The sequence below is a fragment of the Alosa sapidissima genome, chromosome 16 (genome assembly GCF_018492685.1).
Source record: "Alosa sapidissima isolate fAloSap1 chromosome 16, fAloSap1.pri, whole genome shotgun sequence".
In the NCBI taxonomy this organism is placed as follows: domain Eukaryota; kingdom Metazoa; phylum Chordata; class Actinopteri; order Clupeiformes; family Clupeidae; genus Alosa; species Alosa sapidissima.
In genome coordinates, this window is record NC_055972.1 from 33,870,923 (window position 1) to 34,015,101 (window position 144,179).

Below are 144,179 nucleotides of genomic sequence, written 5' to 3' on the forward strand. Positions count from 1 at the left end.
AACCCCGTCTAACAGTGGACATTGCCTTCCGCCTACCTGCAAAGCATGGTTCTCCAAAGTCCTATTCCGAATATGTCAAGAAACTGAAAGCAAGGCTTCAAGAGAGTTATCGGATTGCCAAGGAAAACTCACAAAAGGTTGCTGCCCGGAACAAGCGCCGCTTCGATGAAGCAGTTAGAGAATCAACACTGGAGGAAGGAGATCAAGTGTTGGTGAGATACCTGCGGCTGCGGAACAAACAAACTCGCTGACAAGTGGGAGTCCACTATGTACAAAGTTCTGGAAAGGATGGGAGACCTACCTGTGTACAAAGTCCAGCCTATCAGTGGAGGTGGCCCTGTCCGAACCCTGCATAGGGATCTCTTACTTGCCTGCGGTGACCTAACTGAAGAAGAGGAAGAAAAACCCAGCGAACCCACAGTTCGTCGCCCAAGAACCCGGAAAAGTCACCCCCGACTCTCGCAAAATCCCTCTGAGTCTGAGAACAACATACTTACTGAGTCTGATGATGACCTACTTACCTGTCCAGTCCCGTCATCTGTCTTACCTGAGGAGAGAATTGTGAAAGTGTGTGACATCCCAAGGAGAAAACAACAGAGTGCGCCTCCAGCTCAAGACGACTACTTACCATCCTCCTCTGCGAACCCCTCAACTTCTCAGCCCCAGGATGAGCGTGATGTTAGCTCTCTTCGTTCTGAACCTCAGACTGAGATCGTGGCTGAGCAGCCCTGTACTGGAAACACTGCAGATGAAGGATGGGAGCAGACTGCAAATGGAGAAATGGATTCTGGAGATGGAGGACCCCTGAAAGTTCACCAGGATGCTGAGTCCATTGAGGCACCCATCTCTCGCACAACCGACGAGAAAAAGGAAAGTGACAATCCCATAGGTGACAACTCCATTCGCAGATCTGAAAGAACTTGACAACCTCCTGAACGCTTCTGATACTCTCAGTGGGGAAAGCCCTTTATCTCATTTGCCTAGAATTTCTTGGAAAACTTTGACCAAGCAATTGAAAGGATAGTAGATATATAACTATGATAGTTATCCTATTTGAGCTCCAGACTAGCTCATGAAGGGACTCATGCTGATTCAAGACGGGAGGGTGTAACCCATATGAAATGGTTACTATTGAGCCATTATTAGCATGAAAAGACGTCGTAGCATAGTTTGACCTCAGGGTGGCGCACGCGCCACATATTCAGCTGTTGTTATGCCAATGTCAGTTTGTCGTTACGCTTTCATACTGGAGAAAAAACCCAAGCCTAACGTCCGAAAGGAAAAAAAGGTACTAAATACTTTGAAATTCCTCAGTTCTTTCATAAATGTAGTGAAATTCAATATTAATTAGTTATTTTATATCAAAGATCAACCCAGAAGTGAAAACCAACTTGAAGCCAGTGCTCAACGTTATACTTTTCACTACGAAGCTCCGGTAAGCAGAGCTACTTGCTACAAAATACTTTGACATCGCTCAATTCTTTCCTAAATGTAATCAAATACAATACTAATTAGTTATTTCATATCAAAGATGCTTGTTTCCCTGCAACAAGAAGCTTCCATCTGGGGGTGATGGAAGACAGTGACACCCTCAGTGTGTTTGAAATGTCCAGTCGATTGCGCAATTTGGTCTTAGTTGCAGTCATTGCCGAAAACCCGGCCTCGCATAGATACGTGGTGGGAAACGTTTTCAGCGCTTTTACGGCTATCTCAGGATATTCTGCTTTGGTTTTGATCCAAAAACCCGCCAGAGAGGTTTCCTTATACACACTCTTAAGACCACCGTCATTTGCAATTTCGATCAACTGCTCTTCCTCCTCCGCTGACAAGTTAGGACTATTCGGGATATTGACAAATGGGTTGCGGACCCACTCATTGGTTTGCCGTGGATCTTTGGAGGATGGGAAGTAACGCTCAAACTCATTTGAAAGCGCAACAAGGTGATCGCGCACCAGCTGCGAGAGAAAGGGCCCTGCCTCAGTCTCTCCCAAAACCCCCACTACTGTTTGGAACATATCAAATACACCCCGGTCCACTCGTCCCCCCCACAAATCAAGCTTGCTTTAAATGCAGCGACTTTATCTGCCAGTTTAAAGACAGTCGTCATTCTCCCCTGGAGTGACAGGTTGAGGTCATTAAGCAACCCGAATATGTCACACAGGTAAGCGAGTTTTGACACCCAGTCCTCATCACTAAAATGTGCAGCTAACAGTGACTTTTTTTTCTGTAAGAAATCTCTGCAGCGGCTCTCGCAACTCAAACACTCTGGCCAGTGACCTGCTAAAGATGCTTGTTTTTTGTTGCTCATTCTAGCAGTTTAGCTAACTTCGTGTGACACTACCGTTCGCCAAGAACTGATCAAGTGAAGTGAGCTGACCTGAGGCTGCGCAGCGCTGAAGGCAATATGTAAAAGTGTTGAAGGCGGGACAGACAGACGTAAGAAAATAGACCTTGCAAAATGCAAACATGCGTGCAATCAAACAACTGCATATAGACCTATGCCATGTAAAAACGTGACATTATTGCGAATTAAATTTAGTTTAGTTCGCATGCATTTTTTTTAAACTCATGTCGTAGGCTACGGCCTGGTTAGGAATGTCCTGCGGCCCGGTACCGGGCCGTGGCCCGGTGGTTGGGGACCGCTGCTCTAGAGGTTGATTCTCCGGTTCACACTCTTTGTTGTTTTGTTTTGATCCACTATTTTTATGTAAAGAAGTAATGAAACTATTCATATAAATAAGCTTAGCTTACATCATATATGATAAATAATAAATTAGCTGTATTACACATTGTAAATATATTTACACAACAAGAAAGAAGGTTTACATGTAAAGTTTTAACAGATAAATAGATAAACAGTAATAGAGTAAAATTGTAATATATTGTAATTTAGATACTGTACTGCTGTGAATGGTAATAAGACAATCCATTTGTTTACATTCAAATACCATTTATTAATTTTGTTGATGGTGATAGCCAATCCATTTTGCTTACCAAAATGGTATTCATTGTATTCATTCATTTCATGATTGAACAGCTGTATTTTATGTTTTGGTTATATCACATGATTAGATTGTTTGATTTGATAGAGAAGTCAGTGTTATAGATCCTAGATTAATTTCTTGCATTCTGCACTATGTGTAGATTGTTTTTTTTATTGACTCCCGACCAGAACCGATTCTGAACCGTGCGGTTCAGTGGCAAGCCAACCCGAGATCTGAAGATTGTAGACAGACCCCTACCCACCGGTGTGGCCAGCCGGAGAGTGAGGATTTGCCTACAAAGATTGAATTGACTGACTTGACTGACTGACCACCAAATCTCAACCAGATTCCAGATAAGATCTTTTAAGATTGTGCATAATGAAAGAGACATTGATTCACACATTCAAGAACTTTCATACACACACACACATATACATACATATTTTATTTATTTTGTTTTTTGGGGAAGAGCTCTTTGGGTGGTTTAATTTTATATTACTGTCTGCACTTTATAGTGCTCTGATCTGTAGAGAATAAAATTGTCACCTGTTCAATTGTAACCAACTTGAATGACTTTATTGTTTATTTGTTACTCTCCTAGTCATTCATACGATTTCTAATAACCTTATACCAGCTCCTAGAACCTAGCAGATACGGTAGTTCCCATTATTCTTATTATTAATTTAAGGAGCAAGAGCGCTACACACTGAACTAGTATAATAGACAACCTCAGTACAATCATGTTACAAAATGCAAATGAATGTATGCAAAATTTGTATTATTTAAACACGCTGATATATAGCAGCCCGCATACAAACAAATGGCCTATTGGAAAGCCCTGTCATTAATAAACCTGCATCTGCTCTATTCCAATGAAAATGTGTAGGTGACTGCAATGGCAAAACTGCAGCATGATGAAGTAAAAAAAAGAGAAACAGAATAGGCATGTATCACGTTTAGGAAGTGAGTCTCCCATCCTTTATTCTTGTTTGTATGTGAAACAGAGGGAGGGGCAGAAAGGGGTTCCTTTATTGGAGGGACACTGAGGCAGACTGTGCTAGCCTATGAACTGTTGAAGACATCTAATGCATCATAACAAGAGTTTCTCATTTGCTCATGTTGCCACCATGCAATACCTCACGTTTTTTTTCTGATCTGTCTCTTTCAACCTCATTCAGTCTGAGCAAATTGTCTCCCATCTGTACATATCTCCTCTGTCTGCCTTGGTGCACTGACATTTTAACTGATCTATCCTTCTCTCATATCCTTTCCATTTTAACTGATCTATCCTTCTCTCACTTTATTATTCTGAGCACACATGTCTCTCACATATACACACTCACAGCCCCTCCCATGATGGAGGCGGAGAATATTTTCTGAGCTGGTGGAAGGAGCAGGTGCAGAGCCCCCAACCCCCATCCCCCTCACCCCACACACACACAGCCTGATCCATCCCTGCTTCGTGGCGCCCATTTTCTCTCCTTTTTCCACCCAGCATAAGCTGCAGAGGGAAGCAGCTGTCTCCTCCCGAGTATCATCATAGCTACAGGAAGGCTGGAACACTAGATAAACACTGCAAGGGATCGGGGAGTGCCATTGCTGCAAAATCCAGACATGGCTTAGTCATTGACCTGTCATTATTGTGAGTGAGGGGAGCCAAATGATACCCCAAATCATGAACTGGACTGCAGCTTTTTGTCCTAAAGAAAAGAACCATCAACCATCCCCCGCTCTCTCACTCTATTTTCCTCTCTCCCCCTCTATTTCCAATGGGCTGTTCCCTGTCCTACCCCTCCCTTTTTCCTCTCTCTCTTTTTCTCCCTCTGTGGCGGAATGTCGCAAGCGGATGCACACAAGCTACCCACCAAAGGCTGCATTAGCAGGCATTGGAAAAGCACTGCTTCACTGACCTAACTGCACCAGGGGACCATAGCTTTTAGTGGACAGATGTGACAGGATTACTCTGGAGATTGGTTTGGTTACACATTGTCTGTCCATTTCTCTGCTCCCTTTTGATTTTTTTTTTTCCGCTTGAATGTCAAACCGAAGACTGTTGTATATGTGTCTTTTCTGCGACGCTTGCATTTTATATTCATGAAAAGCGGATATTGGATATGAAGATATACCACAGCTAAGTGGTCTAGTCCAGAATGGTGATCAAATGAGGTGGTGTATTCTCCAGCCAAAAAGAAGAGGCTTTCCAGGACCTGGTGAGCTGACTCAGCGTTAGGAGCAGTAGCAACACCGAGAATGGGCTGCAAATCAATTTTATCCAAACAGGTTTTTAAACGGGCTACTGTATAGCCAAAAAAATGGAAATAATGTCATGCTTTTGGGTCAAATTGTGGGGCTAATTCAATTCAGGAAAATATAGCACTCAGAAATACATGGGGATGTGTAATCTGCTTGGGTGTAGCAGGGTCAAGGAGCGACAACAGGATCCACAAAAGGATTATTTTTTTTAGATTATAATGAAAGGTTCTTTCATTTACTTTGTATCTGTCCTTTCTACTGAGATGTTACAATTTTAGGTTTGACACACCTTTGCAGCTGGATATTGGACAAAGGATTAATCCACCATTGCGACACTGCCAAATGTCTATGTCTGTGAGGGTGTGTATGGTGTGCGGTGCATATATATATATATATATATATATATATATATATAAATGCTGTGAGTAAATGTCTGTTGCTGGTTTACAGATTGCAGCTGTTGGACAGCACTGCATCACCATAATTTTAGTATTTGATGTTAACATCGATAATTCCAACTAGCAAATGAGATTAACCCATGCTGCACTGCTGGAAAGATGAGTGAGAGTTCTGGTGTGGGTGTTACCTCCGGGGCCATGATTCTGGAGGAACCAGAAGAAAACAGGAGACCTGGGAGCAACCAACAAGCTCCTGCCAGGGGACAGAGACACCTGCGCTGTGGTCCCTGTGCCCTGTGGCCCCGGCAGCAGACATGGTTGTGTGTAGTACCACTCTTCATCGGATTCATTGGCCTTGGACTGAGCTTGATGCTTCTCAAGTGGATTGTGGTGGGCTCAGTGCGAGATTATGTGCCCACAGATCTGGTTAATGCCAAGGGCATTGGGCAGGATCCTATTTTCCTGTCAAAGCCCAGTACCTTCCCAAAGAGCTTCGATACTACTACCACCACTGCTGTCACACATTTAGTCAGCTCGACGATGTCGTATAGCACTACAGCTACTGTGGTGCGAAGCAGAACAAGGCCTGGTGTTCACCCAGTAAGCTCCACCACGAGCAAGGGTACTATGCCAGGCAAACAAGCTACACAAGGGAGCACTACCATGCGTCATGGGCCTCACACCCCCATGTTCACCACCACCAGTGCAGTTAGCACCAACTCCAATGAGGGCATCTCAACTTCCAGTATGAAGACCTCCAACCCAACAGTGCTACATGACTCCACACAACTATGGACACAGAATCAAAACACCAAGTTGTTGGCCATCACGTCCACACCAACACACAACAGAGGAACAACACGTGAGTTTGCATTCTAAATGGGATTTGAAATAAATATAGGATGGATGATCATATATGTGTCACACATGTTTGCACCTACAAATATTTCAGTCCATTCTTTAGCTTTGTCAAGGCATATGATGAATTCTGTTATTGCCATTTATTTTTAGATAGATAGATAGATAGATAGATAGATAGATAGCTTTTTGTATTATATATAAGCATACTTGCAAATTCTTTCACATATTTCAGCAATACTTACTTATTCCCTCACTTATTTAGAGGGAAAATGGCAACAATAATCATTTGAAGCCTCCCCTTAATTGTACTTTTCTCAGATTGATGAGCAAGTCTGAGTTCATGATTATTCCAGTTAGATGAATATCTGATTCTAGCCTACAAATTGACTGTACAGTGGGGCATGTCTTGTGCATTAGATGGCTGAATCCAAATTATGAAGTAGGCTATTGTGACTAGAATATGGACACTGTGGCATTAACTCTTGTTTGAGCTTGAACTACCAACACAACTTCAGAATGCCAGTATGATTTTAATACCTCATTAAAGGTCAATTCACTTGCTCTGGCCTAAAGTAAAAGCCATACCTTAATCAATATGAAATTAATTGAACATGTTACCTATTTATTCTGTAGTTCTGATTATAATGCAACAAGGTCACTCTGATTTCTGATATCAAAACTATTACTTATGATATACCTTGGACCAACGTTCATTGTTCAGCAATGATTTAGAGGTTTTGTTATAGGGTCTCCTCCTATCAAAATTCATTCATATGAAATTAAATACCAGGGAATGCAGGAAGGAAGGGTCGAAAGAGCATGGGAAAAGCCCCCCCCCCCCCCCCCCCCCAAAAAAAAAAAGATTAAGGCAGTATACCAATGTATCTAAAAATCAGATGTACTTGCTGGCATATATCTAAAATATAACTGCTATGTTAAAGACAATGGTTAAAATAATGAACTACTAGGATACTTGGTGCAAGTCCAATGGGTGCCCAAATAGGAACCAATGTTGAGCTCATACTGACCTTTTGCATACTGTAGGGCACCAAGTGTCAGAGGGGGCACCAACATTTCCCCAATGAATAGGAGTAGCTTTAGGCTTCTGCAAACTGCTTCTCACTCTTACTCAAGAGCATCTACAATTTTCAAAATGCACCAACACCATGTTACATTAGGATGCTCAATTATTTTTATTCACATGCGCACCGTACCAAGCCTAAAATGTAGTCTACTTTTTACTACATAAACATAGGCCTGGCCTCTGATTAATATATCAACAGCGCTGCTAGGGCACTGGACAGGGGAACTAACTTAGTAGGTTAACTAGCTCTAATGCTAATTAGATTATTATTATTGGTAATATAAGAATTTCAAAGAAGAGGTCCTGGTCACTGTTTGGCTTAGTCAAATTTGTATATTTATGTTGTCGGAATTGGTAACAGCGACTCTTAACTTTATGATGTTAATTTTCATGTCATGTACTCACTCCCCTGATTTCTGCTATGAAATATTTACCCATGGCATGATCTGTCATTTGCTGGTTATAAATACAGAAACACATAGATAGATGCTTTATTGATCCCAGGGATATAGGCATTCAGTGGTTTAAATACGACACATACAAAATCAAGAAAAACATACAAGAAAATAAATCAATGGTAAAGTGATATTATATCCTCCAGAGTAAATATAGAATGCTGTCACTATGATAGTGTATATCAGTGAAAGCAATGCATTATACACCTTGATAGAGCATATGTTAATGAAGATAGTACAAATGATGATTACAGTAAAAAAGAAGACCATGGAAGTTAGTCAGTAGGGCAAAAATAATAATTTTGACCACAATTATTATTAAATATGAATCATTTTTCACATTTCATTTGGTAAACAATACCTGGACAATGGTATTGACACATGAAACAGTGCACCTGTACAAATGAAGAATTTCGGCCCCAAGCGCAAACCCCCCCTTTACTGCTCTGGGTCTCCAAAGTCATGGTAAACCCTCTGTTTTGCAAGTTAATTTATTGAGGAAGACTGAGGACAGTTGTAATTCGCATAATTTCTCAGGTACTGTCTAAAATGCTGTGATGAAACTCACAGACAATGGGCCCTATCTTGACGGTCTGAAACACATGGTCTGAGATGTATGGTTTAAGCACAGGTTGTGTCCAGTCCGAAATTGCTATCTTGATGGTGTAATATGATCGGCAGGCGCATTGTTTAAAAAGAGTTGTAGGTATGTTTCTTAATTAGTCACAAGTGTGTTTTGGCCGTAACATCTATTAAACCAATGAGAGAGGCATCTGTCCTTTCCTTTAAGAGCAAGGAACGCAACATCAAACAGTGTGTTGGAATTTTGACAATGAGTGAGCACACCTCTGCAGAAGAAATCTGCTTACATGCAAGACCATGTATGCAACACCAGGATTCCACTAATCGTTGCTTTCCTAAAATGTGTGTGTGACTAGCAGTCACAGAGTATAGCCAAAGTCCTTTTAGGCAAGCCCCCCCCACTCGGCGGCATCTTGCAACGCACTTTGGGCAGTTATCGGGCAGCCTATTTCCTATTCAAGGGAAAGGGGAAGCATACATGAAGGGGCAGATATGTGTAGAGACTACTGCCATGGTAAAGCCTACATCAGGGCTATTCAACTAGCAGGTCGCGGGCCGGATGCGGCCCGTTGGATTTTACTTGCAGTCCGCCCGCAAACTGCCTTCAAATCTGGCTTTCAACGTAAAATTGAAGATGAAAATCGGCAGTTCCAGTCGGAATGGACTGACAAGTATATGTTTACATAGCCATCAACATCACGTAATAAACCAAAGTGTTTACTCTGCAATTAATGTATTTTGTTAATGAAGGAATATAATGCTAAGTGGGTAAGGAAAGGAGTAAAATGTTGCTTATTGTTTGTAAGGATACTGTTTCACTGATTTCTTTTTAAAAAATATGAGCTTTGACAGAAGTTGGGTTCCATCCCATGATACTGTCTATTTGACAAATAATCTATATGGATCTGCTTTATATGCACCTTATGTCTCTTTAGAGCCTATTGATAAATCTCAAGGTATTCAATATATTCATTGTGGCCGGTTTCAACAGTTGAAAGTCCAACCTAAACTTCACCTCAGTCTCACAGCCAACGACAAAACTAAGTAAAAAAAAACAAGTCAAAGACAAAACACTTAGTTTACACTTAGTTTACATTTACTTTCACTATTGACTGACAAGGGTTTACAATCGAAAACATAGCCTAAAAAAATAACACTTACCCCAATAATATTCAAATGACAAATGATAAAAATCCTAAGGATATTCATCCAAGCAGATGAGTTGTTGCCTGGGACTCGTTGCTAAGGACTGCTTACCTTTTGTGAGAGGGCACCTTCAAAATGCTTAACATGCACCTTTCACTTTAGACCAGGTTTTTCTTGGTCAGTGGCGTTATCATTTTTAGTGGCATTAATATAGCGATTGTGCTGGGTGTAAGATAGGATTTGTATTAAGAAATACTTAAATGTATAATGTGCTGATATGTTTACTCCGAAAGTGCAAATATGTTAATAACTATGTAACAGTTACAGTTGAATATTGTTAAATTGACAAATGTTAATGAGCTGTAGTTTCCACAGTAGTAGTTTCTCTGTATTGTATTTGAGCTGTAGTTTTCCTGTATTTGCCTACCAATAACTACCACATAAATATGAAGAGTTCCGTCTGACCACTTTTCTTTTAAATGAGCATTTAAATTCAGATTCCTATAGGTTTTTGCCTATAAATCGATATTTCAGACCAGGAAGAGAGTGGTATTTAGTGGGTTTAGAAGTTAAATTATTTGATTAGCGTATACTATGTGTGGAGAGCATCCCCTCACCATCTTTATCTCATTTTTGACATAGGTGGCGTTTAGAGGCTTTTGCATCTGAACCCTTCATATATAATATGTTATAATTCATTGGTAATAGTGGAGTTTTTTTATATCAGGTGTAGTTCCTCTGTATTGAGTATACTGTATTTTATTATGTGTTTGTCATAATAAATACATGTTGGGTAAAAGGAAGAGTTAGTACTGTATGCAGAACAGTAGCTGACCGCAACCTAATGTTAAGCTTCTAAGCTTCTTTTTTTCCAATGTGTACTATTTATGTGGGTTCATTTAAGAGATTGTGCAAACTAAAATGAATTAACATAAAGGGATATCTTTTCAACATGGGCCCTATGTTTAGATGTTTTAGTCACAAACTGCCATTAGGTACAAAAAATATGGTAATTTGTGCAATATCAATTTAAAATGCTATTACTAACAGCAATGCAATCCTGTAGGGCATGTCTTCAAACATCAAAGTAGACTACTTTTTTGACCACCAACTTGGCTTTACGTCATTGTGATGGCCAACATTTGTAGGATCCATACAGAGATACCATTGTGTTTGTTTACCTAAGCAAAAGTAATGATTGTGTTTGTGATCAGTAATTATGTACAGGATCGCCACTAAGCCAACATCATTGTTGATGTGCTGGCCTTGTTAGTGTGAAACAACAGTATTAGCATTTGTTAGCATTTCAATGCTAGGATATAACATAGTTTATGTTTTTAGATTCTGAATAAAGCTCAATAGTGACCGCCCACTCCAGGGCTGGAAGTAGAAAATCCCATTCATTTTCTCCATTGAGAATTTGATTTTAAGCCATAATATCATAACCATCCAAGGTAGACAGACTTTAAACCAGCTATGTGATGATGAAGAGCTTGTACTGTATATGATCATTTATTACACGGCTCTTCACAAGGCAAGTAGAACGCTCCATTGACTTGAATGGGATTTCCCAAAGTTCTAGCGGTCATTATGTAAGGGATAATGTATAGAACGCCGGTCACTATTGGGAAAATAAGTCCCGACAGGGCGAACCGGTCTTGCTTCGCCCTGAAGGGACTTATTTTCCCAATAATGACCGGCGTTCTATACATTATCCCGCTTATTATACGGCTACTTGCCAAAACGAAAAAATAAACTCCACGATATGTCTCTTTACACTTATTTGTTACCGTTTCGTTGTGGCTTTTGCTGAGAAACAAATAGTTTGCAACACATGCTGAACTTGAATCAAACTGATCAACCGTCTGCTTTCACTTTTGAATGAAGTTCCAATGCAAGAAGTACCATTGACAGCGGTAATTATATGTTTGCAGCGGTAATTACATGAAAATATTTTACCGTAGAACGTTGGGAAATCCCATTCAAGTCAATGGAGCGTTCTACTAGCATTGTGATGAGCTGTATAATAATTCCGAGAAAAGGACCTCTGAAAAAAATAATGACCGCTGTCAATGGCAACGGAGTTTTTGCTTCTAATTCAGGTATTTCATATCACTGCGCAAGGACTGGAACTTCATTCAAAAGTGAAAGCAGACAGTTGATTAGCTGTGTTCTAAAGAATGTTTGATTCAAGTTCAGCGTGTGTTATTGCAAACTATTTGTTTCTCAGCAAATGCCACGATGAACGGTAACAAATAGGCTAGGCTATGTCATATCGTGGGGAGTTTATTATTTCGTTTTGGCAAGTAGCCGTGTAATAAGCGGGATAATGTATAGAACGCCGGCCATTATTGGTAAAAAAAGTCCCTTCAGGGCGGAACAAGACCCCTCCGCTGGGGTCCGGTTCGCCCTGTCGGGACTTATTTTCCCAATAATGACCGGCGTTCTATACATTATCCCTTACGTAGACACCACAAGTTCATATGATATGTTTTATTTGAAATTTCACAGAAAAGCACACCAAAAGTCCTTAAGTGTAAGAGAGTCTTAATTGGTAGATATCACCATTGCTATGGAAATGTTTATGACTTAACTCCAACCTCAATCTACGTTGGTTTGCGTTGGAGTATTTACACATTCATGCTATACTTTGTCAGGTTAGTGTGAATTAGGTAAAATGTCACACATCTTGCACATTATGAAATACTGAATACTGTCAATTAGTGCAATTATCTCCCTCTAATATTAAAACAGGACAGAAGACCCAGTCAAGACACCAGTCTTGAGGGCCTACATGATTTATTCTTTTCAGTTCCTTAAGGCTTTTCATTTTACTTTGATGCCATGAAAAGAAATGTTTATTACATTACACAATTGCATGTAACATCTATATGATCTATACATGTTACAACTACATCTACTGATTTACCCGACTATAGATGAAAAGACTATGAACTACTATGCCAAGACAAAGAAAAATGTAGGAAAGGGATTCCACCATGACATTAGTATATGGCATTTCATCATAAAAGTTAACTGATAAAAAAATGAACTGTTAAGGCCTCATCTTAAACCCAGCGCACCATTGCACCAAGCTCGATGCAAGTCTTGTTCCTATTTACACCCAATGCAGTGATTTTTTTCACCAAGCACTCAAGTTTATAAGTTGTCAAAATTTGTGCATGATAAAAAAAACACTATTTTAATGCCACTAAAAATGATGATGCCACCAACCAAGAAAAACCTGGTTTAAAGTGAAAGGCACATGTAAAGCACAGCTAAGGTGCCCTGTCACAAAATGTGAGTGAGCCCTTAGCAACGAGTCCCATACAACAGCTGGTCTGCTTCAATGAATGTCCTTATTTTGATTTTTATTCAGACATTCAAATTATTTGGGTAAGTGTTTTTTTTTTTCTTTTTCAAGGCTATGTTTTTGTCAGTCAATAGTGAAAGTAAATAACTAAGTGTAAAACTTTGTTTTGTCGTTACCTATGAATCTGAATACTAGGCGAGTGCAGATGCATGTAGACTATACTCTGCTTATGACAAACACCTTTTAGTAAAGCAAGCTTTAGTTGAATCCTGGTATTGCATACACAGTCTGGCGTGCAGATTCCTTCTGCAGAGATGTGCTCACTTGTCGTCAAAATGTCACTCATTGGTTTAAGGATGTTATGCCCAAAACACACCCACAACTAATTAAGAAGCATAAGAACAGCCCTTTGAACAATGCGCCTGGTGTCTGATCACTTATAACACTGTCAAAATAGCACATTTGGACTGGACACACCCTAATGTGCTTAAACCGTAACACTTCAGACCATGCATTTCAGACCCTCAAAATAGGTCCCTAAATCTGATTCAAATTAAATATTTTATGCATGCTGGTCAACCGTTATTTGTTTTTAATACATTGTGAATCATGCAATTTGTTGTTGGGTTTCTGTAGTGAAAACATGACCGCATGGTACTGTAGTTTTTAATAATTACTTTAAGGATTGCTTCAACAGTTGGTTGTTGACAGGTGTCCCTTTACCTGTGTATGATGAAGAGACAAATCGGTGAAAGAAGGCTGTTGTTCTATTATCCCCTATCACTCATCATAGTTCAATCAGACAGTGTGATGTTTGAGTTTAAGTTGAGTTATGCAGCAAATATAAATCATGGCCTATCAGACAGTCTAAAGAATGATTTTATTTAGACTGAAAATGAAGGCTATAACCTGGTACTTAGAATAACTAACCTCACAGAATCACATGTAAACCAGGTACCTCATAGGGAGGCACTGATTACCAAGTATTGCTATTGCACTGATCACCATGGTAATATTTCACACATGACACCTCCATCGTCTTTAATGGTATCTATGGTAACTGCAGAACCTACACAGCTGCTATAGAGCACAGTTATATTCAGGTCTTATTTATAACAGGAAAGAAAAAATACATTATTCTTATTTTCTTCCTACACAGTACTTTGTGAGATCTTCTTAGTTTGCAGGGGTATATCTTTACCTGCGACATGTGTTATAACACATATTATAATTGCATTAGATTTACTTCTAATTATACTGATGATAACACTAGCATAAATAAATTCATTTTGCCAATAAAGTAATCACAATATATTTTCAATTGTTTCGTTTGGGTGGTTAATAGTTTAGTTTTGTAGCAGACTCTATTGTCCAACCAATGATGAGAAAATCTTAATCTTAATTGCCTGCAGAATGTGTAAAACAATATTTTACAACCCCAATTCCAAAATAGTTGGGACGCTGTGGAAAATGTCAATTGAAATAGAATGCTATAGTTTATATGGTTACCCTATATAAAATTGAGAACAGTTCAGACAGAATCATCAATTGCTGAAAACAAGAAATTTGACATTTTTAATTGCATGCCAGCAATAACTCTTTAAAAATACAGGGTATGTTTGACACTGTGTTGCTTCACCTCTTAATTTAATAACATTCTGTAAATGTTTTGGAACTGAGGAGGCCAGTCGCTAGAGTTTTGAGCATGAAATGTTGTCCCATTCCTGCCCAATATAGAATTTCAGCTGCTCAACAGTCTGCCATCTTCATAACCATGTTTTTCATCCCACAATGCACCCAATGCAGGGACGGACTGGCAGTCTGTGCGTTCGAGAAAAGTCCAGAACGGCAGTCCATCCGACGGCCGTCGACTGCCTGGCTCAGTGGCTCATCGGCCACATAGGGCTACTGTCTCTCCACATAAATATGCGTCATTGAGGCTTGATCAAAGCTATCAGTATGTCTACGCTACCAGTTGTCATCCGTTTTCAATGACACAGGCAAGATGATGCAGCCTTTATCCCCCCCCCCTCTATGGTTCATTCTTGCTCATAATAAGTGACCTTGGGTGACATGAAAGGCGCTCTAAATAAAATGTATTATTATTATTATTATTATTATAATAGCTTTGCGCTATTAGCGCAATTAAATTATGTGCGTGTCGGTAAGATGTATTTGTGGAAGAACTTGGTTAGGTTAGCCCTATCAAAAACGAAAAACAAGGCAACAGAAAACTGAGTGGGAAAACAGTGACATTTAACCAGTTTCCCCCCCTATATTTACCACTCAAATAATTTATCATAGCCTATAGTGCATTTAGTGTGACTTAAACCTACCCTTTATCCAGTTTTAAGCGTGATTCTAGAATATTTTTTTTTTTGAAAGGAGCTACGAATAGGCGTGCTGCACATCTAGGCATTACCGTTTATTTTCTTCAGTTCAACAAAATGGTAGCCTACGTATTCATAAAACATTGGCAAAACATAACTGTAAGAGCAGCAGACATACACTAGGCCTACATACAGTATCACAATAACCCCTTTTCAAATGAAAAGTCCCCATAAAGAAAGAAGGCCTCTTCATTTAAACAAATATATAATTAAATGAAAATAAAAAAACATGAATAAAAAACATGAATATAACATGTAAACAGATCATTTACATGTTATAAGGGGTTATTCACAATGAGCTACCCCTGCCTTGCCTACAGAATAGAGGTTAAACATAGGCCTGACAGTGTTGCTTTGTTTAGGCTATAAGATTTCATTTTTTTACCCTCAGTAAATGTCATGTTGAGGTTAGTTTAACAGGTATGACCTTTACATTATTCAAAGCTTGCTCAGGAGCTAGGCTTACTCCCTTGATGTAGTATGTGATGAGATTAAACTCCAAATAGACTTGCTTAAAATTTGTTTGATATAACAACCTGTGTAGATTTTTAAAGGCTGTATAGTAATATGCTATCAATATATTATAATATAATATATTTTAAGTCAATTTATCAATTAGTTTCCACAAAATTACCCAGAAGTCATCTAAGGGGTTATTTTTCAAAATTTCCGTCAGGGGGGAGCATGCTGGCGCAAACGTTTTTTATCACATGGGGCCCACATTCTCCAGCAGCATCCAATCAATAATTAGTATTTTTGTAAAATGTGACCACCTATTTTTGAATGTGATACCTTGACTGGCAAAGTCTATGAGACAGCAAGGGTGTGTGTGTGTGTGTGTGTGTGTACTGCGTATGGTCGTGGGCCTATTTGGAAGAGAGTCCAGGGGCTTTTTTAAGTCCCAGTCCGTCCTTGACCCAATGTGACAGGGCAGGGTTTCCCAAAAGCATCGTAAGCCTAAGATGGTCGTAAAGCCCCTCTTGTGCTAAAAAACTCTTTTTCAGTTTTTTAGCACTTTAAGGCCCTTTTCTGGTTTGTTTTGGATGAACTAGAGTGGTGGACACCGAAATTTTGACGATTCGTCCTGTCTCGACTTTTCTGACTCATTTTGAATCGCCTTTGACTTCTCAGGGTGGCTGGCAATTGGCATACTGTAGTAGGCTACTCAAACATGTCCTAAAACAACCCTGAACGTTCGTTTTCAAAACTGTGCAACTGTGGTGATTAAAAGCCGACAAAAATGAAATTAAAGGGTTAACTTAGCGATGTTGTACGTTTTTTTAGGCTAAAACATTTTTTGTCACTTACAGGAAACATCACCTCACCATCCGCTAGCTGCCTGTGTCCTGAATACACTGTAAAAAAACGCGATCTCTGTGGACAACCCAGGCTCCAAAAACAGCCTCAAAACAACTTGGGCAAACCTTGCCTATAAAAACATAACAAACTGTTCCAGCAAATCACATTTGAAATGCGCGTTTAGGAGAGTTTCAATTGCACGGGAGGGAGGGGGAGGAAGTAGCGAGCTAGCTTTCTGTGTTGTTTAAACATCAACAGAAGTGACGTTACCCAGCATCGCTTAGAGCGCCTTTATTAAAGTATTAAGTTATTAAACAAGACGTTGCCAGAATAGTTTGCCATTATCTTTGTGTAAGTGTAGGCTATTTTTTATTAGGCCTATGAGCAGGGTTCCTGCGGGGTCTTAAAAAGTCTAAAATTCTGAACTTTAAATTTAAGGCCTTAAAACGTCTTAAAAACGGACAGATTTTCATCCGAGGTCATACATTTCATTTAGTCAGGTCTAAAAAATATTTTACCATTGTTCATTTCCAGAAACGCTGGCCGCAGAAAGTTATTACAAAGTAACCAAAAAGTATTGAGTTGTACCATGCAAAGCGGAGCTCTAGCGTCTTTGCTACAATTGTAACAAAACCAGCTAAACGCTGCTCTCAGAACCTTGGTTCGGTGTGTTGTAGTTCTTTCTGGGGGATATTGGTGTTGGTACGGATGCGGTGATAAATCTACAAATTCCGTGATGAATGCAATACCTACCTCTGCATCTCCTCAGAGTTTGTTAAAGTTTGGCTATGTGTGGAAAATGGGAAAGTGTACTTTCAACGAGACATGGCTAGATCACAGCGATTTCCGCTGTTGGTTACAAGAGGTACCCAGCTCCAGGTTCGAGGCTCGCTGCAAATTTCGCAAAAAAATATTCAATTAAGGACTCTGGGTCATGGACGGATCATGAACTTTCAGGCCCCTGGACCCAGATGTATTAAGGGCCCCCCACTAATTGTTGCATATGTGGGAGGGGGGGTTTGGGGGTCCTCCCCCAGAAAATGTTTAATTTGTTTGATGTGATTTCCTGTATTCTGGTGCATTTTGGGGATGGCCAATACTTTAATTCAATCAGATTCATAGCCTACATCCTGATGTATTGATATTGAGGCAATGATTCCATGCAAAGGTTTGGGCTTCAGGGCTCCCTGACCCCTTGGGCCCCTGGGCCTGGGCCCGGTAAGCCCGTGTAGTAATCCATCCCTGCTCTTGGTGTGAAGGTGTTGGAGTCACATGCCAGAGCAGAGAAACATAAGCTAGCCGCATAATGCGAACCCTTTAACAGCACTTAGCCGCTAATATCATTCAGCCCCACAAAAATACTGTAAGCCCAATGACGTCCCTGACAACACTCATACACATACCTACACCCGCACATGTTCTCATGCAAACACACACACACAGGTGCAGAGAGACGTATGTCCTGCCAAAACACATTTTCACACCCAGTTTCAACTCCAGTCTCATTTTTGACTTCCTTGATAAAATCTATTTTATTTGAGGGCAAGTTTGTTTTAGCCTATTTTCATTTTGGGCTTTAGGGCATTTGGCACATGACATGGAATAGGGCATTTGGCACATGACATGGATGTTTTTTCTTGAGTGAGCAATGTCAAAAGCAGTTGGGTTGTAGACATTGGGTGTGGAAGGTTACTAGTTATTGCTTTATCTGTAAATTAAAGTAATACTTTTTCAATGACTTTTCAATGATTTTTTCAGAATTTCTTTGATTTGAATATGTTTTTGGTAATGCGTCGTGTAGGTCTTAAATTTCAATCGTTATGGTCTTAAATTGTCTTAAAAAGGTCTTAAATATGACTTACTGAAACCTGCAAGAACCCTGTATGAGGTAAAAGCAGAGAAAGGAACATGTGGTTTAGTCTGTGCTGCGTCAAAATCTAAACCTATATGTTATTTAAGCCTACACATTTCCTCATGCTCTTACTCGACCTCTTTCTTATCTTCAAACATCTTCTTAAGTGACACCCCGAAACATTATTGCACAGGCAGCACACACAGTAGGATTCTCACAAGTAGCAAAGAACTGGCATGACCGATGTACCGAGTAGCCTAATTCTAATATGTTCATATATCTTCCAACAAACATAAAAACGGCGCAACAATCTAATCTTAAATAATTACAATTATTTAAGTCTATGTGTGGTATTTAGCCTACTTGGGATGCTTGCATGCAGATGTCAAAGGTTAAATGGTAGGCCTAGCTGTGACGTGCAGTCATCTGACATCACCATCAAATTAGAGGATATTTCAGAATTATTAACGTGGACAGCTCCCCTTAAGAGCGTCTTAAGAGCAGTGCACACGCGTTCACACTACGAGCATGTTCAGAAAACAGCCGGAAAAACCAAGCGAACGATCTTAAGATGAATCGTAGAAAACCATTGGAATATCATGGAATTTTAATAGTCTAAGAATCATTTTTGTAGCAAAGTCAGGGAATATCATGGAATTTTGTATCAGTTTAAAATGTACTTGCCAAAATATATTAATACAAATATATTTTCACGCAGCATTGGTGTTTATCGTATTCCGCTATAAAAAAAGTGAAAGATTCTACAAGTCAGGGAAAATAAGAGAAAAGTCATGGAATTTTACATTTGACTTGGGAATGGGATCCCTTTTAATTGTGCCTTGCCACATGTCTAAGATGCCCATGCCATAGGTACATACTAATACTACTACTAATAATAATCATCATCATTATTTGTATAGCACACCTTTCATACACAGAATGCAGCATTTCACACAATATTAGAGAGAGAGAAAAAAGTTGTAATAATGATAGATAGATAGATAGGGGGCAGCCGTGGCCTACTGGTTAGCACTTTGGACCTGTAACCGGAGGGTTGCCGGTTCAAACCCCGACCAGTAGGCACGGCTGAAGTGCCCTTGAGCAAGGCACCTAATCCCTCACTGCTCCCCGAGCGCCGCTGTTGATGCAGGCAGCTCACTGCGCCGGGATTAGTGTGTGCTTCACCTCACTGTGTGTACACTGTGTGCTGTGTGTGTTTCACTAATTCACGGATTGGGATAAATGCAGAGACCAAATCTTTTATATATCACACACAACAACATAAACAGGATGATAAAAAAAACAAATCCACATGACTAAAATGAACAGTAAAAGACAAGCAAGGAGATAACTACAATAACACATACAATACAATTAATGCAGTGAAAATAGGAAAAGCCTGTAGCAACAGTAGAATGTAAAATAATGTGAAGAAATAGGTTACAAAATAAAAGTGAGTTAACTAAAAGCTCTCATACAGGTATGTTTTCGGGTCTTTTTTTTAAGATGTTTACAGAATTTGTCTGTTTGATGCACAGAGGCAGGGTGTTTCACATTCGGTGCATAATGGATAAAAGCAGCTTTTCCACTTTGCTTGTGGAGCACTTTGGGAACATTTAAAAGATTAGCATCTAATGTTCCTTTGTGGTTGATAATAGTTATAGGACAGAGATAGTTGCTTGGGTAGACATAGTGGTTGCTATGCTAAATAAATTGGTTGCTATGATGTAATAGTGGTTGCTAGGGTGTTACAAGGTTAATTGAGATGGTTGCTAGGGTGTTGTTATGGTAGGTATGAATGGTTGCTAGGTTGTTGGTTGTGTTGGTTTACACAAAAACTTGCTAATAAGCTAACTAGCATCAATGTTATCAGCAAAGTTGTAATGTGAAAACTTTGTTTCACAGTATGTTCTGATAACTTCCAAACTACATAATAGGCTCATTCGAGATTAGCTGTGGCTGACTTCATACATCAACTTGAATTTCAAAGGCTAGCCGGGAGGTGCTAGAACAGATGGCAGCTTGTCCCGAACAGATCAGCTGTCGTGACTCATGGGAGACATTGCAGGAGATATCACAGAATTTTGTGTGCAATAAATACAGTTTAACTTTCCTTCTTAATCATTAAAATGAGCATGATAATTGACATAATACATTGCTATGATGTAGTTTAAACTAGAATCGCATATCCGAGGAACTGCAATGGTGGTTGCTAGGGTAATTATGTTGGTTGCTAGGTTGACATTATAGAGGTGGTTGCTAGGTTGTTCCTAGGGTAATTAAGATGGTTGCAAGGGTAATAATAATAATAATAATAAGCTTTATTTGTATAGCACCTTTCATACACAGAATGCAGCTCAAAGTGCTTTACATTTGGAGCATGTAACACAATAATAGTCAGTCAGTCATTATCAATCACTTTCACTTTTTTTCATTGCTGTGGCCGTTTATGATCCAATCAGCAACATATCAGAAATATAGAAAATAACATGTAACACAGTTATTAGAGAAGAGTCAGTCATTCCCCTTTGTTGCTGTGGCCGTTTATGATCCAATCAGCAACATATCAGATATACTATTATACTACTATGGATATATAAAGGCTTTGCTGACAAATGCCTAGGCTAACAAATGCTAACAAATAATGTTTGTTGTTATGGTGGTTGCTAGGTTGACATTATAGAGGTGGGTGCTAGGTTGTTGCTAAGGTAATTAAGATGGTTGCTAGGGTTATTAAGATGGTTGCTAGGGTGTTGCTATGGTAATTGAGGTGGTTGCTAGGGTGTTACTAGGGTATATACGGTGATTGCTATGCTAAATAACACGGTTGCTATAGTGGTTGCTAGGGTAATCATGTTGGTTACTATGGTGTTTGCTAGGGTCACTTTATAGTGGTTGCTAGGGTAGTTAAGATGGTTGCTAGGGTATTGCTAGGGTATATATGGTGGTTGCTATGCTAAATAATACGGTTGCTAGGGTAATGATATTGGTTGCTAGGTTGACATTATAGTGGTGGTTGCTTGGTTGTTGCTAGGGTAATTCAGATGGTTGCCAGGTTACATATGGTGGTTGCTATGCTTAATAACGTGGTTGCTATAGTGTTTGTAATCATGTTAGTTGCTATGGTGGTTGCTAGAGTCACATTATAATGGTGGTTGCTAGGTTGTTTCTAGGGTAATCAAGGTGGTTGCTAGGGTGTTGCGCATCTTTTTTTAAAGCCAATCCAAGTCAATCCATGTGTATACAGGTCATGCACATGGTCTACTGTGGATCTAAAAAGACTTGTTTGACATAAACTGGCTTCAAAAAAGATGTGACAGTGCGGACCTGTATAACTGGTGCTGGCTAGATACAAAAAATCTGGTTTCAAATAGAGATTTCACAGCAATTCGTACTGTGAAATCTCTATGTTAATTGTGTGTTTCCAAGGGCATGGACCTCGGCTTCATCCAAGGATTCCAATGGTACCTCATTATTGAAAATAGGACATACGGGTCAAAAGTTACATGCACACACCTTCACAGACACAGACAGCCCAGCCCAGCTCATAATTGACCTGTCGCTAAGTGCCACCCTTAGAACACAGATGAGCCAATGACAGTCCAACCTCAACAGACTCGGACATCAGCTCGAACAACTCCATAGGAAAAAACAGGGAGGAGGCATAAAGTGACAAATTAATGGTTATTTATGGAGTTTATTTCCTCAAAAAACCAGACGGAAAACCATGGTCAAACATTGTGCATGGGGGATGTGTAATACCGATAGTCGGTACCCCGAGTAGCTATAACGAGGGTATATTTCATCAACAGTAGCCTACAGGACGTCTCTCGCATTTGCAACAGCTTGACGTAATGTAGGCTACTAAGGCCACAACGTGGGCACAGTAACCAGGTTCCCTGTTAAATCCCAAGATGAAAATGCTCATTAGCCAACTACTATATTCTTACTACATCAAATGTTAATATAGCCTAACACTTAGTCTCAATCTTCAACTAGCTAGCTAGCTAGCATTAACATCAGTGTTTTTTGCGCAGTGATCTGGCTACTTGCCTCCACTTTAAGCTTGTCACCTTGTATACATTTTAAAGTTTTGAATATACCCCTCCATAGCATAATTAAGTTCCTTTTGTACGACAGGGTATTAGGGCCACACATGAAGAAAAAAATATTTTTGCCATGACGAGATTAAACTCGACATGTCGACTTTAAAGTCGCCATGTCGACATTAAACTCGACATTTCGAGAATAAAGTTGAAATGTCATGTCGACTTTAATCTTGACGTGTCGACTTTAAAGTCGCCATGTCGACATTAAACTCGACATTTCGAAAATGAAGTTGAAATATGTCGACTTTAATCTCAACATTTTGAGAATAAAGTTACGACTGCTCGGGACGATTAAAAAGGAGGACAAATTAAACATTCCAGTTTTCTTTGAGTGCAGGCGCGCGGGAACCTATTTTTGACCAGGGGTGCTGAATAACAAAAATAATGGATGTCCGACGATTTCTCCCATCCTGGACATGTTTTGGATTTTGACTGCTAAATATAGACAGACTTGAGTTTGGAAATTATTATTAATTGATAAAAACTGGTCTTTACAACAGATTAGATTTGTTTGTCCAGGTTGAGATGGGAGTCTAAAATAACATCCAGGTTACGGATAGGCCTATGGATACTGAAAAAGATCTTTGGTGGAGGTAGGAGTGAAACCAGTTTAGAGCTGTATCCTTAATGCCAACCCACTGTTCAAGACACTCAAGCACTCTAGGAGTAGTAGTCACTACAAAAAGTGGAAGTAGGAAGAATAATTTAAGAAGAACAATAGTGGGCCTGCTTGATCAAGCCCACTAATAAATAAAGTACACTTAAGAAGCAATAGTGGGCTTGCTTGATAAAGCATACATAATGGCCCACCTTGATTAGAACCTTGTTATGGGAAAAACAGTTTTACATTGTGTTTGTTAAAAATGACAATTGGCCGATATATATGGAATCAAAAACAACGCCATAAAGATTTTGTGCCCGTGAAAAGATATTCACATGTGTAATAGAGTTTTGCAGCTGTATAAAATATTTGTGCTTGTGCACATAAACTTTGTACTTATATATTTTATGCATGTGTGAAAAAAAAATTGTCTTCGAAGATTTGCACAAGTGTAGAACCGTTTTGTAGCTGTGGAATTAATTTGTCTGTGTGCAAAAAAAAAATGCGTATCTGCAGAAATATTTTGTGAAAAACATTTGCCCACAGGGATGTATTGTGTGTGGAACAGCTTTATACAGTAGCAACAGGCAATAAAGGAACTTATGTATTTGTGCATACAATTAGGCAGCAATTGGGAGAAGTGCAACATCTATCTTTTGTGTGCAAACTTTTTTACAGACACGAATTTTGGCAGTGTTTTGTCGTCGTTTCTACAGAGCCAATAAGCACATTGCATCGCCTACTGACTAGCCAATCAGAAGACGTCCTGCGTCACATCTCTCGGCCAGGATCAGGCACAGAGCTAGCGAACTTAGGTCTTCTAATAAGTTATGCCTTTTACAACAAGCTTTTTGATGGAAAAGTAGTGTTTCATTTCCAAAATCTTTGTTTAGTGAACACATAAAACCGTCAGTTTATAAGCAAGAAGGGTAACACTCCATAATAAGGTGCCATAATAAATAGCAAACTAGTAATTACCTAACCCTTTGTTAATATTTGTTAATTGTTACTAAAATATCTATTTGCCACAAGTTAATAGTTTTTTCATCATTAATTAAATATTAGTTGTTTGCACAAAATCTGTATGTTTGAACAAATGTATTAATATTGTATTCATATTTGTTAATAGTTAACTAAATGTCTTTTTGGCACAAATCAACAGTTATTTCTTACATCACTTACATGTTAAATGTTTATTTACAAACTATATGCAAATATAAAAGTTAATGACATATTATTATTTATCTAGCTTTTCTAATTAGCTTTGTGGAGAATTTATGGAATTTATGGTTTATGGCTTTATGGTCTTGTGGGGTGTATAAGGCACCCTACTGCCAGTGGTTGGTTGTGTGAGAGTTTGCGTACCTCTTCTTCCACTTCATCCTCATTGGATACCTTTGTGGTTGGCTGTCCTGTAATTGGTGACCCTCTGTCTAGTGTTTGAAAGTAGTGTACTCTTTGCCTTTGGAAGTACTATTTGGTTGCTGCTCGAATTTGGTAAAATTCAGGTGAGGTGGGTGTACCAGAGTTAGAAATGTAGTTTAGTGTTTGTATGTGATTTTCGCCGTAATTAAGCAGCTTTATTGAGATTGGTGTTTTGGAGCCCCCTTTGGAGAAACGGTATACTGCAGCTCTGCTGTGTTTTGTCCTTGTATTGTTGCAATAGCCGATCAGAAGCGGTATGCTTTGCATTGGGTAGGTTGACTGTATAAAGCACTCCCCACTTTGTTTTAAATTTGTAACTGTAAAATTTTGTTTAAGTTGAAAACTTCGATATACCACCTGTATTGTTATCATCATTAATTAAATATTAGTTGTTTGCACAAAATTGCACTATTGTTAGGATTTGGGTGCAATTCTAGCAACTTAGAGAACGTTTATTAATGTTTTCATTATGACCAAGAGTTCATACACACTGAGTCTTACAGTAGGCCTACGTGACTAGCTGTAAACTCCGCTAGCAACTTAGCAAAGTGCAATTCAGTCTAGCAGGAAATGAATGTACATTTAGTTTAGCATGTCTATGCATTACCTCTGTATGGTCTACGTCTGTGAGTGTTTAGTGAGACTCAGAATATTAATTAACTGTCGTTCTGTGCACCTGAACATTCCATGTCGCATGTCTCCCTTGCTAGTAGGGCTGACAGTGATGGTATAGGAATGATGCATATAATATAGCCCATTCAACTACTTCTTTTTATTTTGCTTGTGCAGATGCTGTTTTATGTATGCCAGTGCCTGAAGGCATGTTTTGTTTGAACTTTTCCTAAAGGAATAAATGTGATAAGCCAGTTTTGGTCTCAGTCCCTTCACCGTCTGACTAATAGTTATATATTACTAATGTATTAATAAAGCTTAACCAACTTTATTATAAGGGTCCCCCATACTGATAGTTATATACTACTAATATATTAATTAAGCTTAACCAACTTTATTATAAGGGTCCCCCATACTGATAGTTATATATTACTAATATATTAATTAAGCTTAACCAACTTTATTATAAGGGGCCCCACGCTTATAGCTATATACTACTAATATATTAATTAAGCTTAACCAACTTTATTGCAATCGGTTCCGGCGCCGACAAGAGTGGCAGCATGTCAAGGTAGCTCCGTGTTTTTTTCTTGAATTTCCCCTTGGGGATCAATAAAGTATCTATCTATTGTAAGGGTCCTATGGGGAGTGGTTCATATTGGGATAGTCAGAAGCACAGTTTAATAACAATTAGTTAAATAATAATAAGTCATTAACTTTTCTGTTAACATATAGTTTGTAAATAAACATTTAACATTTAAATGATGTAAGAAATAACTGTTAATTAGTGCCAAAAAGACATTTAGTTAACTATTAACACATGTGTGTAGGGCAATATTAGTTAATAGATTTGTTAAAACATTAACATACAGATTGTATGCAAACAACTAATATTTAATTAATGATTAAAAAACTATTAACTTGTGGCAAAAAGATATTTTAGTAACAATTAACAAATATTAACAAAGGGTTAGGTAATTACTAGTTTGCTATTTATTATGGCACCTTATTGTGGAGTGTTACCGCAGAAGAATCAAGAATAGAAATCAAGAATTACGATCTTTGAGTTTGTTTATCGTTACCTAGCAACCAAGGCTTTAGGTGTTAAAAATGATGGCAGTTTCACTATATACAAGATGTGCCTTAGCACAGTGGTTAGAGGAGCGAGCTTTGGTCTAAGGATCATTGGTTCGAATCCAGCATTAATCATTCTGCCAATGTTAGTTTTGGACTAGATTTTTACATGCCAACACAAAAGGTTGTAAAAGTAGCCAAATTGACAAGCATGATTTATTTTTGTGGAGAGAATGTGCAGGACTGGGCGGCAGTAATATTTTGTATTCATCATAAATAGGCTTTCCACTTGTATTTATTCTGAGATTCTTCACAGAGATGGCACCCGATTGGTCCGATTCAATTTGTTTTGGAGTTGTCGGCCTATTTAAAAACAAAAACATTAGGCTATGCATTAAGCATTAGGCTATTGTTGGCCTTGTTGTCTTTAGAAGTTGATCGAACATTGTAGGCTACCTCACAAGTTATAGTTAACTACAAAAGTTTTACCGCCTGCGTAAATGGAGCATTTAGAAGCTGCGCTGTGTAGTTCGGAGGTTTTCGGATTCTGAAGCAATTCGATCTTTGTCTCCGGAGAACGGACAACAGAGATTGACAGCGACAGCACTGGCGCTATGTTAATTCCAAAGGCAAAGGGAACTTTATCAGGATCCATAGTCTTGTGGTGATTGGTTGAGAGGAAATATACATAATATGCTCATTTACACACAAACTTTAAAGCTGATTTTCTCAAAACTTGTTCTTTTGCTGAGAAGAGGATAGCTTTCACATTTTGGCCAATATCTCTTGGTTGGCTAAACGGAATTGAACAAATTACCCCTTGTTTTAACCCATTTAATCTTAAAATGCCTGCTAAAAACGGCTATAGAATCCTATGGCATTCTAGTTTAAATAACCTTATTTCCTGAGGGTTTTCTGAAAACATACTAAAAATTGTCAACGTCTACCAAAATTTAATATCTAAGCCTCTGTAGCACATAAAAAGCATGCTGCGCTACGCAGCATCCAGCGGGAGATTCAATGTTGCGCTATGCAGCATCAGGCGGTAGATAGAATGTTGCGTCATGCTGCATCCAGCGCGAATGGGTTAAACCCTAGGTCTGTGGATTATAAATATCCAATAAACAATAAATATATGTTTTAATTTTGTTGAACTGGACTCATTTCGTCATGGCACGCCCCAAATAGTTTACAACACACGCTGAACTTGAATCAAACATTCTTTAGAACACAGCTGATCAACCGTCTGCTTTTACTTTTAAATGAAGTTCCATTGCAAGAAGAAGTGGCCGGACTTCTTGCGGAGTGATATGAAAGTAATTATGTGAATCAGAAGCACAAAACCCATTGCCATTGACAGCGGTCATTATATGTTTTCAGCGGTAATTACACAAATATAATTGACCGGTAGAACGTTGGGAAATCCCATTCAAATCAATAGAGCTTTCTACTTGCATTGTGAAGAACCGACAATGAACAGTGTTATTCTCTTGCAGTAGTTATCTGAATATCAAATATAGAATGTCTGCCATAAGTATATATATAGCTACAGTGAGAGGGTCTGGCTTCAGTTGTATGTAAAAGGATATATAACAATGTTTGATGCAGCCATCAAAATCTTGCAATGCATGCTGGGAAGCAAATAAGGCTAAAGGAAGATGACAAAATATATTGTGCTAATTACACTGTTGTCGTGCCGAGGGACTAATACTTCCCCATGACACGGGCAATATGCAAAGTCACAATTGATTTATTCATAGCAAAGTTCCCTTTCACAAAGGCAAAACAGGCCTGTAGGCAGGCAGGCAAATGCATCAGATGCACCATAGGATGCAGTCATACTCCCAGATAAACCCCCAGATAACATTTACCTGGCTAATAAACTGACTGCTAGAAAATTCAGTGAAAAGTCTGCTGTGAGAGTCGGTTCACATAATATTGCTGCTGGATTAGAATCCTGCAACAGGGAGCCAATAAAACTAGTGTGACTAAAATCTTCACACAGACATGGGTGAGTGGGGGTGGGGTTATCATATAACTATGTTAAAAAAAATGCGATTGATATACTATATCATTGTCGTTAACAGTATTTGTTGGTAGAAAACCCATGATGAGTTTGGAGGGGGTCTGGGACACCAGATACCACTGTTGAGCCTTCTGGAGGTGTTGTGGGCCTAATTCAACAAAACACCGATGAAGGAAGCTGCCTGCTTGATAACCCCAGTGAAATGCTCTCCAAGGCTATTCTGTTGCTGATGTGTTTTTGCCTGCAAAGGTTGCTTCATTGGTGATTTTGGTTTTGATGGTAAATAGGCTTCGTTGTTGATTGGCTGCTGTGTGAAATCCCCTACCTATAGCATGAGGAATTTAACATCTCTCCTATATGTATATTTGAAATATAAAACCAGTATTAGATTTATTATAGAAACACCCATAAAACACACTAAGTCCTAAATGTGCATCTTCATGCTTTGTTCTGGCACTCTTCCTGTGGTGTCACCTGCATTGCAGCAGAGCTAAAATTAGAGCTGTCTTAGAGACAGACCAGCCTCTAGCCCTCATATCACTCACAACTGTGATAACAGTCTAAATAGGTTGTTGCTGTAACCAGAAGATGGAGAGATTCACTGGTAAATAAACAGTACATAGACAATTATCAGGAAGTAGATGTACAGGTACAGTAACAACGAAGGTTGAAACCTCCTTGCATACAAATGTAGGGTTTTAGGGACATTTGTTGGGTTAATGCTAACACTATCTGGTGTGCCAGCATCTGTCCTTTTTACTTGCAACAGAGTCATGAGGCTGACTCGTAAAGGAGCAATAATTCAACCTCAGTATATCACAGCTCTAACTAAAGGTGCGCATGAACAACAGCCTAATCCTGCATCATAACAACTGATAATATTCACATTAAACTCAGCTTCATAACACTGATGAGTCCATTAAACAAAAATATTCCTTAATTTCACATGCTATTTTAAATCATTGTGTATGTCTGATCAAAAAAGTGTGTGTCTGTTTGCACTGGCCTTGTAGATGGGTGACAAATATAGTGGTTCTGGCTGAGTCATAAACATTTCCAGACAATCAACACTCAGATTTAGGAGCATGGAAGAAAGGTTCAAATTTGATTGGCTGCCGAGTTCAAATATTAACAACCTCTCAGAATTGCAGACAACATTTTCAATTTCTCATTTAAACATAACAAAAACATTAGGCTATGCATTAAGCATCAGGCTATTGTTGGCCTTGTCGTCTTTAGAAGTTGATCGAACATTATAGGCTACCTCACAAGTTATAGTTAACTACAAATGTCTCAAGTTTTACCATCTGCGTGAATGGAGCATTTAGAAGCTGCGCTGAATCTCTATTTAAAGCTGATTTTCGCAAATCTTTTTTTTTTTTTGCTGAGATGAGGATAGCATTCACATTTTGGCCAATATCTCTGGGTTGGCTAAACGGAATTGAACAAATGACCCCTTGATTTAAACCCTAAGGTCTGTGGATTATAAATATCCAATAAACACATTTTTTTTTTTCAATTTTGTCGAACTGGGCTCATTTCATCATGAAGTGACCGGACTACTTGCGGAGTGATATGAAAGTAATTATGTGAATCAGAAGCACAAAATCCATTGCCATTGACAGCGGTCATTATATGTTTTCAGCAGTAATTACACAAAAAAATTTGACCAGTAGAACGTTGGGAAATCCCATTCAAATCAATAGAGCTTTTTACTTTCTAGAGGCCTACAGGAAACTTACTGGATCTGCCCATTCATAATTGAACTCTATGATCCAGCTTTATTCCCCCACTGTGGTCCTCTGAGCATTTTTGTTGGCCTTCCATCAATACTAAAAGGTCGCAGTCAAGACTCTTTTTGTCTGTGATTCCTCGTTGGTGGAAAGATTTACCCGGTGTTTGGATATTTTAGGGATTTTTAGGAAGCATTTTGAGCAGGTTAACAATTCATTTAGGTACTAAGCCTTAAAAGGTCAATGTATCAATATCACTTAAGTTGAATGTAAAAGTAAACTCATATGGTAACAAAGTAAAGTAACAAAGTAGCCAACAGTAACAAAGGAAGCTTACCCAAAAGCACAAACTTAACTAGGAAGCTTGCCCAGAGACAAACTTAACCAGTTAACAAGTTAAGGATTAACAGATACACGAGATATAACAATACAAAACTGAATATTAAAATATAAGATAGAGAATAAATGAGAGAAAGGGAGAGAGAGAGAGAGAGAGAGAGAGAGAGAGGGATAGGGGGAGAGAGAGAAAGAAAGAGAGTAGGCCAGGCAAAGCCAGCCCCAGAGAAGACCAAGAGAAAAGGTCAAGAGTCAAGAAGTGTGAAGAGAGAGCACATAGACAAGATAACTCTTGTTTTATCATTCACTTGGGCCAACCCCCCACTCATCAGAGCCTTTGTTATCTGAGGGGGTTGGGTGTGGCCCAGGTCGATATCATCACCTCTAGAACTATAATGTAGTTCTTAGTCTACAACTATGCACAGATACATTAAATTGTAATGAAACCATGCCCACATTACAGGTATATTTTCAAGACCAAACATGAGTGTATTATTCACAACATACATTTATAGACCAACATGATAATGAGGGGTGTGGAACATCTCACCATAAGACATCAAGTAGGCCCAGGACGGAGTTAACCTCTCAGCAGAGGGGCCAGAACAAAGAGCAAATGGCCACTTTATGCATGAGTGGGTGTTGGGAATCTTTGGCCATGACCAGCTAAGACAATACAGATAGAACACAGGTATCCACACATGTAAATTGAATGCAAAAGGCATTCTTTAGAAATGTAAAAGAGTTGGACAAAAGACGGGGCTTACACACACACACACACACACACACACAGAAAGTAATAGTTGTCATAGGTGTTTATTTCATATTTTTGAATTCATATAAACTTTATATTGTTGATTATTTATAGTATTCTATGATCTGCATAATTACTAATAGCTAAACATATTTAGTAATTTGAATACATCATATTGATATTCAAATTATTAGGCTAGATGCTTGTCTTTAATATTATCACATTTGTGGTGTGTAAATCTAATTGAGTGCCTGTCAATTTAAGAAGAACGTGAACGCAATTAGCTTTCAGTCTCATGGTTGTAGGCTAGTGGAAAATAGTTTCGCAAGTGCAAGTATATGTGGATTCAACACACCCTTATTCAACATGAGTCAACTTTGGTTGAAAGATTACAGAAGCTAGGTTTAGCTGTGACAATATTCTGGGTAATATCCTAACAGCTAATGCTATTCACACAGTAAAATCCGCATTTGAAAGCCTGGTCACCAGTTGCCAGTTTGTATGGCTAGTTATTTTTCCTACTTATCGTCTGCATAATGAAAAAGCTTTGAATGTTCCTTTTCTTCCCTGGTAGCATAGCTGATCGACAAAGCACAAAAAGGGGCAAAATGAGCATGCTGAAGGGCAAAGGAAATATTAAAATTGGCTTTTTTTGGGTTATGTATTGGCCCAGATAGCAAAAATTTACCAGATTTACCAGATAGCTGACCGCTGGTGGTATGCCGCCGGTGATGTGCCACTTGTGGTCCGCCGTTGGACCACCATCTCTTTAAATTTAACTTGTCATGAATATTAAGAAAAGTTATTAAACTGATATATGGAGTATAACTGAACAAATGAAAAACATTTTAGACCAATAGTGGCAAAATATTGGGCAATTTGTCTGCAACCCGCCAGCGAACAGCCAGAGAACCGATGACCAAAATGCCAGCAGACGCCAGATCTGCCCCCAGTGGGTCGCCAGCCCCTTGCTATCTGGGGGTAGATATCCCTGATAACAGCCTATAGGCTACCGACAAACTCACGCTCGCTTTTCTGCCAGTGTCACCACAAAGTGAAGTAGGCCTAGACTATGCTTTGACGCTGTTGTGTGTGTCAGATAAATCCCCTTTGGTTTCAGCCAATCAAACGACAGTGCTTCTTTTACTGTCGTCCTGGCCGTTGGAAAGGTCCAAATAGCACATAGGAGTTCGCTAAAATATTGGTGGGGACAATTTTCTCAAAATATTGATTGGGACTACTCCTTAGCGTCCCATCCTAAACCTACGCCCATGACTAGGTCAGCTGATGATGGCCAGTTGTTACCATCCCCAAAATCAAATGTTTTAAAGAGAACAGTTATTTATCGTGCCATAATAATTGCCCACTGAATATACGTAAAATGAATAGCAAAGTATCTATCTAGTGCCGATTGAGAATACATTATCTAAATTTGTTAGTAGGGAATGTACATATTTACTGTATGAATGTAATAATGGATGGAATACTGTAATTTATTTTGAATAATTTTTGATGATGTTAATGATGATGTCTACAATGTTTTACTGCTTTTAAATTATCATTGTTATAGTAATTGATCTTTTCTTGTTGTGGACCCCAGGAAGACTAGCTCGTCCCATTTTGGTCACAGCTAATGGGGATCCTTTGATCCTTTTAACAATAAACAATATTGTTATATATATATATATATATATATATATATATATTGGACAATGTTGTTAAGGCGGGAAAATACTGATACGGTCAGGAAGCTACAAAAGTGCATATGTCATCTTGTCAGCAGTCGTTCAATTTTCACACAAGATAAACAGAGTAATGCAAATAACTTTTTATAAAGATAAAGAAATAAAGATTTTGTTACATGCCCGTTACCACTAGAAGTAGTGGTAACACACATATACACATACAAACAAACAAACAAGCACACACACTGGAAAATCCAGACCCTGGTAATCTAGAAAGATTAAGGATTTGGCCACGAACAATGTAATGGCTCAACTCGAGGGGCGGCACCAAGCATGCATTTGAAAATCTCACTGCACGCAATTGGATAACACTAGACCAACGTTTACTCTGAATGATTCCGGACAGCGCTGTCGTCATCTGTTTAGCTCGCCTCTGGCCCGCCTATATCAGATACACCGATGTGATTGGTTCCCCGCTATGCAGGGGGCAAAAGTAACGTGCATCATTACTCATTGCCAGAGTCTCTTGCAGACACAATTGAAATTGTGCTCTCGCGAGAACTGGATTTCCAGGGTAACAATTTTCCATATTTGTGTTATTTTTGCAGCTCAAGCACTCAAAGCAGTTCAGACTGTGTATATGTACTGCATTGTTTAACAATTGTTGAGTAACTAATGAGAGAGGATGGTCAAGACTAGAGGTTTACAAAGAGTTGCAGTAGGGAATGGAGACTTGGGAAGCATACTATCATGCACCATAATGCAGTACATCTAATTATGACCACCGCGCAACAAAGCGGCAGTCATATAGGTTTAGTCAGATTTTTTCTTTTTTTCTTTTTCGCATGGCCAATTTTCCGTCAAGGATTCCCGGGACACTGAAAGACCGGGGTGCAGGAAACTTGGTGGGCATGTAGCCCCACAAGGATAGCATGGAACTATTGTTTTTCGTTTTGATCTGTAGCCCCCCGCTGGACTGGACCCCCCGAAAGGAGGGTAGGGCGGACACAGTTTTCTGTGAATATCTCGAGAACCGTAGGGTTTAGTAGGACCACCTTTTTTGTATGTTGATCTTAAGGGGCCATGTCAACCCATTCCATAACCACTCATTTCATATATAGCGCCACCTAGTTAAAAACGAAAAAGTAAAAATGAGGTGTTGTAATCGCAGGTATCTGTGACCTACTGTAACATGGTCAAAACTGCACGAAATTGGAAGTGAATGATCATTATGACACCCTCTGAATGCACGCCAAGTTTCGTGGAATTCCGTTCATGGGGGGCCATACAATAAATTTATTTATGTGTACATTTAGTGTCCATACACCAACAGAGTTTTCTGTGAATATCTAGAGTACCATAGGGCCTAGGATGACCATTTTGTTTGCCTCCCGGGGTCATGTTAACCCATTCCATATACACATGTACATAAACAGATATTCACACACACACATACATTTACAGTAATCATACGTATGACACATACACACACAGTAGACATATGTACGCATGCATGCACATGCACACACACAGGCACACGCACACCCACAAGCACATACACACACACACACACATAAACACATACACGCACACAATTCAAGAATTTCTCAGAATTATGAACAGGCAAGATGGGGGTGGGGTTGTATAAAATGTATTTTAAATGTATTTTAAATCTATGAACTAATCATGTTTTGGTACTTTGTCTAGCAGATACCAGTGAGAATTGAGTGTGCATAATGCAATTCAGTGAGATGGTTAGAATTATATATGCCTTTCACCTTTTGTTTTTAGCCAGCAGCCCTTTTAGCCAGCCAGCAGATACCCTGACTTTGCTGAATTACTGAAGCTAAGCAGGCTTAGTTAGTACTTGGATTAGAAACATCCTTGGAAGAGTAGGTTCCTGCTGGTAGTGGTGTTGGTGGCTGGCCAGCACTCTTCCCTGTGGCCAAAAGCCACCAAACAAATATCAATCCCAATGTCCTATTGCAGTGACAGGGACACTGTACTGCAGGAGATGTTTTCCTTTGCATGAATGTTAAATTGAGGTCCTGACTCATCATGGTTGTTAAAGATCCCATGGCACGGGAAATGCATATCTAGTTTTACTACATGAATTTGCAAAATACTGTCCAATTATTTTCTGAAATGAATAACTGCATCCCTTCTTGTCCCTTTTGTCTTCCATTTTCTGTTCTAATTCACAGCATCACCCACTCTGCCACCTCTGCGCTCAGAGCACTTCAAACAGTGCCATGAAAAAGACCTGACATACTGCCTGAATGATGGGGAGTGTTTTGTCATTGAGACACTGAGTGGATCACATAAACACTGCAGGTAATTCATAAGGAGTTTAAAAGTTTCTTCACAGCATCATGCACAGAAATCTGTGACTACCTTGAGATAGCTCCTTATGTGTCTTAATTAGTAGTTGACAAATTAATCTTTTGTCTGTTTACAGATGTAAAGAAGGATTCCAGGGTATACGCTGTGACCAGTTTCTCCCTAAAACAGACTCAATTTTGTCAGATCCAAGTAAGTTGATCTATACGTAACTAACATTTGACTAATTTAATGACACAAAAGGCTCTATCGTACACCCGGTGCTATGTGGCACCAAGCACATTGCAATTCTTGTTCCTATCTTACACCCAAGACCGTGATGAATTGTTCGCCATGGGCTCCAGTTCCACTGAATATTGCGCCCCCGGGTGTGTCAATTAAAAAATATAGGTGTGGTCAGGGGAATGTTTGAAAAGTCAAAACTGATTTGTACTCGTTGCTCGACTTATCATGACTAAATTCAAGATGGTGGCGAACGGTAAACTTGAGAGTGATCGAATAATGTTCGAATGACTGAATAAAAATCCTAAGGACATTCTTCCTGAAAATGAGTTGTTGCCTGGGACCCACTGCTAAGGGTTGCTTACATCTTGTGACAGTGATTCTTCACCGCTGTGCTATCAACCAGGTTTTTCTTGGTCAGTGACGTAATGATTTTACATGGGTGAAAGATAGTGATTTTTGGATCATGCTCCTGACCAAACCTATTTTTTAATTGACACGCTTGTGTGCGCAATGTTCAGTGGAGCGCATGACGAAATGTCCATCACTGAATTGGGTCTAAGATAAGAACATACCTTGCATTGTGCTTGGCACCAGGTTGCGCCAAGTGTATGATATAGCCTTTTGTTTTCTTCTGTTCGAAACATGTATCAGATTCTTCAATATAGACTCAGTTACAATGAATAAATATGTTTGTTAAGCAGTTAGGTTTTAAGTTAAATATTGCATACAAGTTTTAGGTGTCTTCTAAACTACCTTGTAAATTGTTTGTTATAACACACCTTATTTTAAAGCCTTTTCTCTTTATTTTCTTTTGTATTATTTACATTCTGATTTTCCGTTCTCTTTATTTGTGCAGCTGAACATTTGGGCATTGAGTTCATGGGTAAGTGATTTTTTTTATAATGAATCTATTAGGTAACACTTTATTTGAATGTGTCGCTGTTACAGTGTACCTACCTAATTAGGTACAGTGGTACAACCTGTGTAACAACATGTACTATCAGGTACTATCATTGTACTTGCATAATGTATTTTTTGGGTACCTACATAATAATAGTTGTTACATTGTAATACTGAGTGCTTTTACAAAATTTTGCCAATTTGCCTAAATTTTCATCAGAGGCAAAGAATGAACACATTAGCTACTGCTGATTTGTCTAAAAGTACACATAATCATGAAGTTGTAGCTATATATTTGCCGCTAGAACTACAGTGTTGTGTTGACCGTTTGCACGATTGTTTGTGAACGAGGAGCTGAGAACCTGCATACCATGATTCACCGCTGAACTACGTTGTACCGGAAATGCGACTGAACGAACGAACTAACGAACAATTCAGAATGAATCATCTTGGCGAACTGAACGACGCGACTGTGTCATAAGAACAAACGATAAAATCCACCACTAATTTAAACCAATGAGAATGACATCTGCAAAGCACAACGTCAAAGAATGTATCGGTATTTTGACAGTCAACGGCGCATTTGAAGGAGGCTGTTTGCGAGACCTTATGGAATAGTCATTCCACTAAACCATGCTTTACTAAAACCTAGCATAGCCTTCACGCATTTGCACTCGTCTATTATTTGAACTCATTGGCAAAGTGAAACTAACTTCACCATGGTGTCAGTCGACAAGACAGTTATATGCAGTAAGTTACTTTCACTAAAACATAGGCTGGAAAAAGCAACACTTACCCTAATATTGTTCAAATGACTGAATAAAACAACATTTATCCTGCAGAGGAGTTGCTTATATCTCGTGACCGTGCCTCTTCAGCTGTTCTCCATACGTGTCTCTCGTCTCTCCCCTAATCACTTTTAACCGTCATTACCAATTTGCAAATGATGGTAAATAACTACTCATCATGAGTTGTACAGTATTTCGTAATATCTTTATACTAATTATATTTCCCATTGTAATCGTGCAATTTGTAATGTTTTGCAATAGACTTCTGACCAGGTGTACAATAGAGATTTTTAGACAATGCGCTAAGCCACTCCCTAAGTTGTTAATTGCCACACCCCTGGGCGCATTGTTTAAAAAATAAACGTGCAAAATAAGAAAATAAACTTTGCGCAGGGTGGAAAACGTGTTTTACGCCATGCGCCAGGGTGCAAAATATGGCCCCAAGGCTTACTAGGTCATTATTAAGATTATATGACGGAGTATTAGGGCCACGCACGAAGGAAAAAAATATTTTTGCCATAGCGAGATTAAACTTGACATGTTGACTTTTAAATTCATTAAATTCGACATTTCGAGAATAAAGTTGAAATATCATATCTATTTTAATCTCGACGTGTCGACTTAACGGGTAACGGGTGAGTAACGGAGGTTAATAGGCTTAATGTTCTATGTTTTGTCCACATGATATAGGCCTATCTAATTGTTGCAACTGGAATGTTTTATTCATCCTCCCTTTCAATCGTCCCGAGCGGTCGTTCTCGCTCCAAACTAACGTTAGCCTATTCTCAAAATGTTGAGTTTAATGTCGACACGTCGAGATTAAAGTCGACATGATATTTCAACTTTATTCTCGAAATGTTGAGTTTAATCTCGTCATGGCAAAAATATTTTTTTCTTAATGTTTGGCCCTAATACTCCATCGTAAGATTATATCAAGAATAAAGGCCTAATTCGTCATGAACAAGAAATTTGTGAACACATGCCTAACAAATGATTAATGTTGCCTAACACATGCCTTACAAGTCACTAATACAGGCATTAATTAGGTATGTATTAGTGGCTAACATGTGACCCTTAAAATAAAGTGTTTTACCATTTAAATGATAATAATGACACAGTAATTTTGGGTAACACTTTATAATAACTACACACAATTCATAATTTATTAAGCCTTTGTTACTTATTAGTTAATGGTTTGTTCATCATTAGTAATTTCTTGTTCATACATAATTTATCATCAGTAAAGCATTTGTTCACACAATTATAAATGGGTTGTTCATAGTAAATAAGCCTATCCAAAAAGTTTGTAAGTACATGATTTATACTTAGTAAGTAATGAAACAACCACTTATAATGAAATCATTTTCTTATTATAAACCAGTTGCAAACTATTACAAAATGCTTTCATTCACCCTAACTAATCATTAGTGGATGTGTATATTGCATAATTTATTAAGTATTACCAATAATTCATAAACATATTTTAGATATAGGCTTATTTACTATGAATAAACCATTTATAACTGTGTGTACAAATATTTTATTTATGAGAATTAACATAGGAACAATGCAAGTGTAAACTTTATAACTAATTTGTAAATGTGTTGCAAGGCATAAAACGTCCTCACTTTAGATGAGCTCACAAAATATCCTTAACTAACCACTTGTAACTCCTGAGTTAATTATTAATTATAGTATTAGGAAGTGGTTTATAAAATATGTATCCTCACCCTAACTAATCATTAGTGCATGTGTATGTAACAACTGTTAAATAATGGAAATATTACTTAATCAAAAACATATTATTGCATCATTTATTAAGTATTAACTATAATGTATAAACATATTTAAGATATAGGCTTATTTACTATGAACAAACTATTTATAACAGTGTGAACAAATGCTTTATGATAAATTAGAAATTACTAATGATGAACAAACCATTAACTAATAAGTAACAACGGCTTAATGGCATAATTTCTTCAGAAATACTACACATTTGATGCTGTTTAACTCATTTGTAAATGGTGCACTGTCACTTTAAGCCCATTGTGTGTCCACACGTTCTCATAATGATCTTTTTTTACCAGCTCCATTCAAATATAGCCTAGTCCACAAACTTTGTGCCACATGTATAGCATAATATTAAAAATGATAAGTATGATATTAAGTTGGTATGAACAGCTTTCAAAAAAATTAAGGAAACACAGTTTTCCACAAACCTTCCACCCTTTTCTCCATTCTCAAACTACATTCACAGAATGTCTGACAGTTCTTGCAAAATAAAACACTCGCCTCAAAAGTTTTACTTGTGCTCAGAACCAAACAGTGTCAGAGTACCGATCCAGTGTATGATTGAAGTGTTTTTTGAGTGTGAGGTGAATTATGAGCCTGGTAGCCAGTAGCCACCTAGCTAGCTGAGTGGAATGCATTTGAATCGGCATATCATGTGCTCCATGTAAACGAATTATTGAAGACTTCAAGACTCACCATTTCCATTACACAAAGGCAAAAACAATGCTTCATATTTTTGTCCATTTTCCAAATCACAGTGAGTGCAGCCTATGTCAAAGTGCCCTGGCTCTCACAGTTTATAACAGTAATGAGAACTGGATAAATCTGCAATCTCCTCTAACCTCATCTTTGTTGCCTTCATGATTTCCTTTTAATACGTTCCTTTTAATACGCAATCATCATCAACAATGACAAGCCAGCTGGAACCTGCCACTCGTTTTCTCTCCCTCTCGTGCACGCTCAGATGCGTTCTCAATTAAATGGAGTAGCATACATTTGAGTTGGCTCTTAATGGAGAGGATCAGAAAAGTATCATCTTTATGTAACATGCTGTTGGTGCATTTTGACATTGTAAACATTCTCTAACAAGGGTGCAAAGCACTTTGCAGTAAAGCTATTATTCATTGGCTAAATGTTGGTCCTTCCTCTGTCTCTTGGTCCCCTACACACAGTGTGTGATGCGCGTGGTGGCAGCACTGATCACTGTGCTTTTAACATCAGGCAACTTTTTAAACTGAAACTTTTTGGCTACAAGCTCCTCACAATTCCTCTCCATCTTCAGCTAACTCCATAGACAGTAAAATAAACTCTCAGGCTTGTGGCTTCAGGTTTTGCGGCTTCCGTTACATGACATCAACCCCCCAAAAAAGGAAATAGGGAAACACAATGCGTTAATTGCGCTAATATTTTGTAACACGTTATGTATTTCAAAATGAACCGCGTGGCAAAATAGGACAATCTTGGCCGTGATCGATGTGATATTTTATTTAGCCTAGTTTTTTTTCCGTCGTGGAAGTGAAAGCGTCTCTGGGGTGACTGGTCCACGATCAGGAAATGTAGTTTTTGACTCGAGACATGTCAAGTCATTACAAGTCAAAGAGGCAAAGTCCGAGTCAAGTTTTGAGTGAATAGTATTCAAGTCCAAGTCGAGTCATAAGTCATGCCGAATTTTATCAAGTGGAGTCTGAAGTCATTAAAATCATCTACAAGTATCTACTACCTCCACATTGACCCCCTCAATGGTGACTGGCAGCAGAGCGGGCTTAGACCTCAGGAAATCCACCACCATCTCCTTGGTCTTAGCAGTGTTGAGTTGCAGGAAGTTAAGTTTGCACCATTGCACTAAGTCCTTCACCAAGCTCCTGTATTCCTCCTCCTGCCCATCCCTAATACACCCCACAATTGCAGCATCGTCCGAAAACTTCTGCGTGTGGCATGACTCTGTGTTGAAGTCAGACGTGTACAGGGTGAACAGGACTGGAGAGAGCACTGATCCCTGTGGAGCTCCGGTGCTGCTGATCACAGTGTCGGACACACACACACAGACACAAACAAACACAGGCACGCACATACAAGCATACACAAAAGTTGCAAGTATAGGGATGGAGTAGAAGATGAAGACAAATTGACAAGTGGGAGAGGACGTACAGGTCATATTTTGTACCGCTATGCGGTATATCTAGTTATATCTAGTAGTGAATGAATAATGTATCATAAATAAATAAATGTTCTTCATTAAAATACAGGGGGCATAAGTATACACCCCCTATGTTAAATTCCCATAGAGGCAGGCAGATTTGAATTTTAAAGGCCAGTTATTTCATGGTTCCAGGATACTATGCATCCTGATAAAGTTCCCTTGGCCTTTGGAATTAAAATAGCCCCACACCATCACATACCCTTCACTATACCTCTATTTCCTCGATTTAAGAAGTGGTCTGGTGTCAACCAGGCTAGAGCATTATTTGTCCATGATGTACTGTAAATATGTTTGTGTTTTGTGTTTTTAGATGGGTCCATGGTTTCTATTTTTAGTGTGTTTCTTCGGACAACCCAAGTTAACCCTTTCAGATCAAACACTAGCCAGGGCCGAACCCTGGTTGAAGTTTCTGGACAGACAGACAGACAGACAGACAGACAGACATGTAAGCTAGATAGATTATATTATTCATCCCGAGGGTAATTCTTCCTCTGCGTTTGACCTGTCTGTGGTCAGGGAACACACACACAAACACTCGAAGCAGTGAACACACAGTGAGTAGTGAGCACACATAAACACCTGAAGCAGTGTGCAGCGGCCATTGCTGTGGTGCCCAGGGAGCAGTTGGCGGGTTAGGTGCTTTGATCAAGGGCATGTGGATGTGGACATTAATATGTGGTTTGAAGTATGTTTTATGATTTATTTTCCCTCCAGAGAGTAAAGCAGTTTACAAGAGACAAGTACTTTCTATCACCTGCATCACCACAGGGATCAGCCTTCTGGGAACAGTGTGCATGGCTCTCTACTGCCGAAACAAGTACGTATGTTGTATCACTACCAGTGTTGGGGAAGTGACTTTTAAAAAGTAGTGTTTGCTCGTTACTTGTTTCTTCTTTAAAAAGTAATCCATTACTTTACTTAGTTACCCTCTATGGAAAGTAACTTTTTATGCTACTCGTTACTTTTACGTTACTTTTATATTGCTCGACTTTGGGCAGAACCCAATATCTGTTCCTAAATGTGTAGGCCTACATAAAGTTCTACTATGGAGGACATAACAGGTATTTTTTTGTGCTCTTTATTATAAAAAATGCCATAAACAGAGCACCTGACAAGAAAACATTGGGCTATTATAGGCCTCAACACCACCACTAAAGTCCTATGAAACAATAACATAGCCTCGATATATCTTATGGGCATATCAGTGAACACAAAATACATAAGGGATTATTTTATAGCCTTACAGTATACTCTTTCATTAAATCCCGAAATTGGTGCAAAGCTTACACTCACATTCCTCTCCTTAGTTTCAACGATTTCGAAGTAATGGGAATACCGCCACCCCTTAAAAGATAGCGTTGGCTGCTTCTTGATTGCCATGATTGCTCTTCTGCTACCACGTATGGTGTGGAGCTTGTGACTATTGCGCAAGCTCGCAGCTGAGAAGGCTATGTCGCTGTCAAAGCTGTCCCTGGGAAAAGTAACGTGCCAAATTGAAAAAGGAACTATGTTTTGTTACCAAATTTTCAGTAGTAGCGAGTTACACTACTTTTTACCCGAAAAAAGTAGTTACGTTACTGATCACTACACATATATTATTGGACCTTGCATAATGGCATCATCTTATTATGAAGCTGGATCTTCATTATATAAAATAAATTTGGGAGGCATGCACAGACATGTTATTGGGACCCAAGTAACAAATCTGCTTAATTCCTCTCACAAAAATGATTCCAATTCAATGGTATCTTCTAAAACTATATATAGTTAGGAACAAAATTATTCATTCTCAGCCAACGTTTGTAGTTCATCTGTACAGCCAAATGGCAAGAAATGGTAAACGGATAACAATACCAACATTTTAGAGGACATTAATAAAACATGGACACAAGGCCAGAGTGATGGCAAAGAATCATGCCTGGCTCAAAACCCAGATTGCTGCTAAAAATATTGCGGTCTACAATTATTGTGGAGACATTGAGAGGCTAATCTCCCATCACCATCCCCACCCCACCACCCAATCAAACTCCCCAGGATCCCCTGAATACTCATCACCATCCCCACTCCTCCTACTCAAGCTTTTTATTTAATTTACAAGCTAGATTAGCAAAGATAGTGAAAACTGTACATTTACATCTGAAACTTTAGTGCAGGGGTCGGGAACTTTTTTTGCCTGGAGAGCCACTTTTACCAAATTTCCTTTTTTTTTAATCTCAGAAGAGCCACATAAAGACGGTTACAAGAAAAAGTTTGGATATTTAACTTACAGTTACTTTCATTCAACAGAGGATTTTTTTATACATTTTCTACTAGTTTTAAAAGTAATGTGCAAGTAACTTGAAATGTAAAGCGTAATGACAGAAGTCCCATGTAGGCTAAACACCACCACCTATTTTCCCAGTGTCCTTTGGTATGCAAAGTATCATAGTTAACAACACAACACTCAATTTTTGTTGACATGTCATTGGCGAAATTGAACATTAGGCCTACTAGAGATTAGATTTGGTGATGGCCTTGTAGTCTGACTGGCTCATATTCAGTGAGGTGAAGTTTCATGCAAGAATTGAGGCTGTCATCATTTAAGGGCAATTCCATGCAAAACTGTCATATCCATAATGCCAACTAAGTACAGTTTTGCTCGGAATTGCCCTTAAACGTGAGCGCAGGTTTGTCTTTATATTTTTCACATGTGAGAAAGACTTCTCACATGCAAGTGGAACCGAACAGGGTTAGCACAGCAATACTAACTCGTTGCAGTGTGCGATATATAACGGGCAGTTCATTTCGCGTTTTCAGAATCAGTCTTCAGATGGAAACTTTCCCATTTCAGCCCACTTGTGCTCGCTCGCAAGCTATGCTTGCTGATGTTTCCTTTATGACATTTTCCTTATCTAGCCTACAGCAAGCGCACACATCAACAATAACAATTAAAGTATTCTCGTTGACTGAAATGGAGGGAAAATGGTGATTTTGTTTGATATTGACATGGCAACGAACCACGAATGTAACAATATTGTGCAAGCTACAGTTACGGAGTCAAGTGAGGTGGAAAGTTATATTAAATTACTCAGATAGACCTACATATTTGCCACGAAGCCTTGTCATTTTTTTTTTTTTTCATCTTTCGCCAAACCATTTCGTCCGAGAGCCCCAGCCATGCAGCAAAAGAGCCACTGGTGGCTCGCGAGCCCCAGGTTCCCGACCCATGCTTTAGTGGTTCGTTTTTACTTTACATGAGCAAGCCAAGCCAAGCCAATGGGCAAAAACTGAATGACAAGTCACCTTGAAGTTGGACTAAAATAAAATGTGCTCCTCCGGCCCAAGACCCAGGAGATCATGCGGAAAATGTACTGAGCTAAAACCGAGGATTTCTACTTTGGAATCAAAGATTGATGCCCTTCCATCAAAACTACGAGAGACATCTCATGAAGTGAGTACAGCAACAACTGGATATGCAGAGAATGTAGCCTAGGCTAGCGAATATCACTGCTAACAGAGCAGAATGCATTGACCTCACAAAGGGAAATGTGAGTACAGAGACTTGGCATAGGCAAGGTGCCAGACCAAAAAACAACACCAGTAAACTCAGATGTTAACTCCTGGCCTTGTATCAGAAATACAGACAAACTACTACAGGGCTTGTGGTCCTAAGGGAAACCCACAGACCCTAAAATTATAGAACAGATTTGAATGCCCCCAGGACGTAAGAGGAATTTCCGAGGGAACAGACCCAAAGCAGGCAGTGATCAAACCACAACAATAGCAAGATGGGCAGACTAGAAGCAGCACTCGGCACCTGTTCATCCCACAACCCTAGTTCTAGGCGACTCTGCTGAGAGACTTTTAAATAGGGAAAGGTATGTTGTTTCCCAAATGATTCAGTGTCTGACACAAAAAACAAACTTGCAGAACTGGTGTCAAAATATCGATCAACTATCAAGTGCATCGTTGTGCATGTTGGGGCAAATTACATTTACAAAGAACAGCTGTATGTTCAAGAAGATTTTAAAGAACTTTCCTCAGCCCTGGAGCTTGGAATACAATTTTTTATCAGTGGCCCACTCCCAGTAGATTTACCAGAATATTCAGTTTAAACACCTGGCTCGCAAAAACATGCTTTTCAGTTGGAATGAATTTTGACAATTTTAACCTTTTCTGGAATCGCAGGGAATATTTCAGACCAAATAGCACAGAGCAGAGTTGGACTGGGGCCAAGATCTTAACAGAAAACTATCACCTCTCTTCTGCACCCAATATTTTTTCTGCCAACCTTGAGCCGAGCCTCTGATAAGCGCTCAGTAGCCATACAAACGGAACAAGCTGATGACATCAACAACTTGGCTAAACCAAAACACTGCACAAGCTGAAACAGATATGCCCAACCCTCCCTGCTGTGGGGCCCTCTAGTAATCACCCACTAGCCTCCACTGAAATGCAGACCTTGGAGAAACATAAACAACCAGCTCAACAATGCCCACGATAAGATAAGGTAAATGGTAACACTAAAGCAAGAGGCTATACTAGGATTCTGGAGGAAAAGATCAGGCAGTGTGCCGAGAGACCTGCCCCAATAGTTGTCATTGGACCATTAACTCATTGAATGCCAAGCTGTTTTCGGGAGCTTTGTCCTAGAGTGCCAGCAATCTAGACCATTGTTGATGATTTTTGTACAGCCACAGCATATTCTGTGTTATAGCTATAAACACATACAATAGCTCGATTAAAAGGTGAGACTTTAAGCTCTCGGTGGGTGCAAACTGTGTATTTCTACACGCCTCTGTTCCTGAGAAATCCCAAGCTAAACAGTGGCTAGTTTTCATCAAAATCACTGTTTTTTTCTAGAAATGGAGATATAACGTCTTTCATGAAATATGAAGTGTTGCCTGTTACTTACTTGTGTAAACTTTCCGGGAAGTGATAAGCGAGACCTGGCGAGACTGCCACCTAGTGATAGACCCACGAAAATGGCCTGGTTTTGACCTGACGTGCATGCTCCACTGATTCGACCCAAAGCGGCAACCGAGTTATGATAAAATATCCAGATTGTGCGTTTTCATGAGTTTTCGATCATCATATATTTCATTTCCATTCATCACAGAGTTCCCAAAATCACATATAAGGTGTGTTAGAGTGTCTAGTTTCGTAATAAAAAAAGCGAAAAACGTAATATTACGTTTTTGGCACTCAACGCATGGGAAGGAAAAACGTAATATTACATTTTTGGCACTCAATGAGTTAAACCATTATGTGGCAAGAGTGGTATTTTTAGGTAGCCAGACTACGCCACTCTGGGAATTGCACCCAGAAAAATATTAAATTGTAACAGGATACAGTAATGGTACACAAGTTCGTTTACACAAAATGTGACATGGTTCCATCCATAAAAGTATGTTTATTGACAAACGAATAGTGGTACAAGACAATAAAATAGACAAGACAAAAAGGATTTACACACACACATCAAACAAATGAGACATGTACAGGGATAGGATACGGTGGCTGAGGCTTACCGGTGGGGAGGGAGGTCACCGTAGGCCAGGAGGGATACTGGGAAGTCAAACACTCAGACATGCCCACACACACACACGCACACGGCAAGAAGGATACACATCCAAGAGCACACATGAACACAGCACACAGGAATGAGATAGCGGCCTTCCCCACTTTATGCCCTCAGCTCCTAAGAATAGAGAAAAGGAAATTAGCAATATACAAGGGTGGACACACACAGACACACACACACACTCCAACACCAGAATAACTACAGGCAAACAACAATGTAACCAAGGCTGTACAATGGGACACGGAATGCCCACAGCTAGATGTCTTGCCAGCTGTATAGTAAACTTAATCAAAACATAAACTGTGAGGGATCGAGCAGATGACACAGGGATACAGGATTGCAAATTCCGCAAAAATGGTTTTATTACCAAAAATCAATAAATTACTTTTTTAAATAAAGTTCTGTGCCCAAAATAAGGGTATCTAAACAGAACCTCCAATCCGAACATTAACCTCCGATGCGAACCTCCGACATGAACACACAACAAGAACTGACAAAAGGAGACAAAAGGGAACTTAACATGAACATGAATAACACGACAAAATCAATTAACTTTCAGACATTACCAAAACATTCAAAAAGATAGCCACACATTTGGTAGCAATAAATAAACACAAATATATTTGTGCATAAACACAAAGTAATCCCAACCAGAACGCTCCAAACAAAAACACCAAAAGATTCCTCCATTCCCCCACGGCAAAGACGCAGATGAATGTGGCCATAGCGGTGTTAAGCAGCCGGAACGTTCTGCTCCGTCTTGCTAGGATCCGCCCGGACTAAACAGCGTGACGCAAATTGCTCCTTTAAGAGTCGGCCGCACTCATTCAGGAACGCCACCAACATGATACAGGGTAAATCAAACACTTAACATTAAATAACAAACTTAAACTGATAAGTAACAGAACACAATTGATAAGTTGCGTGCACTCAACCACACAATCATGTACCATTAAATTAAGCAATACAGTCTGTATGTTGTATGAAATCAAAAGTCTATGTGTTGCGTTTTTACTGGGTTGCCACTAGTGATGGGCAAATGAAGCTTTGGTGAACCACTAAACCACGGTCCCACCGCGCTAGCTTATGCGCCAAAACAACGCTAGTTGCAAGAACGGTGAAGCAGGAAGTAGCAAACAGGTTTACAGGGAAATACTCGATACAGCAAAGCAGCAGTGAGCTAGCCCAGGCAGCGGTAGATGCCAACGCAGGCCTGCGATTCCTATGGGACATGAACACAGACAAGATTAAAACAATGTAAAATCAAGAGGAACTGAACTTAATACCCTGGCGGGCTACTTACCAATTAGGCAGCTCGCCACTCTGAACCAGACAATATGAGACATTAACACTGGATAAACCAAAACAGTAGCGCAAGAGAGGCAGAAAACACTGCAAAGATCTCATACCGGTGGCCAGGCAGGAAGGAGTGCGATGGGAAGTGGCAGAGGCAGGTGTCCAGGTGTCCACCTGGTCAAATGGTATTTACCATTGTATATGGTAGCCAAGTATACAGCCAAACAAGGCAAGAAATTGTTAACATTTTAGGGATGTACATACAGTAGTCACAGTGACCTTGACCTTTGACTATCAAAATCTTACAAGTTATTCTTTGTGTCCAAGTGACTGTTTCTAGCCTTGAGATATGCACTCAGGAAATTAATTCTAGCTTGAATTTGATCAGTAGACATGATTGATGATAATTTATCTCAATTTGTCCACCACAAATGACCTAAACATTATTTTTCAACCAATCATTGAAGTAGATATGTATATGAAATCACTGGCTGGATCACACTATTTAGGCAGTTACAGCGACAAAAATAATAAAAAGGGCGAGCAATTTTCTTTGATTTATAAAGTCCACAGATGCCCCTTTCATGTGCAGAAAGAATTTAGAAATTTTTAGGTTGCTCATTGGAGATATTCGGGTCTGAATATTGCTGTTTTTTGTCCAAGACTGACACCAGTCACACCTTACGCCTTGTAACTCCAGTTTTAAACTAACCTTGGATGTACCTTGGATGGCATGGATTGTTACTTTACTGTGGTTAAATCTGACAGCAGAAGGGACATCAACATTTTATGCAATTTTGGGCCTTTTTTGTTTTGTTTTTTTTGGCCTAAAACAAGGATGGGGTCCTAACTCCCCCTGTGTTGTTTCAAATTTTGTAATATTTTGGCTTTTTGAGTTTTTAGGTGGACCCTTCAAACTGGCCGAGTTTCATCAAAATTGGTGACGTAGCATAGCCTGGCTAACGTCAGACCTCATCTCATTGAGATGGGGTCTGGGAACTACACGTTCATTTTACGAATGCCCAGAGCCGTTTATTGGGCGCTACGAATGTCTATCAAATGCGTCTGTACTGTACGTAGCTCATAACCGCTTGTGTCGCCATCGTCTTGCTGTCCCCCTTCTGTTCTGTGATTGGTTCCTTCTTTGAGGTGAAAACGAAGTCCATGGAATCCAGGCTGCCTAGCAGTGTGAATAAAATCGCCCGCAAGGAAGCATGGGAAAACCCAGGCTAGGCATAGCATGTATAACCCCCCACCTGGTCCTCTCATTGACACATACAAAATACACTACAGCATAAACAGGATGATAAAATAACAAATCCACATGACTAAAAAGAACAGTAAAAGATACTAAAAATACTAAAACAAGGATCCACTTGAATGTACTAAGGATGTATAGGCATGGGGCGCTTGCAGTGACAGGACAGGGCCTGGCCCTGTGATTCAGTATGCAGTGGTAAGGTGCAAAATGAGGTGTGTGTCATGGTGGTAGTGCAAATAAGTCCAACAGTGCAACAGTGCAGGGTTAATGTCTAACGACCAGCAATAAATATGGACAATAAGAGACCAGCATTAAATATGGACAATATAAGAGAAAAAATGTAAGCATACTAGTAATATAGCAGTTAGAGTATAATTATATGGACAATATAACAGAAAATGTAAACAGTAATATAAGAATTATAGCAGCAGTGCAAGGATAGGCGTCATTGGGTGTCATTGGTCAATGGGTGTTATTGGTCAAGTATGAAGTCTGATTTACGTTAACAGTTAGCTTATGAAATGTATTTAGTATGGATTGTAGCCTACTGTCAACAAAACGAAGACAGCAACAAACAGCGTAAGCAACAAAAACAATCAGCAACTGTGTGTCTATTCTATTCCTTTTCATAGCCAACAAATATATTAGGCAAGTTTATTTAAATTATCTTCATCTAAATAATGCTGCCTTGTGCATTAGCCTACCATACACTATGGAGCACAGCCAGCAATAATATTCCCCACCCTACGGTTATTACACATTCTAAAGAACGCATGACAATGGGAAATTCAACAAAGCAGTGGTGTAATACAGTTGAAAGTGCTACATCTGCTGATTTTTCTAATAACCTGGCATGGTTATTCCCAAATAGGTCCTTATTTGAAAACATCTCCAAGACATATGACTTTATTATTCAACCCTCTCCCACATGGTATTTGGTATACTCTCAGGTTCAGATGACTCCAGTTTCTCAGCTTCCTAACAGGCCATTGCCTTTTCCTCTTTATAGCTAGACACTAAATTACATTTGAATGGAAGGGTACAACCCCTCCAACCCACAGAGATAGGACACAGAATATAAAGCTTGAGAAAATCAATGCCTTATAACATTTTATAAATGTTAGAACCCATTTGTAGGGACCTATTAGCCTGGAATGGTGAACTTATATCTTTACAGGTGATCTGTCCTACATACTGTTGAATATATAACAATTCTCTTTTGCTTGAAAGGTGCTTTATAAATAAAGTTGCTTTGTCTTAATCCTATTGTGCATGTGCAATGACAATAAAGATATTATGTACTATTTCTGGTATGCCTCTGACTGATTATCACTTTCTCAATATTCAATTCTCTGTAAATTTAACCACTTTGACTGCTGGCCATCAAATGTAAATAAGAGTAATTCTTAAGGTTCAGAAGTAACAACAGTGACCTTACCCAAGACAGTGAACCATTAATGTTCTGGTTTCAGTGTTGAAAAATGTCAATAGGACTCTTAATATCACATACATCAGCTGTATGTCAACTGTTTTGTTTAGTTTTGTAGGGTCCACACCCCCCTTTTTTTCTGTTCATGAACCACCGTTGGACATGGTTTTCTTGTTTTTTTACAGTTCACATTCACAGCTGATACTATTACCAGAAGCAAATCTAGCAGGGAAAACATTTTTGAACTGACTTGCCGGAAAGATAGCAAGCTCTATCGCTGCCACGTTTAAAGTCGCCATGTCAGTTAGCATAGTGTGACCATGAGCCGTTCCACCACAAATGTTTGTCAGTGGAGATTTATTATATGCATCTGTTGGTTGTAGGTGGTGGCCTGAGCAGTTTACTACAACTTGTCTATATTGTATACGGCATGTAGACTCAGCAACTTTATTACTTGTGAATATCAGTGTTTTGTGTTCATTTCACAATTAAAAGTTGTTGAGTCGCTTGTGATGTACTCATGCTCATGATCTCCCACAGACGACGCAGGGAAAAGCTCCAAGTCCATTTGAAGGAAGGCCACAGCCTGAAGAACTACTTTGTAAATGACCCCAGCCACAAACTCTGCTTGAGACCTCATGCAAGTTTGCAGCCACAAAATGTGAGTATTACCTTGATACAGTGTACAGCAGGATATTTTGCAAGGGAGATTGTAAAAGCATGTTTGTAAGTATTCACACATAAAGACAGTGCAACAGACTTGTAATGTAGTGTAAGGCGCAATCCCATTTCTCCCTTCGCCCCATCCCTCCATTTTGCACATTCATGTTTCATTCATTCATTTATTGGGGTGTTCCAGTTTTCTTTGGGATAGAGAGGTAAGTCAAATTGTTAGGGGTAAATGGCCATTGAAACAAAGATTTTTCAGGGGGACACTTTAAACAGAGGGTTTTGAGAACTGTTTTTTGTAGCTTTATGTAGGTTACACATGGAACAAGGCTACCTCTGGAATGAAGCTTATAAATGTCAGTATAGGCTACTGTATATTCTCATGCAAAAGAAACATACAATTGGATTGTTATAACATGCGTTTTGGAAAATTAATTGAAAACAATTACTTTAACCATTTCAGCTACCAATATAACTAATGCCACTTTCTTTCTACCATTCCAGTAGAAAAAAGGCAGACTGCCTTGCAGCCATTAAATTAAATCACAGATCTCTTGCCACCATGTGAATGCCAGTTCCACGTTTATTCATGTTTCACTGTGCTTCACTCTCTCAGTAGGCTTTTTATATAAAGATTCTATAATAATCACAAGAAAAGGTCTTGACTTTTACTGGCTTGACATATTTCATAGATAAAAATATTTATTTATCTTATGAAATTCTTTTTTGCAAACACAGCGCTCTCCCGTTTGTTTTCTGTGGGTGCGTGATCCAGAAAACTTAGAAAATCAAAGATTGGTCGCACTCCAAAAAATTACTTTGTTCTCGCTGATTTATTTTCACTAGCAACAGGGGTAAGTAAACAAACGTTTCGGCCTTATGGCCTTTGTTACACTGAAGACACACATCTTTGGTTATCTTATGAAATGCCTTTAAACACATAGACAACATAATAGGCTCTGGTTATTGCTCTTGGTCTCCGAACATTATGGGGGACCAAAATTACAAGGTAAAGCAACAACATTCAACTTTGTTGAACATTTAAGGCTCAAATTAACAGCGCAAATTAATTTAGTCTTTTACGCAGTGGAGAAAGTGACAGCGCAAGAAAGAAAGTGCGTCCAAATTCACCCATTCTCAGTTGAACTACTTGCGAAGTAGCTTACTCATCATCACACAGACATCACAAGTATCACATGAAAGAGCTTTTTTTCAGCTTTTAAACGATGTTAGCCGCTTTGTTGAACGGTTCGCGAGAAAAGTAAATAATAAAATTCAATTTAATCATACATTCTACTGAAGGTTTTGCGTCCATGATCTCCCTACCCATTCATCTCTTATACTTCACGAACCCTTCTTTTAACACATGATAAACCATATATCAGAATAAACAGCAGACCTTACCGAACACAAAGGTGTAAAGCAGTCCCCTGTACAGTTAGCCGTTCCAGAGTAATCCAGTTTTGAATTTGCAGTAAATTTCGACATGCATGGATGTCTCCAAATTTTTTACAATGTGGTTAAATTGTTCCACATGATTTCATAACGGGCCAAATACAAAATAAATGTTACAAATATCGCCTAGATATTGGTAAATCAGAGGACAGCTGACTAAGAGTTTGTGAAAGTAGCCTTAATGATCACAAAATGCTAAGCATGCATCTAGGCTATTTGAGTTTCTTAAAGCTGAGCTGTGCTTAAATTATTCAATACATGATTTCATAGCAGGCCAAATATAAAATAAATGTTATATATAGCATAGATATCTGTAATTCTTAGATGATCAGATGATTTACAGTACATGTAATATGTCATGTTTCATGTTTTTGTAATGTTTCATACAGTGATGCAGGTCTACTGCAGTGAATAGGCTAAATACAACTTTGATGATTTAGCCTACTACTGTATAGTTTTTACTGTATAGTAACTTTGGCCTTGGTGCCCTGACATGTGGCCTTTGTGCCCTCCACCAAATATGCCCAACTGCCCCCAGAACAGTGAAATTCCAAGCCTGCTCAAGGGAGTATTCAGCCTCCCACCAATCGCTCAATCAGTCATTCCGCTTCTCACCATGTTAATATTCGAAAAGTCAGTTAATACAACACCGATACACAGAATAATGGCTTTCAATCTTGATTATGCTTCCTGTAATTATGTTAAATTAGATTAAATTCTCTCCTCCCAGCTCTCCCCTATTTTAAGCAAAGGGTTAACTTACTCTAGTGTTAATTGTGTCACCTATTTTTAATTTAGTCTTAGTCTTGTGACGAAATTTCCTTTTTAGTCTTTGTCATATTTAGTCATTCAAATATCATTTTTGTTAGTCAAGTCTTGTCATTTTAGTCTGGTTTTAGTCAAAAGAAAACTAAAGGTATCTTAGTCTTAGTCAGTTTTAGTCAACACATTTTAGTCTTTTTTTTATAACAAATTATTTCTGATTACCATTTGAGTCAAATAGTTTTTCACACATCTCAATTTTCCAACAATATTGTGTGTCCACAGGGCTACTCGTCTGTTATAATTACTCGTTCTGATTTTTTGTCAGTCAGTATGTTTACATGCACAGGTAAGTCGAGCTACAGTTATAGCTCGGCTGGGATTTGACCATAGACAGTAAAAGATTTGACTGGACCACTGTCATATTCATAGACCAGTGTTTCTCAAAGTGTGGTTCGGGGATCACTGGTGGTCCGCAAGCTATCCCAAGTAGTCCGCGAGCAGACGTGGTAAAATATAATATAGATGAGTTGTTTGCAATATTGAACCAACTTGTATGTAAAAACAGTTCTGCAACACTGTCTATGTAAGATATGCCAGTTTAAATCATACAGTATGAATCCACACAATAAGCAAAGTGCAAAGACAATAAGCAAGGTGGTTCAGTGAGTAGGCCTGTTGTGTAGACTAATTATAGGCTACTGTTGAAGTAAACACAACACATTCCCCAAACAGACTCTCCATCTTAGCCATAGCTAACTTGCTAGCGAACTTTCCATATTAGCTTACTTGCTAGCAAACTTTGCATCATCAGTCTAACTAGTTAAATAGTTGACATTACATGATGAACATTTTCGTATGGACATTCTGGGGGATGTTAATTTGTATGAGAGAAGCTTCAACTTCTGGGTATGTAGCATTGTGGCATAAAGCTTAGGTAGTTAGCTTGACTCTGGCATAAATCTAGTGTTATTGTTCCATGTAGTTTCGTGTTGCAGCCACAGGGTTACAGCAACAGCACGTAGACTAGCCTACAGGAAAGCTGTTGCGTATGAACTCATTCGGAATATTTTGAAAACGTAACAGCTAGATATTCTGTCTTCTCATTTTGTAGACGAAAATGAAGAGAGATTTTATCTTAGTTTTTATTTCATGCAAAACATTTTATTCTCGTCTTTTTTCGTCAACATACATGCAAGTCTATGTCGCACAGCTAATATTAATATCAGTGAATCACACTCACTTCCCGTCTAAGTTTGTCACCCAACAAAGCTAGATATGATTTTTTATAGATGTCTCCATGTCATACTGGAGACTTTCAACGGATTCTAAGTGAAATCAGGTCAGTGGCTCTCCAAAAGAGCCTCTTGGGATGTAACTTTTACAGATAGACCTACAGCTAGAACAAAGATCCTTGATTACTAGCAAGATAGAGCAACGTAATTCGTTACTATGGGAGCAAAACGGGACAGTTCCGGTCTGCATAAGTGGGAGTGTCACCTTACGTCACTAAATAAACTTTCTCTCTTAATAAGCAATAAGAACAGATAAACATAATTGTGTTCACAGTATTATTGTCTATAATCATATATGATACCAATGAATCATTCTTTAGGACATGATATGAATAATTTAATTAGTCATGTGAACTGAGCTAGCTAGCTAGCTAACGCTAGCTTAAAATGCTATACAAGTGGATGGGAGTAGCTATGGCAATACAGCTATGCGCTAACAAGTGACTAGTAGTTGAAGGACTTCGCTTAAACTTAATATACTGTTGCAAATTCACTTGAGTATAAACTATCCACTTTAACTAATGCCAGTAATGTTATTCAGCTAGTTGTCATTTCAAAGAAATTACACTTCTCCGTTTAAAATGTTACCTTAGCTAAGAGGCTAGCTAGCATGCTAACAACCGGACAGTAACTGGCAGCAGCATGGTCTGATATTAAGTTATTTTATTACAAATCCGAACGCTAAAAAATTACACTTTTAGGCTCCAAATGATACAAATGATGCCCAAACACTTACAGATTATGACAAAATGTTCCAAAAAAACCTCAACAAATCCAGAAAGACATAATGACCAATTTATTGGTAAAATTCCACAAGTCTCCATTGACATTAGTGCAGCGAGGGTTTACTCTTGTCTGCATAAAGGGGGATTTTCCCCCCTCCCCCTTGCAATAATCGAACGCGGAAATTGTCGAAGACGTTTAGTTGTTTACCGTTATAGTCGTGGTTCCCGAACTGTCCCTTAGTAGTCTTCTTACGAAAAGCTCCTTACGTCTGACGTACAAGGCACTGTCCACCCTGAAGCTGCTGAATTGTTTGACATTGATTGCTCAGAAATTGATTTTTCACTTTACACGGAGGCATGACAGCGTTATGAAACGTTCTTTGCACAACAAAAACATTGCTCCAATATCAGTAGGCTAACATTCATAGTACTTTAACATGGATGAACTAATAACATACAATAATAAAAAGTAGAAATTAAATGATCTACCTTTAATTAACAAAGTTTTCACATGGTCTGTCGGGAAGTGATCCACAATCCGTCGGCCTGACCAGCTACCCCCTAACCACCTTTACACATTACGCCATCTTTCATCAACTTATTTGAATAATAGTATTTAGTTGTTTTTTAATCACAGCTGATTGACCAGTAGCCCCATTTAATTCAGTATTCCGTGCCATTGGTTAACATTAAACATAAAGGCCCCGGCCGTGGCGCGGCTGGCTGGGGCGCCTGCGCCGTGCGCTGGCGGCCCGGGTTCGATTCCCGCCCCGTGGTCCTTTCCGGATCCCGCCCGACTCTCTTTCTCCACTCGCTTCCTGTCAATCTCCACTGTCCTATCAAATTAAAGGCATAAAAAGCCAAAAAATATATACTTAAAAATAAAAAAAAGCAACCCCCCATATTAACCATTGTAGAATAGATGGTGGGGGAAAAGCAAGATTTAAGAGAATAAATCGTTTCGTTATTTTCAAATGCGTGCACATTATTATTTGTGTAAAAACATTTCCAGAAACTATTTTCTTAATTAGCCTACTTACATAAAATCATTGGTGAACCAAAACAGTGATATTGTACCATGAGTTGCATGTGCAACAGAGATTTCTAAAGATTTCTGGAGGCTACAGTGGCAGCGACTATCTTCGCAAGCTGAAACATTGCTTAGGTGCAGTTAAGAGAGTACTTTTCGGGAAATGCGTGGAAATGTTAAGGTAGAGCTTAAGGTAGAGGTTACAAACCCTGCAGAAAAAAACAGCCTGACCAGCTAAAGGTGGTTTGCTGGTTGACCAGCTTGTTAACCAGCTTGTTTGACCACCCTATGATGGTTGACCTACTAGACCAGCAAAACTCTTGCGAAAACATACCTTCAGCTGGTTTTCCCAGCTTATGATGGTAATTCAGCTGGTTTGGCTTGTCGTACCAACTCAAGCAGGTCATTTTAGCTGGTGTTGCTGGTCTATAGTGCTAGTTTAACTGGCCATGCCAGCTTATGTTGGTCATTCTAGCAAACCAGCATGACCAGCTTGACAGGCTGGTTACCAGCATGACCATCTTGCACCAGCTGTATCCCACAAGACAGGCTGGTCACACCAGCAAGACCAGCTTCCTCAGATGGTCACGCCAGCATATCCAGCTGGTGGCCCAACCAGCTACACCAGCAAAGACCAGCAAGAGCTGGAAGAAAACCAGCAAAGACCAGCTAAAACCAGCATAAGCTGGTTTCTAGCTCTAGCCAGCAGGGAAGGCTTTGGGAAAGCAGCCCCTGTTAATTACTTACAAAGCTCTGAATGACATAGCACCTTCATATATCTCGGAGCTTTTAATATCTTATCAACCCCACAAGAACCTTATATCTTCCATTGCTAATCTTTTAATTGCACCCAAAGTGCTCCACAAGCAAAGTGGATTTTATCCATTATGCACCGAAGCTATGGAACACCCTGCCTCTGTACATCAAACAGGCGAGTTCAGTAAATATCTTTAAAAAAGACCTGAAAACCTGTATGAGAGTTTTAAGTCAACTCATTTTTTTTATCTTGTAGCCTATTTATTCACATTATTTGACATTCTACTGCTGCTATTTAAAGGGTCTTCCTATTTTCACTGCACTAGTTGTATTATACAGTATGTGTTGTTGTATCTATTCTATACAAATATAGCTTATTATTATTATTATTATTATTATCTGTGCACACCAGTACCTAGCAGTAGGCTAGGCTACGCTGTCGTGGATGGGTAAAGGATGCAAAAATATGGCACCAGAAATATGCTATTACAGCCTAACAAAATAAAAAACAGCTGCATTGGCTAAACATCTGACACTCTTAACCTCAAAATGATTTCAACCACTTGTGGATTATGGTATACCGTTGCTGCTGGCATAAAACAGGACTACCGCGCCCCCCTTTTTATACATTTGAACGTGGTGGGATGAAGTGGAAATCATTCTGCCCTTGTTATGCCATTTTTACAGCATGATGTTTTCTGAGAACCATCATATATCAGTGAAAAGTTGTTTCATTTGTTTACTTTTTGTTTGTATTTTTACAGTATTGTAGAAACAATACTCACAGCCAAGCACATGTTGGAGTGAAGAGTCAATCCAGTTCTACAGAGGTTACAAGAGTTCCCTTCACCCAATCCAAAGACCCTGCAGGAAATCATAATTGGTATGGCTTGTTGTTATCCAATGTGTTGTTATCCAATGTTTGAAAGACCCCTCTAATCCTAGAAGAAAAAGCTGTTTTTCTTAAAATGAGTGGATGTTTTTATATATTGGGCTCTATATATTCAGCCTAAGATTAATCTTGCCCTTTTTATATGATATGCCTTTGCAATTAGACACCTATAAATCTACTAGGCTCTCTTTCAGGTAAGTTCACTCGATGTTAGCCAATGGGAAGTAATCCCTGCTTCCCACTCTTATCAACTGTCTCAGGGAATTTATTTGCAGTCAATAGACTATTCCTCTTTTTGTTCTTCAGCAATTTGAAGTATAAAGCCCAACATGCTAGCGAGTTTACTGGAGGGACTTGAAGTCCTTCCAAGCCACACTGCCCCCCCCCCTCCCGCCTCAGTTGAAACCAAAAGCAAATTTCAGTCTTTTTCAAGGCAGCAAATATTTCAAATAAAGGTGATTATAGCAGCAGATTTCCATTGCTGCGCATCTCCATCCAGCCGAGTTATGCCCATATTGGATGGGCACGACTGGTGAACCCCGCTCAGGTGGCTCTCTGCTCACCATCCTTCTGGCCCCATTGCACTGAGATGGAGCCTCATGCACTGTACTTTGTCACCATGGAGTCTACAACGGCTAGCCCTAATCCTCCTCAGCTGGCAACAGTCACCACCTATGTGTTCTTGCTCTCTGGCATGTGCGGTTGCTCATAGCGATGTCATGTTGCTCCTCGTACTGGACAGTGAGGCAGATGGTGAGGTGGCTGTCCCCCCTTCACAGGGAGAGAAAGCTACAGCCGGCCCCAGTTTCCTGGTGCAGGCATGAAAACTCCTCACCTTTCGGCGAAATTCGCCGTTTTGAATCCAACAGAACAGAACGCTTGCGCTGGAATAGCCTCCCTGTCTGTATGACAACAGATATATGCGTCTGAAATGTCAGCTGGAATGTGAGCCCGGCAAGGAGATGCTTATTGATGTCACAGGTGGGCTAGTTGAAACTTTCAACTTCTGTCAGAAAAAGACGTTGAGATAGGTGTAGCAATGTAGCATAGGCTGTTAAAGGTAGCGATATTGGACAGAAATATAGACATAAAGAGTTCATTTGATGAAGAACACGTGCAGTTTGAGCCATCTAGATCGACAAAAGGTGAAGCAAATTGGCATACTTTATCAGTATAGCAAAGGCTAATGTGAATAACAAAATAGTTGAATTAAATGCTCCTAAACTGGGCTGGTGCGTTTTGTCGAGTTCAGAGACAAAAGCAGTGTTTGACATGGTAATGCTGTCTTTTAAGAAACGTTCAGTGGCCTAATCAATAGGCCTGTGTCTACAGGGTTTAACATGTATTGTGAACACTGTTCACACAACTTTATTGGTTGGTTAAACACACTAGCACAATGCCACAATTTTTAAGTAGCCTAGGCTGCAGGTTAAAACATTTCAAACCAATTTTACAAATTAAAGCCTAGTCTACCCTACCCAGTTTATTTATTACCTGGTTTTGTCCAACAAATATTCAGACTTATCTTATTCACTTATTCTAATAGTCTACTATGAAGTGTCCATTAGGCCTATGAAATCTTCAGAAATGTCTGATAACTTCAGGCACAAAGAAAGAAAGAAAGAAAGAAAACTCATGTAGATTACTGAGAAGGAGAGGAGGGCCAGGCTGAAGCATGTTGCCAAATAGCACAAGTGGGCCCCTTCACACTGATGGTAATTTTGATACCATAGATTTAATAGAGACCCAGTCAGACCAATAGTATGAAAAATCAGGAACAGAGTTTATTTACAATGATGCGCATCAAGGGAGAGACAGCATGACTTCACCTAAAGATCCATCAGCTGCTCTAACTAGACAAGGAAATAGTTAGAGTTTAAGTATCCTTCCAGGCTGACGGGAGATGGCGTTGGTCATCCCATCTCACGTGGACTACACTGAATCAGACCCTGATTAGTGGCAGCCTGGCAATCCGGAGCAGATAGCTACTGACGCAGCCATGCAGAACAGTGAAACACTGCAAAGTCCATAATATTCTTGCTAATCTCTAAACACAGTCACACAGAGATATACACAGGGACAGTACAGATATCATACAGTCATTACATAGAATCATACTTTTAGTATCAAAGTGACCTACTAATGAGAAATGCAGAACATTAAACCACATATTGGAATATTGGGTATAATGCAGAACATTAAACCACATATTGGAATATTGGACCTAATGTTCTATTCCACTTTCTCTCAACACTTAGGCCCAAGCCAAAAAGAAGAAATAAAGGTATTTTTTTGTAAAAATTAGTCATTTTGTAGTTTGCGTTCTTTATAAATTTCTGCTTTTAGGCAACTTCATACTCCATGGAAGCTATGCACTATTGGCAACAATGTCACTCGCGCTTGTTTTGCTATGAAACAGCCATTTCCCTCTTTGCGCGCCCTTCTCACCTTTTTCACCCCTGACCCGTTTTCATGCCTGCTGGTGAGAGCACTGCACACCTACACTGAACAAACACGCATATTACACAAGATATAGCTCCCATTAGTTAGTCGAGGCCTTCACTCTGGTGTACGCTTCTCTCTGACATGACAGCGGTGATAGTGTAGTAGTTAAGGAGCTAGGCTAGAATGCAGAAGCCTGAAAAGTTGAGGGTGCAATTTCCGGCTTCCACCTTTGTGCCCTTGATCAAGGCACTTAACCCCAAGTTGCTCCGGGGACAATGCAATCCCTTGTACAACCCCAAATTAGAAAAAGTTGGGACATTGTGTAAAATGCAAATAAAAACAGAATGTGATAATATACAAATCTTGTAAACTCATATTTAGCTGCAAAAAGGACACAGACAACATATCAAATGTTGAAAATGATTGAATGATGAATAATTAAGGTGCATGGTATCATCAAAAACACCAAGAAAAACCTGAACATTTTCAAAGGAAATCTGTCAATCTCTGCCAAGACACTAAATGTTGGTCATGATTGCATCATTCATCAGGTCAATGAACCAAAACAAACGTCCAGATCAAAACAAAAATGGTTTTCTGAACACAAAATCATTGCCATCTCAGTCCCCTGATCTAAACTTCATAGAAAAACAGTGGGGTGAGTCAAAGAGGAGAATGCACAAGTGTGGAACTAGGAATCTGGACAATCTGGGGAGATTTTGTAAAGACGAACGGTCTTAAATCCCTTGCTTTGTATTCTCCAACTTTATGGGGTGACATAGGAGAATATTACAAGCTGTTTTATTGGCAAAGGGAGGCTTAAGAAGGTATTACAGGCAGGGGTGCCAATAATTGTGAGCAACGTGTTTTTGTAAGAAATATTTTATTCTTTGAGATTTTCCTTTTTCTCAAAATAAATTTGCTTCCCTTCAAGGTTGGATTTTTCCTATTTATTAAGTGTGCTTGCAAAGCAGCACACTTATTGTTCTTCTTAAGTTTTATTATTATTTTTCCCGTCTCCCTAATTTTTTGTCAGCTCTAGCGCCTAGGCCCTTTGAGACAGAGACACCGTTCCAACTTTAAAACGTCCGGTCAGTACCGGTGTAAGTTGCTCGCGAAGATGACGTCAGGTGGGCGTTCGTCCGCCATATTGGATTGAACAGAAAGCGAAACTACATTTTCACAGGTCACAAATTTGGTCCGAACGCCACGAAACTTGACGTACATTATCCTTGGACCAAGCCTCACAAAAGTTACCAGAAGGATTTTTGATTTTCGAAAGCGTTGGCCCGTCACAGCCAAACAAAATCGGCGGCGAAGCTCCGAAACAGGAAGTCGTCCATATCTCAGGAACACTGTCACATATCGATACCAAATTTTGTATTTGAACTCGGGACTCCAATGTGAGGGTGCATAAGCAAAAAAAAAAAGAAAACATTCCAAAAATGTCCAGCATTTGGCAAACCACCTACCTGTATTTGGTAACGATCACCTTTCACATTTGCTGTACTTCTATCACAATGCCTTGCAAGTATGCACAATGTCTCTGGGGAGCCACAATATCTATGGGCAGCCTTGCCCAATCATGAAATCCTTGCTCTGCCATGGGATAGTATGGACTTACGAACTGAAATAGGAGAACAGTAGCTATATATAGCTTACATAATACAGTTGTTTTCACATTGATGGTTTTCAAATTTAAATTTTCCTTATTGTTAAATGTCATGATGAGAGAGTATTATTAAAAATGTTACAAGTATGCAAATTCATATGTTTACGGGAAATTAGGTTTTACTGGGTTGTTTTGTTGTAAAGACATGCAAGGCGTTCTGGGCCATGTAATAGACAAACCGTGGTCGGCAGTGTTAACTTGATTTCCATACGTATTAATATGAATAGGTGTTTCTGTAAACCTAGGGACAATAAACAGCCATCTCTGTTACAAAAACGACCTAGTAATCGCTCACTGAAGAGGAAACTATGATAAAAAGATTGTTTTCCTCAAAGCATGGATTTGACGACAGTACAAGCAGGAAATGTCACGTTAATGTTAAATACATCTGAACGCTAGGTGGCAGCGTTGTATTACATTTCACATACATACGTGACATCATTAGAATTATGTGAGCTTCACAAGTAAGGAAGGTGCAAATATTATGTAATTTATAATGGGAAATTATTGGAAATGTTGTTTCTTGTTTATTCTAATTGCAAACCACACACATCCATTCGTAATCACACGTACACATTTAATACTTAAAGACTCTCATTTCGTTTATTTCATGTTGCCCCTAGCAACCCTGGGTGCAGCCTACAGTAGTCCAGTTTCAGAGTGACGAGTTTGTGGCCAAACAAGTGCCCAAAATATCGGTTTCCATGTGTATGTGCTGGATGGTGTGCGTCCTTTATGAAAGTAAGTGTTTTATAGAGTTACAGACATGAGTCATGTTGTAGTGGTCAACATAAATGTGCCCCTTCTGTTATTAGAATGCTAAGCGGAGAAGCATGCTAAGCAGAGATTTAGTATCATTAATTTCTTGTGTGGCTAGCTATAGGGATGAGATGTATGTTGCTAATTGGGATTTATGTTGTTTAGCGTAATGCCATGGTCATTTCATTTGATATGAGATGCTTGCACTCGTAACTTAGTCACTTGTAACTTTAGGACTGCTATTTTTTTACTAACAGTAATTCACAAAGCACTTTAGCTCTAAAAGTAGCACCTGAGTCTGTGACAGCTTAAAAGAAGTCGCGAGGACTCCTAACTCCTAACGCGATGTTTTGAAATGCGTCTACTATAGATGCACAGTCCCGCCCACAGCCAAAATGCGGTTAGGTGCCGGATGTAAGATTCCCAATTATTTGTCCCATTGACGTCCCATTGTCCATATCTAAAGAGTTTTACAGCATGTCTTAGGCTAACCAGCTACGGCATAACTCATAAGCATACAACATATCATTTCGAGTGAAAAAACGATGAGAAAATCCAAAAAAAGTCAAAGGTACAAGACTGTGTACATATTTTCATTTCCGAGCGAAGGAACTACTCATCCCATAAACCACCGCGCCTCACTGAATAATATAGGCAAAATCGGCGTGATTTATTTTGCCATTTAAACCATTTCAGAGATAGAACTGGCCTTTGGCCATAGCAACCATCCATTTAGAACGACTGGCCTTCATAGCAACCAAAGATCTGAGCTGTGTTGCAATGTGAGGCAAAGTATAGAAAGGTGATGAAATATACAGAGACAGGTCAAGAAATATAGTGCAATGTAGACAGTAGTATACAGTTGATTTACAGACGGTGGTTTAGAGTAATATGAAGTATTCCTTTATTCTGAGATACATCTGAGATAGGCTACATCAATAGGCTCTCAAAACAACCCCAGGCTCACAAAACAATCCGAAACAGACATAAGGTCTTTATAGAGCAAATCCATATAGATTATTTGTCAAATAAACCAGTAAAACATAATTTGTGGGATGGAATATATAACATTCACACTCATAGCTCATATTTTTTTAAATAAATCCGTGAAAAAGTATCCTGACAAACAAGCAGCTTTTTAATGCCTTGGTCATATTTCATAATTTCAATTCCTCTGTAGGTTACCTGAAGACGTGTGACAGTCATAGAAGCTAAATTCGAAGGCAGGCCACAGGTAAAATCCAACGAACCACATTCAACCCGCAAGCCTATAGTTGAATAGCCCTCTCCTAGAGCTTTTGAGATATTGCCACTGCTCCAACACTGAAAGGCACTGTTACAATGCCTGGATCAAGCCAGGTTCAGCATAGCGTATGCCACTGTCTGCTCATGTTGGTGACCGGACCAGGGCAAGCACACTTTCGCAGTTCCCGCCGGAAATGCAGTCTAGTTTTCATTGTGAGATTACAATAAATCACCAACAGATTATTTTTTATACCGGTTTTTAGTCAACTTTAGCAGAGGTGCCAATAATTGTGGAGGGTACTGTAATTATAATGCTTATCATGAAATTGTGAAGTATATGGGGAGTTCATCATCTACATTACATAATGTTAAAATATTTAGAGAATCCAGAGAGATTTTTGCAAACAAGGGACAGAGCTGAAAAACAATATTGGATAACCACTGAAAACCATTGTCTACTGTATAAGCACAGTTTAATACTCAATACAGAAATGCTATGTAAATTTTACCATGCAAAAAAAGAAATTGTATTTAGATGTGATACAGAAATACCACTGTCTTATCTGGGCCCGAGCTTGTTTAAAAAAGACTGAGGTAAAGTGGGAAAATGTCCTGTAAAGAAAAATGTATTTAGACGTGATACAGAAATACCTCCGTCTTATCTGGGCCTGAGCTTGTTTAAAATGGACTGAGGTAAAGTGGGAAAAGGTCCTGTTGTGAGATCAATCAACATTTGCCATTCTTATTGGAAATCATGGACACTTCATTGAGATGGGGTCTGGGAACTAGACATTCATTTTATTGTATTTGAAACGTGGTTTACGAATGCCCAGAGAATTTTATTGGGTGCTATGAATGTCTATCAAATGTGTCTGTACGTAGCTCATAACGGCTTCGGTGTGTCGTCATCGTCTTGCTGCCCTCCTTCCGTTCTGTGATTGGTTCCTTCGTTGAGGTGAAAATGAAGTCCATAGAATCCAGGCTGCCTAGCAGCGTGAATAAAATTGCGCGCGTAAGGCAGCATGGGAAAACCCAGGCTAGGACACCTCTGGGCTAAAGAGGAGAGGGCCTATCCAACTATTCAACTTGTTATAGCGCTCAATTCAAAACCCAGCATCTATGATAATGTGGAGGTGCATTGCCTACAGCATGGGCATCTTGCACATCTGGCAAGGCACAATCTATTCTGGATGATGTATACAGGTTTTGAGCAACATATACTGCCATCCAGGCAATGTTTTCTTCGGGGAAGACCTTCAATATTTCAGGAAAACAATGGCAAATTTAATTCTGCACATACTTAAACAGTATTTCTCCATTAGGAAGAGTCCAGGTGCTAAAATTGCCTGTCTGCAGTCCAGACCTTTCAAATTAAGTGCATCATGGAATGAAAAACATGATTAAGAATACCCCATACTGTTGAGCAACTGGAATTCTATATCGGCAGGTGTGGGACAGCATTTCATTCTCAAAACTCTAGCAACTGGTCTCCTCAGTTCCTAAACTAGACCACACCTTTTTAACAGCAATCTGGGTTTTCAGTCAGGAACAATTATTTGCCATCACTCTGGCCTTGTGCTCACTTTTTTAATGGATTGAGGTCTGGACTCACTCTAAAATGTTGATATTGTTCTCAGTTAACCATTTCTTGCCTTATTTGGCTGTATGTTTTGGATCATTGTGTGGTTTAATAGTCCAATGATGCCCATTGGGGCAGGTCTCTCGGCAGACTGCCTGATCTTTTCCACCAAAAATCTCAATGTAGCCCCTTGTTTTAGTGTTACCGTTTACTTTGAGAAGTTCACCATGTTCCATTGTCTGAAAAACACCCAAAACTAATACAAACATGTACAACTCAGCTTAACCTTTAAGGGCACACCTGGACAAAGAATTTAGCTTTTGCTGGATTTCTTTTTGACCCAGGGACATGGCCTGAGATTGGCATAAAAAATAAGCATTACATTCCAATGACACCATGTCCATTTCAAGTGTGGGGGTTACAACAAACCATTTATAACTGTGTGAACAAATGCTTTACTAATGATAAATTATGTATGAACAAGAAATTACTAATGATGAACAAACCATTAACTAATAAGTAACAAAGGCTTAATAAATGATGAATTGTGTGTAGTTATTATAAAGTGTTACCCAATTTTGTTCTTAACTGTAGCATCTACGGCAGGGGTCTCCAAGCTTTTTGGGAATGAGGGCTACCTGAAGACCCGAAATCATATGGAGGGCTACTCATTTGAAACAAACATACCGTCACCCCTTTTTTGCGAGGGTAGTCCTCCTAAATAATAGGCCTATGAGATTTGTACTTTTAAATTATCAATATTGTGTGGGCCTATGCAACACTACCAACATTTTTGTTCAGTTTGTTCATTTCAAAGTTTGCATGGGGAATCTAATCTATTTTTTTTTTTAACAAAACAATCAAATCGTTTTGTGCAATTAATAATTTGGGTTAAAATTTGTACCCAATTTATACCCACCCACCATTATGAATTCAGGGGTTGTTTAAGTTCTGATTTCAGTGGACAATTCAGTTTTAACATTTCAATAGTAATCGCCCACACCACCCTAACATATGAAAACTCCTTTTAAAGTTATTGCACACCTGAAATCTCTCCATGATCTGACAAAAAAGGTAATGCACAGTCCTGCTCAGTCATGTATGCCACAACATTTTCAGCGCTATTATACGGCAGTAGCCTACGGAGGAGAAAAGGCCTGTGAGCTAAAGCAATTGTTTTTCAGTTCTTGAACAATCATGCAAGAACCGTATTTGACGAACATGGAATGGCCACAGAACTTTTGCAAAGATATGCTTCCATTGGCTACACCAGACAAGCTAGTTTTTCCCCCTTTACTGTCTATGTGTGCGAGCAGCGTGTATGTGCTCCGCTTCTGTTGTTGTTTAAAGACTGAATGGGAAACGGATTTGGAGCCAAAGGCTAAAATTTAACGCAGCTACAATTTGTAAGATATCACCAATATCAATTTAATGTTACAGATGTATGGCTACATACATTCTTAAAATGGTTCTGGTTCTGGTTCTTAAATATCGATTAAAAACTTCACAATAGAGCGTGTTTTTAGAGCGTGATCTGCAGGCGACCTGTTGGCTATTTTTAGAAGGTGCGCTGGGGGCGCCTCATAGCCGTCCCGCGGGCTACCTGGTGCCCGCGGGCACCGTGTTGGAGACCACTGATCTACGGTATTTGTTCAATTGCTTTGTGTCACAACTGATTGCAACTCATTTGTCATTTGGAGTCACACATTTGCCATATCTACAGTACTAGATATCTCAAGATCGGTTTAAAACCATCTATATCATTGTTCACAACTAAATGACACTCTAACTAACCAACTCACACAACGTTTTATGAACAAAGACTATACCTTAGACAACTTTAGATGTTTCATGTGAGCAAACATCTGTTGGTGCAATTCTACAAGCCATCATAGAGAGAATCATCACATCATCCATTACTATGGGTATGGGAGTTCAGACTGTTGCACCAAAAGGAAATTAGAGCAAGTTGTCACTAAAGCCTCTGACATAATTGGGTGTGACCTCCCTACAGTCCACACTCTGTACTCTGAGCACACCTTAATCCATGCTTCCAGAATCATCACAGATCCCTCTCATCCAAACCACCACTTTTTCCAGCTTCTCCCTTCTGGACAACGTTACAGATCTATAAGAACTGAAACCACCCGTTTTAAAAACAGCTTCTATCCTTCAGCAATACGACTCTTGAACACAACTAAACTGAAATGAAAATGTAATCATTATTTATTTACAGTATTTATTATTATCACCCGGAGAGAAGAGATACTCTTTTCTGATTGGCTGGTGGGGTGGCTATTAATTCTGAATAACGGGACACCTATAAAGTAGATCTGAAATTGCTATTCTCTATCATTCAGCTTGATTACATGTATTACTTAACAAACAGCAAAATTATTTACAAATACAGTGTTATTTTATTCCATACAACAAAGTAATTGCGGAGGAAGTCAAACCTAAATGTGGCTTTATCATACAACATTACAGCGAACGTTAACGTTACCCAGAACACTGAACAGTTTTTTTCCCCCTGCGCCTGCCTTTACTAACATGTAAGTTCACCATCCTTCCAACTGTTCCCGTGGTGTTGAGCAACTACAATTCCTGTTAATCCTACAATTTTACATTATATTAATCTCAATACAAATTCCAAGTTTTTGCCTGAAATAGCACTGTGCCTATTTACAAGGGCATTGTTCCCACCTCCTTTGGGGCCTACCATCAAGATTTTTAATAGTATCCTTTGCTTTCAACCCTTTTGTGTCAAGGACAGTGGCAACCCTAAGTCTTTCCTCCTTTTTACCAAATATAATTACTTATAATATATTTTGAGACATCCAGGTGTTGATTTGTTCTATACACTGACATAGAGATTCAAGGGGACCATAGTTGTTTGGTGACAGAGCTAAGTAAATTTGTGTGTCATCTGCATAGCTATGATATGAAATCAAATTATTTTTGGAAGATTTGTCCTAGTGGGAGCATAGAGGTTAAATAATAGTGGCCCCAAGGTCGACCCCTGGGGAACACCACAGGTCAAGGATGTTGGTGTTGAGGTACAGTTTCCATTGGCAACAAAGAAACTCCTTTCTTGTAGATATGATTTCAGCCAGTTGATAACTATGCCTGTAAATCCAACCCAGTGTTCTAGTCTGTGTAATAAAATATTGTGATCAACAGTGTCAAATGCTGCACTAAGTAGCACTAGGACTGATGTTTTACCTGAATCTGTATTGAGGCGTGTCATTGAAAACCTTAATGAGAGTTGTTTCAGTGCTGTGATTTGCCCGAAAACCCGACTGAAAATAATCAAAATACCCATTTGATGTTAGGAAGGTGGTGATTAAAGACTACTTTTTCAATCATTTTGACAATAAAAGGTAGATTGGATATGGGCCTGTAATTGTTTAGCATGGAGGCGTCCAGGTTATTCTTCATGAGAAGTGGCTTTACAACAGCTGTTTTCAGTGACTTAGGAAAAATGGCAGACAGCAGTGATGAATTTACATTCATGTGAAGGACATCTGCTGCTATAAGGTGAAAAACAGTTTTAAAGAAATTGGTTGGCAAAATGTCTAAGCCACATGTGGAAGAGCTGAGATTCTGTACCGTTTTTTCAAGTGTGCCGTGGTCTATCAAGCTGACCTCTGACATCAAGTTAAGTTTCCCTTCTATTTGTAGCTGGAAGTTTCGGATGTTGAATTAGTAATTGAACAGATATGTTGAGTCTGATTTTTACCTTTGAAAAAGGATGAGAACTCATTGCATTTATTAGTTGAGAGAAGTTCAGGCGCTAATTGTGAGGGGGGATTTGTTAACTTATCAACAGTTGAAAATAGAACACAAGTGTTATTTCAACTTTAACTGATGATGTTAGAAAAGAAAGACTGTCTTGCTTTGCATATTTCGGAGTTATACGTGCGGAGCATCTCTTTATGGATTTCATAGTGGATCTAAAGTTTGTATTTACGCCATTTTCTTTTGGTCTTCCTACACTCTCTTTTTTAGGTGTTTAACTGCTGGATTTTAGATAGATAGATAGATAGATAGATACTTTATTGATCCCCAAGGGGAAATTCAAGGTCTCAGTAGCATACAGACATCACACACAACATGCACTTACAGCAGAAAAAGTAATATACATATAAAAACTCCACTGTACAATAGAGACAGTAGAAGATAAACATGATACTAAAATACTAAATACTAAATATACTATATAAACTCAGTCAAGTCAAGTCAAGTTTTGCTTCCATGGTGCTTTCTGTTTGTCCTTAACTTTCTTGAATTGTAATGGAGCAATGTCACCCATAATGTTTGCCATTGTTGCATTAAAGTGATCAAATAAGTCTTCTACCGAGTCTGACAGCTGACTTGATGTCTGTGAAAGTGCTTGCTCAAAGAGAGCACTTGTCTGATCGTTTATGATTCTTCTTTTTACCATCAGACTAAAACGTTTTCCCAGTTTACACATTTTTCATGAAACTTGGCACAGATGATGTTCAGACCAAGCCTCACAAACACATTGCTTTTTGGAGTCATATGCAAAACTGTTCGCATGTCACAGCCAATCGAAATTGCCGATGAAGCCACCAAACAGGAAGTGAACTCATCTCAGCAAGGCTTTCAAGTATCAAAATCAAACTTGGCACATGAGCTCATGGCCTAATTACTGTAGGAGGAGGCTCAAGAAATTTGGTGACTTTTGACCACTATGGGGGCGCTATAATCACAGGATGTAGGCTCATATTTCAGTAACATATGGGATAATGGGGTGTGTGGGGGAGGCGTGTACCTATATGTGGGGGGGGGGGGGGGGGGGTATTCTGGGAATACTGAAGGGAGGGGTGAGCTACTTCTCTGATGTGTTTCATAAAAATATAAATGTTTAAAATATAATTTACGTTGTTTTGGACAAAAGCGTCTGCTAATAAATTTAAATAAACATAAACAAATGCGACTTTCTACGCAATTGACCTTTCGCAAAGTCCCGCCCCCCTTAGTTACTGTTGCTAAGTCCGACAGCCTCAGACCGGAGTTGACTAGAACTTCAATGGCAGCTGTAAGCCCTGCAGGGGCGGATCTAGAGATTTTTTCCTGGGGTGGCATGAGGTTCCAGGAGGGGGGCCATGGACATTATTCAAAACTTAACATTCTACGGACTTCATTGAATATGTTTTGTTCTCTACATTACATTACACGAGGTGGGAGGCAAATCGGAGATGTAGCTGGCGTTTTGGGTGATGTGGGTCTTAATATGTGAATTTCTTTCTCTGTGTAATCACTAGTCTGTGTAGTCTGTACTTAAATTATACAGTGTCAAAAAGCAATTCTAGGGGGGGTTGGAGGTATGTTCCCCCAGAGAATTCTTTTAAAAAATGACCCCTCAAATGATTTCTTCTAGTTAGTTTTGAGGGAATATGGATACATTTATAAAATAAGCCATAAATAGATTTAGGTTATATGGATTGAAACAAGATTCTGATGATTTGGGGGTATTTTTAAAACATGACCCCTCAAATGACAACTTCTAGTGAGTTTTGAGGGAATATGGACAAATTTAGTCATACAAAATAAGCCATCGGTAGATAAAAAAAGAATATTAATATCCAACACTATCTAACTGCCTATTTATAGGCCTGTCATGCAGTTGCATACATAGGTTAGGCTATTGCAAGGCTTAAAGCAAGGACATTTTCTGTGCCTTTAAGTTAGGCTATTATTTTTAAGACCTAATATTATATAGGTATTATAATATTATGATATCAAATAATGTTTTTGCTCAGAACGAACCTAAATGGAAATCAGTCCCCCTCAGTCCCTGATCTTTAGTGCCAAATGTTACGTTTTGCCATTCACAATTTAGGCTACTCACTCACACAAAGTGGTGAATAATGAAGTACATGTATACTGTATTAAAGTACCTTTATAAATATCCTATTAAGAAACAACCTCAAACACGAGTGAACAAGCAACATGTTAATTTCTTGAGGACACAAACTCCTGTGGTGGCCTCAGCTTGTTGGTTCATCTACCAGCAAATGATTGAAATCTATCACCCAATGAAACTGGAAGATTTTTTTTTTTCATATGTGATGTGCTTTGACATCATCAAACGTCTAGTCTAGTAGCCTACTCTGAGTAGGGTTTGTTTGAAAATAGTAGGCTACTTTTACTTATTGTGATTGAGTAGAATTTCAGTCATGTAACTGTACTTTTACTTGTGTAGATTGATTTACACCATATATGAAAAGAAAGGAAAAAGAAAAACGCAACCCCCACCAGCTTGACACCGATTAGATATTCTAGTTTGATTTGACATGTCGACCAAATTTGGATAGTCATAGATGCTGGGAAAGTGGATGCATGACAATTTTGAGAACCCGTGTTGAATTATCACGTGTATGGGTTGACATTGACAGCAGTATTTAGGCTACAATCAAATGTTATAAACTAGCGACACACACAAATAGACTTTAAACGTTTAACGTTAAGCTACGCATGAGCATGCCCTTATTATCTGACCTGACCATCATCGAAAAATTCGATGAGACAAAGTCTTGCGGATGTAAATGACGTAGACTAACAGTGAGGTTGTTGCCGGGTTAACTGATTTATGGACTAACTATGGGTCTGATTATGGACTTTTTCGACTTGGTGGTCAAACTTACCACTTCGTTGTAGACCTACAGACAGTTGACACATAGTTGCATGCACTGTGCAATCTGCTGCCAATGGTGGAATTTCGCGGGGATCACTGCGCTGATGGTGATGGGTGAAACCATTGTGAGGGGGCGGGGGATTCTAAATCGGCGATTTCTGTTTGAGAGGAGTTTGGTGCGGGTTTCACACCTTCTCACAGTCCAACATGTATGAACATAAAATATACCAAAATATTATCTGATTTATAAATGGGGTGGCAAGACTATGTCCCAGGGGTGGCAGTTGCCACCCTTTGCCACCCCGTAGATCCGCGCATGCCTGTCTGTAAAAGTTACAACCCAAGAGGCTCTTTTACAGAGCCACGGATCTGATTTAATTTAGAATCCGTTGAACAACTCCAGTATGACATGGAGACACATGTATAAAAATGAATATCTAGGTTTGTTGGGTGACAAACTTAGACGTGGGGTGAGTGGGACTCACTGATATTAATAGCTAGCTGTGCTAGATAGACTTGCATGCATATTACAAGGGCACCAGGTCATGTCATGTAAGGAACATGGTACTGCAAATAAACAGAAACATAATCTACATTGCAGAGCGACTTCAACTTTATTAATTTATGGTAAATAAATGTTACACTACTGTGCACAGCCCCATGCTTTTCTGACGAGGCGATGCTAGCACGTTAGCAGCAGTTAGCTAACTATGCTACGAGTCTCCTCTAAGTGACAATCACATTATACACAATGCTGGCAGTGCTGAGAACAACAAACAACATTGTTTATCTTACTTACATTAAGTTAACTGTTTGACCTGATCCATAGATGTGGTGGAACACTGTTTCATTGTGGTTTGCTAAGGAGTAACCCTTTGCTTAAAATAGGGGAGAGCTGAGAGTTTATTCTAATTTAACCTAATCACAAAAAAGCATAATCAAAATTGAAAGCCATTATTCTGTGTGTCGGTGTTGTGTTAATCCCACACATATCGTTTGCCCGTCCTTTTTCAATTTCCATCACTATTCTTTCACACAAACTCGCGTCACAGACGTATGTCACCGCCCATTTGGAGGTGCAAACAATCAGATTTTTGGTTATTTAACCATCAGTTAACTTCAAAACAGGCATTTTACTTTGGATAGACAATAGCAATACATCATAGGAGTGATTAACATCAAAAAATCTAGACTGGAGTAACTCAACATTTGACACCTCTGATATGTTTAGTGTTCTAAAGACGTCAAATTGCCCGTTATCGTTACCAAATTGATAGCCAAGGAGCCAGAAGTGCGCATGTATGGCTATGAAAACTGTGCCTTCATTTTACAACTAAACACGAGAAAAAACTTTTATAATCCTTGAGCCAGCTTACTATGTGATCCTTACTATGTGATCTCAATGGCAATGCAGCGTTTGATTGCACCTCCAAAAGCATGGCGTACCTGGTTACCTCCCAAAAACGCCCTTAAACACCCACAAATACCCGTATGTTTGTGTGAAAGAATATAAAACCAGAAAGAAATCACGGCTACCAATACATTTCTATGGAGCTGTAAGGTGTCGGACTTTGCCTACATGTGTGGAGCTACTAGACTGCCATTGGCTCATCCACGTTCGATGGGCGGGGCTTGCGATAGGTCAATTGCTGCCTGCACCTTTAATTTCATAATCTGACAGCAATTTATATTGTCTTTTTCAGCGGGGACTCTCTTTCTTTCAGCTCTGAAAAGAGTACCGTTGCTGTCAGTGGTAAGACTCCACCCCTATCTAGAGGAATGCTGAATCCCACTGAGGAAGAGAGACATTCTGGTTCCACCCAATATCTCCATGATCCAGAGTTCTCTAACAGAGAAGTTGAATCAGTGATGGGGTAAGTGGTAAATAATCTATCCATTTTTACGGAAATCGTTATGTGGATACAAGCACCAAAATTGGCACAATTACCCAGTAGGTATTGCTCTATCAAAAAAGTATGTTAGCCATCGTAAAATCCCCTCATGTCAGCCGCAACAACCATTTTACTTTCTGCCATTGCCAAATGATGTATTTTGCATGATATCTACTGAATAAAACATGATATCACAGAAAGGATGATGCCTACCCCCTTGTTTTCATGGTTAAGGATTACAGTGATACCATATACAATATGTTACATGCTTCCTAGCAGCCATGGCAGCTATTTTGCTTACCACCATAGCCTAATTATATATTTTGCATTATATCTATCTCCTGAACAAAACATGATAGCACAGAAAGGATCGTGTCTACCCCTATGTTTTCATGGTCAATGATTACAGGTATACAATATACAACATCACATTAAGAAATCATGTTCATTTCAAATACTTATATCACTGACAACAGTAGTCCGGCCAGGATATTGGCATTTACAAAGTGAAGTTGCAGCCCTCAACTGATGTTGATGTGTTTTGTCATGTCATGTTGTGTTTTGGCCTGATGCGCCACCCTCTACCTATCTACTAATCACAAAGTCAGTAGTGTTTTGGCATCCGGGTTGGCAACCTCGAGTCAGGGGGGAGGGGATACACCGCTCTACAGTAATTTGAAAGTGATTGCAGTACCAGTTTTGGCCACAATCTTACATATGGTTCCTTTAAGTAGAAAGTAGGCTAAAATAGTGTGCAAATAAAGACAACAAGCAACCCCAAGATTTTCGGACCTGATGTTACCATGGGACACAGCAATAGATGAAGACATAGTGACAGTGTTAAGGTCCAGCAAATATAGCTAAGTCCAATGTAGGCTGGTGTAAGGAGCTGAATTAAATAAAAATGATTTAGCAATTTTGCTTAGGCTTTTAAATGTTGAATTGTTTTTTTACTCATTTAGTTTTAGCTAATTTACTGAATTCAATTAAGATGCAACAACATTTCAATCATTCTAAACTTTTGCACAAAGTTAAAGAAATACAGTTCAGCCCTTTACAGCCAAGACCCTTACAATAGATAGACAGATAGATACTTTATTGATCCCGAAGGGGAAATTCAAGAAAAAAACACGGAGCTACCTTGGCATGCCGCCACTCTTGTCGGCGCCAGAAACGCTTGCATTAAAGTTGGTTAAGCTTAATTAATATATTAGTAGTATATAGCTATAAGCGTGGGGCCCCTTATAATAAAGTTGGTTGAGCTTAATTAATATATTAGTAGTATATAGCTATAAGCGTGGGGCCCCTTATAATAAAGTTGGTTGAGCTTAATTAATATATTAGTAATATATAACTATCAGTATGGGGGACCCTTATAATAAAGTTGGTTAAGCTTAATTAATATATTAGTAATATATAACTATCAGTATGGGGGACCCTTATAATAAAGTTGGTTAAGCTTTATATATATATTAGTAATCTTTAACTATTAGTCAGACAGTGAAGGGACTGAGACCAAAAACTGGCTTATCACATTTATTCCTTTAGGAAAAGTTCAAACAAAACATGCCTTCAGGCACTGGCATACATAAAACAGCATCTGCAGAAGCAAAATAAAAAGTAGTTGAATGGGCTATATTACATGCATGATTCCTATACCATCACTGTCAGCCCTACTAGCAAGGGAGACGTGCGACATGGAATGTTCAGGTGCACAGAACGAGTTTATTAATATTCTGAGACTCACTAAACACTCACAGACGTAGACCATACGGATGTAATGCATAAACATAATGCTAAACTAAATGTACATTCATTTCCTGCTAGACTGAATTGCACTTTCCATGAGCACTAAGCTAAACTACACTGAATGCATGGAAAGTTGCTAGCGGAGTTTACAGCTAGTCACGTTAGACTCGTGTGAACTCGTGGTCATAATGAAAACATTAATAAACGTTCTCTAAGTTGCTAGAATTGCTACTAAATCCTAACAATACATGTAAAGTAATATAATACAGGTGGTATATTGGAAGTTTTCAACGTAAACAACATTTTGACAATTACAAAATTAAAACAAAGTGGAGAGTGCTTTATAAAGTCAACATACCCAATGCAAAGCATACCGCTTCTGATCAGCTATTGCAACAATGCAAGGACAAAACGCAGCAGAGCTGCAGTATACCGTTTCTCCAAAGGGGGCTCCAAAACACCAATCTCAAAAAAGCTGCTTAATTAAAATCACATACAAACACTAAACTATATTTCTAACTCTGTTACACCCACCTCCCCTGAATTTCACCAAATTCAAGCACCAACCAAAGTGGAAGAAGAGGTGTGCAAACTCTCACACAACAACAAATTCCATAAATTCTCCACAAAGCTAATCAGAAAAGCTAGATAAATAATAATATGTCATTAACTTTTATATTAGTATATAGTTTGTAAATAAACAGTTAACATTTAAATGATGTAAGAAATAACTTAATTAGTAAGACATTTAGTTAACTATTAACAAATATTAATACAATATTAGTTAATAGATTTGTTAAAATATTAACATACAGATTTTATGCAAACAACTAATATTGAATTAATGATAAAAAACTATTAACTTGTACCAAATAGATATTTTAGTAACAATTAACAAATATTAACAAAGGGTTAGGTAATTACTAGTTTGCTATTTATTATAGCACCTTATTATGGAGTGTTACCCTGAATGGCAGAGCCTATACAAGCGCAGTTGAATGAAGTTAACTGATGACAACATTAAAAAGAATCAAAACATTTAGCGATCATGAAATTATACCATACATGATAAGATGTTAACAAGCAGGGAGATAATGAAGATCAGTAGTTTTACTCAAAGTACTTGTGTATGTAGGCTATGGAAAATTGGTCAAATCTAGCAAGTAGGAAAGTTTAAGTGAATGACGTGCAAGTGAAAGTAAGACATTCAAAAGGCCAACGAAAGTTAAGGTTGCTTTTGATAGTACAAATACTTACAAAACTGGTGCTCTAAATAGCGATTCTGTTGTCTTTGAAAGGTTCTCTTATTGACGCATTGAACTGCAATTTGGATTAACACCTGCTTTTACAAGGCGGAAGTATTTAGGCGCAGAATAGACATGCGCTGTCAGGAGCAGTCTTTGTACATACCGCAGAATACATAATTAGGTGCTCTTTACGCTTCCCCTCCCATTTTTTTACGCTAAACTCCCACTTTCCCCTGGATCCTCCCATGAATGCATATGCATGACACGAAAAACGCAATTAGCCATGTTCAGCTCCCGCAACAGGCAGTTTGCGCTTTTACATCATTGCAGCCTGTTTGTACATACCTCGCAATGATTTTACACAAATGTTGCGAAACAAATACGCCTGAACTGGGCGCAAACGCGTTAGTACATCTGGCCCTCAGTGCCTCGAATTCTCGGCCCTTGCCCCGTGCACTCCCTCTCTCCCTTTCAACAGACGCATCCCTCCTAAGCATGCAAATTTAATCCAAACATTCGCAATCATGCAAAATGACTGGCTAAATTGCTATTAAATCCGATTAGCATCATTAGCACGCTGCACGAATTTGTTCAAAACTTTTGCATTCATATTGACTGCTAAGTTCATATCACCTCAATCCCGATGTAAATGGAAAAGTACTCTCCAAGACTCAAACGGGCCTGTCCCAAGGAGAAAAAGTATTAATTTGAAACTTAAACACACGTGGAGAAACTGAACAGTCCAACTATAAACTACAGTAAACTATGACAAAATAGCCAATTAAGCTACTTTTGTTTACAATATTTCCAGGCTTCAACCAGTGCTGCTTTTCATTCAGACTTAAGTGCACATTTATTTATTTGAGTGTTTTTCATGATTGTGTTGACATTTCTTTTCCCTTTTTGCTTTGATTGGTAACTGAGGTGATTCCAATCAGAGGAAGGTTAAGTTTAAAATAAAAGTGTTTAAATTGAACATTTTTTCTTTTGATCCTTATCTGAAATAGGTTAAAAAAAAAATCAATAATTGTTGATATCGACTAATATAAAACACTTATATTGTGATATATAGTTTTCAGCCATATCGCCCAGCCCTAGTCAGAACACACACTGCATCGCAGTTTGTTGCATATGGGGCTGCATATGAACAATCTTTGTTTTTGGATTTTTTCACAAGGAAATGGTTGTACGTCAAGTTGGAACCTACACTGCAAAAACTGCTTAATAAAATCTAACCAAGATTATTAGTCTTATATTATCAAGATAAAAAAAAAACTAGTTTGTATTGTTTTCAGTATAAAGAGACTTACCTTGCGCTTTCTCGTGAAATCATTTGACTTAATTTAAGAAAGGTTTGACTTATTTTAAGACATCTCATCCTGAAAACAAGCAAATTTTTCTGCCAGTGCGTTAAGTAAATTTGTCTAGATAAGACTCCTTAAAATAAGTCAAAGTCTTCTTAAATTAATTAAGTCAAAATTATCTTTCGAGAGAGTGCTAGGTAAGTCTTTTCATACTAAAAACAATACCAAATAGATTTTTTGATCTTATTATAAGATTAATAACACTTGGTTAGATTTCATTTTTTGCTGTGTAACTTGGAGATCAAAGGCGTCAAAGGCATGGTTTGCGCTTTTATTATTTGAACATAACACGTTGTACATAAAGTGACAACCAGGATGGTAAAAAAATGGAAATTAGGCCATTCTCAGGATATTGACCTCTCAAAGCCCTCCCAGATGAACTTAATACTTTTTATGCTCGCTTTGACATGAAAAACACAGACTATCTTGCACTAGCTGCAGCATGTGATGCAAATGAGGATGCACCTTTCTGTGTCTCTGAGGTCGATGTGAGCAATGCCTTTAGGAGGGTTAATTGTAGAAAAGCTGCTGGACCGGATGGAATTTCTAACAGGGTTTTGAAATCCTGCGCTGCTCAGTTAGCTCCTGTGTTCACTTATATCTTTAACACATCATTGGCTCAAGAGACAGTTCCTACTTGCCTCAAGCAGTCTGTTATTGTTCCAGTACCGAAAAACAAAAGTCCATCATGTCTGAATGACTACCGCCCAGTAGCCCTGACGTCTACAGTGATGAAGTGTTTTGAGAAGCTTGTGAAAAACATTATCTGCTCATCCCTCCCTGCCTCCTTCGACCCCCTCCAATTTGCTTACAGAGCCAACAGGTCTACAGAGGATGCCATCTCAAACCTCATGCACACCACCTTAACTCACCTGGAGGAGGGGAATGGGAATTATGTGAGGATGCTGTTCATTGACTTTAGTTCAGCATTCAACACGATAGTACCTCTCACCTTGGTCACAAAGATGAAGGCCTTAGGACTAAACACCACCCTGTGTCACTGGATATTTGACTTCCTCACCAACCGTTCACAAGTGGTTAGAGTGGGGGGTCTGACATCTGACTCATTAACCATCAGCACTGGTGCTCCCCAAGGCTGTGTTTTGAGTCCACTGCTGTACAACATCTACACACATGACTGCAAAGCCAACAGTAGTCATACCTCCATCATCAAGTTTGCAGATGACACAGTGATCTTGGGCCTGATTAGTAACAACAATGAACAGCTCTACTTGGATCAGGTTGATGAGGTGGCACAGTGGTGTCAATCTAACAGCTTGACACTGAATATCAATAAAACCAAGGAAATGGTAGTGGATTACAGAAGGCAGCAGCAGAACTACAGTTACACCCCACTAATGATCAGCGGGCAACCTGTAGAGAGAGTCACAAGTTTTAAATACCTTGGTGTCCACATTACTGAAGACTTAACATGGACTGTTAACACTCAATATGTTCTGAAGAAGTCCAGACAACGACTCTACTTCCTTCGTCAGCTAAGGAAATTCAAAGTTTCTACATCCATCATGAAGGCCTTCTACACTTCAGCGGTTGAGAGTGTTCTAACTGGTAGCATCATCACCTGGTATGGGAACTCCACAGTTAGAGATTGTAGTACTCTGCAGAGAGTAGTGCACTCAGCTGAACATACTATAAGAACTCAACTCCCTGCTGTACAAGATATCTATTCCAGAAGAGTACTCCTAAGAGCCCAAAAGATTCTGAAGGACTCTTCTCATCCTAACAATGGATTATTCCTACCGCTGAAATCAAGAAGACGCCTATGTAGTCACAAAGCCAGAACTGAGAGACTCAGGAGACGTTTTTATCCCCAGGCCATCCGAACTCTGAACTCACACTATACTGACTTTGCACTCATTCACTCCTCAGCACTCATGACCTCCCCCCCCCACACACACACACACCTACACGACTTTTAGCACTTTTACATCCCTCACCCTATGCTATAGACCTTTTATTTATTTTCTTATTTCATCACACGTCAAAACACACACACACACACACACACACACACACATATCTGACTTTCTCCAACTTTTGCACATCTCCATAGAACTTTTTATTTATTATTTTTGATTTCTCCTTCATCTAACCATGTCCTTGATTGCCTAGCCTTTCTGCCCCCCCACCCCCATCCCCAACACACACACAAAAAACACACACACTTACATCATCACTGTCATCACCTCACATACATACAGCACACTGCTTGCTACAGTAAGCCTCCTCTACTTGCTGCACACCGCCCCCCCCCCCCCCCCCCCCTCCCTACATACACAGCACATTGTCTTCAGGATCTTCTCCAACACACATCCTCTACATACTTACAGCACACTGCCCCCACCTACCCACACGCACACTACACACACACACAGTCACTGCTACACTCCCCTCCTGCCCACACACACATCTTCATCACTCACATACATCATACTGTACATACAGTACTCTGCTTGCAATAGTAAGTCCCTTCACCATACTTGCAGTACACTGCCCCCCCCCCCCCCTCTCCCCTACATACACAGCACATTATTTCATCAGGAAGCTTCTCCAACACACATCCCCAACATACTTACAGCACATATTGCACACTGCCCTCTCCCCACATACACAGCACACTATCCCATCTCCCCTGTCATCCCCCCAACACACACACCAAGACCCCTGGCAGTTGGGTTAGCCCCTTGAGCCGTGGATCTGCCCAAGGTTTCTTCCTTGGTAAGGGAGTTTTTCCTTGCCCCTGTTGCTCTTGGGTGCTCCTTGTTGGTGCCCCCCCCCCCCCCCCCCCCCAATTCCAATCCTCCCCCACCTTTCTTATGCAGCCCTTGCCACTTAATCTACTAAACCCCTCTTCTACTGCACTTTTAACCCCCCCGCCCCCCCGTTGCACAAATAGGCTGACACCAGACATAATTTCACTGCATTTCTTACTTCCAGTAACTATATGCATGTGACAATAAACTTCCTTGTATCCTTGTATCCTTGTATAATCATCAAAGGTGATATCTGGTTTATCTCCACAACTGAAAATAAACCTTATGGTATTTATTAACACCAATTGAAATTCCATGCTTTTGTCACAAAATGCACTTTTCCCTGATACTACAGATTAACTACTGTACTTCAGATAGCACAAAGCCCAATAAAGCCTTGTCTGTCAATCAGTGTTTCTTTACCATGTGACTTAACTTATCTTAACAATTTCTCTGTTTGTTCTCTGATTTCCTGTAGGCATATAGGAAGACCAAGAAGTTACCAAAGACAAAATTCTCTTCTCGATGTGAAACCGGGTGGTGGAAATAAGACAGAAACACAGTCATGCCAGCTGAACCGAAGCACTTGCATGGTCAAGGACTCATCACCTACCATTCTTTCCTCACATCTTTTCTACACCAGCACTGTTCCCATAATTCCCTCTGTGCTAAAAAATGAAGATGACACTTCTTGTATGCAAAGCAGTAACACAGATACAGGCAGAATCAGCTTCACACCACATGAAGGCACTATCACAGTGGTCAAGGAACAGCACCTTCCACCATCCTTAAGCACCTCCCCCAGAAAACATACCCAGATGGCACTTCTGCTCGATGAAGCTCAAGAACAGCTCCAAGCATTAGTCCATGCTCACAGAAAACACAACAGTGGTGATACTGCCACCTCATGGGCCAGAGAGACTGTTTGCATCCTACTTGGCAATGGGACAAGTTCAGGGAGTTTGGCCTTAAATGGACCTACTGAGACCCAACTATTGAGCTCAAGAGATACAAAAAAAGACTTTGCTCAATATTGCAAATGAAAACTGGCAGTGTTAAGGACCAACTGATACTCACTTGTGTCTTTAAACCAAGTCTAAGGAGGACCAGTGGGGAAATATGTTTTTCAATAAATATCTAAATACTAAATCATAAATGCATATATGGATTAATATGGGAGGCAGTCTGAAATTATCAAAAATATTTATTGTTTATTTGCATTTATATAATGAAAACAAATAGTCTATCATGACCATGGTGTTTTAACTGTAAAAATATATATGGATATATACAAATATATGATTATGTGAAATTGAAAAGGTACCAGGGGAATATTGAACTGTTGTAAAGTTGCTGTACTTTTTGTGTCAACCAACACCAGGCTCAGTAGTAATGATCAAAAATAGTCAACGAATACAATTTTCCACCACTACCTTTTTATGGTCTATTACAGTCTTTTGTCACCCTCTGTCCATCATCCTCACCCTGCCCAGCCAAGGAATTAGTTTCCATAATTTACAGGATTTAGACTAGTTTATGGACCTATGGACAAACATGCTCAATGTATGCAACATAATTTCACTTTATGGAATAGTTGGTGAGACATCCAAGGTTTTTGCCACAATCTGATTAGAAAATGTTTGAGTGGTTAAGTGCTTAAATCACTCTCAAGCACACACAGAGACACACTCATATAGATGAAGAGTGCATAGGCAAACAATTACTTTTTTTTACCTTTTTCACTTAAGTTTACTCCCAGATATCCAAGCATATGAAAATATAAATTTTGTCCAGCAATGACCAACTACTTGTGGATGCTGTCTTTGGACAAAATAAATAATGTTGGATAATGATTGCAACACTTTCAGAGCATCTGGGCATGGTGGACATTGGCAGTGAATAACATTTTTCACATTTCTTAAGATTGATACATTTATTAAAAATGTCTCCATTCAGCTCATTACCTATTGATAATTTTTAAAACAATTGAAAGCCATGAATATTTCCAACCTGTAGCAGAACACTGTGTTGTGATTTATTGTATTCTCTATAAAACTGTTGCCTGAAACAAAGAGATAACAGCTGTTCTGATTGTTTGAGCTAATTAAAACATTAGAAACTTTCGTATATGTATCAACATTCCTTCATATCCCATTTGCAGTATTTCATAGTGTGTGTATACCATCATGACTGTTTTCATTAAAGGTTATGGAGGTTAGTGTAAGATGTGTAATAAATCTTAAATGTTTACAAGATGTATAGAGCCTCTGGTCTCAAAAATACTTAAAATGGCTTTAACGCATGTTTTGTTTCAACTTTTATACCTACATATTTCTGCAATAAAATATTATACAGATACCTGTATTAGGGTGAGCCAGGGAGAGGTCTTTCTTTTTTCTCGTTATGCCAGATTCCTGTGATGAACTTCTGGCAGATGATCCACACTTTGCAAACAAAAATAGCAAGGTATAGGAACAAAGATTTTTTTAGTTAGAAAAAAATGGCTGTATACAAAAGGTTCGACACATCCGTAGAAATTATTTTTTATTTTGGTGTTTTGGCATTTAAATTAATAGTAATATATAATACATTAGGACACAAAGAATTTGGCTCCAAAACACTATATCCTCCATTTTAATGCATTTTCATAAATCATTTTTTAAATGATTATTTTGTTTTTGGAACTGCAATTGGGTAATTGTTATTTAATCAAAACAACACAACTGCTGCCCTTTTATTGATATTACCTGAAAAACACAAATTTTTCCACAAAAATGGATTTATAGCGTTTTGGAAAAGAGCTCTCCATATGCTAGGCTATATCGTTTTCAAGACAGTCTAGCCTGTCAGCCTTTATATTAGGTAAAAATACTTTGTGCTGCATCCATGCCACCTGAAGCATGCTGGTAGAAATATCTATTCAAAAGCACTGTTAATCTGTGGATGCCATGACCAACTTTTGATTCTTTGATTTGGAAAGCAAGTTCATTATTTTGGGCTGCTATTACAATATATTAGAATTTCAGCCCAAAGTTGGGTAACATATAAGGCCAGAGTTTCTGTTGAGGTGGCCGTGGCCACCCCTTGGTGGCGCCCCTGCCCATGCAGCAAATATACATTAAATGTTAATGTTAGTGACTCAGCGGAAGTATCCAGTCACGCCTCGAAAATGTAGTCAGATTGTAGTTTCTAAGAAGACTGCAAAACAGACACAGACTTGACTTTGTTGCTGTTGAAATTGTAAGTAGCCTACCCTTGGGTGAACTTCATTTTTGTAATTGGTTTGATAGTCTCTTGAACAATGTGTTTGCTCGACCATTTTATTGTGAGCCCTGTATGTGTTTAGCTTGGTTTCTTGATGGCTAGCTCGCTAGCTAGTGGGGGTTTAGCGTAGCAGTCACTTGCTACCGAAGCTGCAGGGGGAGCTGTGTCCCAAATCCGGCGAAAACCCAGAAATAGCGAAGGAATAACCACACCTGCATAGTGCTTCTTTAAAGCTGCAGTTGGCAAGTCTGACAGATTGAGGGGACTTAGCTCGTCAGTGCGCACCAGTCTGCACCAAACTGTGATTGACAGTCAGATCTCACACAGCCCTGCTCTGATTGGACCAGAAGAATCGGGAGCTGTGGATTTTTGCAAAACAAATAACAGGCTCTAGGTCAGACCCGGCTGCAGAGTACAGTGACAGAGGGGGCACAATTTCCAAGGGGGCACAATTTTTGTATTAGGGGTGGGGGGGGGTTGTTGGCGGCGCAAACATTTAAAGGTGCCATGTGTAATGTCCGCCAAAAATCAATTCATACTCCACATTCCATAAAAGATGGGGGCAGTATACCTCCAGAAAGTGAGCTGGTTTACCCTAGAGTAACAACCGAGACTCGTGTATTGCAGTTTGGCTAGCGGTTATGTTGTCCGCATACTGCCCCCCATGGCCGAAACTGGTATTATGACACCTGTCGGGCTGTGGCTAGTAATTTAGCATGCTAATTCAGGTTGATATCTCTGCAGCACTATACCTTGTTATTTTTTTAATGACATCATCGCCCATATTTCTATTCATTCTTTTGATGCGTGTAGTTCATCTTTTGGATATTTTTACCTCAATTCTTACACATGGGACCTTTAATGTCAGTTGATGAATTAATATAGTATAGAGTATGCCTAGTGTCCGCGAGACCCAGCTGTGTTCTTACATTATTAATGCTCTTGTGCATGTTGCTGCTGATAACTAACGAATGTTATCTCCGCGATTTAAGATTCCCTATTTTGACAATCGGCTGGCCTAACAAACGCATTTCATTTCAAAAAGCAACCTGGTCAATCGCTAACAACTAGCCTAAGTGCACCTACAGCTCTAACACATCCAAAAGGGTAGAGGCTTCCAGTATCATAACTTTTTTATCGTTTAGTCTGTGCATCGGCGCAGCCTACGACGATGTGAACTAGTGACAGCTGTTGTCGCAGTAAACTTAAGCTCCTGGCTCTAAATAGACTAGGCCTAGGCTACTTGTTATGTCACTTGATTTTCTGTAATACATGCAGCCTGTAGCCTAGGTTACTTCAGCAAACCCAGACCAGCTGTGGCATCAGTTTTGCTTTTAAAACGCAACGGTGTAGCATGAGAGTGCCTGTTGCGGGCTATTTAATTTACAGCATATAGGCATGACATAAGAGCTCCCTTTGTGAGCGCACTGGACCAGCAACATCTTTAGTAGCATTTTTCCCCCCAGCAATCAGTACAAATACGCATCGTTATACAACAATTCAGCAAGATAGATGGGTGGGCCCCCTTTGTGGTCGAGGCAGCCGTGGGCCCGGAGCGACCACACCCCCGCTCCCTCCGCTTATGAGGCTAGCCTAGGCCACGGAGGGGAGTCTCCGTTGTGTGTGTATGTGAGAGCGGGGCAAGGAGAGGCTGTGTGAGTTTTATGCCGCTGCATGTAGCCTAACTAACAAAAGAAGACCATATCTACATGAAATAACAACGAAATAGAAACGTACTGTAATAGCCTGTATGGTGGTCACAAAAGAGGCGACACAGATTTTATTTGAGGGGGTACCGCTGGGTCTGCTCTAGGTGGAGGTTTTTTTTCTAAAACCGGCTGATTTATGTTGTTCTGTCGGAGCATAGTGTCGGTTTCAGTGAATATGATCAAAAAAATCTTGCCAAATGCAGCTTTAACCTGTAGGAGGTTTACTGTATGTCCGAAGGAAATTTGATTTCTCATATTTGACAAAAATCTGACAAAATTGTCATTAATTGTTTAAAAATACTTAGGGTTTTAAAATAATCAGTTAACCTCTGTTAATATGTATTTGATAGAAGAGGGCAGTTTTTTGGTAAAATTATTCTGTTTTTAAAGTCCCTATAGCAGTGATCCTCACTATTTTTTTCACAAGAGCCACATTGGCAGTGCAAAATCAAAAGGAGAGCCACTTTTATGACAACATACTGTCACCTTTGCAAATGTGCATTTCTACATATAAATTGGACATCCCACAAAAAAAGAAATAACACAGCCATACATTTTCATTTAAGACCAGATTTACTTTAATACTGGGATGAGTGGAAGCTGGCATGCATGTCCTTGACTTTCTTCATGTTGTATTTGTAGTAGGTTATTAGTAGTAGCAGGTTTGACAATACCCTCTTCAGGAAGCATCATTAAGGCTTAATACCTTCCTTTCACCTTCATTATTTGGGTGAAGGGAGAAGTATAATTCAGATGTTTGCGTTTTTGTAGTGCAGTATTGTATGTTTATGAAGCACATTTGAATTGTTTGATTGTTGAAATGATTGATTGTATGTTTATGGCACATTTGCCACATAGCCTAGAGTGGGTCCCATTTAGAAGTGGCCACTTCATTCGCACTTTCCGTGATTCACGCAGCTGCGTTAAATGTATTACAACTTATCGCCACGAGGTGGCAGCTGTAGCATTGCCGGTAAACAGGGCAGCGGATTTCATTCACAGGCGTTGCAAGTGGCAGTGAGATACTGAAAGCAGAACGAAACTAAAGATCACCTCGTTGAAGTCATAGAGTAGGCTAGGCTAAATCAGAGCCTACTTTTGTTTTTATCAAGGTGGGGGCCAGAGATGATGGCCTTTGGCAAACAGTTTAGGCCTACTCAAAATGAGTAAAACCAAATTTGGCGAAATCTCGCCAAAGCTACCATGCGAGCCACCAACTATAGCTTGACGAACTGCATGTGGCTCGCGAGCCGCGCAATGAGTAACACTGCCCTATAGCATAGCCAAAAGTGTGTAAAAATGTGCAATTTGGGCAAATTCAAGAGGCCCCATGTTTTAGTCTGCTCCAATAGGGGTTCTGACAAGGAACCCAAAGAGAAAACTTTGAGAGGAAAATAGGCCTAATTTTTTTCTGGGCATGCAAATCTTGTGGATATCTTGACAATACTGATACTTACAGTACTCGTCAGGCGGAGCAGATGAAAACGGAGACATCAAAATGACAGCATAACAGGAAGTCACACATTGTAACCATCCCTCTGATATAAATTGCAGTCATACCCAGAGCCATATAAAGGTAGAGTTGCGACAATGGGTGTTCAAAATTCGTTAAAGGAACACGCCACCCAAAATCAGTAGTAATATATGTTCTTACCTTAACTTTCACGAGTTGAGTCATATGGGAGAACCGGGACGAATGAAACACTTCTTAATTAAATGTAATTTACAAAGACATCGTAAAACACTGAAAGTTAATATTTTGTCTCTAGCAAACTACATCTATCCTCTGTCAAATACAGTTGCATCTACAGCTCTGAACAAAACCGTTCAAGAGTTATTTCAGGAGAAGTCGAACGTGCGTTTTGTTTCATTCGTCCCTCCTGGCTGGGACGAATGAAACAGCATGGGGGACGAATGAAACATACAGCTTAAATTATGTAAACTTCCCACAATTTCAATATTTGACAACATATCATGAATAGTACTTCAAGTAGGTGTTATTTTAGATAGATTGCTGCTGGGCTATATGTCTTGGTTCATGTCTGTTAAGAACTCATTGACGTCATGGTAAAGCGCTTATCTCGCGGTTATGGAAATAGCATGCACTATGCCATTAATATAGCTAGAATAATGCATGTTTCGAATTATATAATGTTTCTATAGTACAAAATGTTATTTCACTCTGTTTTTACGTGGTTAAAGCCACCACACATCCAAATAAGTGCCCTTCATGACCGACAGGCCGTCGGTCTCCATAGGTTAACATGGCAAAACTCGACCCCCTACCTGATAGCCCCAAATATATTTGCATCTTTCTAAAACTGCTTTTCCATGTCTCACCTGCATAAAATATAGTATAAACACAGATATGTGTGCATTGACTTAGAATAAATGGGGTTTACTGCCTGGTCGGGACAAATGAAACAGGTGTTTCAATCGTCCCCCCCATAGACATTTAGCATTATAGGCTGTTTTGCATCTATTACAAACAAACATGCAATGTGAACGTCTGGGATTAGGGAGAGCACTAAATGCTCTACTGAATAAGCATGAAGTCAAACCTTTAAATGAAAAACACTCTTTAAAAAAATAAAAAAAATAAACCGCTAATGAAGTAAACTTGTGACCATCAAAAATCGTTTATTGCCTGTAACTCTGTGATACCAGGACGTAACAGGAAGGCATTTGGCTGAGCAACGGAGGTTAATATGCTCTATGTTTTGTCCAAATGATAACTGTCTATCATCGTTGCACTCGGAGAAAACCGGAATGTTTCATTTGTCCCCCGTTTCAATCGTCCCGGTTGTACCCTACCTCTCCCGCGTCTGTATGTGCACTCAAAAGCTCTGGTGCGCGGCGCGAATGTGTTAGCATGTTGCTATGCTAGCGGGCTCTGCCGTAGCCGTAGAGGGAGTAAGAAGGCATTAATGGCACCCGCCCGCCATCCGCTGTGCTTTAATGTATATGGGATGCGGTGAGGCTAGAAAGCTCTTGCCTGTTCTTTCTAGAAAGACTGATCCAGGTCGAAGTACTGTAGGCTACTCCCAAGTGCTATTGCGCCAGACATTGTAGTTCTCCTGTTTATTCGCTTGGAATATCGCCACGTTTCATGTTGTGTGACCTTACACATTTTTATCAACTACTTGTGCAACTGTATTTAAGTAGGGAAAACGTGGATGTGTTTGATTAATGCCATCTTACTCCCTCTACGGCTACGGCAGAGCCCGCTAGCATAGCAACATGCTAACACATTCGCGCCGCGTGCCAGAGCGTTTGAGTGCACATACAGACGCGGGAGAGATACAGTATGACTCAACTCGTGAAAGTTAAGGTAAGAACATATATTACTACTGATTTTGGGTTGTAAACTTCAAATAGTTCCCGGAAGTGATTGACAATGGATTAGAATGCATTAAATAGGCTACTGTTCAATGATAGACAGAGCCACGATTTTGGGTAATTGACAGTCAATAAATGCATTGATATACAATATTTATAACAGTGTAATTATTGTGTAAACTATGTAGTTATCCTACCATTACAACAACATTAAATTAATTTCTAGACCTTATATCTTAGCCTGCTATATAAGGTGACCTTTTTTTCCGCCCTTTTACGTATGTGTCACTTAATATTAATTTCTGTACAAAATCAAGACGGGAGATTCTTTAGAAAACGCAATTGCACCCACCCCATAAGTGTATCTAAATTATCGCTATATAAAATAAATGACCTCATACAGTGACTCGAAAAGCTGTAAACAGTGTTTTTGAGACTGCGTGTAGCCTACAAAAGCGCATGGAACTCCTGTGAAATTTTGATTTTGCAACAAGAAACTGTAACACAGCTAGTCTAACATTAATTGTTTGAGTTTTCTAACCCGCGTTTCCTCTGGTAGTCACTGATCTGAGCTAATGAGCGAATTACCTAGCCAAGCCTAGCCTACTGTATTGTCGCGGGAGAATAAAAAATGTTTAAAAGTGTTTTAACATCTCCAGTGTAATGGTGGGCATTCTAAGCTAACCGTAGCATTAGGCCTACCTATTTAGTAACCTATTTTAGTAATAAAACGTGACATGTAAGATAAATAACCATGAACTCACAAACATGAACAGCATTTTGTCATCGTTTGTCATTCACCGTGCTGTGAACAGCATTAAGATGCTAGGCTAAAGAGCTTAGGTGAGCACCTGGGAATGGTGTGCATCGTGTCAGAAAATAGCAATTTGATCAGTAATCGTGCATCATCAGCGCAAGCTTGGTTTGAAACTGTCTGGGGATGGGGATTTTACACGATCCTTCATCACTGGGCTAGCCATCACTGGGCTAGTGTGCCCTGCTGTGTTAACCGTGCTGATGCTAACAGCTGCAGCTCCCTCAAATCTAGGTTTTCTCGTGCATATTAGGCTAGCTTTTACCAATAGAACTCTCCAGAATAAGTCCCGCCTCCGTAAATTCCGTATCCATCCAACTTCCGGGCGTTGATTGTCTATGGGAAATAACAGGGCGTTTCGAAATATCATACCGGTAAAACATCTGTAGGTAGCGAAGTAGAAAAAGCTGGTGGGCAGATTGGCCTACACACTTCTGCCATCTAGTTTCCACTGGATTTTTTGATTGTCGGTGCCGTTTAAGTAGTATACTATGAATGCAAAATAAAAAAAAAAAACAGTCCTGCTCCTAACTGAAGAAACGTTTACGTTACCAACAATGTTAACAACAAACTCAGTTTCACTGCTGCAAGTACAAAGTTGGCTGTAAATATGCTTCGCCATATTTAACCAAACCAGCTAGCTTTGTGATAACAAAATCTTACCTTTTATGTTTTAGTCCACTGAAAGTTAATCCACATATCAGACGATTAAATCCACAGTTATGGAGGAATTTTGGGGAAGCAGTTGCACTTTATCCCACTTTTGCTGCCCTTTTTAAAATTAAACCACTTAAATCCATAACCTAGATGAGCATTGCGCATAACGTTACAACTATGTTGACATGATGGTAAAGCTAAATGCCCAAGACACGTCACGTCATAAAAGTTGTAGGCTACAAACGCAAATACTTAATGACAGCTCGTTCGTGGGGTTGCCTAGTGCTGCATATCTTATATTAGGTTATTATGTGTGGCACATTTATTGGGCTTTAGCCTCTTTTAATTTATTTGATAAGGAACTGATAAAAACTGAGCAGCAGAAAAGCTGTCATAGTCGATACATAAATAGTTTATTATTATAATTAGGTTATTAATATTATTACTTTACTACTATTACTGTTGTTACTGTTATTATTATTATTATTATTCGGATGAGCCAATAATGTAAATCTGAGTCTGAAATGTTGGCTACAAACAGTCTGTAACTGCACTGCTGCTATTATAAATTGTTAACTTTTGGGAACTATTTGAGGCTTCCATTAGCCGCCATTGTTGGAAAAAAAAAATGGAACATTAGCGTCAATGGAGTTGTCGCAACTCTACCCTTTATATGGCTCTGGTCATACCTTTTTAAAACGCACTAAATACACCCTAAATAGCAAACATATACTGGTATATAGATAGATACTTTATTGATCCCAATCCATTGATAGTGAAGTAAGCGATCTGGCTTTCTGTTCTTCACTTTTCAATGAAATGATGCCCAGCCCAATTTCCAAAGCGGCTTGATGTTTGGGTGAAGGAACATAATTTGATTAATTTAATTAATCACTGAAGTGCAATATCTATGTCAGGTTCATTAGCTTTGCTGACTAAGTGCAAGAGAATGAGAATGAAATACAGACAAAATAGAAATGACAGAAAAAGGGAAGGTCAAGCAGAAACCCTGGAAATGTGTAGAAGAACTGATTGGATACAGGTTTTGTCAGACACTACATTGCTTTACAGTTCTATGGAAACGTGGAATGACTTGAGCCCATTAGTTGAACAATTGGACACAACCTAGAATCTCTAACGCAACCAGTTCAGTGTAGTGCTGTGATACATTTTAAATCTTTAAAATTAAACTATTATGTCCAACCTCTAGCTGACTATATCTATTAAACAAACACAAGTCATTTGAATATTAGCCACAAAAAAAACCTTGTAAAAGGTCCACTGTATTAAGGACCCACTGAAGGAAAACACCTTTAATGACATCTTCCCCCTAACTCAACAGTTACTTGAAAATATAATGGCCTGTTATTATTTCTCCCAGCTGGGTCGAACAGACATGCCCAATAGGGGATGAATTTTGACAACACAGCAACTTTGTTTTTTCCCCCATTTTATTTGTAAAAATCATGTAAAATATCAAAGACATAAGATATAAAAAAATCTAAGTATGTTAAAGGCACACGGTAATACAAAAGTACAAAATGCTCACTTCTACAATTATTGGAACATCTTGTGAAGATGAGCAAGATAAGGTTTCTATTAAAATAATTACTTGATGAAGGTTTTTTCTCCAGAATGCACCAAAAGGTGCTCTTTACCTCATCTTTACTAGGGTTCCCAGTAGTCGTGAGAGGACAATATGTGGAATCACTCATGTCTTATTTAGACAGATCAGAACAGAACAGATATTTAGACAATCAGTTCAAAGTCATATTTCATTTTATACAACAGTTAGGTCTGGTCGAGCTATTTATTAATTTTTGATTGGACGAGAGTTATCTCGAGTGGCAATATCCCAGCACAACACCACTCAAGACTTAACTGCTAGTTGGTAATGTAACTGTTGTATAAAAGCAATATGACACTTGTGGTCGTGGGGTTGGTAAAGGTTATCCCCACAGCTGTAATTGCCTTCGGCCTTGTAGGCCAGTCAATCTAGCCAAAAAAGACATAAAAATTGCAACAGAAATGCCTCATAGTTTTTATTGGTCCTAATACCCTCCTGAATCATATACTAAAAGTCTTCCGCCGAAGATGGAGTGGAACATTTTTTTTTTAGATTAAAGGCCAAAGTTGTACTCAACACACTAAGTAATAGGGGGGGGGAAATAATTAATAGCTATCACTATGAAACTTCTCCAGTTGATTAATGACACCATACCAAAAAAAAAAATGTATTACAAGTTTTTGAGATTTTATGTTTATATATGCAAATTAGGCATTTATTCATAAAATGTACCATAAAACACACACAATCTGAAAATTGGATGAAAAATGTGTTGTTTCATTCTTTACACATTAGATAAAAGACAAAATTAAAGGAAGGGACTGTGGCTATGTTTCTACATCATCCCATACATTAGAAAATACTATTTTTTGAGTGGCTGAGTGTAGTGTTAATTTCATCAGACGAGACGAGAGGAAATATGTTCGTCAACGACCTTTTTTTTCATGACTAAGACGGGACGATGATGAGACGGCAGTAATGTCCTGAAACACTGACTAAGACTATCTTAAGATGCATTATTGTTGACGAAAAAAGATGAGACTAAAATGTTTTGCATGAAATAAAAACTAAGATAAAATCTCTCTTCATTTTCGTCTACAAAATAAGAAGACAGAATATCTAGCTGTTATGCTTTCCTGTAGGCTAGTCTACGTGCTGTTGCTGCAACCCTGTGGCTGCAACACGAAACTACATGGAACAAGAACACTGGAGATTTCTGCCAGAGTTAGCAAGCTAACTACCTAAGCTTTATGCCACAATGCTACATACCCAGAAGTTGAAGCTTCTCTTATACAAATTAACATGCCCCAGAATGTCCATACGAAGATGTGCATCATGTAATGTCAACTATTTAACTAGTTAGACTGATGATGCAAAGTTTGCTAGCAAGTAAGCTATTATGGAAAGTTCGCTAGCAAGTTAGCTATGGCTAAGATGGAGAGTCTGTTTGGGGAATGTGTTGTGTTTGGGCGCATATCGCCATCTTTTTCAGTTTCAGGACCACTTAACTAACCCTAGCTAAAAAAAAAAAAAGATTAGACCTACTTCAACAGTAGCCTATAGTATAGTTCAGTGAGTAGGCCTACACAATAGGCCTACTCACTGAACCACCTTGCTTATTGTCTTTGCACTTTGCTTATTGTGTGGATTCATACTGTATGATTTAAACTGGCATATCTTACATAGACAGTGTTGCAGAACTGTTTTTACATACAAGTTGGTTCAATATTGCAAACAACTCATCTATATTACATTTTCCCACGTCTGCTCGCGGACTACTTGGGATAGCTTGCGGACCACCAGTGATCCCCGGACCACACTTTGAGAAACACTGGTCTACGAATATGACAGTGGTCCAGTCAAATCTTTTACTGTCTATGGTCAAATCCCAGCCGAGCTATAACTGTAGCTCGACTTACCTGTGCATGTAAACATACTGACTGACAAAAAATCAGAACGAGTAATTATAACAGACGAGTAGCCCTGTGGACACACAATATTGTTGGAAAATTGAGATGTGTGAAACACTATTTGACTCAAATGGTAATCAGAAATAATTTGTTATAAAAAAAAGACTAAAATGTGTTGACTAAAACTGACTAAGACTAAGATACCTTTAGTTTTCTTTTGACTAAAACTAGACTAAAATGACAAGACTTTTAGTCGACTAAAACTTGACTAACAAAAATGATATTTGAATGACTAAATATGACAAAGACTAAAAAGGACATTTCGTCACAAGACTAAGACTAAATTAAAAATAGGTGACAAAATTAACACTAGCATTATCCCAATCCGTGAATTAGTGAAACACACTCAGCACACAGTGAGGTGAAGCACACACTGCTACAGCGGGGAGCAGTGAGGGGTTAGGTGCTCAAGGGCACTTCAGCTGTTCCTACTGTTCGATGGTTCGAACCAGCGACTCTTCGGTTACAAGTCCGAAGTGCTAACCAGTAGGCCACGGCTGTCCCAATGAGGTACAGAAGTACGAAAGAAGTGCCGCAGTAGCACAGAAAACAGAGGTTGATGGATGAACACCAGGGAACTTCATTCAATACGTTGCTGATAATGCTGACCATAACACCCGGACGATTGATGGGCATGGGAATTCTTGCATGAATAACCCTCAGAATCAAACGAGCATCAGTGATTCCACCTGTCAAGATTACAGCAAAAGACCTGGAAAAGGTTGGACGCGTCAACATTGTGCCATATGTACTACTAAAGAGGACATTGCTGCTGCAGGGGAAAAAGCAATGATACAGATCTACAAGGGCGCCCTATCATAAGATTCCATCATATAATTTTGACATAGAACAGGGAGCGGGGGCACTGTGAGCGCTGAGCGAACAGGTAGCCTACGAGTAGTGAGTTTTCATCTATGGAAAAAGATGGATAAAGCAAAAATGATGTCAGGGGCTAAAAATAGAAAACGAAAGAGGGAAAAGGAGATGACATGTCAAGGGATGTGACAGCAGTTAAATAATTGGATGGTGAAAGGCAACAGATAAATTTAAAGTGAGATGTCTGTGCTTGGAGGCTTGCAAATATTCATGTTAACAGACTAGCTAGCCTTTGCTAACACAGGGAGTGTTGCAGCCAAATGGGGGTTTACAGGCAAAGAAGCAGATTCTCTCAATGACCTCAGACTGAAACGTTTTTTATAGTAAGGTGACTGACAGCAAAACGGCTATCCACCCTCGCAACTTGCCAACAACAGCTTCATCTGCTATGTTTCATAGCTTCAGAGTGTACCATCAAGTTCAAGAATGGATGGGAAACTTGCTACCACCAGAGGAATGGGGATGGAGGATCCAAGACTCTGTCCCTAATGACCTGCACCTCAATCTTTGTTCGAGCTTGTCTGGTTGCAGCACAATGCGCTGCAATTGCCGTCGTCAAGACCTCGACTGCTCCCTAGCTTGCACAGAGTGCAGAGGGGCATCTATAAGTATATATACTCATTTGATCCAGTGAGGGGAAATTTGGTCTGCATTTATCCCAATCCATGAATTAGTGAAACACACTCAGCACACAGTGAACACACAGTGAGGTGAAACACACACTAATCTCGACGCAGTGAGCTGCCTGCTACAGCTGGGGGAGCAGTGAGGGGTTAGGTACCTTGCTCAAGGGCCGTTCCTACTGGTCGGGGGTTCGAACCGGCAACCCTTCGGTTACAAGTCCGAAGCGCTAGCCAGTAGACCGTGGCTGCCCCAATGCGTATGTGCAAATATGTCGGCAAACTTGGATGAGAACATTGATTTAACTTTTTTTGTTGTTGCCACAGTTATGGCCTACTGTACCTCCTGTTTTGTATTAAAGTGCCTACTGGTCTTTCTCTTCTATCTGTCTCTTGAGTTGTGGTTTTGGGTACGTATTGTCTATTTACAGATTTCAATATCAATGACTTGTCTGGTAATAGTGGTTTCCGCTGAAATATGTATTCCCTTTCACTGTAATCTTTAAAGGGTGTTTTCTCAAAATTAGGTTTCCGTACACTGTGGAGGAGAAATATCAACTTCAGTAACACTATTATAAACTATCATAAACTATTCATTACAGATTTCTTCCTCTCTATATGTTGTGTTTGATTAGGGAGGAGTTATGTTGATATATTTTCAATATCTTCTAAATAGTATTTTCTAATGTATGGGATGATGGAAAAACAGAGCCCCAGTCCCTTCTTTAATTGTGTCTTTCTGTATTGTCTCAACATAATGATCCAATACATGTTTAATATTGCTTCATCCAATTTTCAGATTGTGTGTTTTCTATGCAAATGATGGTACATTTTATGAATAAATGCCTAATTTGCATATATAAACATAAAATCTCAAAAACTTGTAATACATTTTTTATTTGGTTTGATGTCACTAATCAACTGGAGAAGTTTCATAGTGATAGCTATTAATTTATTTTTTTCCCTATTACTTAGAATGTTGGGCAGAACTTTGGCCTATCTAAAATAAAAATATGTTCCACTCCATATTCGGCGGAAGACTTTTAGTATATGATTCAGGAGGGTATTAAGACCAATAAAAACTATTTCTAAAAGCATTTCTGTTGCAAATTTTTTGTCTTTTTGGGCTAGATTGACTGGCCTATTGTACGGCTGAGGCGATATCCTTTACCAACCTCACCCCCCACTCGTGTCATATTGCTTAAGTCTTACTCTACGCTATCTTGTCTTAAGCTCAGAAAAGACAAAGCTGTAATTGTTAAGAAAGGGATGGTCCACCTGCGAGAGGAAACTCTCAGTTTCATGTTAAGAACAGATCAACTGCTTTGTGGTGGAGCAGCAGTAACGTCACCGTCTGGCAATTAATTGGTTGGCCCAGGTTTAATTCTCAAACCCGGCATTGCGAGTATATGTTGCTTTGAGTAAACCTGTCTGCTAAATACCAGTCAACCTGTGCTGTTCCCACCAGCCTTCTAGGATATGCACTGTGCAGTTTTGTGTTCTTGTGTGGAGCACATTGCAAAAAAGAAAGAAAACCTTTCACATCCCGACATTTTTGATTATACCACCAAAAGACACCAGTTGCATGTTATCATGCTTACAGCAGTGCCAATAAGTCTATGTTTGGTGTTTGCAAGGATTCTGCATGCATTTTAGATAGCTAGATCACTAATTTTAAACAAACACTTGCATAGTGCTACTCAACAGGAGCCTAAACATCCAAACACAAAATTATAACAAGCTAAGAGCCCGTGTTGATATCTGAATGAAAAAGAAACAAGCAAACAAAGATTTTGGAATAACAATGATTTCATGGAAATAACTCACAATTATGTACACACTTCAAAGTGAAATTGTATTGATCTTTGAATTTTTTATGCTTGCTGTCAGCAGGACAAAATCATGATATTATCTGTCTCATCTGTAAAATAATCTAAAAATCCAAGATTACTTTAAAATATGAATGCATGGAAACACAACACCCAGACAAAAGCCAAAAATCTCCTTTGTGGTCCCTCGGATATCAATCATGGAAAAGGGACATTAAAGATGAGTGCATCCAACTTAAGCTTCACAAGTCCCATGGCCATAATTTCTTCCTCCTTCTCCACTTTAGATACATTAATAGCTCAACTTGACCTTCTCAATGTCTCCAATTAAAGTCCGTGACAAGTATATGCCCACCATCTGATAAGACAAAACAAACAAAAATAGACATTTAGACATTTAAAAAATATTGATGAAAAGTGTGTCAAAAATGACATAACATACAATAGAAAAGACTGTTCCGACCGTTCTAATTTTGTCGAAATTTTAACAATGACCAAACATCTCAGCTGTCCAATGACTTGAATGATGAATTTTATTTCTGAATTCTTCCCTGTAGTGCTGACAACATATGCTACAATTTTATATGATTGGTTAAAGGTTGTATCAGCGATAGCGGGGATACATCACTTCTGTTGATGTTCAAACAAAACAGAGCTAGCTCGCTACTCCCTCCCCCTCCCTCCCGTGCAATTAAAACTCTCCTAAAAGCGCATCTCGTCGGTTATTGGTTGAAACACTTTATTTTGCCTTTGAGTGGGTTGCCAACCCTTGTTGGTAGCAATTGTTTTTGTGTACAGATCTCGGAGCCTAGGCTGCCTACAGAGACGCGTTTTTTTGACGGCCTGTTTATGGGCCGTCAAAAAACACTGAAAAAGAAGAAGGGTTCACTGGCCTGTTCTTCAGTGAGTTTTTTTTGGCAGTTTGCCAACGGAGGGCATTACCACCACCATCTGCTGGACTTAGGTGTAATGGCAAGTGTACCCTTTAGCCTCGTTCTGGCCGCCGGGTGAATAAGGCGAATAGAGGCCAAATGATGCCACTTTCCTAGTGTGTCCTCACAATCAGGTACCAAGTCCCTATACCAAGTTTGGACTTCATACATCAAAGTGTTGCTGAGATATGAGCTCACTTCCTGTATTGTAGCGGCCCCTATAGAGGCCAAATGATGCCAATTTCCTAGTGCATCATCACAATCAGTTAACAAGTCCCCTAACCCAGTACATTAATAGTGACCCGAATTCGGGACAAATACAGTGCCCCCCACCTCCCCCCAACAACCCCCATGCATTTTTTTGCACCTTATCATGAACTACCATAGTCATGCTATATACCATTTTAAAGCTGAGAATCTCAAGAATCGATATATGTAAAGCTTTCCATGAATTAACATATATTTCGTGTGTAAAATATAAGTTTATCCCGATATATAACATATCAGAATACCCCCTCCACCACCCCCCAAAGTTGCTGCGTTCATACTTTGTCACTTGTCTGTATGGCCGTACCAATAAGTTAGCCCAGCATGCTTGGTCTTGAAATTTTCGTAAGAATCCATAGATGTAAAATATCTACATTGTTTTATTGCCAATATATTGAGTAGTTGTACACGCCAGTACAAACAAAACAGATACATACGAAAAGAAGCGAAGTAAAAACTTATTTTTCGCGGAAATCCATATATTTCGATTCTACTTCCATTATTGTCGCTGGATTCACGGTACTCTGCGTGTTCACGAGGCTCTTCTGATTCCATCGATACCAATTACATGTCTGTAGGACCAATGAGAGTCGAGATAGATGCCATCAAAGCCAATGAGTCACGTAAGCGATGAATCTGACAACCAGTCTTTGAATGGCCATAGCGCTGCGTCTGAGTGAGCCAATGAGATGGGACCTAGATGTCTGTGTAGCCAATGAGGAGAGCTTTCTTTAGACATGTGACACATCGTCACATTCTACTTCCTTGCCGGCTAAATTCAATGCGTAAAACAGATGCGTAAACCTCGTCACCGAAGCAGTGTTTTGGAAGTGTTTTAGCGAACAAGCAAGAGGCAGTTTTTGAAGGTTTTTGTTTGTAAAAACATGCCAAAAAGACAAGCAAAAACTAAACATGTTGAACCGGAGGACATCGATGATCTGGAGGACATTGATGAAGGAGCCGAAAGTAGTTTCTCAGAATGCGACTCCGAGGAGGAGCACAACTTTTTAGCTGGGAAGGACCCTGATTTCGAGCTGTGAGTATACTACTTATATCCATATACAGTTACAGATACAGTTTCGTATGCTTTTGTAATGTTTAGTGCATAGTTTTTTCATTTAGCTAACATATATGCCGTGATCGCCTGTGCATGGTATGCGCCAGTGCATAGTTTTTCCATTTAGCTGAACATATGTGCCATGTGTGTGTGTGTGTGTGTGTGTGTGTGTGTGTGTGATTTGTTTATCTCCTGTAACAGTACATGAACATGTGTTCTTTTTTTCTCCTAAACGATTTTGTTCAGTTATTATTTAGGCAGTTCTAGTGTGTGTGCATAAACATGTCTGTGGATCTTCAGTGTGCATGGGGGAGGGTGACACCCTTAGATAGTGTGACCTGGGGGAGGTGTGAACAGTGTTCTGGTACCTGGGGGGGAGGGGTGTTAGGTGAGAATGCAGTGTGTGTGTGTGTGTGTGTGTGTGTGTGTGTAAAAGAGAGTGCAGGGGGAGGTGTGAATAGTTCTGGTATCTGGGGGAGGGGAGTTAGGTGAGAATGCAGTGTGTGTGTGTTTGTGTAAAAAAGAGTGCAGGGGAGGTGTGACCTGAGTACACACATTTATATAATTTGTATAAGTTGTTGGGAAGGGTTTTCATATACTTTAGTGGGTCTGAGTCTAACTTCCATCTGTACAATTGTTTCAGTGACAGCGATGAAGACTGGGTCCCGCCAAGCAAAACATCAAGAGCTGAGGATCCTGTGTCTGAGGAAGAGGAGCCGGTGGCTGAGACCAGTGGGACACAAAGAGGAAAGGGTACTGCAAGAAGCAGGGGGAGAGGCAGAGGAAGAGGCAGAGGAAGAGGGAGAGGCCAAGGAAGGGGGAGAGGCAGGGGAAGAGGGCGCTCCCACAGCAGACAGGACAGCGGAGGCACAGAACCATGGCATGGGACGGACATCCAGGACACCATACCACCACAGCCCACGTTTCGCCCTATGAGGACTCCTGGCCCCCAGCTGATCTCCTCTACACAGTACTCAATATTACAACTCTTTCAGTTATTTATTACACGCTCCATTTTGTTGACTGTAGTTGCCAACACAAATAAATTTGGGTCAAGGCACCATGGATCCAAATGGCGCACAATAAGCATACAGGACATGCACTCATATCTGGCAATGCTCGTATACATGGGCCTACTCACAGCCCGTGGCATCTCTGACTACTGGAGACAGTCAAGACTGTACGGCCTGGCCTTCCCCAGTAGCGTCATTTCAGGAAAAAGATTCTCCCTGATTACAACAGCCATCCACATGAGCGATCCTGACGATGACGAGGTCAACAATTCAAGACGGGGCACCCCACAGTACGATCGATTAGCCAAGATAAAGCCCATGTACGAAGAGATGCGGGAGGTATGCAAGGCAAACTTTCACCCTTACCAGAACGTGAGTGTTGACGAGAGGATGGTGGCTTCGAGAGCGAGCATCAGCTTTCGTCAATATATGAAGGACAAGCCGACCAAATGGGGCTTCAAACTGTTTGTCTTGGCAGACTCCTCAAATGGGTATACGTGGGACTTTTTCGTCTATGAGGGGAAAGCCCACATTGGTGCAGGGAATGGGCTGAGTTACGACTCTGTGATGGAGCTGGTATCCACTCAGCACCTGGGAACAGGTTACAAGCTCTATGTGGATAATTTCTACACAAGCCCAAAACTGTTCCGCGACCTCCTAGCAAAGAAGGTGTGGGCCTGTGGGACCGTCCGCGCCTCCCGGATTGGTTACCCCAAGAACAGTCCAGGTGGCTTGGACAATCGTGCGCCCAGGGGCACCATCCGATGGCTGCGGGACGATTCCATCCTTTTTGTCCAGTGGAAGGACACAAGGGATGTCCAGATGTGCTCTACCCTGCACACAGCTCATGCTGATGAAACGGTAGAGAGGAGGGTGAAAGGGCCAGATGGGAAATGGACGAGGCAGGAGTTGCCTGTCCCACCTGCTGTGAAGGACTATAATAAGTATGTACTGTTTTCATATTTTGATATCAAGCACTTGGATTGCATATACATTCTACAATATCTGCACAGTTCAATAACATTTTCTTTGTATTCTCTTTGTGTTTCTCCAGGCACATGGGTGGCGTCGATCTATCTGATGCCCTCATTGGTTGCTATAATATCCTGCACAAAACAAAAAAATGGTACAGGTCACTCTTTTACCATTTCATTGACATTGGCATTGTCAACGCCTTTATTCTTCACAAAGAGTTGGCAGCTCAAAGAGGCGAGAGGCCAATGACCCAGAAGGCTTTTCGGGAGGAACTTATTGCTCAGCTTGCCGACTCTGGATCCCCCACCACTGTACCAAAACCACCCTCTGTATCTCTGAGTGGGATGCACCTCCCCGAATACATTGCTGGGCATTCCACTGAGGGTCGGCAGAGGTGCAAGCACTGCCACCAGAAGACCCCGGTCTGCTGTGAATCCTGTCATGTGGCATTGTGTTTTGTTCCATCAAGGAACTGTTTCGTTGACTGGCACAAACAGAACATCCAGCAATAGGATGTAGCTGTGAACTCTGTGAAATTTTATGTAAATAGTTTTTATATTTTATAGCTGTGCACTTTAGTCTTATGTAAATAGTTTTTATAAGTACTTGTATACTATGTTTGCACTGTTATGCTGTTTGTACTGTTGCATTGATTTTTGAATGAGCAAAACATTTTGCACTGCATTTCATTTTTTACCTTTATATTTATAATATTTACTATTTTTACCTTTGTTTCATTTTATAATACAAATGTTTGCTGCATTACCTTGTTTGTCATTTTTTCATGGAAATCTCAAAGGTGTTGGAGCAAAAGTAAGAGTTCCAGGTCAGATAATGCATCTCTAAATGTATGGCACAGCCACTGCAAAGCTCTCCAGGGATCACTCCATCATGAGACACAGACTGTAACCTTTCATTTGACACCAAGATCATGGTTCTGCATAAAGGGGTTCTTGTATAGGAAGAGTTTTAGTTTTGGGTAACCAAAGGTCCTTTTGGAGTCTCCAAATGGACACTTAGCAAAACGCATGTGTATGCCCACACAAATATGGGTCCCACACAGTCATACTTCATCCTATAAGGATCTACTTTGACATACAGATTCACAAGACCTGGTAGTGGGCCTCAGTGGTGTTTTCAAGAGAAAATAAGTGACCAAGAGGGCAGAATGTGGTCATTTCTAGAGATGTGCATAACCGCCTATAAAAAAAACTATCATTCAACCCTTTGCCACTCTCTGATAGTTCATCACACAGTCAATCTATTGGTACCAAAAAATTCTACAAGGCCTTAGCTTTCCAAAGAGGTCAGGCACTTGATTGTAAGTCAAAGTATGTGGCAACAGGGCCATTTTAAGTAGGCGGTGTGCAATTTCGAGGAAAAACTCCAAAATAGGGGTGGAAATGTAAAAGGCTAACCAAGTTTGGACTTCATTCATCAAAGCCTTGCTGAGATAAGAGTTCACTTCCTGTTTGGCGGCCTCATCACCATATTTGATTGGCTGACAAAAATCTGACAAGTATTGTTTGTGCGGCTCAGTCTGAAGATCATCTCCGCCAAGTTTTGTGAAAATCGGGTGAAATTTGTGACCGCTGAAACTTTTCGTAGAGTTTGGATCAATCCAATATGGCGGAGGTCTAATATGACAGAAAGTGACGTGATCGGGGTCGAACAAACTCGGGATGGTCCAAGGATTCAGACGCTACCTCAATTGTGAATATCAAACAAAAGAGTCAAGGATCACGCGCATGAACGCATGTCCAACATTGGACTGGTGGTGGCGCTAGAGCAGGGGTGTCCAAACTACAGCCTGCAGGCCAACTGCAGCCCGCCACGCACTTCCGGCCCGCCGAGCATTTATTAGTTTATCATAGATCCGGCCCGCTACGCACTTTAATCCGGCCAGCCGTGCATTTAATTAATTAGGTTATCATAGGCCGTTCGCTATTTTTTTCCAGCATAGACGACGTTGTGATTAACTTGCTAGGCTACAAAGCGTTTACCATGTCGATGTCAAAACAGCTTGTTACATCGAGATACATAGTATCTCCATTGCAGCAAATCTAACTACGTTATGCTAGGCTACTCCATTTAATTGGGAACACATTTGAGCGTGCACAAGAGGGAGAGGGTGCGACAGGTTCCAACTGGCTTGTTATTGTTGATATTGTTGTTATTGTCACTTTAAGAAACAAAATTTAAATTATACAAAAATGTAAATGATACAAAACATTATATATACAGTATATATATATATATACACATACACACATTATTTTTTTGTTGTGTGGCCCGCCGGCCAATTTTCAAAACCCAATGTGGCCCTGGAGTCAAAAAGTTTGGACACCCCTGCGCTAGAGCGTTCAATGTGCATAAAAATGGCTGTGAGTGATTGGGACAGTGTCCTGACTAATGTTATCGAGTTTTGTTATGTTAACTCAAAGCGTATACCGAGATGTTAGTCCACTTCTTGATCCAAACCAATCTGGTTTCAAGAGTGGCTACTAAACAGAAACAGTGACAGAAGCCTTAAAAGAAGACAGGGTGACAGACTCTGCAGACTTTGACACTGTTATCCACCGCATCCGTCTCTCTCATCAATGCCAAATGTAATGTAATTTTCCACAGGCTTGTTCTACTGTGTAATCTACTTTCAAATGTTTAGAACTCATTGATTGTTGAGTGATGTTGAAGTTGATTGTATTCCTAGCTTTTCATAAATAATAATATATTTGTATGTATGTCCATAGTTTGTATATTATACTGATTTATATAAGGAAGTAGTATCTGTTGAATCAAACTTATTACACGGCTCTTCAGAGTGCTGCAGAAAGTTCCATTCACATGAATGGTTCTTCCCAATGTTCAGAGGTCTGTTAAATCTATATAATCACCGCTGCAAAGTATATAATGACCGCTGTGAATGGCAACAGGTTTTGTGATTAATCACTGTGATTTGGCTTCTGATTAATCACTCCGCAAGAAGTCCGTTTGCTTATTGCAATGGAATTTCTTTGAAAGTGAAAGTCAGCCAGTAAGACGTTGCCATGCAACACCAGAAACTGTCAAGTTCTATCTGTGTGACAAACTATTTATTTGGTCAGCGGAAGCCACAGAACGGTAGCAAAATAATTTTTAAAGACCCATTGTGTGAAGTTTCTTTTCTCGTTTTGGCAAGTAGCTGTATAATAAGTTGGATAATGTATTGTCCGCCCGGTAATTATTGGAAAATAAGTCCCTTCAGGTCGAAGCAAAAGCCGTCCGCTGGGCGTCAGGGTTCTGTTCGCCCTGTCAGGACTTATTTTCAAGTATAAGTATAAGTATATATACTGCTTTGATCCCGTGAGGGAAATTTGGTCTCTGCATTTAACCCAATCCGTGAATTAGTGAAACACAGCACACAGTGAGGTGAGGCACACACTAATCCCGGTACAGTGAGCTGCCTGCAACCACAGCGGCGCTCGCGGAGCAGTGAGGGGTTAGGTGCCTTGCTCAAGGGCACTTCAGCTGTGGCCCTCCGGTTACAAGTCCAGAGTGCTAACCAGTGGGCCACGGCTGCCCACAATTTCCAATAATTACCGGCGGACAATACATTATCCCTTTTATTTTATATCTCTAATCTGAAATGGTCATAAATAAATCTATATTTACTCCCTTTACTACTCGTAATATCATTTTTTTATGTCATTCTTATTGACTATCATTTGTTTATTTGTAGATAAATGGTTTATTCTTATAGACCAAATAAATCTAAACCATTGTGTTTATTATGTTGTTGGTGAGAAAGAGAATGTGAATTTTCAACATTCTAAATCCTGTTTCCTGCATTTACACTAATCACTAAATTGATCATAACTTATGAAAGGTTAAGAATATTCCAATTTAGTTTTTTGTTTGTTTAATAACCCAGAAATTGTTGAACATGTTATACACTACATGAGTTTCTCTATCCTGTAGAAAAATAGGATGAAAATTCATTTTTATTTGAATAATTTTTGGATTTTCATTACTATATCAATATTACCATACAGTAGAAGCCATGATTTTTGTCAGGATGTGATTTTGGGTCATTCAATGAAACGGGTGCCTTTTACACTATAACATTTTCAACAAAAGAAAACTTCTTTTCAATTTATCCACAGCATTAAAGACATGATCACCCCCCAGAAAACCATATTTGCCCACCTCAGACATACATTTTTTTCACACTGAAATATAATGGGGAAATGTGACAAGTGGTACATTTCATGATAAAATGGCTCATAAAATAAAAAAAATTGAAATGTAATTTGCTTAGCAATGATAGTGTTAAAACTGTAATGAAAAACAGTTATTCCAGTCTAATTTGTAACATTGTAACATTTTTTTTACACATTTTCGCAAATTCATTAGAAAAGGCAAAACAGTGAAATGCAGTGAAATTAAGTGATTACTGCATGATTGTTGGTTTGGAAAGAGACTACAAGGAGCCTACATAACGTTGATGTAAGGATGATATCATGTACTCAATCAAATGTCTGATGCAATCAATGCATTCAGAAGAAAACAATGTACTCAAGGCTGTTCTTAAGCTTCTGATCACTACCACACATACAAATCCATGAGTACTTTAGGAAACCATTACCTCCAGAGAAAAAAAAACAGATTTAATCAAAGAGTAAATAAATCAACGTATTGGAAAATTATTCATTGATGCATTTTCCCTTCATATGGTTCCCACTATGGAAGAGGCAAAGCTAGATCTAGCAAAGCTAGATTTTTTTTTTTTTTTACACAACATGCTGTCATATAAGATTGTATGGGCTTCACTCTAGAATGTGGCCTGAAGCATACATGTGGCATGAAGCTTTTCAAGAGGTAGAGGAGTACACAAATTGCATTTTAACACGGTACCTACCTGTAGCAGAGAAATGACCATAAAGACTCCAGCTACAATGTAGATATTCCTTGGCAGCCAGTCTTCCAGAGCTGTAATGCAACCCTTAATGTAGATGGTTTCTGCCCATTTAGTCTACAAAAAATAGCAAAGTGATGTAGGTATGCATGTCATATTTGTGTCTGCATGTATAAATTCATTACATAAGACTGATAACATAAAAAGTAGGGCTGTGCAATTCCAATATCAGTTATCGACTTCAATTGATTATGAAAACAACGAGATTGAGATATTTAGCCGCACTCCATTCTATAATGATGCTCTTGGTTGGTCGTGAGCTCCAGCGCACTTTGCTTTCCAGCAGTTGTAAATGTATATAATTCAATAAAATCCATAGTTTAAGAAACACATTTTACTTTACATTAGAACACCATCATCCCCTCCAAACTGATCACCAAACTCAGTGAACAAGGCATCAATACCTCCAACTTCCTAACCAATAGACTGCAGTCTGTTAGGGCAGATAAACTTACCTCCTCCACCCTCACCTACAGTATGTCTGTTGAGGTGTCAACAACCATGGCAACCTTGACAAGGATAACAAGGTGGCAGACATTTGCCCCTCTTATTTTGCCCCTCATACACTATTTTTACCACTCTTATAGTGGTACTATACGGTTACTACACTACATGTAAGTAAGGGATAATGTATAGAACGCCGGTCATTATTGGGAAAATAAGTCCCGACAGGGCGAACCGGACCCCGACGCGCTAGCGGAGCGACGGACCCCGACGCGCTGGGACTTATTTTCCCAATAATGACCGGCGTTCTATTTGCCATTGACAGCGGTAATTATATGTTTGCAGCGGTAATTACATGAAAATATTTTACCGTAGAACGTTGGGAAATCCAATTCAAGTCAATGGAGCGTTCTACTAGCATTGTGAAGAGCCGTATAATAACTGTACATAATGTACATATCTGTCTATACTGAATATCCATATTTATTTGTTTTTTCCTATATATTACTGTTTACACTGCAGTGTAAACAGTAATATATAGGAAAAAACAAATATATCTATGCAGTTCATACTTTGTTCACACAAATCAATATCTATCTATCCATATCTATTCTGCTCTTACAAGGTTACTGCTAATACACTGCACATATTTATAGTTCATTTTTATATTACTGTAAACCAGGGCTCAACATTACCTTTTAAAAGTGGTTGCCAGCTTGGCAACCAGGCATGAGGTTTTGGTGGCCAATGCCAACAAAATGGTTGTCATCATTAATGGCATGTTATTTGTTTGCATACTAAAATAATTATAACACTTCAGACACACATTTGGATTTATTTCACATGACAGAAATAGAGGGTAAATTTGCAACTATAGTATAGTCAGATTTCTATAGTAGTTCTATGGTATTGTATAATACTTCTGTGAGGTTCTGTAACATCCTTACCCTCTAGTGTTCCTATATTGGGCTAGTTTCCCATAATACTAGGCTAATACTTCTAGAAGCAGCCTATGTTCCAAAAATGCTATAGTATTCCTATAAAATGACTATAATATTTTGTCTCAAAATACTAGAAAACTCCTATTAATTGTTTTTTGTAAGGAGTCACACAATGTGAGGCTGCAAAAATTGCGTGTTTGGCATCATTCATTCTCCGCATGGCACTGTCTATTTGACCGTCTCGCGACCTTAGCAAATCTTTTTGCAGCTCTTTTATGCTGACTCAATCGCCAGTGTTTATCCTTTAGTCCTTACATCATGAATGAAGTATTTCCCAATACAAGAGAACTTCTGTCATTTATTGATGGGTATGTTGTGCACGGTTGCAAGTTTAATTTTCTGTCTCTTTTGAAGGTTTCCAGAGTGGGCAAAAAGCTTTTTCTTTGGGGCTGAACTTCAAGCTCTGAGCCATCGTCACCTTCATTTCATTTTCACTTTAATGTTAGGGTTGCTTACAGATGAAGTCTGATTTGTTTTTAATGCCAAATTGAAATAATTTAACATATTTGGTTAAATTAGCTTAATCTGCTTTGCCATTGCGAGTGAAAAATGCATTCCTGTATCACAACCCTGCGCATAATTTAAACATCAGCAATGCATATGCTCAAATACCAGCGATTTATTTATTGTAATGAAAATCATTAACCTGGCTAACGTCAGACCTCATCTCATTGAGATGGGGTCTGGGAACTAGACATTCATTTTCTCGTATTTAAAACGTGGTTTACGAATGCCCAGAGCCGTTTATTGGGCGCTACGAATGTCTATCAAATGTGTCTGTACGTAGCTCATAACGGCTTCGGTGTGTTGTCATCGTCTTGCTGCCCTCCGTTCTGTGATTGGTCCCCTAACTGAGGCGAAAATTTGCTCCATGGAATCCAGGCTGCCTAGCAGCGTGAATAAAATCGCGCCCGTAAGGCAGCATGAGAAAACCCAGGCTAGAAAATCTTATTAAAAAGTACAAAAAAGTGGGCTACAATATGTGGCTGCCACAGAGGCAACCTGGGGTGATGAGCAGGTTGCCACTTGTCACAATTTGGTTGTCAAGAGCAACCAGACAAACGTTAAATGTTAAGCCCTACACTGTAAACCATCCCACCTTCTTAACTGTATAATGTTGACTACAAGATATACTATTTATGCACTACCTGCTTATACTCTGTATATTACATTGCACTTCTGGTTAGATGCAAACTGCATTTTGCGGTCTCTGTACTTGTACTCTGCACAATGACAAAGTTAAATTTAATCTAATCTAATATATTCCTAGACATGCAGACAAAAAGGTTGGCACCTATTTTGCTTGCAGCTAATGAGGTAACTTCACGCAACTTTCATCTGATTTCAAACCCTGTTTTCCCAACTTTTAATGAAACAGAGATCCAACTATGTGGTGAATGTCAGGTGAAGATCAACTTTCATGACAACTTCACTACAGTCAAGATCCCTGTCTCAAAAACAAGTGTGTGGCCAAAGTACACACTGGTAATATAACCAAATAATCAGTCTTCAGCTTCCCTTTACTTTTTATTTTTAGCCCATTATAAATGCTGATACAAAAATCAAAAAGGTAATTAGATTAAAGTGCCCATTCTGTATTATGAAAAATCACTTTTCTGTGATTTGGGGTGTTATTTTGTGTCTCTGGTGCTTCCACACACATACAAACTTGGGGAAAAAATATCCATGCTGTTCTGAGTGAGATACGGGTTTCTGAATGTATCCTGTCTTCAGTCTCCGGGGGAGCTGGTCAAAATGAGCAGTCCCTCTATGTCATCGGCCGAAACATTTGGGGTCATTCCACGTCAATTCAACCACGCACTTAGGTCTCAAAAAATTCTGAAAAAATTACCACCTGTGTGTGCAAACACTCTCACAAAAATCAATGAACAGAAAAGAAATCCCTTCAGGGTCTGAACAGCATACCTCACAAGTCTGAAAAATAATTTTGGTTCTCATTTTCAGAGCACCCAAACACCTTGTGGGAAGATTTTTTAAATATTTTTTTATTTATTCTCTATGATCCCTTCTTTTTAAAAACAATTGGAAAATAAAAAAGAAAGATTTGTATAAGACATGTCAAATTGGTATCTTTAAAAAGAAAGGATCATGGAGAGTGAAGGAAACAATATAAAAAAAATCTTTGTATATTCCCACAAAGTGTTAAGGCGCTCTGAAAATGAGAACCAAAAATATTTTTCAGACTTGTGAGGTCTGCTGTTCAGACCCTGAGGGAATTTATGTTCTGTTCATTGCTTTTTGTGAGAGTGTTTCTACTTATCTCAATAAGGGAAATAAATAAAGAGCCTATGTTGAGTATATGTCTTCTGAAGGCCTAAACAGAGCCCAGCCAAAAACTCCAATAAAAATTTGATCAACTTTGAGGGACAGCTATGATCATGCAGGATCATCCAGACCAAATGTGACGATTCTGCTACCTACTATTCCTATTTATGTACCAGCATGCAAAATCTGAGCCTCCTACATGGTTTAGTTTTTGTGCTATGGGCTTGTGAACTTTGACAAAAAAAAGGCCGAACAAAATCGACACCCCCCTCCCCCTGTAAAACTGGTTCTATCTTGGAAAGTATTGATCTTACATAAAAGTCATTTTACAGTGTGTCTCCTGGATAACATATAATGTTGTAATTTTTGTAACATGTAATTTTTTCAGAATTGTTTGAGACCTAAGTGCGTGGGCCCTGGTTGAATTGACGTGGAATGACCCTTTGAATATTCCCACCCACTAGGTTAGGAACTTCCTGTCAAAGATCCTCCATTTTGGTCGTAGCCTATCATTTCCAACAGTCGGCGAGGCTACACAAAATAACTAAATGTCTTTTATGCACCTGATATCCATATTTCAAGTATAAAAACAGAAACTCCCCAGGACACGTCTCGTTCTTGTTGGCAAGTATTTAAGTAATATGACACGAGTGGGAGCAGGGTTGGTAAACGATATCACTGTGACTGTAATTCGGCCGTAGGTACATCTGCTATGATTATACTCCAATAACTTGACTATTACTTTACTACGAAAATTCAAACAGAACCGTCAGTGATGTTTGTTACACATTCTTTATTATTCCTGCATAACAAATTGCATTTTATCACTGGCAGTTGGAGACTTTCTGGTGGAGAATCCTCTGTCACCGTGTCACCATCAGACAGTAACATTAAGACTATGCTACCCATTGATGTAAACATGGAATCAGTTCCGGAGTGGCCCCAGACACAGAAACAGCCTATTCTGAAAGGGACTGAAACTGGCAATAAAAAAACTGGCTGCTGATAATTTGTAATCTAAGGGGATTTTTTTGCAAACAGCTTCAGGGACATGTTTTATGCAACCCATAGGTCTATTTTGACTTGTTGAAAAATAAGTATAATATGGGCACTTTAACAGATAAAAGGCAAAGTATGTTTATTTACATAGCACATTTCATACACAGAGGCAAATCATTGTGCTCTGCAACATGCTGATGTATCGGCCGGGTCAATGTGATTAGTGGTTTGGGGTACAAGTCAGTGGATTGCCTCACCTGTTTTATTTCATTTACAGTGTGGTAAAAATACCAACTACTCAATAAATACATGTATAATGCAGCAGAAAGTTCTGGTAATATGAACGGACCATGCCAACATTTGGTGGGTCGATAACTCTCTATAATGACCGCTGCAAAAAATGAATGATGACAATTAAGGGCAACAGGTTTTGTGCTCCTGATCTTTCATATCATTCTGTGGGTAATTGAATTGCAATGGAACTTCATGGAAAGTAAGTGTCAGCAAGTAATATGTTGCTATGCAAAATCTGAAACTTCTATTTGTGTGACAAATTATTTGTCTCTCAGCGGAAGCCACAAAATAGTAACAAACTCATTTTAAAGACACATTGTGTTCGACACCCTTTCAGGAGTTTTGTATTTTTTTATGTCCATTTTTACATGAATGGTGATATGCACCTTGAACCAAGAAACCACACAGATCCCCCCTCTCCACACAATGAATTCCAATTAAACACATGAACACAGTCGATGGAGGCAAAACACTTCAAACAAAAATACTCACCAGTGTTCCAGAGGACCTGACATCATAGCCACACTGCGTGTTCACAACATTATCCTGCATAGACACAAAAAAGCTGGTAAGTTGGTGAGTCAATACATAAATGATAAAAAAACTAGAGACTTAGGCCCTGTCCCAATTCTCATTATTTCCCTTCCCCTACCTCTTGTCCCGGAGTCATAGGGGGTGAATATATTCCCCTTAGAAATGGGACACCGCTAGCCAGACAGGGGACAGCTGGGACGATTGAAACATTTAGACGTAATTTACAAAGAGATCGTATGACACTGAAAGACAATATTTTGTCACTAGCAACCTACATTTGTCCTCCTGGTCGGGATGAATGAGATGGACATGGGCGACAATTTGTTACGCCTGCTCGGGACCATACATAAAAGAGGGAGGTGGACAATGGTGGTTTGGTCAACCAAAGTATATTTTCATTACTGCAGTTCATTACAGCAGAACATACCGTGAAACAAAGTTTTCACATTACAACTTTGCTGATAACATTTCAAATAGATGCCAGTTAGCGCATTATCAAGTTTTTTGTGTAAACTAGGCTGTTGGTGTTGTTTCATAGCCTTTTGCTTGTGTGTAGTTATTTGCTAGATTTCAACAAGAGCTCGTGACATTGCTTCAAAGTAGGCTACTTGGCAATGGCATGGGTTCACACAAGGTGTCAAACACGGTCCACTAGCCTATGTGGTGCACCCCTCTGCTTTAAGCTTATCTTGAAGTGTTTGTAAGTAAAGTAAGTAAGTAAGTAAGTAAGAATAGAAAATAAAAGCAAATCAGAACAAGCAAAATATAAAAGGCAAGCACAGAGAAAGTAAGCAAGACAAATACAGAAATACAATAGACAAATAGACAGCCCTAAACAAATAAATAGCAACAGTACAGAAGACACTTGAATATGAAGAAGAGAGGAGAGAGATGGACAGCTAGGAAGCAGGGAAGGCCAAGGAGTAAAGGTGGGTCTTTAGTCTTGATTTAAAAGTGGTGATAGAGGGAGACTAACATCTGGGGGCAGACAATTCCACAGACGTGGGGCTGCTACCGCAAAAGCTCTATAACCTCTTTGCTTGAGGCGGGTGCGGGCCACAGAGAGAAGACCCTTGTCGGCAGATCTAAGGGACCTGGATGCTGAGAGGGGATGGAGGAGGTCTGAAATATATGAGGGAGCCAACCCATGCAGTGCCTTATAAACAATCAGAAGGACTTTGAAGTGGACCCTAAAACTAATGGGGAGCCAGTGTAAGGAGGCCAGAACAGGGGTGATGTGTTGGTATTTCTTGGTGCCAGTAAGCAACCTAGCAGCTGCATTTTGTACTAATTGCAGACGAGAAAGATAGAGGGAGTTGCAATAATCTAACCGGGATGTAACAAATGCATGAATTACTGTTTCTAAGTCCTTGGGAGACAAAGAGGGTTTGAGATGGGAAATAATTCTCAGCTGATGGAAGCTACTCTTGATAACAGAGCTAATCTGCCTTTTACAGAGCTCTGAATCAAGGATGACACCTAGATTTTTGGCATTTGGCTTGACAAAAGAGGAGAGGTGGGCTAATTTTCCTTCAAATCAGGGGTCTAGCTTTAGAAGGACCAAAAATGATGACCTCTTATCATAATTTGGCTGAAGGAAGTTATTATTCATCCAGCACTTGAGACAATCCAGAAGAGGCTGAATGGAGTTATCAGATTTTAAGGGCAGGTATAACTGGGTGTCATCAGCATAGAAGTGAAAAGAGATGTCATATCGCCGGATGATGTCACCAAGGGGGAGCATGTATAAACAGAACATCAAAGTGCCCAAAATGGAGCCTTGCGGGACCCCATAGGAGACAGGAGCTGAGGAGGAAGAGGAGCAACCAAGGGATACTGAGAAGGTTCTGTGTCTGAGGTAGGAGCTGAACCAAAGTAGTGCTGTCCCCTTTATGCTACCCAGTCCTCAAGACGGGTAAGGAGGGTGTTGTGGTCCACAGTATCAAATGCTGCGCTGAGGTCCAATAGAACCAGGATTGCATTTTGACCTGAATCTAGAGTGAGAAGCAGATTATTGGTGACTTTTAGCAGAGCCGATTCAGTACTGTGGAGTGTTCTAAAACCTGACTGGAAGGGCTCAAGGATATTATGCTCAGTCAGGAAGGGAAGCAACTGGGCCAGCACTAATTTCTCCAGTACTTTGGGGAGAGATGGGGCGGTAATTATTCAAAGAATTTGCATCCAAGTTGGGCTTTTTAAGCAGGGGTTGGACCACCGCATGCTTAAAGCAGGCAGGGACAGCACCAGATGTCAAACAGGAGTTGATAACTAGCTGTATGGAAGGGCCCAACACATCAAAAGCATCTTTCAAGATAGGAGAGGGGACAACATCACCAGGGGAAGATGTGGGTTTCATACAGAGGACTATGTCCTTGAGATCTGCTAGCGATACATCAGCAAAGTGACTGAAAGTAGATAAAGTAAGTATAAGTATAAATATATATACTCTTTTGATCCCGTGAGGGAAATTTGGTCTCTGCATTTATCCCAATCCGTGAATTAGTGAAACAGACACAGCACACAGTGTACACACAGTGAGGTGAAGCACACACTAATCCCGGCGCAGGTTGCTGCCTGCATCAACAGCGGCGCTCGGGGAGCAGTGAGGGGTTAGGTGCCTTGCTCAAGGGCACTTCAGCCGTGCCTACTGGTCGGGGTTCGAACCGGCAACCCTCCGGTTACAGGTCCGAAGTGCTAACCAGTAGGCCACGGCTGCCCCTAAAGGGCCTGAAGACACCTTAACTGGGGGGGAAGGCAGAGGAGGGGGAGAGAACAGTGCTCTGATGTTTTCGATTTTATCAATGAAAAATTTCTTAAATTTCTCACAAGCATCAGCACTTGTGAAGGGAGCAGGTGAGAGTGGAGGGTTGGTGATTTGATTAATAGTGTGAAACAGAATTTTGGGTCTGTTAGCATGTTGATTAATAATATCAGAGAAGTATTTAGCTCTGGCTGCTTTGGCTGCTGCCTGGAAGGATGCTAAAGTAGATTTAAAAATGTCATGGGAGACTGTTTGTGTTAGCTACAGTACCCTCCAAAATTATTGGAACCTTTGGTAAATTTGAATAAAAACAGGTATAAAAATACTCTTTCGGTGATTTATTGTACTCCCACAATGAAAACAATGAGGAAAAATCTACACTTGAAGGGCAGCAAATTTATTCTGATAAAAAGAAGAAGAAAAATAAATAAATATTTTTAGCGAAAAACATGTTGCCCAAAATTATTGGAACCCCTGAAACATATTATATGCAGAAGCATTTTCTAATTTCAACTTATTTAAGTTAATCAGAGTGTCTGTGAAGTTTCAGAAGTAGTTCATGACTTTCTTTTTCACTATGGCATGAAAATAAAGTCACACAGAGGCTAAATCCTCTAGTCATTTTTCAACATCGGAAAGACAAGAGATTACACTAAATTTAAATAAAAAGAAAGTGTGTTGACATTTGTAAGTCAGAGATTGTCTATGTAAACCAGGTACTTTGTTGAAAATGCCTATATTTACAGTTAAAACAATGACTAAAAGGTTCTAATCATCTGGAAATGTGACAAACATGCTTGGACAAAGACCCATGGTTATCTAGCCCCCACGTACAGTATGGAGGATGGTAAAATAGGCAAAAAATTCCATTAGAACAACTGTTTGAGAGTTACAGTCAAAGTCACCAAGTCCCCCCAAAAATCTTCAAAAGTGACCTCACTGCTAATAGATTATTTAGAGGGCATGCTAGGTAAAAGCCTGTCCAGTCATTTAATTACCAATGTAAACGGCAGGAGTTACTGAATGGTACAGTGACTTTGTCTGAAAGTGTGGTCTATTGTCAGATGAAATGAAAATTGCGCTCTTAGGCTAGAAACACTTTAGGTGTGTTTGGCATACACAGAAGAATGACTATACTGAAAAGAACCCCATGCCTAATGAGAATAATGGTGGAGGGGCTGTGCTAATTGTGGGGCTGTTTTTTTTCCCAAAGGAACCTAATTAAAGGGACACCAGGCAAGCCTGATGCTTTTTCTCTACGAAACTCCCCCTCGCTCGGTCTGAAGCTCTTTTCCCTTTCTTTGCGGCTTCTGTCAAGGGTTTTTGCTGCTTCTTCGCTGGCTCTGCCATTATACACGCGTTTGCAACAATCTCTAGCGTTTTGTTAGCCTGCCTGCTTACGAAGATGAGTAATTAACACGAAAACGTTGCCTTATATTTTTGCCATTTAAGGTGCATGGTATCATAAACACCAAGAAAAACCTGAACATTTTCAAAGGAAATCTCTCAATCTCACTAAAAGTTGGTCATGATTGAATTATTCATTAGGTCAATGAACCAAAACGAACATCCAGATCAAAACAAATATAGTTACCGAACACAAAATCAAGCTTCAGACATTGCCATCTCAGTCCCCTGATCTAAACTTAATAGAAAAACAGTGGGGTGAGTCAAAGAGGAGAATGCACAAGTGTGGACCTAGGAATCTGGACGATCTGGGGAGATTTTGTAAAGATGAACGGTCTCAAATCCATTGCTTTGTATTCTCCAACTTTATGGGGGGGGTCATAGGAGAATATTACAAGCTGTTTTATTGGCAAAGGGGTGCTTAAGAATGTATTACAAGTAGGGGCGCCAATTGTGAACGTGTTTTTGTTAAAAATATTTAGTTCTTTATGAGATTTTCCTTTTTCTCAAAATTAATTTGCTTCCCTTCAAGGTTTTCTTGAATTTCTTAATTTTTTCATTATAAGATTATAATAAATCACCAACAGATTATTTTTATACCGGTTTTTAGTCAACTTTAGCAGAGGTGCCAATAATTCTGGAGGTTACTGTAACTGTATACATAATGTGGTGCTATCAAAGCAAGATGCTACTGGTGGCACATGACATGCAGTGATGCCTTGTATTAGAAAAAAAATCCCGTAGACTTAAGTGACATCGAAATGAGGCACTGAAATCCACATTGTTATTTGATGTCGTTACTACCATCTGCCTCAGCGCTGGTTACCTATGGAACCCAGTTTTTGTAGCTCAGGTTTAGCAGATTTAAAAAGTGGACCAGAAGACTCACACTTTTTCTTTCTCTCGTAGTCAGGGAAGGTACTCTAAACCCAAGTATGGAAGCGTGAGGCCTTGTACTTTTATTGTAGCTACCATGCTCTGTAATTTTGATCAGTTGAGTGTAATTTTAACCATACAGCCTTAGTGAATAGCACCCATTATGAATGAATGTGTATAGTCTGTGTCCCTATACTGTATGTATACTGTATCTCTTCCGGTTCCGGCGCCGACGAGAGTGGCAGTATGTCAAGGAAGCTCCGTGTCTTTGTGTTTTTTTACCGTCTTTTGTTTACTTTTTACTAAGCAACTTTTTTGGATTACGCACTTTGAGGAGTGTTTTCATTCTATCCTATGGATATGGATCTATTACAATGCTACAGCGGCAGCAAACTTGTGTACACAAGGAATCAGCTGCTTGCAATACGACGGAATGCTGGTAGGGTTCACGTAAACATCCCGGAGGAGCTGTGGTGCTTTCGGGGGTGCAGAGCGGGAGTTAAATTGAGGACTAGGCGTCGGGAGAAAAAGTGGCAACACAAGCCCTCAGTTCCTGCGATGGTTATGGGAAACGTGAACTCACTGGCCAACAAGACTGACGAACTGGCTGCCCTGGTAAGAAATCAGAAGTTGTACAGGGATTGTAGTTTGCTATGCTTTACGGAGACGTGGCTAACAAGCCATATCCCCCCGGCTAACGTTGAGCTGCCCGGCTTCAGTGTAGCTCGTTTGGACAGAGACAATAAACTTTCTGGCAAAAAGAAGGGAGGCGGACTGGTGCTATACATAAACAACAGATTGTGCAATCCCGGACATGTTACAGTGAAGGAGACTGTATGCTGTAAGGATGTGGAGTTACTAGCGGTCAGTCTACGACCATACTACATGCCGAGGGAGTTCTCGCACGCCATTGTTGTTTGTGTTTACGTTCCGCCTCAAGCCCTCCCGGACACAGCGTGTGACGTCATTCACTCTACAGTCGCTAGGCTCCAAACTCAGCACAGTGATGCCTTCTTTGCGATCTCTGGTGATTTCAACCACATTACACTGGATTCCACCCTCACAAACTTTTACCAGTTTGTTGACTGCCCAACTAGGAAAAACAGGACAATAGACCTCATGTTTGCAAACGTGAGGGATGCTTACAGTGCCATCCCCCTTCCCCCACTGGGGAAGTCGGACCATAACCTCATTCATCTTCAGCCAATGTACAAGCCAAAAGTTCAGAGGCTACCAGTTGCCACGCGCACCTTCAGGAAGTGGACACCAGAAGCGGATGAGGCTTTGAGACTGCTTTGAGTCTACTGACTGGAGTGTGCTACTGAATGGAGAGGACTTAGAGGAGGTCACACATTGCACTACTGACTATCTGAACTTCTGTATGGACATTGTTGTTCCCACAAGGACTGTACGCTGCTATCCAAATAACAAGCCTTGGATAACCAGTAATGTCAAGACCCTTCTCAATTGGGAAAAGATGGCGTTTAAAGAGGGGGACATGGCAGAGCTGAGGCGAGTACAAGGGGAACTCAAGAATAAGCTGAAAGAGGCTAAGGAGGACTGCAGAAGGAAGATGGAACAGAAGTTGCAAGAAAACAACATGAAGGAGGTGTGGGACTGTATGAAATCCATCACTGGCCTTAAGAAGAGCAGCAGCTCTGTGGAGGGAGACCTGGACAGGGCGAACCAGCTGAACCACTTTTACAACAGGATCGATTGCCCTGCACCAGCTCCAAGTACTGCTCTCCCAGTCTCTCCAGCTCTGTATCTCGGGGACATCCAGCGAACTAAGCCCCCATCACCCCACGCCCTGCCCCCGTCTGATGCCTCTTTGCCTGTGCCTGTTGAGCTGTCCAAGACTCTGGCAACCTTGACAGGGACATCAAGGAGGTGGTCATCCCCCAGCCCACCTCATTACCAGTGCAACACTCACCCCCACCATCACTGGATATTGCACCCCTCCCCCACATGGCGACCACGAACAATGAGGTGACAACGACTTCAGTCAACAGCCATCAGACACACAGACCCCAGATGCACTCCCCCTCCCCCCCCCACCATCTCTGCAGATCAGGCTATCGCACCTCTCCCCCACATGGTGACCACGAGCAGTGCGGCAACAAAGGCCTCAGCCAACGGCCATCAGTCTCTAGCCACACGACAACCCTCTCAGAAGCACCCCTCCTCCTCCCCCTCCACTCCCCTTATCCCCCCCATCATTACAGCTTCCGAAGTAAGTTATCTTTTAAAAAAACTACATCCTCGTAAGGCAGCCGGGCCTGACAGACTGTGTCCAAGGCTACTCAAGGCCTGTGCTGCTGAACTGGGGGAGCCACTGAAGCACATCTTCAACTGGAGTCTACGTCTCGGACAAGTTCCAACACTGTGGAAGACATCATGTGTCACCCCTGTCCCTAAGAAGCCACACCCCAGTGAGCTTAATGACTTCAGGCCTGTCGCTCTAACATCACATGTGATGAAGACACTGGAGCGACTGGTCTTAGGTATGCTCAGACCCCAGGTACGCCATGCACTAGACCCGTTACAGTTTGCATACCAGGAGAAAGTGGGCGTGGACGATGCCATCACTTATCTTCTACACAGAACACATTCAGAACACAGTTTGGAAAAAGCAGAGTATTCCCAAGGCTTGGCGGAGGGCTGGGGGAATATTTATTCCCAAAGAAAAGGACGCAGTGGAGATTAATCAATTTAGGCCAATTAGTCTACTGAATGTTGAAGGGAAGGTTTTTTTCAGTGTGGTGGCACGGAGACTGACAAATTACCTTGAAAGGAATAAACTAATTGATACCACAGTGCAAAAAGCTGGAATTCCTGGCTTCTCCGGGTGCTTAGAGCATACCAGCATGATTTGGCACCAAATTCAATTAGCAAAGCACGAGAAGAGAGACCTGCACGTTGTGTTCTTGGATTTGGCTAATGCTTTTGGGTCTGTGCCGCATAGTCTGTTGTGGGAGGCCTTTGATTATTTCAGAATCCCAGGTAGCATTAAAAGCCTAGTAAAAGCATACTTTCTGGATATTCAATTATGTTTTACAACAGCTGATTACACCACAGGGTGGCAACAACTTGAGATAGGAATCATGGCCGGATGTACCATCTCCCCACTTGCTTTTACAATGGCAATGGAGGTCATCATTAGGGCCTCAAAATGGGTAGTGGGTGGGGAGAAGTTGCAGGGAGGGCCACGCCTCCCCCCGATTAGGGCTTTCATGGACGACATGACAACCTTGACGTCAACCGCTCCATGCACCAACAGGTTGCTGGATAAGTTAAATAGTAATCTGCAATGGGCCAGAATGAAGGTGAAGCCAAGTAAGTCTAGGAGTCTCTCAATTGTTAAAGGGAAGGTAATAGATAAGAAGTTTGCTATAAATAAGGAGGTGATTCCCACAGTTCTGGAGAAACCAGTGAAGAGTCTGGGAAGGTGGTATGATGCAAGCCTTAGTGATAAATCACAGGTTGAAGACTTGAGACAGGTCACTAGGCAAGGTATTGCAAAAATTGACAAGTCAGGGCTGCCAGGTAAGCTCAAGCTGTGGTGTTTGCAGTTTGGTTTGTTGCCTTGGCTAATGTGGCCATTGACAGTTTATGAAGTTCCTCTGTCAAAGGTAGAGAGGTTGGAAAAAATGATTAACTCCTTTGTCAGAAAATGGCTCGGAGTCCCACGCTGCTTAAGCAGTGTAGCCTTGTATGGGAAGGGTATTGTAGAGTTGCCAATATCTAGTCTGACAGAGGAATTTAAGTGTGCTAAGGCTAGATTGGAAATGACTCTTACTCAGTCCAAGGACCCAATGGTAAGGAAAGTTGCACCCACAGTTAATGCAGGGAGGAAGTGGAACCCAGAGCAGGCAGTTAAGCAAGCTCAATCAGCATTGAAGCATAGGGATATAATGGGCCATGTGCAGCACAGGCAAGGGGGTCTAGGGGTGGGTGTAAGTAAACCCTTGTGGAGTAAGGCTTCTGCAAGAGAAAAGAGGAAAATGGTAGTGGAGGAAATGCATAGACAGGAGGAGGCTGTAAGATGTACTAAGGCAGTGTCGCAGGCAAAACAAGGGCAGTGGGTGAACTGGGAAGGGGTGGAAAAAAGACGGATTAAATGGAAAGATCTATGGGGCATGGAAGCTGGTAAGATCAGATTTATGTTAGGTGCTACATATGATGTGCTCCCATCTCCCAAGAATTTAAGTCAATGGTTTGGTGAGGATGACAAATGCATACTTTGCTCATGTGTGGGCAGTCTCCACCATATCCTATCAGGGTGCAAGGTAAGTCTCACCCAGGGGCGGTATACGTGGCATCATAACCAGGTATTGAAATGTGTGGCAGCGGCAATAGAGGATAAAAGGAGAGAAGTCAATTCATTAGCAGCTAGTAAAGGGGTAAGGCAAATTAACTTTGTACGTCAGGGGGATAAACCTTGTTCCGCGAAGGCCAGGTGTAAAACCGACCAGTTGAAAAATGGGGCGCGCTGGGAAATGAAGGTTGATCTTGGCCAGCAGATGGCGGTACCTCCACATATAGTGAGTACTAAGCTACGACCCGACGTTCTATGGTCGGATTCAGAGAAGATAGTTTACTTCATTGAACTCACTTGTTTCTTGGGAAGACAGAGTGGAAGTGGCCAATGAGCTGAAGAGAGCTAAATACACTGAAATAGCAGAGGAGGCAGCTAAGCGAGGTTGGAGTGCACGATTAAGGCCTATTGAAATCGGTGCACGTGGGTTTGTGGCCAGATCTGCTATTGGCTTGCTGTCTGAATTGGGCATTTGTGGTCGAAGTCTTGTCGTGACTTTTATTGAAATATATCCTTTAGTTTATATATATTTTATGTAGTATCTTTATTCTGTGTAATATCATTGTTTTGTGAAACTGATGTCTGTAGTATGTTCAGTGTGGGAAAGGAAGACTGGTTTAAGTGAAAGAGCAGGCCTGGCAGAAAATGGCATAGATAAGGTTTGGTGCCAGGAAATGTAAGCAAAACCTAAAGAATGGCAAAACCTAAAGAATGTATAACAGGATGAGAGGGCAAAGGTGAAGTACCATATATTACTTGGTCAGTTATCTGTAAACATAGAGTGTCTTGTCTGGGATGACTTGAAGGGGTATAAAGGCTGGTCAACAGCCAGAGGATGTTATCTTACTTAGCTCACTGCTCACTTATCTTACTTTGCTTTCACTTACTTACTTGCTTCACTAATGCTCCGGAGTGCATTAAAGCCATCATCTGCAGTATACATCCACGGTGTGCGGACTTCTTTTGAGTTTGTATTATTTAATGTGGATTTGACACCACAGTCTAAGGCAGGTGGTTAGTAACATGTCTTTAGCAGCAGAACGGGCAAGCGAATGGTTGTGGGTAAGGAGAAGTTACCCTTCCTGGGGCGCAAGCTAAGGTAAGCTAACTGGCTCATTTGTTTTGTGTTTGTGATGGACTGTGCCTAGGTTGATTGTACTTGGCTAAGGTTTTTTACGGTTTATGGTTCAGTCCGCATCAACGGGACGGACCAACCTAGCCAACTTAGACCATGCCTAGGTTGGTTAAGGGTATTTGGATGTTTGTTGTGGTAATATGGTGGCAGCATGGGGCGTAAGCTAACTGGCTAATTTGTTTTGTGTTTGTGATGGGGCCTAAGCTAACTGGCTAAGCTAACTGGCTAATTTGTTTTGTGTTTGTGATGGGCTAGGTTGATGGTTGGTTGGCCAGGGTTTTTATGGCTATGGTTCAGTCCACATCAACGGGACGGACCAACCTAGCCAACCTTGACCATGCCAAGAGTATTTTGGGTATTGGATATTTCAATGTGGTAATATGGTGGCAGCATGGAGGGGAGTGTCTCCAGGACGCTGGTTTCACTGTTAAGCCTTCATGAGGTGTCGTGGGCCTAACAAACATGTAATTAAAACAACCCTTAACGTTTGTTTTCAAAACTCAATATTTTATAACAAATCATTGAATGGTCATAGATGGCATCAAAAGTCATATCGCTAGCCTACCTGTAGCCTAGTAGATGCGACGAGTGTTTATCCTAACAAACGTTTAGGATGCAGTCGGCAGCTGTATGCTTTCATATAACATAAGTAGTAAAACAGTTGAACAAATTTAGCTGCTGCTGGACATTAGTTTAATTTTGGACATGGTATGCTGTCAACTATATATGTAAAAATGTGTGACTATCGCGCAAATCGACAATAATGACAATATGAAGAACAGGACCCAAAGTATATGGCCACAACATTGAAACTAACATAACACAATGATTGTTTTCATTTTAAAATCCTTATTAATGCCAAAATGTTACATATTTTACAATAATGATCCTCTCGGTGTGCTTATACTGTCTAGTTTTTCCAGTGTGACCTGTGCATCCTAGGACATTCATCTTCCACTTCATTCCATAGTTTGCACCTGATCACACTACGTTTTTAGCAATGTTTGTTTGAAGGGTTGAACAACCTCTGGTTCCAAAAGAATTGTGAATGTAAATGAGCAAACGTGAATGAGCAAACGGTGGTAAGAGTGAAGTGATAGTATTGGGACTGGGCCTTAATTAAGCTGCCCTACACCAACTGGAAACAGAAGAAATGCAGGCAAAGCAAACAAAAAAATTGTATTAGGAAGGGAGAGATGTGTGGAACTCACAGCAGGGTCACTAACACAACAAGAGAAAGGGACTCCACAGCTTTCCCTGCTCTTCTGCTGACTATTCGCCTGGCTACAGTTGAAGTAAACATTTAGATTCCAGTCATTGGGGTCCTTGGCACCACAGCAATGGTTCTGTTATTGGGAGAAGTCGAGTATTACATAATAAGAAAATGCAGCCACCTCCTCAACTACACAATGTGATATACAGTACTATATGAACCATGCATGCGCATGCACACGCAAACACACACACACACACAGACACGCAAACACACACACACACACGCAAACACACACGCAAACACACAAACACACACACACACACACACACACACACACACACACACACACACACACACAAAACATTAGAATCAGAGTTCCTCACCACGCGTTGCAATGAATCAATCAGATTCTGAAGGTCTATGTCTTCACGGTAGGCTTTGACATTCTGGAGAAATAAATCATTGACCCACTCCCTCACATAGTCTTGGAACATAAATGCAAGCACTGCCACTGTTAGCTCCAGGAAGAAGATTAAGACAATGATTCCTGAAAACTGCATTAGAGACACACAGAAGAAAAAAGTCAATGGCAGAACCTTTGTAGAGAAAGATTTAGAGTGAAAACCATAACTGACTTTATTTTCATGATGTGGCAATGGATGCATTATGAATGCCCAAAAAGAGAACTCACAAACTTAAGGAGGCATATGTTTTCCCTCAGTGCCCCGACACAGCCTGCAAAACCCAGGATGAAGGTAACTGTACCAACTAACAGCACCACCCACACTGGATCGAAGCCATGCTGCCTGGTCACCTGTGTCAGGTCCAACAGCACTCCCTTTTGGAACAAAGAAAATATGACTTTCTCCAACATAAACACTATAGACCCTTTCAACAATAAAAACAAAAACAATGCTTGAACGTTCTATTTGGGCCCCAATCTACTTCCTCTGCATTAAGATAACATATGGAATGTTAAAAAGGAAGTCTTGTGGGGCCAACTATGATGCTGATAATGGAACTCTCTTGAAAGGGTCCATACTACATAGGCAATATCTACTGCAACATCCTTCTATAGTGAAAATGATTACCCAATGTGAGAGCCAGTGTCTCTAATATTTTTAAAAATCACCTTTACACATTTGTATCCTTATTGTATTTGATTTATTATTTTAAACGCAACTGCTTTTAGTTTTAGTGATTATATTTCTTTTTTGTATGGGGTTTCCCCTGTTTCCCTGCCTACCATTATTCTACGATAAGCACCTTGAGTAACATGTATTTGTTTGGACATAATATCTCACCTTTTCACTCCAGGCCCAAAATCCAGCACAAATGAAGAGAGCCCCTGCCAGCTGGTTAGGAAGACACATACAGATGTAATGAGGTTAAATTATAAAAGTGATGATGCAAAATAGCATTTCAGTTCAAGGATAAAAATGATACATTGTAATGACCAGATGACCAGAAGTACACACAATTTCCCCAATGTGAACAGGGGGATCAATAAAGTATCTATCTATCTATCTATCTCTATCTATCTATCTAGGCTATATAATACGTGAATATCACACATGTTTGACATAGAAATGGGACAAAGCAGATAATAAAGATACTTTCTCTCTAAAAAGAAAGAGGTAAAGTAGCTTTTCTGTATTTTCGGTCGAGCGTGGCATGGAGTGTCTGTTGGTGGTGGAGGTTGGTTGACGTTTTAGGCCGGAAAAAAACGTTTTGTTTTTAGATATTAGGCATGGAAATTATTGAGTGCTGTTTTATTGACTCCCATTCCCAAAAGTATGTATGGTCTTTTAGATTTTGAAATCTAATGTATTGGAATTTATATTTATTCACTAAATTGTTGTGTAAGTGACTAAAATGGTTATTTAGTGTGACATGAAAGTTATTGTGTGTAAAATTATAATGGGGTATAATTTTCTTATGCGAGTCAATTTATCATAATCCTTTATCATAACTTCCTTGTGCAAATTCAAAGTAATGCATCTTAATGTGAGTCTTTGTGACATCATAATAGGGCCTGTAGTGCAATTCAGGAGCGGGTTGCACCAACAGGACTTAGGACCAGTCTTAACTAACAACTACAGTGGTTTATTAGCCCTGACTAAGTTTGTGTGACTCCGGGGGGTGATTATATAAGGTGATTATTACATTATTGGCAAATGTTATTACATTATTGTAATTATTGCAGTGTTTTTTTTTTAACCCAGCTGATAATGTAATAACCAGCCAATAATGTAATAACTTATTACATTATTGGCAAAAAGTTATTATGTTATTGGTTCAGAAATTGAATTACATTATTGGCTCTTTAACATTAAAATGATTACGTTATTACCGATATTATGTTATTGGCCATTACAAGGTGCACATTATTCTGATTAAAACAGGAATATGGTGTGCATGTAAAAGTAGTCATAATTACTTAGCTTATGAGGGTATACAGCTACTAGGGCTTGCATATGGTATGTGATATCAGTATTATCTAATAGATGACAATAGGGCAGAACACTCTCGAATGGCTTGAAAGCAGAGCTGTGCTTACACTTTATTATAAGGCTTGGTAACACTTTATTTTAATGTGTCGCTGTTACAGTGTACCTACTTAATTAGCCTAAATTTTCATCAGAGGCAAAGAGCTGACCTGAGACTTGCTGGATGGGGTAAATCTGGTCATGATAGATTTGATATACAAAGCATTCTTAGCTCCAGTCAAGGCCTCATTGTCTTCAGTACATGTAACAGCTGTGCTGCTACAACCTTGTTACTCTTTGATACAGTGGAATAAACCTATTAAGTGTACCAGTTAATTACTTACATGTACATATGACATGTACTGTATGTTATGTCTTCGATGTCTTGGAACAGGTCTACTAATTCACTACATAGTACATATATCAACTGTGTTGGTACACACTTATTGCTCTTTGATACAGTGGCATAAACCCATTAAAATAAAGTGTACCAGTTAAGTACTTACAATTACATATTACATGTATGTTGTGTCATTGGTGTCTTGGAACATGTCTGCCATTACCCTACATACTGTAGTACATGTATCAACTGTGTTGGTACACATTTATTACTCTTTTGATACAGTGGAATAAACCCATTAAAATAAAGTGTACCAAGTTAAGTACTTACATCTACATATATACATCCTGTCAATGATGTTATGCATCCTGTAATTGATGTGTTGAAACGTGTCTGCTGTTACACCACACAGTACATGTGAATTAGTAGACCTGTTCCAAGACAAGACCTGTTCCAGTTTATTCCACTGTATCAAAGAGTAACAAGGTTGTAGCAGCACAGCTGTTACATGTACACTGAAGACAATGAGGCCTTGACTGGAGCTAAGCATGCTTTGTATATCAAATCTATCATGACCCGATTTACCCCATCCAGCAAGTCTCAGGTCAGCTCTTTGCCTCTGATGAAAATTTAGGCAAATTGGCAAAGTTTTGTAAAAGCACTCAGTATTACAATGTAACAACTATTATGTAGGTACCCACAAATACATTATGCAAGTACAATGATAGTACCTGATAGTACATGTTGTTACACAGGTTGTACCACTGTACCTAATTAGGTACACTGTAACAGCGACACATTAAAATAAAATGTTACCCCAGTGGTTATTAAACTTTTTGTATGGCGACCCCCCAAAAAACATGAGCCAAGTCTCGCGATCCCCGTTCTCTCTAACCGGCGGAATTTGGTTTCGAAATGTTGCGAGATGGGTATTGGAAGCAGAGGCAGAAAATGGCTATGTCTACACCAAAGGCATTATGTCAATGGCAGCCTTTCAATAAAAACCTTTAGAAAAATCATTTTGTGACCCCTCCAAAATGTTTGGCGACCACCAGTTTAAGAACCACTTAAACTGGTGCGCTACAGTTTATTTATTTAACCATATTTTTCCAAGTAGTTTAGAATTTCTTCATCTTTCTCTGCCCCTACTGACAATAAAAGCTATGTAGAATCTTACCACTTAACTTATCAATAAGCTCCATTTTGTAGCAATGTGTGTGTTTAGAATATGTAAAGTGAAAGTGAGTTTCTGGGTGTGTTTCTGGTCACAAACCACACTCCTGGCTGGCTTGGCAAGTTTTATTTAACCACCTTTATCGAGATAGATATGAAATTTAAGATAATATATTAATGTCTTGATAATGACATTACCAGGGTCTAGGGTCATAGGGTGGTACTGTGTGATAAACTCCAGTATCAAGGTCATAGATCAACATACTTACCCAAAATACAATATTATAGCTGAACATAAGGTATTTGTAACAGCAGCTGACTTCAGCACTCTCATAGCGGTAGTAATGCATTTTCCTGTCTTGTTCTGTAAAACAAAAACAAAAATAAACATACTCCTCAGGGCTTAAAATTCATCTTTCAAAATGGGGGGTGCCTCACATAGGGGGGATTAATACACAATTGGGGGGGCCATGATAAATTGCTAATATTTGATCGCTGTTAAGCTATAAAGCATCTTTCGCGTAATGAATGCGCACTCTAGAAAGTGAAAGTTGGCCTACTATGCGCTCTGTGTCTGTAGCTGTCTGTTCACGTCCGCAATTGATTAGAACGTTCCTCAAATAGAGAACACATCCCAGATGTTCCCTCGCGTCTCATGGCCACTCAAGGCTGTCATATTTCTGTGTTTGCAAAATTCCTGACACGTATCAAAACAAAACTTGGTTCATGGACTCAGGATCACATCCTGAGGACGCACAATACATTTATTGACCTTTGACCACTAGGGGCGCTATAATTAGAAACACTTTCTCATATCGACACCAAACTTAGTACGTGGACTCGTGACCACAACCTGAGGACGAACAATACATTTGGTGACGTTTGACCACTAGGGGTGCCATAATTAGCAACACTTTCACCAATCGAAACCAAATTTGGTATGAGGACTTGTGACCAAATCCTGAGGATGCACGAAAAATTCACTTGTGACCACTTTGAGGGCGCTAGAGTTAAGGAAATGAGCTCATATATCAGCAAGGCTTTCACATATCAATACAGAACTATGTAAGTGTATGGGGGGAGGGGGGGTATGTGTGTGTGTGTGGTAGGGTAATCGGGTGTGGGGGGAGGAGGTTTATCTGTGTGTGTGTGTGTGTGTGGGGGAGGGGGTTTGTGTGTGGTGGGAGGGTATGGTGTGTGTGGGCAGGGGGGTTGGGGTATGTGTGACGGGTGGGGGGGTTAATGGGGTGTGTGGGGGAGGGGGTTTATATGTGTGACGGTGGAGGGGGTCTGTGTGTGTGGGGGAGGGAGGTAATAGGGTGTGTGCAAGTGGCAAATGCAAAAAAGGGAGAGAAAAAAGAACAACCCTGATGAAGTGTGAGGTTGATGAGATTAGGTATGAGGAACAGTATGAAAGATCAGCATTCTGATGGCTTGTGGATAGAAACTGTTATCTGTGTATAATGTAACAACATTGTGTTGCCATGACAACCTTTGCTCAACAGCTTGGCCCTTCATTGCTGCTTGCAGCTATATTTACTGTTGTTTTGGGAAGTATTTCTCATGCAAGCATTGTGTAACCATTGAGTAATGCAATGAAATCATTGTAATAGTTTGCAATTTTGCATTAGTAAAGCAGTCCACTGATGTGCATGTTTTCACTCACTGTTTTAGTGTCAAATGTGCAACAACAATACCATAGATTTCTGGGCCTATCCTTAAGGGCTCAACATGCTTCTGCGTCAACTCCACGGTGTAGCTACGCCGGCACTCCTACGGCGTCATGACCATTTTATGGTTCTGTGTCGGGTTGCTTTGCATCGCGGTGCATTTCATCGCCATAACACTCGGTGTCGGCTGTGTCTGCGACGCTCACCGAAAAAAGACCGTATGACCGAAACGGTAGCCTACTCAGAATGGCAAACCCCATAGACTGTCGTGTCGTGCTAAAATATTAATCTTATTTGTTTGGCCTTTTCTTGCTTAGATTTTGTAAGTATCGAGAAATAGACACAGTAAACCAGCAAATAAGTCTGAGGTTATTTGCGAGGTGTCTGCCAGCCAGTTTAAGTTATGTTAGCCGGTAAACTTTAGCACAACTGCCCACAAAGTACTGCTTGCTGGCGAAGTGCTAATTTCAAAATATTACTGACATATAAACACTTGTTTGGAAAACCCCGTCATTGTAACCAACATATGTGGGTCATTCCGTGTCAAATCACCCAGGGGCTGGCAGGTCACCCTCTCCCATAAAATCTGAAAAAAATCACAGGTGTTTGTAGACCAAACCTATGCATACATCTTAAATAGTATATCTGTATCACTAATGGTTCCAAAACTGCAGCCCTTTGAAGTTTCAAGTAATTTTAAGCATCGTGGTGAACAATCCTTTTTGTTCAACTTCCAACATTATTGGCTCTTTTGGTATTTCACACACATTAGTGAAACTATGTGAATAGAAGTACATTTTCCTGTTGAATTAAAAAATCCAATCAAATCAGGTGTATCTTGTGTAATTCACCCTCTGCAAAGCTCTGAAAATGGCTATAAATTCATTATGTGAAAAAACATCACCTTTGAGGGCTTCTCATTCAAAAAGTATGTGACACAAATTCATCAGATTATTTTCCCACTCATATATGGATTATAAGGTCATGTCCATGCATTAACTTTGGTTATCATCATTATCATATTGTCAGAGCATTTTTATTAAATTGTGCTTAATTTTCAAAAAGCCCGTTTTCATCTTCTCATTTCACCACGTGGACAGTTAACAGGATATTTTTTTACATTTTACCATATCATTCTGTATGTGAGGATCATCAGCCCAAAATTTGGGCTTGTTGCTGAGTTTCTTTATTGAGATAAGATTTTTGAAAAATTCACTGAATTTGTACTTTATCTGCAGTACCACTTTGCACCACATATTGTGCTCTTTTAATACAATGGAAGTCAATGGAAGAGTAAAAGAGTCACTTGTTTGCAGCACATATCCAACACACAGTTTATGGTTCATAGTTGAATTTCTCTAAATAATTATTGCAACATTAACAACATACTACTCATACATAAAACTTATCTAGAGAAAATAAACTGTTCAAGTAAATTATACACACATAAGACTGACTGGTCATCATACATGCAGCAAGAGGATTTAGCATAATTACCATCTTTGTAACAAGTTTTCTACACCAGCTTCAACCTATCAGTGCCTATGTGAGCACTTTAATAATTACTAGCCAGCTGGTTAGGCAAAGTCTATATCCATCGTCATATGCATGGGATGCAGTCCGTCCTCTGTGATACACAGACAAAGAGCATCAAGATGGAGATCAGTGCTTTGTCTCCATGTGATCTAGGAAAGAAGTTAGAAAATCAATTCCCTCTCCGACCCGACTCCGATGTCGGTTCAATTCCCGGCTTCCACCGTTGTGCCCTTGAGCAAGGCACTTAACCCCAAGTTGCTCCGGGGACAATGTAATCCCTTGTATTTGACATATGTAAGTCACTTTGGTCAAAAGGTGTCTGCTAAATGTAATGTAATGTAATGTAATGTAATGTAAAATAAATGTAATAAAGGAACATATTTAAGTAAAAAGGGGTTTCTAAAATTCAGTGCATTGTCAGATGCAGAAAAATCGATACTAACGAGTTATCATCTTTTTACAAATGCCTCTTGGATCCACGAGTCCTCAAACCTTGTTATGAATAATTGTTATGGAAACACACATGGTCATCTTCATCAAGTGAAATACCTTGATGAACTGAATTGTTTCTTGTTTCTTGAATATGTTCCTTAATGACATTAATTTTCCAACTCCCAGATCACATGAAGACAAAGCACTGATCTCCATCTTGATCTTTGTCTGTGTATCAGAGGACTGCATCCGATACATATGACGATGGATATAGACTTTGCCTAACCAGCTGGCTAGAAATTATTAAAGTACTCACATAGGCAGTGTAGAAAGCTGGTGTAGAAAACTCGTTACAAAGATGGTAATTATGCTAAATCCTCTTGCTGCATGTATGATAACCAGATAGTCAGTCTTATGAGTGTATAATTTACTTGATAAAGGACCTTATAATACATATATGAGTAGGAAAAAAAATCTGATGAATTTGTATACATATTTTTTAATTCAACAGGAAAATGTACTTCTATTCACATAGTTTCACTAATGTGTGTGAAATACCAAAAGAGCCAATAATGTTGGAAGTTGAACAAAAAGGATTGTTCACCACAATGCTTAAAATGACTTGAAGTTTCAAAGGGCTGTAGTTTTGCAACGATTAGTTATACAGATATACTATTTTAGATCTATGCATGGATTTGGTCTACAATCACCTGTGATTTTTTTCAGATTTTTTCGGAGAGGGTCACCTGCCAAATTGTGCTGAAATTGGGTGATTTCACACGGAATGACCCATGTCTGAGTTTATTTGCAAAGCTTATGTCGGTGAACTAGAATGTTGCTAATCCCCACAGTAGGCTGCTTGAAACAGACTATCAACACACAGGACGAGTTGACCAATCACAGTCCTTACGGTCTGCGTCGCCTCGACGCAAAGTTACAATTTTTTGGAGCACGTCGAGCTACGGCAGAGGGGTCGGAGAGGGGTTCGCGGCGACGCAGAGGGGTCTCCGGAGGTACGCTGTCGATTCGACGCAGAAGCATAAAATAGGCTTTAGACTGTAGGTTTACTAGACTAGACTAAAACTAGACTAAATGTCATCAGTTTTTGTCAACTAAAACTAGACTAAAATAGTCATGGATAATTGACCGTTCGCAAAAGCCGCGCCCCCTAGTTATTGTTACTACGCCCGTCAAACTCAGACCGGAGTTGTCTAGAAATTCAATGGTAGCTGTTAAGACTGTGTAAAAGTTACATCACAAGATGCTCTTTTAGAGAGCCACAGACCTAAATTCATTTACAATCATTGAGTGTGATTAACTGATAATAATATTAGCTGTGCTAGATAGACTTGCATGCATGTTACAAGGACACTGGGCCATGTCATGTAAGGAATGTGGTGCTGCCAAAAAACAGAAACATAGCCTACATTGCAGAGCCACTTCAACTTTATTATTTTATGGTGAATAAATGTTGCACAGGCCCATGCTTCTCTGACATGACGAAGCTAGCACGTTATTAGCAGCGGTTAGCTAACTATGCTAACGTTAGTTATACAAGTCTCCTCCAAGTGACAATAATTTTACACACAATGTTGGCAATGCTGAAAACAATTAACATCCTTATCTTACTTACATTGAGTTGACTGTGTGGCTTAATCTACAGATGTCGCGGAGCACTGTTTCGTTATGGTTTGCTAAGGAGTAACCCTTAATCGTGTTGATCTGGGACGAGAGAATTTCATCTAATTTAACATAATTAGAGAAAACGTAATCAAGATTGAAAGACATTTTTCTGTGTATTGGTGTCGCGTTAATCCTACATTTGACTGTCCATATCACTATAAAATCCCATAAAACCGGACAAAAATCAAGGCTCCCAATACATTTCTATGGAGCCGTAAAGTGAAGTTGACGGGCCATGTCTGCCTGCACGGAGCTACTGGACTGCCATTGGCTCATCTGCGTTCGATGGGCAGGGTTTTGCGAACGGTCAATTCTGATTAAACTAATGGCGGCCTTACATTGTACGATTTTGGTCTGTTTTCACAGTCAGCGATTGAATTTCCAAAGTCGGACAGAAATCATTGGAGTTGTACTGGAATCGCGGCGCGCTCCCGTCAACTAGATTGTTTAGTGTAAGGTGCCAATCTTAGCGGTTTTAAGTCAGTCGGAGTCAGTCTTTTTCTAGTTTTACCGTTACGACAATATCAAACATGTTTGATATTATCACAAGTCTTTTTAGTCATGGCTCATGCAAATAGTGACGTGAACAATATAAAAACCAATAGTGACATCTCTCCAACACCAAACAGGAAGGGGCAAAGTAGGCAACAGCTGTAGCCTATATGATTATTTGTTATTTCATGTCTTATAAATACAAGGATACAAGGATACAAGGAAGTTTATTGTCACATGCATATAGTTACTGGAAGTAAGAAATGCAGTGAAATTATGTCTGGTGTCAGCCTATTTGTGCATTAATGGGGGGGGGGGGGTAAAAAGTGCAGTAGAAGAGGGGTTTAGTAGATTAAGTGGCAAGGGCTGCATAAAAAAGGTGGGGGAGAATTGGGATTGGGTGGGGGGGCACCAACAAGGAGCACCCAAGAGCAACAGGGGCAAGGAAAAACTCCCTTACCAAGGAAGAAACCTTGGGCAGATCCACGGCTCAAGGGGCTAACCCAACTGCCAGGGGTCTTGGTGTGTGTGTTGGGGGGATGACAGGGGAGATGGGATAGTGTGCTGTGTATGTGGGGAGAGGGCAGTGTGCAATATGTGTGTTGGAGAAGCTTCCTCATGAGACATTGTGCTGTGTATTGGGGGGGGGGGCAGGGACTTACTATTGCAAGCAGAGTACTGTATGTAATGTATGTGAGTGATGACAGTGAAGATGTGTGTGTGGGCGGGAGGGGAGTGGGGCAGTGACTGTGTGTGTGTGTGTGTGTGTAGTGTGTAGGTGGGTAGGTGGGGGCAGTGTGCTGTAAGTATGTAGAGGATGTGTGTTGGAGAAGATCCTGAAGACAATGTGCTGTGTATGTGGGGGGGGGGGGGGGGGGCAGTGTGCAGCAAGTATGTAGAGGAGGCTTACTGTAGCAAGCAGTGTGCTGTATGTATGTGAAGTGATGACAGTGATGATGTAAGTGTGTGTGTTGGGGGGGGGGGGGGGGGGGGGGTCAGGGACTTACTATTGCAAGCAGAGTACTATATGTAATGTATGTGAGTGATGACAGTGAAGATGTGTGTGTGGGCGGGAGTGGAGCAGTGACTGTGTGTGTGTGTGTGTAGTGTGTGTGTGTGGGTAGGTGGGGGCAGTGTGCTGTAAGTATGTAGAGGATGTGTGTTGGAGAAGATCCTGAAGACAATGTGCTGTGTATGTGGGGGGGGGGGGGGGGCAGTGTGCAGCAAGTATGTAGAGGAGTGCTGTATGTATGTGAAGTGATGACAGTGATGATGTAAGTGTGTGTGTTGGGGATGGGGGTGGGGTGGGGGGTGGGGGGGCAGAAAGGCTAGGCAATCAAGGACATGGGTAGATGGAGGAGAAATCAAAAATAATAAATAAAAAGTGTGCAAAAGTTGGAGAAAGTCAGATATGTGTGTGTGTGTGTGTGTGTGTGTTTTGACGTGTGATGAAATAAGAAAATAAATAAAAGGTCTGTAGCATAGGGAGAGGGATGTAAAAGTGCTAAAAGTCTTGTAGGTGTGTGTGGGTGTGTGTGTGTGTGGGGGGGGGGGGGGTCATGAGTGCTGAGGAGTGAATGTGTGCAAAGTCAGTATAGTGTGAGTTCAGAGTTCGGATGGCCTGGGGATAAAAACTTCTCCTGAGTCTCTCAGTTCTGGCTTTGTGACTACATAGGCGTCTTCTTGATTTCAGCGGTAGGAATAATCCATTGTTAGGATGAGAAGAGTCCTTCAGAATCTTTTGGGCTCTTAGGAGTACTCTTCTGGAATAGATATCTTGTAGAGCAGGGAGTTGAGTTCTTATAGTACGTTCAGCTGAGCGCACTACTCTCTGCAGAGTACTACAATCTCTAACTGTGGAGTTCCCATACCAGGTGATGATGCTACCAGTTAGAACACTCTCAACCGCTGAAGTGTAGAAGGCCTTCATGATGGATGTAGAAACTTTGAATTTCCTTAGCTGACGAAGGAAGTAGAGTCGTTGTCTGGACTTCTTCAGAACATATTGAGTGTTAACAGTCCATGTTAAGTCTTCAGTAATGTGGACACCAAGGTATTTAAAACTTGTGACTCTCTCTACAGGTTGCCCGCTGATCATTAGTGGGGTGTAACTGTAGATCTGCTGCTGCCTTCTGTAATCCACTACCATTTCCTTGGTTTTATTGATATTCAGTGTCAAGCTGTTAGATTGACACCACTGTGCCACCTCATCAACCTGATCCAAGTAGAACTGTTCATTGTTGTCACTAATCAGGCCCAAGATCACTGTGTCATCTGCAAACTTGATGATGGAGGTATGACTACTGTTGGCTTTGCAGTCATGTGTGTAGATGTTGTACAGCAGTGGACTCAAAACACAGCCTTGGGGAGCACCAGTGCTGATGGTTAATGAGTCAGATGTCAGACCCCCCACTCTAACCACTTGTGAACGGTTGGTGAGGAAGTCAAATCTCCAGTGACACAGGGTGGTGTTCAGTCCTAAGGCCTTCATCTTTGTGACCAAGGTGAGAGGTACTATCGTGTTGAATGCTGAACTAAAGTCAATGAACAGCATCCTCACATAATTCCCATTCCCCTCCTCCAGGTGAGTTAAGGTGGTGTGCATGAGGTTTGAGATGGCATCCTCTGTAGACCTGTTGGCTCTGTAAGCAAATTGGAGGGGGTCGAAGGAGGCAGGGAGGGATGAGCAGATAATGTTTTTCACAAGCTTCTCAAAACACTTCATCACTGTAGACGTCAGGGCTACTGGGCGGTAGTCATTCAGACATGATGGACTTTTGTTTTTCGGTACTGGAACAATAACAGACTGCTTGAGGCAAGTAGGAACTGTCTCTTGAGCCAATGATGTGTTAAAGATATAAGTGAACACAGGAGCTAACTGAGCAGCGCAGGATTTCAAAACCCTGTTAGAAATTCCATCCGGTCCAGTAGCTTTTCTACAATTTACCCTCCTAAAGGCATTGCTCACATCGACCTCAGAGACACAGAAAGGTGCATCCTCATTTGCTTCACATGCTGCAGCTAGTCCAATATAGTCTGTGTTTTTCATGTCAAAGCGAGCATAAAAAGCATTAAGTTCATCAGGGAGGGCTTTACTCACATTCATCATAGGAGGGGACTTTCTTTCAAAGCCAGTGATGGTTCGGAGTCCTTTCCACACTCGTGCTGGATCACCCTCCAAGAAATCAGCTTCAACTCTGTCTCTATAGCGCCGCTTAGCATCTTTAATTGCACTACGTAAACTATAAGATGCTGCTTTGTAATCAGTCATATCCCCTGAAATAAGCCCAGCATTATAAGTCATGGTGCATGTCTTTAATGCCGTTCTCACTTCTCTATCCACCCATGGTTTCTGGTTAGGGAAGCTTCGGATCTTTACAGTTGGGATGATGGAATCAGTTAGCATATTGATGTAACTCAATGATACTTCCGTAAACTCATTGATGTCAGCAGAGTTCGTCTTGAACATCTCCCAGTCAACGTTGCTAAGGGCGTCCTGTAGCCTGGCTTCCGATTGGTCAGTCCAGCGCTTGACCTCCTTCGTCACTGGGGGGTCCGTCCGACTTCTCTGTTTGTACATAGGCAGTAGGAAAACAGCGGCATGATCTGATTTTCCGAAAGCTGGTAGAGACTTCGCTTTGTAACTGTTCTTGAACTGTGTGTAGCAGTGATCCAGTGTGTTGTCACCACGTGTAGGGAAGTGAATGTGTTGAATAAATTCAGGCATGGACCGGTTCAGATGTACTTGATTGAAATCACCGGCCACAATAAGCGCAGCTTCAGGGTGCGTGTGTTGTTGTCTATTTAACACTTCTTGCAATTCTGAAACCGCAGCATCTGTGTTTTATTATTATTCTAAGTTAAATTATTAGTCGGTTATTCCACGTGACAGAACACTATATCTGTTAGGGATGTCACACATGAAACAATGCTGCAGAAACACAAAAAATTGACTTTGATATGAGTAGGCTATCATATGAGTTCCTGTTGATGTAGTGAACGATGGAAATAATTTAAAGGAATCTAGTAGCAGTCTTGTAAATAGTGACCCTGCATGATCCCTAGTTGTTGCAAAATCAAAGTCTGTGACTAGTCTGTGACTCAACAACTCTATCACTTGTCTTTAGATGTGAGAGGGTCTGAGACTGTAGTCTTTCAAAAATCTTTTCCAAATCTTTGCAAAGTCTGTCAGTGTAAGGAGGGCTTAAGACTAAAATGCTCAGACTTTAGTCGACTGAAACTTGACTAGACTAAAAAGAGTATTCGTGACTAAAACTAAAATGACAGCTTGACACAAAGATTAGACTAAAACTAAAATTAAAGCAGGCTGTCAAAAACAACACTAGTACCCAGCTAAATTTTAGTTGGCCCCACCTAATCTCACTCCAAGATTTTTTTTTTTTTTTTTTAAAGTTGGTAGCCCTGTTGATGAAATAGCCTACTGTATTTAATGGGGGGCGGGGGGGGGGGGGGGGGGGGACATAAATCTTGCAGAAAATCAGTGAGAATATAGTGCCATAACTTACTTCATTCTGAAAATAGTGTTGCCCCCCATCCTAACTTACAAAGTTTGAGCTGACTATGAAAGCCTCATAACGTTACTGTTCATGATATTAATGTCCACACATTGCTTCCCAGATAATATGTTTTCAGGCTGTAAAACTATCGAGGGCTGGAAAAATACAAATACATGTCAGAGCTGCTAACTCTCACGCATTGGCTGTGAGACACACACATTTGATTGGTTTCACACAGTCACACGCCACACCCCCGATTTCTCACACTGAAGTGTCAACCTGGTCGGTCAAATGCCTGAAAGATGAGTTTATTTATAGATCTACCTGTTGAGCCACTCGTGATCAACTAGTTATGCTTTCAGAGACGGTGAGAGGGTTCAAGAGCACCCTGTCTGTGGATTTTTTAAAATTTTCTCACATTTGCAATGCGACTTCACAAGCCATCACAGGTGCATTTCCCCTCACATTTTCACTGCTTCAGGTATGTAGGCCTATGCTGAGTATTTATTGAGTATTTCTCACGCTGTCAACCAGGTGAGTCAAATACCTGCCAGATGAGGTTCAACTACACTAAACCTAATACAGATATCACGCATCATGTGAAAGAGCGGAATCTAAGCTTTCCAATGATATTGATATTGAACTTGTGTGTATGAAATTTAATCATATTTGCATTTTGCACACTAACCCTTCACTCAACAACCCAATATCACAATAAACAGCAAACCTTACCGAATACGAGGATATAAAGCATGCCTCTGCAATAAGTGGTTCCTGAGTAATCTGGTTTTGAATTTGCAACACATTTCTACATAGTCTCAGTGGGGCGAAATTATAATGTATTCTAATGTAAACTATTTATGTCAGTGCATGTTTTTTGTAAATTGCTCAGCCATAGATCATCCCACTATCATGGTTCTTATATTGCCAGATTCCAGTCAATCCCACTTACAGATATGAATATATATTTCTATTGACATGCTTCCTAGTAACATTAACAAAAATATGAAGAAAAACAAATAATGAGACACAAATATTTCTTGCTATAAAGCCGGACATAAGCCATGCAAACATTATCACATCATACATTCGCAGATATGGGTAGCCCGGACTGTCCTGAAAAAGGAAGTGCACGTATAGGCTAGATGGCCATTACAATGACCAATATCTTAAATCTTAGATTAACTAGCTGAATAACACATGTTTTGTGGTTGTGAACTTATTGCAGTATCACCCTAACTATTTCACCTGTATCTGCATGGTTATAATTCTGAAGTGCAAAACAGTTTAGGCTACAGCACAAATATGTCCATGCATAGATAAAAATAAGCAAGTCTAACCTCTGAATTATTATTTTTTTTAAAGTGCACCAGATTGATCCATTTAAACGTTAAAATATACAACATTTTCTTAAAAATTATTATGCATACGCCCCATTTTGAGGGTTTTGCCCGACATTGTACATCATCTACTTAGGAGATCATTGCTCCTACATACTTTGGCCTATAATCAAATGGCTGACCGCTTTGGAAAGCTTAGACACTGTAGTTTCTTGGACAACAATCATAAAAACTGTGTGATGTACTGACACAGAGTTACAGAGGCTAGAATATTATTTTCTCATTCTGCCGGATAACAAGCATCTCTTCAGCCCTCTAGGTCACTTGAGATTACTTAGAAACACAACTGAGCCCTAGCATCAGTTCTTGTGAAGCTGTGTGCAAAAGTAGATCAATATAGAATTAAAACTACTTACTTTACACCATTATTTGCCAAGGTATGCTCATACGTTTTGTAAAATGCCCTATGGAAACTCCCCATAGGACTTTTGGTTATCCAAAATGCATACTGACAATCAAATGCTTATGAACCCTTTTGTGTAGAAGCATAATCTTGGTCTCAAATGAAAGGTAACACATTGAAGTTTCATGCTTGTATTTGGATTATACTTCAGGGGTTCTGATATGGAATGACTAAATAAACACTAAATATGTAATAATTACAAAAAATTATAAATCTTTATCATTTCTGTAATGATGCTGAATGAGCCAAAGAAAAATGTCCTGTGTATGCAGCAGAATTTTGGTTGGCCCCACCAAATCTCACTCGAAGGTTTTTTTAAAAGTTGGCAGCCCTGATGATGTGAACATTAGGCTACAGGCCTTGGTTTTGGATCCCATTCATGATGGATGGATAAGTTTTAACAAAATCTGTGACGCTTCTAAGACCATCTGTTTTTACACAGTCAACCAATAGCGACGTTGAATGAATACCCCCCCCCCCAGGTAGACCTACTTTACAGCATACAATCCGTATAATAGTCACAAGTTAGGAACAACGTTGTTTCTAACTTGGGAATAGGGCGTATTGTAGCATAACGTTACGTTAACTTGTAGCGACATGTTAGCTAGTGATCTTGGCTGCTAACGTTATGGATTTGATTATTTTCATTTTTTTTTCCTTTATTTTTTGCGGTATAATAGCTCTTTACATTATTTGATGTTTTGTGCTTTTAAAAATTACATTAGTAAAATAACTTACTTGTCAATGCACAGAAAGTTACTGTTAAAGTCCCGCCATTTGGCCAGTATCGTGAAATGGAGCGGAAGGGTAGAAAGGGTGGAAATCTCCAACAATGCGAAGCCTTAATCCAAGAAAATTGATTTTCTATATTATGTTCAACGGAATTTGTATCAATGACTGGCCGAACAGTTTGTCCGGATATAGCTAGATTAGTTCTAGGTGAAACCACAGACACTTCTGACAATTCACTTCCTGGAGGAGTTCGATGTTGTTGCTCTGCGCAACGCTGACTGAACAGCTGCGTCAAAGAAAGTAGATAGGCTCCGCCTGTTTGCGTTGTGGTGGATTCCTAGCTGATGTTACACAGGCGAGAATTCTAGCAGAGAGGGTTAAAGCGGAGCTAGTAATCAAGGATCTTTGATTCTAGTGTTTGCCATTTTGGGAGTCAACTAAGCATAACAAAATATGACCGCCGCTCAGTCCTGTACATCCGTTCCGCGAAAATAAATCACACTTCAATTTGTCTCCATATTTTACTCCATCCCCCACTCTTGAAACTTTTGTGTATGCTTGTTTGGCATGCCTGAGTGTGTGTGTGCGGCTGCACAGAAAGTAGCCTTCTGTCTTCCCCACGCTGAAAAGGTGAATAGATTGTAGAATAGCCAAAGAAGATGTAGCATTGTTACAAAACCTTTAAAATCTCTAAACAATCACAAGTAGGGCAGTTCATCACAGTTCATCCATTGCAACTGGATTGATGAAAGGTCACTTACACCTGTAGGCTATATGTATTTGGGAAAAGCAAAAGGTATCAGCATAATTTTATTTATTTATTTATTTATTTATAAACAAAAACATCTCTGTCCATGCCGTTTTCAACAGCTATCAAAAACAAAGGTCATTTTTGGATGGATGGATTTTTTGTGAATGTTTCTTCTTCTACATAAGATTTTAGTCATCTTTAGTTCATGTAATACTTTATTGTCAATGCACAAATTAAGTAACAGCAGTCTGAAACGTTATTGTTAATGCACAAATTAAGTAACAGTAGTCTGAAACGAAATGCTGTTTTACATCTAACCAGTGGTGCAAATAACCGACATGTCCAAATGGGCCTTGATGAAATGCTGTCGCTAGACTGTTCATACACATTTTAACGGGCCAAAGTTGAAGAGCTGTTGTCCGTTATTGTTCGTGCAAATATAGGCTGATTCATGTTCCCTTGCATTGTGTAACTGAGGTCCATGGCTAGTCTGGCTTTCACCAGACCAAGCTCAATCTTTTAAGAAATCAAAAAATAAATAGCGGGCAGATCAGGCTGGGTTCACCAGCCTAGTCCATAGGCACCCGATATTGTTTAATTTTATATTGAGATATCCACACGCTCTGGCTATTCTACATGCAAAAATGCATCAGGGAGTTATGACAAAACTGTAACTAACAAACTAGATCCTAATAGAAAGCTGTTAGCTTCCCTAAGCTACAGGTAGGCTTACAAGGTAGGCCTATTTACAACATAAATTGTCAATATATAGGCTATGCTGGCGACACAAATAAAATCTCCTTTGAAATCCAATAGTGGTGTGCGATACTGTAAAATTTGGTTTCGATCCGATACCAATTAAATATAGGGCCAGTATTGCCGATACCGATACTGATATTTGTAACTAAAGCCGTTTATATACTTTTATGTAGGGGAGAACAGTGTGTCATGATTTATGACGTGAATAAAACATGCTAAATTTGAATACATTTCCATGACCACTAATGATTTTAGGATTTCCACTGTTAATAATTTACAAATATTTCAGCAACGAAACATTGCAAAGTGGGCATGCAATATGTGAAAGAAATGGTGTTTGCATGACTGTAGGCTAGCCCTTGGTGAAACAGGAACAATGCATTTTGAACAAATTGAGAGATTAGAATTAGATTAGATTAGAAGTGAACAGAAATTACAGTATCGATCCCATCACGCTGGTATCGATCCGATACCAATACCAATGTTGGTATCGATACTATCGATATTTGGATCGATATGCCCACCCCTAGAAACCAATGGCTTACGCCTTACAGTATCAAGCGGACTTAAACTGCCATATCGTGGCGAAAAGTTGTAATAAAATTCACGCAGCTCCATGAGTCAAGGAAAGCGCGAATGAAGTTGCCACTTCTAAATGGAACCCACTACACAGTAGCTTAAGGTGTGTTGCTAAAGCAGCCATAATGAAATGAAGGTGTCATTGTTTGGATACTTCACACACACATGCTTTTTAATTTCACAGACTACAACTACCAAGCTGGAATCAAAGCACATCGATTCCCCTCTCACACCCTGCACGCACTTAAAGCAAAATAAACAGGCGTCTCAGTCTCACGCATGTATAGGCAAAACTATACCTATACCCTTAGGGATCGTCTAAAAAGTACCTTCTGAATTACCTTCATAGACTTTTTTGTCAATAGCTTTG

General features: G+C 39.8%; 2 protein-coding genes and 1 long non-coding RNA gene across 4 annotated transcripts in view; 2 read left to right on the forward strand and 1 right to left on the reverse strand.

Annotated features, from left to right (window-relative positions):
* The first annotated feature begins 4,453 nt into the window (after positions 1–4,453).
* On the forward strand, positions 4,454–83,996 carry LOC121685473 (pro-neuregulin-3, membrane-bound isoform). Its single transcript, XM_042066037.1, has 10 exons — positions 4,454–5,194; positions 5,688–6,497; positions 35,177–35,306; positions 35,431–35,504; positions 36,394–36,420; positions 41,934–42,036; positions 51,309–51,429; positions 58,225–58,343; positions 74,417–74,587; positions 82,218–83,996. The coding sequence occupies exons 2-10, from the start codon at positions 5,795–5,797 to the stop codon at positions 82,780–82,782; spliced, it is 2,013 nt and encodes a 670-aa protein (XP_041921971.1). The 5' UTR covers positions 4,454–5,194; positions 5,688–5,794; the 3' UTR covers positions 82,783–83,996.
* A 13,346-nt stretch (positions 83,997–97,342) lies between these two features.
* tspan14 (tetraspanin 14) lies at positions 97,343–142,002 on the reverse strand. 2 transcript variants are annotated; one of them, XM_042066097.1, is made up of 9 exons: positions 141,727–142,002; positions 129,125–129,219; positions 126,158–126,208; positions 125,545–125,691; positions 125,237–125,407; positions 124,849–124,983; positions 113,099–113,152; positions 107,526–107,639; positions 97,343–98,742 (listed from the first exon to the last, which is right to left on the reverse strand). In XM_042066097.1, the coding sequence occupies exons 2-9, from the start codon at positions 129,203–129,205 to the stop codon at positions 98,677–98,679; spliced, it is 819 nt and encodes a 272-aa protein (XP_041922031.1). In that variant the 5' UTR covers positions 129,206–129,219; positions 141,727–142,002; the 3' UTR covers positions 97,343–98,676. The 2 variants fall into 2 exon arrangements, with proteins under 2 accessions (XP_041922031.1, XP_041922030.1); XM_042066096.1 differs by having other exon boundaries at positions 125,237–125,299; positions 141,727–141,860.
* The window catches only part of LOC121685517, a 15,391-nt gene continuing 4,657 nt past the window's right edge, over positions 133,446–144,179 (forward strand). The window contains exon 1 of the long non-coding RNA XR_006023376.1: positions 133,446–133,506. This is a non-coding gene — a long non-coding RNA (uncharacterized LOC121685517). The remainder of the gene's footprint in view (positions 133,507–144,179) is intronic.

Coding starts and splice junctions, on each gene's coding strand:
- LOC121685473 (XM_042066037.1), top strand. CDS start 5,795: ATGAGTGAGAGTTCTGGTGTGGGTGTTACCTCCGGGGCCATGATTCTG. Junction 6,498..35,176: donor ACACAACAGAGGAACAACAC/GTGAGTTTGCAT, acceptor TCTAATTCACAG/CATCACCCACTCTGCCACCT. Junction 42,037..51,308: donor GCTCTCTACTGCCGAAACAA/GTACGTATGTTG, acceptor GATCTCCCACAG/ACGACGCAGGGAAAAGCTCC.
- tspan14 (XM_042066097.1), bottom strand. CDS start 129,205: ATGCATTACTACCGCTATGAGAGTGCTGAAGTCAGCTGCTGTTACAAA. Junction 126,209..129,124: donor GCTATAATATTGTATTTTGG/GTAAGTATGTTG, acceptor CTTCCTAACCAG/CTGGCAGGGGCTCTCTTCAT. Junction 124,984..125,236: donor TTGATTCATTGCAACGCGTG/GTGAGGAACTCT, acceptor TCCCAATAACAG/AACCATTGCTGTGGTGCCAA.